The 144179-nt window shown below is 42.6% G+C and overlaps 1 protein-coding gene and 1 long non-coding RNA gene across 2 annotated transcripts; both read right to left on the bottom strand.

Moving 5' to 3' along the window:
- Positions 1-26419: 26419 nt before the first annotated feature.
- On the bottom strand, positions 26420-28819 carry LOC135984014 (uncharacterized). The gene is made up of 3 exons (XR_010601948.1): positions 28279-28819; positions 27277-27335; positions 26420-27180 (listed from the first exon to the last, which is right to left on the bottom strand). It is a non-coding gene; the product is annotated as an uncharacterized LOC135984014 (long non-coding RNA).
- Positions 28820-38769: 9950 nt separating this feature from the next.
- UBL3 (ubiquitin like 3) lies at positions 38770-110438 on the bottom strand. Its single transcript, XM_005286639.5, has 5 exons — positions 109459-110438; positions 52117-52225; positions 47842-47928; positions 41412-41489; positions 38770-40500 (listed from the first exon to the last, which is right to left on the bottom strand). Exons 1-5 carry the CDS (start codon positions 109483-109485, stop codon positions 40448-40450), a joined length of 354 nt encoding a protein of 117 aa, XP_005286696.1. The 5' UTR covers positions 109486-110438; the 3' UTR covers positions 38770-40447.
- Between the last annotated feature and the right edge of the window lie 33741 nt (positions 110439-144179).

Here is a 144179-nt window from a genome sequence, read left to right as displayed (position 1 = left end):
CTCTATGAATAGAAGGCAGAGAGGTTTTTCACTGGTTGATAATTCTTCACTGTGTTGCCCCACTGGGATATTTTAAAGTTAGATAAGAGATCAAGGAGACTAAATGCTCCTTAATTATGGGAGGGCACTACACCCAAGTGGATGGCTGCTGGGTGGTTATTGTAAGTATAATTACAGTCAATGCACCCAGAGGGCACTCTCTTTTTATGTTAAATCTAAAGAAATAACAGCCTCAGACTGGGCTTTTTAACAATATATTGGATAGCTGTACCCCGCCTCCAGGGCTGGACTTACCATGAGGCGAACTGAGGCGGCCACCTCAGGTGCCAGACAGTGCGGGGGCACCAACAGGACCCAGAGTGTAGAAAATTGTGTCTGCTGCTGGTGCATGTGTATTCTCTCTGCTCTAGATGCACAGAGGTGGTGGAGTGCTGTGCTGGAGGAAGGAGGGCACAAGAGACATAACAGGCAGGCAGGAGAAAAGGTGAGAGGGAAGAACAGAAAGCAGCAGGAGCTGCAGGGAGAGAGAGAGAGGAGGACGAGGAGGAGCCTCTTATGTACCTCTCTAGCACCCCCAGGAGCCTGAACTAATTAACACCAGCTGCTCAGGGAGCTTCCTTTTTCCTGCTGCTTCCCTGAACCCACTTGAGGAGAACAGGCAGCCAAATGAAGTAGTAGGAGCCAGTTAGACCCTTAAGACGCTGATATCTTCCCTCACTCAGGCCCTGCTATCAGCCTGCTTATTTGTTCCCTTCAACTGAGTGTTGAGAGCCACTATAGCTGGCACAGAACAGCAGTCATGAGTGAAAGAAAAAAATGCTCCTCTGGGGCAGCATTCAGAAAAAGAAAGAAAGCAAAGGAAGCTTTTCTATCTAAGCAGGAAGGAGCTCTCCTGAGATACATAGACACAAATGTTCACGGTGAGCCTTCTGGCCCCTGTGGGGATGTGAGTGGTGAGGAGATGCCTGATCTTCCAATTAGTCAGAGTGCAAGTGACCTGGCAGCTACTGCAGCATCCATATTTCCATCTCATATGGATGTAACCATGCACATTCCCGAAGAAAAGTGTAGGTCAGAGAAGAGTGTGGTGGAGGCGCAAGAAACAGCTGCTGCTGAGCTTAGTTCCTTAAGTCTAGATGACCCAGGACTGTGGACCCACTTGAGCTGTAGCCTGAGGGACTTCCTTGTACTGCATGGGCCACAGCAAGTGAAAAACTTCATGTTCCCCAAAGACAATGAAAATAGAAGTTTCCATCCAACACATTACTGGCATGAAATCCCCAATGGTGACAAAGTGGAGAGGCCATTGCTTATGTACTCAAAAACCCAGAATGCTGCATACTGTTGTGAAAGTAGGATGAATTATATTGTAGAAGTAGAATGAATTAAAGGAATGCTGTATGTTCCTTTAAGCAGGAATGAGGAATGTTGAGATAAAGTTGTCAGGAAGAGGAACATTAAGGTATTGAACAATGGGTCTACTTAAGCTGATGGTGGGACATTAACAGGAGATTGGTGAGAGTTAATAAGGACATGAGATATGTGTCTAGCCCCAGGTAAATTTATCAGTTCTGCTCCCTTTGTAATCTTATTAATCTCACACCCTTTTATCTGTATCAATAAGATGGTTTGAACCTTGTATGGCACTCGTATTTTCTGGGTGTATTAGCAGAGCGCTTTTACTAATAAACAGAGTGGTCTGACAAATTGTGAGTCCTGAGTCTGACTTTGACACTGTTTTTGTTGCAAACTCTTCCAGTCAAATGTTCCAGCCACATTGGGTTCTACAGGAACAAAGGACTGGAAAAATCTGGCTAGAAATATGGCATGCCATGAGAAGGCAGCAAATCACCAGAGAGCATTCCATAGGTGGAAAGAGTTTGAGATAAGACTAAGGTTAAAGGCCACCATAGATGATCAGCATCAAGAGAAGATTGCATCAGAGTCTCTTTACTGTCAAAATGTTATGAAAAGGTTCATTGCCATTGTGAGGATACTTGCTACCCAAAACCTAGCACTGCGTGATACTTCAGATCAGCTGTATGTGCCAAACAATGGAAACTTCATTAAAATGGTGGAGCTGATGGCTGAGTTTGATGCTGTGCTCCAGGAGCATCTAAGAAGAATCACCACCCAAAAAATGTACACACACCACTATCTTGGAAAAACAATTCCAAATGAGATCATACAGTTACTGGCAACAAAAGTCAAACACAAGATTGTGGCAGATCTGAAGTCAGCAAGATAATACTCTGTTATTCTGGACTGCACACCTGACATCAGCCATATGGAACAAATGACTTTAATGGTGTCTTTTGTAACAACAACAGAACCTAGTGAAAATGTGCCTGCAGTGGTGACTGTCAGAGAGCATTTTCTAGAATTTATTGATATTGATGATATTACAGGAGCTGGTATGACAAATGTGCTTCTTATAAAGCTGGAAGATACGGGAATTGCGATAGCTGACATGAGAGGTTAGGGCTACGATAATGGTGACAACATAAGAGGAAAGAACAGAGGAGTGCAGACACGGATCCGAGAGTGAAACCCTCAAGCTTTTTTTGTCCCATGCAGTTCTCATTCATTGAACTTGGTGATCAGTGATGCAGCATCAGCTTCTAATGAGGCTGCTGAATTTTTTAATGTAATTCAAAGCATCTATGTATTTTTCTCTGCATCAACTCATCAATGGCAAATTTTGAAGCAACATCTAGGAACATCCTCTCTGACACTGAAACCACTGAGTGCCATACGATGGGAAAGTCGAATGGAGGCAATAAAGCCTAACAAACACCAAATTGGGAAGATAGAAGATGCCATAGTTGCCATTATGGAGGATAATGCTATGACAGGAACTGTTTGTGGGAGAACACTGACAGAGGGAAATGGAATCACTAGAAACATACATAACTTCAAATTTCTGTGTGGCTTAGTGTTGTGGCATGACATACTGTTTGAAATAAATGTTGTAAGCAAGAGACTCCAAGGTGTTGACCTTGATATATCTGGAGCAATGGAACAACTGGACAAAGCAAAGTCATACCTACAGTCTTACCGGTCAGACGAGGGATTTCAAAACGTTCTGAAGAGTGCACAGAAGTTGACAGAGGAACTTCACACTGAAGCTATTTTCCCACCCATTCAAGAATACAAGAGTCACTGAAGAAGACGACATTTTGATTACGAGGCACGGGATAATCCCATAAGAGACCCCAAACAACAATTCAAAGTTGAATTCTTTAACCAGGTGCTAGATTGTGCAATACAGTCAGTTGAAGAACGTTTCATGCAGCTCAAGGAACACAGCAGTATATTTGGGATGTTGTATGATATTCCCAAACTCCTCGCTATACCTGAAGAAGACCTACACCAGCAGTGCAGGGCACTAAAGACAGTTTTGACACATGATGACATGCACGATATTGATGCGAGTGATTTAGGTGATGAACTGAAAGCCCTTTCAAGATACATTTCAGCTGGATCAACTCCAAAGGCTGTTCTGGAATATATATGCACAAATAAGATGACCACCCTCTTTCCAAATGCTTTTGTTGCTCTGTGCATACTTCTAACAGTTCCTGTAACAGTTGCCAGAATTGAGACCCTTCAAAGTTTTGGCCCAAGTGAGGAGGTATGGGGGCGTTATTTGAGCTTCTCACCTCAGGTGCCAAAATGTTGTGGGCTGGCCCTGCCTGCCTCCCCGTCTTCACTGGATATGGAAAATTGGTTCATAAAACAGGAATCCATGCTGAATTTGATGAATGCCATCAGTATAATTTTTTTACTTAAAACCAAAGGATCTAGCAAATGCAAATATTGTTATATTTGATAATTATATATAAAATTATAATCAGCCATTTATTAGGTCATGTCAGGTCACCTACTAAACCAGATTGTAGGGGAATAAACTGCTGTACGCTATGCACTTAACAAGTCTGATGACCTGTGTGACGGGTTGGACTCCTTTCCACTCCCCAGTCTGGGATGCCACCTGCTGTACTGGGGTTTCACTGAGCCTCCAACATGTTCAACATGTCCAACATGTTCTGTATCTCTATACAAATTTGTTCTTTCACCTTGCCGGTGGCACTGTAAGGCCTGGAAGGGGTGGGGTGTCCCTTTTGTGAGGATCCTATGGGACAGCAAGTGTGTTTTTCTTGGCTGGTGGAAAATACCTTGCTGTGCCCTTGCAGCATTGACTACACCTCCCCCTTCTTGACTGGTGGTCATTCGTTACAGATTTCCATACTTTCCAGAGTTGATCCATCTTGGCATTCATCCATCAAATCAGTGTTCTTTTAACTGCAATTGTCTTAATTCCACCTATCTCTGGTGCATTTTTTCATTTTCCTCTACCTGCAACCTGTAGAATCCAACTTCTTGGTAGCTTCACTTTCACTCATTTTCCTACTTTTCCTGTCCCCACTTCCCTTGCCCAAAATAAGCAAACAGAAAATAACAAACCAGTAACCACTCTCTGTTCTCTAGCCAACACACTTAAAATCAACACCAGTGTTTCAGGGCAATAAGCTGTGCAAACTACCTTGCTCGCTGCGTCACTGTGACAGGATTGACCCCTCCCCCACCCAGGATGCCACCTGATGTACTGGGATTTCACTGAGCCTCTCCTGCTCCACTAGCCTGGGTTCCCACTCCATATTTTGCTGAATTAAGCTCTCCGGCCTCTTGCAGCGCGCACACACACACACACACACGCGTACGTACGTACGTAGGGCCACATCCAGTTGCCTGTCACAGACTGAAGTCAGCTCTGTGTGAGAGGATTCATCCAGCACTCACGTCCACACCCATTTTGGGAGTTAAACCCAAAATAATACTGTCTTGCACTGTACAGAAAAATCTGCACAGCGCAAGCTCATAAAAATCCACCCTCTTCCTCAATGTGAAGAGAGATGTGCAAGACTTCTTGCTCCCCCCATTAGAAATTACATAAACTGGGTTTAATAATAAACAAAATAAATGTATTAACTACAAAAGGTAGATTTTAAGTGGTTAAAGGGATAGCAAACAGAACAAAGCTGATTACTTTAGTAAATAAAAAAAAGCCACACACTGAGCTTAACACACTGGATAGGTAGGATACAAATTAACAAATTCTCACCCTGAGTGATAAACAGGCTGGCAGATTCTTAAGGCACAGGTTGCCTTGGCTTTCCCAGGTTTTCATACACAGGCTAAAGATCTTAGCCTGGGACCATCACTTCTCACAGTTCAGTCTTTGTTCCTCAGATGTTTTCTGGTGTGTTGTTGTAGGAAGAGTGAAGACCCTCATGTTGTCATTGTCCCTCTATTATATCTTCCCTCCACTTGCTGGAAAGCTTTTTTGCTGTGACCTGGGTCAAACAGTTCCCATTGTGTAGTGCTATCTCTGAGAAGTTTCTATTGCAGTTCCTGGGGTAATCCCTATGCTTGTGTGCATTTCTTCAATAAGCCACTAACATTGTTTGGCCTCATCCAAAGTAGCACATTTGAAATACAGAGACATGGTCAATATTCCCAGCTTCAGATATAGAAATGATATATGTATACAAATTGGATAATCATATTTAGTAAATCATAACCTTTCCAATGATATCTTACAAGACTCACCTTGCATAAAGTACATCTCAGTTATGTCATATCCATATCATAAGCATATTTCCATAAGGAATATGGAGAGTAATGTCACAACCTGTTTGAAATACTGAACGATATCAGGTCTGATAGTAGCAGATTTCCAGGATGTGTTCATATCCTATTAGAGAGGAGTCTGAAATAGAACCCTAGGGCCAAGTTCTCCTGACCTTTACCCAGCCATCATCACTTGTGGAATGTGTTTTCTGACCTCTTCAACCCTTTGGGTTTTCCAAACCAATATGTTCTTTGGCCTGTCAACAGTGCAAATGCAGTCATTTGTGGGGACTCAGAACATGCTTATCCATCCAACATGTTCCATTTTGCAGTGCTGGTGGGACCTAAACATGTTTAAAAACTCATGCTGAAGCCTTGTCATGTCCAATATCTTAGGAAGTGAGCTATAGCTGTGAGAAAGTGCTATCATTTTGGACTGTTCAGTCTTAATCCTGAGAGCAACAACCCAGTTATCACATCTATCCATAATTACTGAGGATTCAAGGTAAAGTTCAGCCAGTGGCCTATAGGTCCACCATAGGAAATAATCTCTTTCATTAGGTTTTTTTGGGGTCTCACTCATTCAAGTCTTTATACTTCCCTCCTTCTAGCCCAGCTTCTATAGCTAACTAACATATAGGTCCTACTATTTGTAAAATTTATGATAATTTCCATTGAGAAATATCCCTTTCAGTAAAAGAACATCTCAAAATTACCATATCATCTCATTATTCTTTTCTTCTGGTAGAAGAACTAAAGGTTCGCAAGGCTAGCAGCTGCTTTCACATGTTGCCACCAGACCTATTTGAGGATAACAGTGCTAGTATAACCCACTGATGGGGGGGTGTGACTGACCCCTCCCCCGCACACGTCTCACTCTGTGATGCTCCACAGAGGATAACAATTATTACAGGCCCCAGCTACAGAACCTTGCCTCTTTAACTCAGTGCAGCTCCTGCTTTTAGCCCTCGTGGTCCCCGGTTCAATCCCTAGCATGTCAGATAAGATGGCAGCCATCACACTGTTATCCCCCTCAAGATACCGTAACATTGGAGGTACAGTTAATAGACAGAAATGTGATCATTCAATGTTACATGTTGTGGGGATCATCAAAAGAGTTACAGAATACAGAACAATGCTCCTGTTTACCATCACTGACACCATTCCTGAATTCTTTCCTGGGACAGATAATAGGTCTTAATTTGGTACATTTCATTAGATTACTCTAGCACAGGTATCTTCAGGTAGGTCTGATATCAAAACTTGGAGGCCACTAGCCCTGGAATCCTCTCATTCTTCAAACAGAAGGAAAGAATAACAAGTAAGGACACAGGCATCTTGAGATAATTTTTTTCATGTTTCTGACAAGAAACTATCACTAAGGAATTCTTAATAGCTATTGTAATGCACCAAACAGTCAAGTCAAACAGTATTTACGAATAAGCAGTTTTGTACATATTGTGACAGACCCAGGCCAGTGGGATAAAGGAGTCTGGTAGAGGACAAATATACTGGTCACTGGATGAGTAGTTTTCTGTTCCCTGAGTGACCAGAGTAGGGGCTGCACTAGAGTAATCAGGAACCTGCTATAACCAGTTAAGGCAGGCAGGCTAATTAGGACACCTGGAGCCAATTAGGAAGAAGCTTCTAGAATCAATTAAGGCAGGCTAATCAGGGCACCTGGGTTTTAAAAAGAGCTCACTTCAGTTTGTGGTGCAAGTGGGAGGAGCTGGGAGCAAGATGTGCAAGGAGCTGAGAGGATGTGCTGCTGGAGGACTGAGGAGCACAAGCGTTATCAGACACTAGGAGGAAGGTCCTGTGGTGAGAATAAGGAAGGTGTTTGGAGGAGGCCATGGGGAAGTAGCCCAGGGAGTTGTAGTTGTCATGCAGCTGTTACAGGAGGCACTATAGACAGCTGCAGTCCACAGGGTCCTGGGCTGGAACCTGGAGTAGAGGGTGGTCCTGGGTTCCCCCCAAACCTCCCAATTGTCCTGGACTCTGGGTTCTTCCAGAGGGGAAGGTCTCTGGGCTGTTCCTCAACCCAAATGGTAAATCTCTGAGGCAAGAAAATCTGCCAATAAGCACAGGATCCACCAAGATAGAGGAGGAACTTTGTCACAATATACAGTAGCTCATAATTCTCCTGGAAAATCTGCATCATTACTAGGTTGAGAGATTAGATAACATGTACTGCATAGCACTGAAAGAGACTTCTCTCTCCTGCAAACTTTCCACATCCCTGTCTCCACAAAGGCAGCACACTAAAATGGGAGAAGGATCTGCAAAATGCTCTCTGGGATTGTGGTGATTTTAGTATAGCAAGGAGTAAAGGCACACATGTGTATTAGCACCTTTGCATGCTAGTTTAATTGAGCAAAAATGTGATTCATATTATGATACATGTGCAAAAGGCAAGGCTGAAAAAGGATAGTTTATTTTCTTCATTGGTTTGGCAATGTCCTTAATTCATATTGTTCCACCAAAAAACACACAGAATAAGTATGAGGGAGCCCATTTCCTGTGCAGCCCATCCTTTTCTGTTGGCAGATTGCTCACTGCTTGGAAGAATTCTACAGCTTCAGCTAAAACAATCTGACTTTCCTTTGCATCTTACTGCACCAACATGATTTTGAACCCATTAAACCAATATAACCCCCTTCATTACTTCGGTTCCTTATCTTCAGGGATGGGCCAACCCCGGATTCACCTTTGATCTGTGCATGAATTTGTTCATATTGAGTGTTTTCAGATTAGTTAAATCTCAATCTAAAAATCAACGGGCTAGATCTTCCAATCCAGCCAAGCTGCACAATCCACAAAACCAGAGTAGGAAGCAGAAGTAGGTTTAAAAAAGATGGACAATAGGGATTAGGGCAGAGGAAGTGAGAGAGCTAGGGGAGAGGTGTTGGCAGGAGTCACTGTTGGGTTGAAGAACTTCATAGGGCTTCCAACTGAGCCAGTTCACTGGTGTGATCAAGATGCTGAGAGCAGCCAGTTCAATCTATTGTAGATTCTCAATTTAGGTTCCCATGCAGCCGGCATTGCTGCAGTATCTGTGTTGGGATGGGGAGGCCTAAAGGCTGCTCTTGTCCTCACCATAGAGCTATACATGAGGGCACTGCCCTCAAGAGGCTGTTCTTCACCTTCCTACCCATCTCCCCTATTATTCTTTTGACACATGATGTTGACAATTTGTGTTTTAATGGTTATAAAGCTTTGACTTTTGAATCTCAACAACTACTGTCATTATGAGATTGTTGTCTGACCCTGGCTCTATAGTTTCCCACAACTGTGGAAAATTTAAGGAGATACAAAAGAAAAAAGTGTTTTAAAACCCACCATTTTGCTCCACTCTGAGCATTTTAATCTATACAAATTTTAAACACTGATCAAAAATAAACATCCATATTAGCCATCAAAATTACAGGAAACAAAACATTGAATTCTGCCAAGCCTGCTAATAACTATGACTCAGTTAAGACCTCCGGTGAGATTCGCCACTCTCCCTTCTGGCCCCTCTATGTGCTACACTTGGCCAAAGGTCTGGAACAGGCTAAGGAGGCCCTAGAAACCCCACAACTGGCATGGGGAGCATTTCCCTGACAAATGCACTCCAGATGCCTGCCTCCTGAGGACCCCTTTGCAAGCCCTGGAGTCGGTGATGTGCCAGAGATGAGGCTAAGGGAAGCAGGGGAGGGGGAGGAGCTGGGGGCGGAGCCTTCAGGGGAGGGGAGGAGGGGGAAGTGAGCTGGGGACGGGGTGGAGAGCTGCGGCGCGGGGCCCTCTTAGCGCGGGGCCCAATTCAGCTGAATCGGCTGAATTGGCCTAAAGCCGGCCCTGTGTGCAGTAACAGGAGGGTTCAGAGACATTCCAGCCTACTCAGCGATCATAACAACAAGGATCACATTCCACACACACATACACACCCCTCAACCCCCAAATATAATTTCTGCCTGTTGCATTGAAAACCAGAGAAACACCAAAGTGAATTAAGATAAACTGAATTAAGGCCATTTTAATTTTGAATGAAAGTGTCCACACAGAGGTATAATGCAGTTTAACTAATCCACTTTTAATTCAACCTTTAGTTAATTTGGATTAACTTTCCCGTGTGCCCCTTTGTAAACAAGCCCCAGGTTTCAGGACAATCTTTCTGAGCAATATGTTGCTCTCCCCTCCCACTTTAGCTTGACCCAGCAGGAGAGATGTCTGGAGACATGGGCATTAAAAAGCTTCTTTCAGTTCTATAAAGTGCATTTTCAGTCATTTCTGAATATTGGGAAATGCACAAAAGCTGGAGCGCAGCTGGCCTTTTACAGAATGCAGCATCCAATCCAACCAAAGTGATAGAGGAGATGGGACCCTGGCCCATTCAACCCCCTTTGGGATGGTGGCACTAGATTCATGGACTCAGAGTAGGGGAGTGCAAGTAGGGAGATTTGCTGCCCCCCATATAGGATGCATAGAATCATAGAAGATTAGGCTTGGAAGAGACCTCAGGAGGTCACCTAGTCCAACCCCCTGCTCAAAGCAGGACCAACGCAACTAAATTATCCCAGCCACAGCTTTGTCAAGCCAGGCCTTAAAAACCTCTAAGGATGGAGATTCCACCACCTCCCTAGGTGACCATTCCTGTGCGTTACCACCATCCTTGTGAAATAGTTTTCCTAATATCCAACCTAGACCTCCCCCGCTGCAACTTGAGACCATTACTCCTTGTTCTGTCATCTGCCACCACTGAGAACAGCCGAGCTCCATCCTCTTTGGAACCCCCCCTTCAAGTAGTTGAAGGCTGCTATCAAATCCCCCCTCACTCTTGTCTTCTGCAGGCTAAGTAAGCCCAGTTCCCTCAGCCTCTCCTCATAAGTCATGTGCCCTAGCCCCCTAATCATTTTCAATGCCCTCTGCTGGACTCTCTCCAATTTGTCCACATCCTTTCTGTAGTGGGGGGCCCAAAACTAGACGTTGCCAGGGTTTAGAGTGGGAAAGCTTCTTGACATCCTCTTTCCCCTCCTCCCCCCTTCTGTGAACCGATGCACCACCAGCCACAATCTGGCCTGTTTACTTTTTAATGGTGCTCATGATGGGACCATATCCAAAGCCTATGAAGCCAGTAGGAGACTTTCCATTGACTATCAATGACATCAAATCAGGCCTATAAGTGCTTTTATCAGTACCTTTTCCTTTTTATTCTTCTTTCTAGGCAATCCTAGAGATGGTTACAAAGCAAAATATCAGTCCCCTTACCTTGCTCCTAATTTATTAGTGTACTCAGAAAATCAATATCCTTGCTCTGGCTATTTGTGCTAGCACATTGTTGGAGTTCCCCCGAGACCTCTTCCACTTGCTTCCCCAGAACTCAGCCTGATTCCAGCCTTGTCACTCAGATTCCTCTGTTTGGCATATAGCCAAGCTACACTGAGTTGCTCAGACTCAAGTGCAGGGGGTGGGTATACAGTATACCACACCTCCAAAGTTACACAGCGAAACTCTTCCTTTATAATAGGGCTGTCGATTAATCACAGTTAACTCATGCGATTAACTCAAAAAACTTAATCGCGATTAATCGCAGTTTTGATTGCACTGTTAAACTATAGAATACCAATTGAAATTCATAAAATCTTTGGATGTTTTTCTACGTTTTCATATATAGTGTATTCTATGTTGTAACTGAAATCAAAGTGTATATTTTTATTATAAATATTTGCACTGTAAAAATGATAAACAAAAGAAATAGTATTTTTCAATTCACCTCATAAAAGTACTGTGGTGCAATCTCTGTCATGAAAATGCAACTTACAAATGTAGATTTTTTTTGTTACATAACTGCACTCAAAAACAAAACAATGTAAAACTTCAGAGCCTACAAGTCCACTCAGTCCTACTTTTTCAGCCAATCACTAAGAGACAAACAAGGAGATAATGCTGCCCTCTTCTTATTTACAATGTCACCAGAAAGTGAGTACAGGTATTTGCTTGGCACTTTTGTAGCCGGCATCGCAAAGTATTTACGTGCCAGATATGCTAAACAGAAGTCTTAAAAGAGCAACACTCTGATGCGGAAACTACAGAACCCAAACCACCAAAAAAGAAAAACAACCTTCTGCTGGTGGCATCTGACTCAGATGATGAAAATGAACATGCATCGGTCCATACTGCTTTGGATTGTTATCGAGCAGAACCCGTCATAAGCATGGACCAATGTCCCCTGGAATGGTGGTTGAAGCATGAAGGGACGTATGAATTTTAGTGCATCTGGCACATAAATATCTTTCGATGCTAGCTATAACAGTGCCATGTGAACACCTGTTCTCACTTTCAGGTGACATGTACACAAGAAGCGGGCAGCATTATCTCCTGCAAATGTAAACAAACTTGTTTGTCTGAGTGATTGGTTGGACAAGAAGTCGGACTGAGTGGACTTGCAGCCTCTAAAATGTTACATTGTTTTATTTTTGAATGCAGTTTTTTTTATACATAATTCTACATTTGTAAGTTCAACTTTCATGAAAAAGCGATTGCACGACTGTTCTTGTATTAGGTGTGTAGAGGAGCGGACTCACCCAGCGGCGCCTCTGCTGGTTATCCTGGGAATTAGCTCAATCCAGCCCGGAGCACCCCCTGCAGGCCGGTGGTCTGCCTGTCCTCTGGGCCCCATGTCCCTCCCAGACCCCCGTGCCCTTTTATCTGGGGTGCTGCCCCCTGGCAGTACACCCCTCAGTACTAGGGTCTCCCCTTCCCAGGGAACCCCCACCCATTATCCCTACCTCACCTCAGTATAAGGCTACTGCCAGTCATTGTCTAGCCCCCATGCCCTGGGGCAGACTGCAGTATCAGCCTACTCATCATTGGCAAGGTTGGGTTTGGACCTGCTGCCTTAGCCTACCCCTGGGCTGCCCTCTGCAACCCCCAGTACCTTTTAGCCCAATAGTAGGCCACAGCCTGGGGCTTTCCAGGCTGGAGCTCCCCAGCTCCTTTGCCTTTCCCCAGCCCTGCTCCACTCAGGTACCCTGTCTCTAGCTTCCTGCAGCCAGGACCTTCTCTCTTTGAAGGCAGAGAGATACTACTGAGCTCCTGGCTCCCAGCCTTTTTATACAGGCCAGCTGGGCCTGATTGGGGCGTGGCCCAGATGCAGCTACTTCGCCAATCAGCCTAGTAGCTGCTTCCCCCTTCAACAGCCTTCTCCCTTTTAAGCCCTTCAGGGCAGGAGCGGGTGTCCATCCCGCTACAAAGTGAATTGAAAAATACTTTTTTTTTTTTTACAGTGCAAATACTTGTAATCAAAAATAAATATAAAGTGAGCACTATACACTTTGTATTCGATGTTGTAATTGAAATCAAAACATTTGAAAATGTAGAAAACATCCAAAAATATTTAAATAAATGGTATTCTATTAATGTTTAACAGTGCAATTAATCTAGGGTTACCATACGTCCTCTTTTTCCCGGACATGTCCGGCTTTTCGGCAGTCAAACCCCCGTCCGGGGGGAATTGCCAAAAAGCCGAACATGTCCGGGAAAATGGCGGCTCTGTTTAAGAGCCGGGCTGCCTGAACGCTACCGGCTTCGGGCAGCCCCGTGCCTCCAGACCCTGCGCCGCCGGAGCCCGGGAGGGGAAGTGCCCGGCTGGGGGCGCAGGGTCTGGAGGCAAGGGGGCTGCCCGAAGCCGGTAGCTCTGGGGCAGCCCAGCTCTTAAACAGAGCCTCCAGCGGCTGGGGCTCTGTGTAACTGACACTATGTCAGTTACACACAGCCCCGGCGGCTGGAGGCTCCGGCCGCCCCCGCTCTGTTTAAGAGCCGGGCTGCCCGAGCGCTACCGGCTTCGGGCAGCACCCGTGCCTCCAGATCCTGCACCCCCAGCCGGGCACTTCCCGTCCCGGGCTCCGGCGGCGCAGGGTCTGGAGGCACGGGGCTGCCCGAAGCCGGTAGCTCTGGGGCAGCCCGGCTCTTAAATAGAGCGGGGTCGGCTGGAGCCTCCAGCCGCCGGGGCTGTGTGTAACTGACATAGTGTCAGTTACACAGAGCCCCAGCCGCTGGAGGCTCTGTTTAAGAGCTGGGCTGCCCCAGAGCTACCGGCTTCGGGCAGCCCCGTGCCTGGAGACCCTGCGCCGCCGGAGCCCGGGACGGGAAGTGCCCGGCTGGGGGTGCAGGATCTGGAGGCACGGGGGCTGCCCGAAGCCGGTAGCGCTTGGGCAGCCCGGCTCTTAAACAGAGGGGGGTCGGCTGGAGCCTCCAGCCGCCGGGGCTCTGTGTAACTGACCCAGTGTCAGTTACACAGAGCCAAAGAGGAGCAAAGCCTCCAGCCCCCTGGGCTGTGTGTAACTGACACAGAGGCTCTGTTTAAGAACCGGGCTGCCCGAGAGCTACCGGCTTCAGGCAGCCCCCTTGCCTCCGGACCCTGTGCCCCCAGCCGGGCACTTCCCCTCCCGGGCTCCGGCGGCGCAGGGTCCGGAGGCACGGGGGCTGCCCGAAGCCGGTAGCGCTGGGGCAGCCCGGCTCTTAGAGCCTAAGAGGAGCAGAGCCTCCAGCTGCGGGGGCTCTGCTCCTCTTCGGCTCTGTGTGACTTATACAGTGTAAGTTACGCAGAGCCGCCGGAGCCCCGGAGGGGAAGTGCCCGGGTGGGGGCGCAGGGTCCGGAGGCATAGGGGCTGCCCAAAGCCCGAGCGCTACCAGCTTCACGGTTTGCTGGGCAGCCTCCAGACCCTGCGCCCCCGGCTGGGCGCTTCCCCTCCCAGGCTCCAGCTGCGCTGGGGAAGCGCCGGCCGGGGGCGCAGGGTCTGGGGGCTGCCCGGCAAACCGTGAAGCTGGTAGCACTGGGGCAGCCCTTTCCCCCTGGCTGGGAGTGGGAGGGAGGAGGGGGCGGAGTTAGGGTGGGGGAAGGGGCGGAGTTGGGGCGGGGCTAGGAGTGGGGAAATGGGCGGGGCCATGGCCCGTGGAGGGTCCTCTTTTTTTATTTATGAGATATGGTAACCCTAATTAATCACGATTAATATTTTTAATTGCAATTAATATTTTTAATTGCTTGACAGCCCTACTTTATATACATTTACACATTACATTGAATTTACTGTATATTGCATCAACACATTTTGGGATTGGTTTGGTCACTTGGTAGGAACCAGTCCCTGTACTGCATGCGCTGTCCATGCACGACTTACTCTTTACCTCATCTTACTTTCCAGGTTTATCTAATCCATTGTTATCTTGTTCTTCATAAATGGTTCCCTGGGTATTTTCCCTTATCTTAGCTAGCACAGACATTCTGTGTCCAGCCCGCTGAGCCATTTACCTCCCTAATCCTGTCTCCCAAGAAATGAGGCCTCAACTGTGTCCAGTTACTCATGTCAACCAGGCCTACACACACCACTGTTTCCCATAACAAGGATCATTTGACAAAATAAAGTTTAATCTAATTAAAATTTGCAGAGTAATTTTGTTGATATTGGTTCTCTCATGGTCAGGATTATGTTTCATACAGTTTCTTTTTGAGAAGACCATAAATGTCTTTATTAGTTCTTTTCAAGAAGTTACCCTCTCTCCTTACTTTCAGAATACACTCTAGGTTCACAGTGTCCTGTCCACAAATCCAGGAGCAATAGCTCAGTGGTTTGAGCATTGGCCTGCTAAACCCAGGGTTGTGAGTTCAATCCTTGAGGGGGCCACATAGGGATCTGGGGCAAAATCTGTACTTGGTCCTGCTAGTGAAGGCAGGGGGCTGGACCTGATGACCTTTCAAAGTCCCTTCCAGCTCTAGAAGATAGAATATCTTTATTTATAACACTTCATTTTGACTATAGGAGGAGAACACTAGATTTTATGAGCCTGATTCTTATTTACACTAAGGCCTCTTTACATCACTTTGTCAGCATAACGGGGCCTTAAAGTGGGTGAAACTGACACATACCCCCCACTTAAAAACCCCTTTATGCTATCACAGAGGTGGAAGGGGGCTTTGATAATCAAGCTCTGTATCATCATCATCATCACCACAGAAAAATAAGCTTGAAGAACAGAAATTTTAGTCATATCAGATTCCAATCTATTGTTTCTGTTTATCATTTGAATTTTTATTTTAAGTTCATTATCTGCCCATTAACATATTGTGCATTGTCTTTTCAGTCTTTCAAAAGATGGTCCAGCTTTCATGTCCCGATTATGAATTTTAAGGTACCACATGACTCGCCACTTCAGGCTGATTTATAATTTACCACATCCATGTTTATTATTTGACTGCAATTCTGTTTGTCATATTTAAGCCCTTACTTTAATATTATAATAATCTTCTTAGTACCCAAAAGCAGGCATAGCACTCGATCTGCAGCTGGATCCAGGGGCTGGAGCTATGCCAGATTACGCCAGCTACATGGAGCCACTGGATAGATCTAGGCTGATTTACAGCAGGTGAGGTTCTGCTTCATAGTTCACATTTCTAAGCAATGCAGCAGAATCTGGCTAGTGCATATTACAAAGTTACAGCCATTACCTCTGCTACATGCTTCTTTACACTGGTCACATTTGCATTTTTCAGTGTAGTCAAATCAGCTAGCTAGTACTAGTTCTTATTGCGAAGGTGTAATTCCTAGGACAAATTACAACGGCACTCATGGCATTTCCCATTTTATAGAAGTAGTAAAAATTCATCAGAATAAATTTCAGGGACCAGACATTACAGTGAGTGCTTCTGATAAATGCCAGAGTTTGAATTATTTATAAAAATGCTTCTATGATCAATGATAAACAGCCTTTAGTTATGATTTTGGAGCCCAGAAATTGTGATACACCTGCCTCATCCCAAGTTGATGAAACGGTGTTGTGTGTGCAGTGCTTTTTCAATAGGATGGTATGTTCTGTATAGCTAAATTGATTAACTCTTGGTGTTGGATGTTATTACTAACATCCTGCTTCAGCAAATGGATAAATATAATAAATGTGATTCTTACTTCTCTATGAATATTTGGCTTCTAATTCAGCTTTGGCCAAATACCACTTTGAGGTATTTGGCCAAACACTACAATAGGAGATTCCATACACCACAAATTTAAAGCTCATCATATGTTTTAGAAAATCCAAAGATAGCTGCACCTTGCGACACTGTCGGAGAGGATGCTGTGCCCATCCTCCCCCACCCTTCCCTGGTTCCAACATGTCTGGGAAGGAAGGAACGGTCTTTGATCTACTGGGGTTGTGAGGCACTTAAGGGCTATCAAGTTTCAGTGGCTTCTCACCCAGCAGACAATAGGTTTTAGCCTGTATTTTTATAACTCCCAGTCTCCCATCACCTTTCCAGAGGGAGGGGAGAGAGGAATGCTTTGAGCCTTTAGAATCCAGTGTAAATATTGGGGCTGCTCAGTGCTGGAGTACACCAAACCCCTAGGGTGCCAGTAGCGGGCCCGGTGTACTTGGATTTGGAGGCAAGCACTGCAGGTTCTTCAGCAGCAAGGATTTGCAGGCACCAGGCGTGGTGGGTCCCTAATAACCCCTCAGACCCATGGCTGAGTTAAAGGGTAATTTTCTGGGGCTGGCAGGAAAGGGAAAGGTTGCAAATACCCTAAGTACAGAGATGTAAACAGGTACAGAAGAAAGTGAGCATGACAGTGATTCCTGTGTGGGTCCCTGCGGCTGTCCAATCATCAGACCTAGTGCCTGGGTGTCATCTCCAGTGCAGTTGCTATTCAAGCAAATAGGACCTTGCAGATTTCCAGGCCAGGATCAGTTAGTCTCTCATTGGAGCATCTCTGCACTGACCCCCTGCCCAGCTGCTGCTGCTCCCCATAAGTCCCACACAGACCTGCACACAGCTGTGATGTCCGGCCATCTTCGCCTGTTCCACACATGGCTCTGCATGCAGTTCCTGAGGGTTGCGCTATGCACCTGGCTTCTCTGCAACTCCTGGCTTGCCATGTGGCTGTTGCTTCTCAACAGAGCCCAGCCACTTCCGGGTTCAGGACCTTCTTCTTCCCCTTTCCTGGCCAAGGGAAAGGAAAGTTCTGGGGAGAAGGGGCTGGTGGGAGTTGTAATCCTCTGTTTAGCTGATCAGCTCTTGTGTCCTGTTGGTTGTATAGGAGAGTTCTCCAATCTATACCAGATATAACAACATGTCCAGTATTCCAGAGAAATGCAATTTGAACCTGCAGCTAGTTAAAAAAGATCCTTAACAGGCCAGCAGTTGGAAAGAGGAGTTACATATAAGGTCTCAGTTATATTTTAATTATAGTGGCTTCATTTGGCTCCAGTCCCTCATGGTTTCTGTGACTCCCAAAGGGGGGAATGGATTTCCATCTCCTTTCTTTTTCACCACGAAATAGAGGATGGTTCACTAAGTGCTGAAACAAGCATGCAGTATCAGGAGGGTGTGACATTCTATACCTTGGGGGTATAGATATACTGTAATCCCCATATTCCTCATTTTCATATATGATCTTACCTTACAAGGCCTATTTTATATGTATCATGCTGTAAGTTGGGGAATCAGCCAGATATCAGCTCCCCAGAGGCAACAGCAAGGAAAGTAACCAACACCCGGGCGGGGTGTCAAACAACCCATCAACAGCCATTATTCAGCAAGGGAGCTACAATTCAATGACTCACCTGCATGAGGCCACCCCAATTGCTCAACCTTGCTTGGAGAGACTCAGCAATGCCCCCAGACATGCCTGGACTTGTGCTCCCCAAGCACATGGACTGAGGGTATAAAACAGACAGAGTGGACACATACTGGGCCCTTCTCCTGTCCCTACCTTCGCTGCAAGCAACTAAGACTCTGAGAAGAAGACAACAGAGGAGATTGTTCCTTAAACCTGGGCCAAACCTGTATATTAAAGACTGTAATATCCAGTGGGGTGAGAAAAACTGCTTAATCTAGATGTTGCCCAGTCAAATAGGGTTGAGAGTTTAGACTGCGTTCTTATATTTTATTTTTTCTTTTGGTAACCACTCTGACTTTTTGCCTATCACTTAATATCACTTAAAATCTATCTTTGTAGTTAATAAATCTGTTTGTTTACTCTACCTGAAGCAGTGCGTTTGGTTTGAAGCGTGTCAGAGACTCACCTTGGGATAACAAGCCTGGTACCTACAGGGCCGGCTCTAACTTTTTTGTCGCCCCAAGCAAAAAAAAAAAAAAAAAAAAAAGCGCCGCCCCGCCGTAACACACCCCCCGAGCGCCAGGCCACCCCACCAAAACACCCCCCCCCCGAGTGCCGCGCCGCCGAAACACCCCCCCCAGCGCCACGCCATGCTGCCGAAACAAAAACAAACACACACACACCCCCGAGCGCCATCCGGCCGAAACAAAAACAACAACGAAAAAAACAACCCCGAGCGCCCCCCGCCATCCCAGAATTGGCCGCCCCTTACAAGGTGCCACCCCAAGCACGTGCTTGGCCAGCTGGTGCCTAGAGCCAGCCCTGGGTACATATCAATTTCTTTGTTAAATTGATCAACTCACATAAGCTTGCAGCATCCAGCGGGCATAACTGGATGCTGCAAGACAGAGGTTCTTAGGGTTGTTTCTAGGACCGGAGATATTGGCTAGTGTCATTCTCTTGCAAGTAGCTGGGAGCAGCTTACATGCCGAGGCTGTGCGTGAACAGCCCAGGAGTGGGGGTTCTCACAGCAGAGCAGGGTAAGGCTGGCTCCCAGAGTCAAGGATTGGAGTGACCTAGCTGATCACTGGTCCAGATAACACCAGGGGAACATCACAGAGGGCTCATTTTAATCGGAGTTGCTGCTGGATTTCGTACATTAAGTTTACATTAGGTGGTAAGGAGAGAGGTCTAATGTGGCTTCTTATTTAACTAATGCTCTCCTATGGGAGCATGCACAGAAAAATAGACTATTGAATTTCACCCTGCAGCCAAGAGATCGTCAGGCAGACTGCCAGCCAATCAAAAACAAGGGGAACAAGATGGGACAATGGTGCAAATTGTTTACCTTTTCCAAAAAGCAAAAACTCTTTTCTCTCACAGTAGAACTAAGTATTTCTGAACAACCAACTAAATCCATCAGTCTTCAGGTCCCCATTTTTTCAGGCAACCCCTAAAATAGTGCCTGCAAGCTTTGACATTGTGAAACAGGGCCAGAAAGGGTTAAGCAACTTGCAGGCTAATTGACCCAGATTCAACCGTTAGAGACATATTAGTAAATAATGGTTGTGTTTTTGTGTGTTTACAAATATATTGTTAGAGGTTGACAGTGTAACCAACCAGTTCCCATCTATCGCTGTATTCTGTTAATTCAGAGCTCAAAAGGAGATGATAACATTTAAATGAACTGTGAATGTAGTGATAACACCGTCTTAATTTCTCTTTGAAGTTTGTGGTAAATTATCTGTAAGTGGCTGAAGATTGGCAATTGTTTTATGTTAATCCATGTAGCTAATTACCGGTGATGTTTAGGAAATAGGAGGTTACTTCAAAAGCTTATTGTTTACCCCAGGACTGCATGCTGTCAAGAGGCTGCAAAAAAAAAAAAAAAAAACTATAAAAGGAATTCTTGGGCCCTGATCCTTTTATCTCAGATCTGCTTAAGCTTTATCAGTGGAAGTTTGAGCCGAAAGACTGAGGTCTGCAGTCCCATCTGGATCACCCTTATGCTGGACATTGGACTGAACCTATGGACTAATTCTGAAAGAACTCTTTGCAACTCTAAAGCTCACCGTCTCTACTGTGAAACTGACATAAGAATTCGTTTCATATCTGTCTGTATAATGATCTTTTAACCAATACTCTCTCTTTTTTAATACATTTTAGTTTAGTTAATAAGAATTGGCTGTAAGTGTGTATTTGGGAAAGATGTGAAATATTCATTGACCTGGCAGGTAATGTGTCTGATCCTTTGGGATTGGTAGAATTTTTTAATTGGGGAACAAGATTTTCAGTAATTCTCATCATATTTGACTTGGCTGTCTGGGAGGAAGCCCAAGGCTGGGTTGCTTTAAGTCAACTGTGTTTTTGGCTTCTGGGTAACCAGTAAGGTATTATGGAAGCTGTTTTGTTGCTGGCTTGGTGAATCTAAGTATTAGAATAACCACCAGTTTTGGGGATTGTCTGCCCCATTCTTTGCAGTTTGCCCTAATTGAGCAATCTCAGCGTGGCCCCCCTGGGACCCTGGACACAGACATATTCAGATTGTTCCCATGTACACACACAAACTGTAGAAGCAAGCACTGACAAGGCAGACCTCTCTTTCAAGGTAGTTTGTGTTACATATGCATGCACAAAAGGAATTTCCTTTTAACTGTGGAGCATTATGCACAAACACCTGCAATTAGAGTGGCCAAGTTGAGCCCAAATGTACACTGGGGAATTTAATCATTATTAATTTTCAGTGGATGAAATCGATCCAATTCAAGGCACAGGCACAGTATTTCAGAGAAAAAAAAGCAGTTACTAACCTTCTCGTATCTGTTGCTCTTCGAGATGTGTTGTTCATATCCATTCCAATCAGGTGTGTGGCAGCTGGAAGATTTCCCCCCTAGCAGTATCCATTGGGTCGGCCTGGGCGCCCCCTTGAGTCGCGCCTACATGGCGCCCAATATAGGGCCCTGCTGACCTGCCACCTCCTCAGTTTCTTCTTGCCAGCTACCAACAGGGGGTAGGAGAGAGGGTATTGGAATGGACATGAGCATCACATCTCAAAGAACAACAGTTACAAGAAGGTTAGTAACTGTTTTTTCTTTTTCAAGTGATTGCTAGTGTCAATTCCAATCAGGTGTTTCCCATGCCTAAATTTTAGAGGTGGGGTTGGAGCTTAAACGTCCACTGATTGAAGCACCGCTCTACCAAAGGCTGCATCGTCTCTGGCCTTCTGGGTAATCACATAATGTGAGGTGAAAGTGTGTTTTGATGACCATGTCACCGCTTTGCATATTTTCTGGGTCGGAACATGCACCAGGAATGCCGCTGACAAGGCCTGCTCCCTGGTGGAGTGCGCTGTGAGCAGAGAGGCAGGCAACCCTGCCAGGTTGTAGCACTCCCGGATGCAGGACGTGATCCATGACAAGATCCTCTGGGAGGACACTGGAAGACCTTTCATCCTATCTGCTACAGCAACAAACAGCTGGATGGACTTCCGGAACAGTTTCGTTCGCTCGATGTAAAAGGTCAATGCCAGGCGAATGTCCAACGATTGAAATTTTTGCTCCCTGCTGCTTGAGTGAAGCTTAGGGTAGAAAACTGGGAGAAAGATATCCTGATTAACATGAAACTGGGAGACAATCTTAGGGAGGAAAGCTAGATGTGGCCTGAGCTGAACTTTGTCCTTATAGAACACAGTGTAAGGAGGGTCTGATGTTAAGGTCTTAAGCTCAGACACCTCCTAGCTGACGTTATCGCCACCTTGTACGAGAGGTAGAAAAAAAGAACATGTCACCAGCAGTTTGAAAAGTGGCCCTATCAGTCTGGAAAGGACCAAATTAAGGTCCCAGGCTGGGACCGGCTGTCGGACATGTGGATATTGCCTGTCGAGACCTTTCAGGAAACGGCTGACCATGGGGTTGGCAAAGACCGACTGGCCCTCTGTGCCTGGATGGAAGGCAGAAATGGTGGCCAAGTGAACCTTTATTGATGACATGGACAACCTCTGCTGCTGAAGGTGGAGAAGGTAGTCCAGTATAAGGGGTATGGACACAAGGGTCAGAGACGGATGGTGTTGCGCCGACCAGATCGAAAACCTCTTCCACTTGGCCAGGTAGGTAGCCCTGGTGGAAGGTTTTCTATTGCCAAGGAGGACTTGTCTGATCGGGTCTGAACAAATGAGCTCTGTTGGGTTCAGCCATGGAGCTTCCATGCTGTGAGGTGCAAGGACTCGAGGTTCAGGTGCTGGAGATGGCTGTGATCCTGAGTTAGCAGCTCTGGGAAGAGCAGCAAGATGATTGGGGCCTCCACAGACATTTTGAGGAGAGATGTGTACCAGTGTTGAAGGGGCCAGGCTAGAGCTATCAATATCATCGAGGCCTCGTCCCTCTGAACTTTGAGGAGCATCTTGTGAACAATAAGATGGGAGGGAACGCATACAAGAGGTGGCCCTCCCAAGGAAGGAGGAGCGCGTCCATGATAGAGCCTCGGCTGTGGTTCAAGAAAGAGCAAAACTGCTGGTACTTCCTGTTGCATCATGTGGCAAACACGTCTATCTGGGGAAACCCACACTGATGGAAGATGAAGTTTGTGACTCCAGGTGCAGGGACCACTCATAGCTGTGAAACAACCTACTGAGATAGTCTGCCAACTCGTTCTGTACTCCGGGGAGATACAATGCTTCCAGGTGTATCAAATGAGCTACACAGAAGTCCCACAGTATGAGAGCTTCCTGGCAAAGGGGAAAGGAGTGTACACCCCCCAAATTGTTTATATAAAACATCGCTGTGGTGTTGTCCGTCATAACCGATACACATTTCCCTGCCAGGTGGGCATGGAAGGTCTGGCATGCCAGGCGGACCGCTCTCAGCTCCCTGATGTTGATGTGAAGAGCAAGTTCCATCTAAGACCAGAGACCCTGTGTCCTGAGGTCTCCCAGATGTGTGCCCCAACCCAAGGCTGACACGTCCATCACCAGCGAGAGGGATGGCTGAGGTCTGGTGAATGGAACCCTCCCATACGCTACCTGTGGGTCGAGCCACCACAGGAGGGAGTCAAGGACTGGGTGAGGCAGTGTGATGATCCTGTTCAAGTTGTCCCAAATCGGCTGATACACCAAGGCTAGCCATGCTTGGAGCGGCCGAAGTCTGAGCCTGGCATGCTGCACCACATAGGTACAAGTGGCTATATGTCCTAGGAGTTTGAGGCAATTCCTTGCCATGGTGGTAGGGAATTGCCTGAGACCTCGAATGACATCACCCAGGGCCCAGAACCTCGCTTCCAGGAGGTATGCCCTGGCCTGTGTCGAGTCCAGTGCCGACCCTATAAACTCTATCTGCTGAACAGGGGACAGAGTCGATTTCCCCATGTTCAGGAGAAAACCCAGTTCATCGAAAGTTGCCCTTATGAAGTCGACTTGCGCCTCCACTTGCTCTCTGGAGCTGCCCTTGATTAGCCAGTCGTCGAGATACGGAAACACTCATACCTGTCGCCTGCGCAGGAATGCGGCACAACTGCCATGCACTTGGTATACATGCAAGATGCCACTGAAAGGCCGAACAGGAGGACTATGAACTGGTAATGAATATGATTTACCATAAACCCTGAGGTACTTCCTGTGGGACGGAGTGATTGCGATATGAAAATAAGTGGCTTTTAAGTCCAGGGCGGCATACCAGTCCCCTGGATCCAAGGAAGGGATGATGGAGGCCAAGGAGACCATTCAGTTTCTTCATGAACTTGTTGAGATCTTGCAGGTCTAGGATGGGCCTGAGCGCACCCTTGGCTTTCGGTATTAGGAAATACCGGGAATAGAAGCCCCTGCCCTTTAGCTCCTGATGAACCTCTTCCACTGCCCCCAGTGATAGGAGCGAGTGCACCTCCTGTATGAAGAGTTGCTCGTGAAAAGGGTCCCTGAAGAGGGACAGGGCAGGGGGTGAAAGGGTGGGAGGGTTGAGAATTGGAGGGAATATCCCCTTTCTACCGTGTGGAGAACCCTGATGTAATATGGGCCTATGCAGGGTAGAAAGTCAGCACAAGAAGGTAAGGCGGGGTGGAACCAGTGTTCATACTGGTGCACTGTCCTTGAGCACACCTTCAAAAGGCCTGGTTTTGGCCTGAGGAAGGCTGCGACTGGCCAGAGACCTGGCCTGAAGAAGGGTGTGGTCTCTTTCTGGAGTTCCTGTTCCTCCACCGGGAGCCATTTTGCCTGTTATGCGGCTGGTAGAACCACGGTGGAGGTTACGGCCTAAAATGCTTCCGCTGTGTAGCGGGAGTATGGAAGCCAAGGGACTTTAAGGTGGCCCTGGAGTCTTTTAGGCTGTGCACCTGGGAGTCTGTCTTTTCAGAGAAGAGGGCACAACCCTCGAAGGGGAGGTCCTGGGTTGTCTGCTGGACCTCATAAGGGAGGCCAGAGACCTGCAACCAGGAACTTCTCCTCATGGTCATCCCTGTTGCCATAGTGTGGGAAGTTGCACCCACCATGTCTAGGGCTACTTGTAGAGTTGCATGGGAGATAAGTTTGCCCTCTTCAACTGGCGCAGAAAACTCTGTGTGGGAGTCCTGAGGAAGGAGCTCTGCAAATCTGGCCATCGCCCCGCAGGTGTTATAATTGTACCTACTGACAATGGCCTGCTGGTGGGTAATAAGGAGCTGCATCCCCCCTTGTCAAATAACCCTTCCTCCCGAAAAGGTCCAGTTTTTTGGCCTCTCAATTTTTTGGGGAGGGGCCCTGGTAGCCCTGGCTCTCACGCTGGTTGGCTGTGTCCACTACCAAGGAGGGGTGCACGTATAAATGCTCATAACCTTTGGAGGGGACCAAGTACCTCTGCTCGTACCTCTTTGCTGTAGGAGGCAAAGAGGTTGGGGTCAGCCACAAGGTCTTGGTGGTCTCACTTTATCAGTGGCAGAATGATCTGGGATGACACAGGAGGGGCAAGGATATCGAACATGGGGTCAGCGTCCACCACCACCCTCCTCTGTTTTAATGTTCAGGTTCTGGGCCACCCTTTTCAGCAGTTGCTGCAGAATCCTGATATCCTCCAGGGCCCGGGCAATTGATGTGCCCACCACCGCCTCATTTGGGGAGGATGAAGAAGAGAGACTGGCTGGTAGTGGGCCCTGCTCTCTGCCATGGGCACCCCGAGAGTCTCACAGAACCAGGAGCGCCGGCAGTGTCATTGATGGGAGGAGCATCGCGGTCCTCACTATCGGTGCCAAAGCCATCAATGCTGCTGATGTCACTGGTGCTGAAGCCGTCAACATTGTTGGCGCCATGGTGGCTGGCTGGGGTGTAGCCACTGTCTCTGCCCCTGGTGCCGACAGTGCTGGCGGCGGCCCAAAGGATGCCGAGACCACGGATGCAGAGCTGGACCTCTGGTGCTTGCCACTGGCCCGGCCATGGTGCAGGATGGGCTGGCGATCATGCCAGGACTGGGACCTTCTGCTCCTATTGGAGTGCGATGACTCCGCTTCAGACTCCAAGGATTCTATATAGGATGGCGACGGAGGAGTGGAGCTCATCGGTGCCAGAGATCGATGCCGCGGGCTGGGGGACCGGTGTGGCTCCGCCATGTGGGCGGCTGATACCGGGGGACGGTGCGCAGGGGATGGTAAGCACGGTCCCATCATTGCCGGCTTGCCCCTTGACTGCACTGGGGGTCGAACGGGCACCAGTGACCTCTCCTGCCTCGGAGGTCTGACTGAGGATGGAGCATGACCTCCATCAGAAGGATACAAAGGCGCTGGTCCTGGGGCAGAAACCTCTACAAATCTTGCAGTGCTCCTTGAGATGACTCTCTCCCAAATGCTTCAAAAACAAAGTGTTCGGGTCGCTCTTTGGCATAGACTTGCCACAGTCCTCGTAGGCTTTAAAACCCGGGGACCAAGGCATGGCCCGGTGCTGGGAGAAAACGGGGGCAGGGGGGAACCCCCAACTAAACCTATAGACAACTAATACTAACTGCTAACTATATACAGAAACAGGAAGAAGTTCACTTCTAGAAGTGGGGTACCTTGCCGAAGCAAGAGAACGAATGTTCCAGTTAACCGTCACTGGCAGCAAGAAGGAACTGAGGAGGTGGCAGGTCCACAGGGCCCTATATCAAGCGCCATGAAAGTGTGACCCCAGGGGGCACGCAGGCCGACTCGACAGATACTGCTAGGGGGGAAATCTTCCGGCTGCCGTGAATGCAACGCACGCACACCTGATTGGAACTGACAGGAGCAATCACTCGAAGAAGAACAATCGAATTTTCACTACATTTAACCAGCAATCAAAAAGAAACTAGCCAGTGTCACCCCCAAACTCCCCCCGCAGATAAACACTTGAGTAAAGGGTCGAGTCTTGCACTGGGCTTGCAATAGACTCTTGCTCTGTTGGATCTGTGAGGCAAGCGAAGCTAATATAGAGTCAAGGGCCCTCTTCTGGGATAGTTTTCTCTGATGATACAAGGCATTTTAGGTGGTATCCTGGCACCCTCTGAAGCCAATAGCAAAACTCCCATTTACTTCAATATGGTCAGGATTTCACTTTTAAATCTACCACTCAAGCATCTCAGCTGATCTCAGGGGCCATAAGAGTATGTAGGGAGAGAGACCATTGCTCAGGAAGCCAGGACCAAAGTCATATAGAACATTATAATTCAAGGCCAACAGCTTCCATTGCAGCCAGAATCAAACAAGCCAGTGTGTTATAATGTCTAACAACACGTGCTCTGTGGCTAAAACCACCAAGCAGGCAGGCAGCTGCTTTCTGCACCAGTGGTAGTTTCCAGGTGGTCTCCCAGAGTAGCCCTGCATTGCAACGATCCAATGCAAAAGTCCTGAAGATATGGATTACTGTAGCAAGGGCCAGATCCAAGAGAAATGGTGGCAATCACCTTCCCTGAGTCAAATAAAGGCACTTTCCACTGATGGCAACTGGGACTTCCTGGCCAGCAGGAGATTGAAAAGCATCCCCACACCACAGAACCTGTGGATAAAGAATAAGCGCACTCTGTCAGCAATAGTGGCAGGACCCAATTCTGCCACTCACTCCAGAGCCTTGTATCAACCCCATTAGCATTACCTCTGTGTCTTGTCTGGTTTGATCTTCAGCCAGTTTGTTCTCTCATTCGCAGCCAGTCCCTGAAAAAGCAGACGCACCAGACAATTGGGGTCAGACAAAATGTCGCAGACTGTAGAGGTACTGATGGTATTGCAGCCCAAATCATTGTGCTTTCTCCCTCTGCAGCCATGCCTGCCCATCAGACAGGGGCCTTGCAGAACTCTCACAAGTGATTCCCTAAGGCAGGATGAGCATTTGCCCCAAACTCTTGGGGAATGTCTCAATGAGAAAAGAACGGAAGAACTCAGGGGTGATACTGGCAACACCAGTTATGGTCAATCCAGTCTGCAGTCTAGCAGTGCCCTTGGGTTCCTTGCTGCCAGTAAGCTCTCACGTCCATCTGTCAGCAACTTTTTGTACCGTCTCTGGCTGGCTAGGAGACTCCATCCCACCCAGGTGGACTATAGCCTGGTGTGACGGTCCTCGCTCAAGGATTGGTTGGTAGGGTAGTGTCGCCTAGTGGGCAGGGCTTAGGCCTATGACTTGCAAGGGGGTTGTTAGTAGGGGACCCTGGGGCTACCTGCTCCAGTGGGCTCCCACCCAGAGTCCTTTGAGAGTTATCAATGATCCAATAGCCAGGGGCTGCTTCAGGCTGCTCACCCTGGGCCACTTCCTATCACCCTCCCCCACCCCCGCAATTGCCCAAAGTCGCCATCTGGGTCCAGGCGGCATGAAGGGTGTCAGCTCACCAGCCAGCACCTTCTGGTGGCTGCATGTAGCAGGATAACTCTCTTCCTTTCTAGGATAGCAACTGCCTCCTTCTGTGGTATGGCCCACCCTCTTAGGCCAGATCGGTCCCAGGGCTTTCCCCGACTGGGGAATTAACAGAACTAGGAGTCCATATGAGAGGGAGAGGGGAATGCTTCCTTCTCAGGCTGTCTCTGGAGCAGGTCCTCACTTCCCTCAGGGAGGGACCTTTGGGCAGTTGTCATGGGGAGAGATTCTGCCTTTCTCTCAGCTCACCTCTGCTGGAGCTGCAGGTTGCAGCTCTGCTCTCTTCCCTGGTCTGCCACCCAATGAGCTGCTCCCCTGCCTTTTAACTCTTCCTCCAGGTGAGGGGAGAAGGGGGGCTGACTGAGGCTAGAGCAGTTCCTTAACCCCTGGTTGCCCAGTGTGGGGTTTGTACACCCATCACACCTGGCCTCAGTTATTCACCCCTCCATCATCTCTCAGCTGGAACACAGCGATGTGATATACCTGGCCATGAAGCCTCAGCTATTAGGAAAGGCCACCTAGTACTGAACTTTGCAGTGTCTCCCCGCAGCAACACTGGCTGCTGCAAGCACCTCACAGCTTGAATAGCTCGACTGGGTGAGAATCCCAATGGTGGAGAAAACGCCTCCTTTACACTTATAGCAAAGGACTTTAAAAGAAACTCTGTCACAAGTGATCACATTGGTGAGCAATTTCTGCCATTGGTGGCTGACCATTACCCCATGTTTCAGCTGCTTGTAATAGCCTATTATTACCCAGACTCCAACTGAGCAGAACACGAACAGAGTATTCTCTGTTATAAAGGTCTAAAATCACTGGTTTCCATGGGCAGCTGAATAAAACATGCTCTGATCAAATAGCAGAGGTGTTTTCACCTCAAACGGCAGCAGGTGGTTGTCAGACAATGACAAAGGTATAATTGACAAATGACAATTATATAAATGACAATGCCAAGGCACCCAACTCTCTCCAAGTCAGCTCCAAAAAACACAGAACAGCTGCAATACATATGCCTCAATCCCTAAATTATTATGGAATTAACATAACATTTGTTGCCATCATGCTGTTAATTCTGCTGGAGTGTTATGCCCTTTCCCCCACCTGCTGTCCATCTTGTAAGCTCTTTGGGAGAAGGCCTATCTACTACCCTGTTTGTTCAGTGCCTAGGATGATGGAGCCCCACTCTTGGTTGGTCTTTAGGCACTACTGTAATAAATATGATTAATTATGTAATGGCATCAACTTGTTATCCTATTTCTCCGCAATTGTCTGTTGCTACTGCCTGTTATATCACGCCTACTTTTAGGTTGGAAGATCTTTGGGACAAGGGCTGTGCTTTATGATCAGTGGGACATCTAGCACATTTTCAAGGAGTGGATAAATAAAATACAATGAAGAGGAGAAAACCTGGGAGTTGCAGAGTGGAAAAGGAATTGCTATATTAGATTAATCCCTGGTCCATCCAGTCCAGTATTCTGCCTCCAACAGTGACCAATACCAGATGTTTCACAGGAAGGTCCAAAAAAATCTCAGTATGCAGATGTGGAATAATCTGGCCTCACATCAGGTCTCCTCCTAATCCCTAATAATTAAAGATTGGTTTAACCCATGAAGCATGAGGTTTAATATCTCTTCCAAAATTGTTATTAATTATAACTCTGGATATTCTTGTTATCCACATAAATGTCCAATCCCTTTTTGAAACTTGGCAAGTTTTTGGGCTCAATGACTTCATGTGGCAATGAGTTCCACAGTCTAATTACACATTGCAGCAGAAGTATTTAATCAGTTTTGCTTTTGCAACCTTTTAATTTCATTGAACAGCCTCTTCTTGTGCTTTGAGATAGGGAGAACCAGAAGCTCCTGACCTACTTTCTAGATAGCACACATTACAGGGCTGCTCATCAGCCCAGGCAAGTGAGGATAACCAAGAATTCCCAAAAGCTACAAAATACTTTTTGCATAGTCTTCTTTACTCACTTGAGAAATCTATGCAGATTTAAGGACAAATTGTGATTTGATTCCAATGCCACAACTCACTCCAATAGCAAAACATAACACCAGAAAGTTTGAAGAATGTAATGCTGCATGAGGCTCAAATCTTGGTATAGCTAATAATGCCTAAAGAAACTGCCTTGTTAGCATAGTAATTTACCCCACCCAGGAGTCACTTTCTAAGAGTGTTGGTGTGGTAACAACTGCTTGGTGAGGCCAAGGCAGGATTGTAGTAATTAAATCTGGGCGGTAGGGGGCTTGGAAGGGGCAGGGATGTTCCCTGTGACTCCCCAGCTCCCTCCCACATAGGGTGGTCACCTACACCCCAGGCCTGCCTTGTGCCCCATCCCGACCCCACTGGCCCAGGTAGCAGCAGTGGCAGCTCCAGCTCCTGGGTTTGCCTGCTGCTTCTTAGCTATTAAAAGCTTACCTTATTTATAGTGATTCAATTATACACTAGGCGGGGGAGGAAATAACTATTTTGTGATTTATGCCTCACCTGTCAAAAATGTCACAAGCCACCACTAATCCATTCCTATATATACTGTTATCACATCTGCTCTCATATGCCCTTTTCTAAGGTAAACGATCCCAATCGTTTAACTCTGTCATCATATGAGAGATTTTCCACATCCCTAATCCCTGTTGCTCTTCTCTGAAACTTTTCCAATTCTTTTTGAGATGGGGTGACCAGTTCTGCACACATTGTTCCAGATGAGGCCGCACCACTGACTTCTATAATAAGTAACATTATATATATATAATGTATTACATTTTCCATATTATTCTCCACACTATTTATTCTCTATGCATCTTTTCTTTTTGGGTGAAGCTTCACATTGAGCTGAGTTCTTCTCTGACTGAGCTGTCCATACTGATGCTCAACTCCCATTCCCGAGTTGATAGTTACTGTAGAACCCCGAAATTTGTGAGAGTAGTTTAAATGTATCCCTCCAATGTGCATTACTTTGCATTTATCAACACTGAATGTCCTTCGCCATTGTGCTGCCCACTCCACTAGCTTGGTTATGTCCCACTAATGTTCCTCCTTTTCTTCTCTGGACTTAACGAACCTAAATAATTTTGTGTCATCTGACCATTTTGCATTTCACTGCTCACTTCCATTTCCAGATCATTAACAAATGTATTAATCAAACTGGCAGCTGTTCAAAAGCTGAGAAATCTTAGAACAGAATAAACATTTTTGTTAATTGCATTTCTCACTATATATTATGTGGCATAATCATAGAATCATAGAATCATAGATTATAGGACTGGAAGGGACCTCGAGAGGTCATCGAGTCCAGTCCCCTGCCTGCATGGCAGGACCAAATACTGTCTAGACCATCCCTGATAGACATTTATCTAACCTACTCTTAAATATCTCCAGAGACGGAGATTCCACAACCTCCCTAGGCAATTTGTTCCAGTGTTTAACCACCCTGACAGTTAGGAACTTTTTCCTAATGTCCAACCTAGACCTCCCTTGCTGCAGTTTAAACCCATTGTTTCTGGTTCTATCCTTAGAGGCTAAGGTGAACAAGTTCTCTCCCTCCTCCTCATGACACCCTTTTAGATACCTGAAAACTGCTATCATGTCCCCTCTCAGTCTTCTCTTCTCCAAACTAAACAAACCCAGTTCTTTCAGCCTTCCTTCATAGGTCATGTTCTCAAGACCTTTAATCATTCTTGTTGCTCTTCTTTGGACCCTTTCCAATTTCTCCACATCTTTTTTAAAATGCGGCGCCCAGAACTGGACACAATACTCCAGCTGAGGCCTAACCAGAGCAGAGTAGAGCGGAAGAATGACTTCTCGTGTCTTGCTCACAACACACCTGTTAATGCATCCCAGAATCATGTTTGCTTTTTTTGCAACAGCATCACACTGTTGACTCATATTTAGCTTGTGGTCCACTATAACCCCTAGATCCCTTTCTGCCGTACTCCTTCCTAGACAGTCTTTTCCCATTCTGTATGTGTGAAATTGATTTTTCCTTCCTAAGTGGAGCACTTTGCATTTGTCTTTGTTAAACTTCATCCTGTTTAACTCAGACCATTTCTCCAATTTGTCCAGATCATTTTGAATTATGACCCTGTCCTCCAAAGTAGTTGCAATTCCTCCCAGTTTGGTATCATCCGCAAACTTAATAAGCGTACTTTCTATGCCAATATCTAAGTCGTTGATGAAGATATTGAACAGAGCCGGTCCCAAAACAGACCCCTGCAGAACCCCACTCGTTACGCCTTTCCAGCAGGATTGGGAACCATTAATAACAACTCTCTGAGTACGGTTATCCAGCCAGTTATGCACCCACCTTATAGTAGCCCCATCTAATTTGTATTTGCCTAGTTTATCGATAAGAATATCATGCAAGACCGTATCAAATGCCTTACTAAAGTCTAGGTATACCACATCCACCGCTTCACCCTTATCCACAAGGCTCGTTATTCTATCAAAGAAAGCTATCAGATTGGTTTGACATGATTTGTTCTTCACAAATCCATGCTGGCTGTTCCCTATCACCTTACCACCTTCCAAGTGTTTGCAGATGATTTCCTTAATTACTTGCTCCATTATCTTCCCTGGCACAGAAGTTAAACTAACTGGTCTGTAGTTACCTGGGTTGTTTTTATTTCCCTTTTTATAGATGGGCACTATATTTGCCCTTTTCCAGTCTTCTGGAATCTCTCCCGTCTCCCATGACTTTCCAAAGATAATAGCTAGAGGCTCAGATACCTCCTCTATTAGCTCCTTGAGTATTCGAGGATGCATTTCATCAGGCCCGGGTGACTTGCAGGCATCTAACTTTTCTAAGTGATTTTTAACTTGTTCTTTTTTTATTTTATCCGCTAAACCTACCCCCTTCCCATTAGCATTCACTATGTTAGGCATTGCTTCAGACTTCTCGGTGAAGACCGAAACAAAGAAGTCATTAAGCATCTCTGCCATTTCCAAGTTTCCTGTTACTGTTTCTCCCTCTTCACTAAGCAGTGGGCCTACCCTGTCTTTGGTCTTCCTCTTGCTTCTAATGTATTGATAAAAAGTCTTCTTGTTTCCTTTTATTCCCGTAGCTAGTTTGAGCTCATTTTGTGCCTTTGCCTTTCTAATCTTGCCCCTGCATTCCTGTGTTGTTTGCCTATATTCATCCTTTGTAATCTGTCCTAGTTTCCATTTTTTATATGACTCCTTTTTATTTTTTAGATCGTGCAAGATCTCGTGGTTAAGCCAAGGTGGTCTTTTGCCACATTTTCTATCTTTCCTAACCAGCGGAATAGCTTGCTTTTGGGCCCTTAATAGTGTCCCTTTGAAAAACTGCCAACTCTCCTCAGTTGTTTTTCCCCTCAGTCTTGATTCCCATGGGACCTTACCTATCAGCTCTCTGAGCTTCCCAAAATCTGCCTTCCTGAAATCCATTGTCTCTATTTTGCTGTTCTCCCTTCTACCCTTCGTTAGAATTGCAAACTCTATGATTTCATGATCACTTTCACCCAGGCTGCCTTCTACTTTCACATTCTCAAGGAGTTCCTCCCTATTTGTTAAAATCAAGTCTAGAACAGCTTCCCCCCTAGTAGCTTTTTCAACCTTCTGAAATAAAAAGTTGTCTCCAATGCAGTCCAAGAATTTGTTGGATAGTCTGTGCCCCGCTGTGTTATTTTCCCAACATATATCCGGATAGTTGAAGTCCCCCATCACCACCAAATCTTGGGCTTTGGATGATTTTGTTAGTTGCTTGAAAAAAGCCTCATCCACCTCTTCCACCTGGTTAGGTGGCCTGTAGTAGACTCCTAGCATGACATCTCCCTTGTTTTTTGCCCCTTTAAGCCTAACCCAGAGACTCTCAACACTTCCATCTCCTATGTCCATCTCTACCTCAGTCCAAGTGTGTACATTTTTAATATACAAGGCAACACCTCCTCCCTTTTTCCCCTGTCTATCCTTCCTGAGCAAGCTGTACCCATCCACACCAACATTCCAATCATGTGTATTATCCCACCAAGTTTCAGTGGTGCCAACAATGTCATAGTTGTATTTATTTATTAGCACTTCCAGTTCTTCCTGCTTATTCCCCATACTTCTCGCATTTGTATATAGGCATCTAAGATACTGGTTTGATCTTTCCTCCCAGTTTTGTCCTGACTCTCCTTTCTCTCTGCCAATATAGCCCACACTCCCTCTTGTTTCCGACCCATCTCCCCGGTCTCCATGTTCCCCACTTACCTGTGGGCTTTGCTCACCTGTCCCTGTCGAACCTAGTTTAAAGCCCTCCTCACTAGGTTAATTAGCTCTTCAGGACAGGGACTGTATTTTAGTGCAACCCCCAGGACAAAAAGACCCTGATCCCAGTTGGCATCTGTGGGTGCTGCTACAATATAAATAGTACTAACGTATTATAAATGTAGTTGATAGGATACTGAGAGACCTAACACATTGTTACTAGGAAACTTTTCAACTTGCACTCTGAAGTTAGATTTTGACACTCAAGTTCACAGAAAGAAGATACAAGTCTAAGGAACTCTAAATATTTCAGTGGAAAGAAAGAGGTAGAATCATTTCTTTAACAGTCATGGAATGCTTCTATATTCCCTTGGATCAGCATACAGAATTTCCATTGATTTCAGTGGTGCAACTGGTATCTCTGGGAGCTCCCAATACCAATCTAAGGCAGTGCTTGACCCTAACTCTGCACTAATCAGATGGGTAAACTCAGGCAGAGCTAGCAGGAGAATTTTAGATCAAATGGCAAATCTGTGAGTTTGCCTCTTGAACAAAGATCGCAAAGGTGCATTCAATCCGGGTACAGAGCCACGGACTGCACATGATTTCCCTTCTTGAACTATGCTCTGGAACCTACCAACACAACTTAAAATTGCGGGAGCATGACAGAGAATCAGCTCATGACTTTGCTTTCAGATGTGCTGAAAAGTCTGCATGCTGGCAATGTTAACAGCAGCCTGTGACTGCATTGCACACTAACTGAAGAAGAGATCAAACACTGTTTGGCTGCATGGCTTTCAGCATATTTACAAAACTCATGAGAACAGAATCAGTGGAGCAGGTACTGAAGAGACATACTGGAAGGAAACAACATCTTTTCATATAGTGATAAGGAAGATAATGAAAAATTCCTACTTGTTGACCTTTTTCTAAGTACCATGTTTCCCTCTTCTAAAATAAAGGTCACAGTATCAGTGCTTGTAGGTGCTGCCTACTATAACTGGAATTTGAGAGACAAACAATTAGTACACAGGACTGGCCTTACCAGGAGGCGAACTGAGGCCGCCGCCTCAGGTGCCAGACTGTGGGGGGCGCCACTAGGACCCAGAGTGTAGAAAATTGTGTCTGCTGCTAGTGCATATGTGGTCTCTCTGCTCTAGATGCACAGAGATGGTGGAGTGCTGTGCTGGAGGAAGGAGGGCACAAGAGACATAACAGGCAGGCAGGAGAAAAGGTGAGAGGGAAGAACAGAAAGCAGCAGGAGCTGCAGGGAGAGAGAGAGAGAGGAGGACGAGGAGGAGCCTCTTATGTACCTCTCTAGCACCCCCAGGAGCCTGGACTGATTAACACCAGCTGCTCAGGGAGCTTCCTGTTTCCTGCCGCTTCCCTGAACCCACTTGAGGAAACAGGCAGTCAACTGAAGTAGTAGGAGCCAGATAGGCCCTTAAGACGCTGATATCTTCCCTCACTCAGGCCCAGCTACCAGCCTGCTTATTTGTTCCCTTCAATTGAGTGTTGAGAGCCACTATAGCTGGCACAGAACAGCAGTCATGAGTGAGAGAAGAAAACGCCCCTATGGGGGAACATTCAGAAAAAGAAAGAAAGCAAAGGAAGCTTTTCTATCTAAGCAGGAAGGAGCTCTCCTGAGATACATAGACACAAATGTTCACGGTGAGCCCTCTGACCCCAGTGAGGATGTGAGTGGTGAGGAGATGCCTGATCTTCCAGTTAGTCAGAGTGCAGGTGACCTGACAGCTAGTGCAGCATCCATATCTCCATCTCAAATAGATGTAACCATGCACATTCCTGAAGAAAAGTGTAGATCAGAGAAGAGTGTGGTGGAGGCACAAGAAACAGCTGCTGCTGAGCTTAGTTCCTTAAGTCTAGATGATCCAGGACTGTGGATCCACTTGAGCAGTAGCCTGAGGGACTTCCTTGTACTGCATGGGCCACAGCAAGTGAAAAATTTCATGTTCCCCAAGACAATGAAAATAGAAGTTTCCATCCAACACATTACTGGCGTGATATCCCCAATGGTGACAAAGTGGAGAGGCCATGGCTTATGTACTCAAAAACCCAGAATGCGGCATACTGTTTTTGTTGCAAACTCTTGCAGTCTAATGTTCCAGTTGGCAGAGGAACTTCACACTGAAGCTATTTTCCCACCCATTCGAGTATACAAGAGTCACCGAAGATGACATTTTGATTACAAGGCACGGGATAATCCCATAAGAGACCCCAAACAACAATTCAAAGTTGAATTCTTTAACCTAGATTGTACAATAGTCAGTTGAAGAACGTTTCATGCAGCTCAAGGAACACAGCAGTATATTTGGGATGTTGTATATTCCAAAACTCTTCACTGTACCTAAAGAAGACCTACACCAGCAATGCAGGGCACTAGAGACAGTGTTGACACATGATGACATGCGCAATATTGATGCGAGTGATTTAGGTGATGAACTGAAAGCCCAAGATACATTTCAGCTGGATCAACTCCAAAGGCTGTTCTGGAATATATGTGCACAAATAAGATGACCACCCTCTTTCTAAATACTTTTGTTGCTCTGTGCATACTTCTAACAGTTCCTGTAACAGTTGCCAGTGGAGAACGCAGCTTCTCCAAGCTGAAGTTAATAAAAACACATCTACACTCCACAATGACACAGGACAGGCTGGTCGGCCTTGCAACCATCTCAATAGAGCATGGGCTGGCCCAGACTGTGGACCTTCAGGAAGCAGTTCAAATCTTTGCAACCAAGGCGGCATGGAAAGCACCACTTTGATTATTCAAACATATAAAAATGCCAGTGTTTACTATGCAGACAAGAAAAGTTACATTTGCTGTTCAGGCGTTTGAAAGTTAAGTGTTACTTAAAATTTTTGAACAAGGCATTTTAAGCGGTTAGTTCTCCTTTATTGGAATAGGTAGCAGAGCAGTACCCTGGGAGGAGTAGAACAGGAAGAAGGCAGAATTGAGACCTTTCAAAGTTTTGGCCCAAGCAAGGAGGCCTGGGGGGCATCATTTGAGCTCCCCGCCTCAGGTGCCAAAATGTTGTGGGCCGGCCCTGTTAGTACAGGATGTACATCAATGCAGCACATTAAAAATTATTCTGTAGGCATTAGCAAAGGCATTTACCATGCTTTCCTCCCCAGTCAGTAGCTTAAGCAAGCCCTGAGGCTGTTGCAACAGACTTACTATCACTTATGAACACTAGAATCTGTACAGCACCTTAGTACTACTGGGCTGTAATCCCCCAAATGTATCTCTTGTATCTGATATGGCCAATTTACAATATGGAGTGAGAGATAAACTGCTCCTTCTCATGCTTCAATGTCTGAGTAATTTAGAATACAACATGTCTTGAACAAACCTTACCCTTAACTACCCTTGCACGTTTATTCCCAGAGCCCACACAACAGCAATGCGATGGAACAGATGGAACGACGTTCTGGGTGCTGGCGGTCAAACAAGCATAAAAGTATTCTACTTTTCTTCTAGAGAACCTGCATAGTCACAAGTACTGACTTTTAAAGCTGAGCAGAGTTTAAAGGATTTATTTGAACATTCTTGTGTGTGTACATTGTTCTCCTCAAGAGCTGATATTTTATTAAAATTAATCTCTTTTGCAAAATAGCAAATATCCAGCAATCTTATTTAAATGGATCAAAGAAGGGTCACACGTTTTCTAACAAGTATATAATGTGGCATTAGTATTAATACCTCAGATGACTATGAATTATTTTACTATACCTGAAGCTCGTTGTCTCTCTTCAATATCCAAACTTACTGAATAATGTACGAGGAAGTTACTTAATTTTAGGCTACCAACACAAGGTCTTTCTCTTCAGTATTAAATATGTAATTTTCAAGCTATCACCAACACTCTAGATAATCATTATTCAAATACCACCAGTTCACACTAAAGATTTATTAAACTAACAAGATACGAATCATACTTCATCTCATTACTTTTTCTTGTACTATGTGGTAGATCCTTTTCTCATATAATCTCCCTCTCGCAATTTTGCCTCTGTTGGTATTGACATTTCCTCATCAATTGTTGGGAGTGGACCACATCCACCCTGACTGAATTGGCCTTCAACATTGGTTCTCCACTTGTAAGGTAACTCCCTTCTCTTCATGTGCCAATATATATTTATGCCTGTATCTGTAATTTTCACTCTATGCATCTGAAGAAGTGGGTTTTTTACTCATGAAAGCTTATGCCCAAATAAATTGGTTAGTCTTTAAGGTGCCACTGGACTCCTCATTGTTCTTCTATTTTTATCTCTTTGGAGCAGGGTGTTTTATTCCATGTTTGAGCAACCAAGGAAACTCAAGAAAAAATGATGTTGAACACAGACTAAAATCAAGAATTGGTCTATAAATAATCTTATAAACAAACAGTTATTTTTTCAATCAGAGGGGAACTAGGTTTGACACTTCACCAGTTTTCATGACTGTGAAAACAAACAAATATAAATCAATTACAGACCCAGTCATTAATTTTAGATCACCACCAAAATGCACTACAATATTCTTTTATTTAGTTTACAGTAGAATCTATCAGTACAGGTTGCAGAAAGAAAATGTTTAGTGCTATTTACAATTTGTTTTAAAACTCTGCTCTATACAAATTTAATTCTGATCAGTATGAACAATATTTTTGTAGGCCTATGGCATATAAAGCATTTCATCAAAGCAGTAACAATGGGTAAAATAACCTGATTTGAATGATGCTGACCATTTGAAAAAACAATTACACAACATCTGTAAGGGCTGTGAACACTTATTAAGTACAGAACACAACGTCAACCTGTGACTTTTTTTTTTTTTTTTTTTTTTTTTTTAAGGCTAATGCTATTTATATGGAATATTGTTCTATTATGCTACACGCCAATCTATATTTAAGTTCTATAGTTATGCATTTTATAAGATTTTTATTAAATATATTCTACACTTATTTGTAATTTCATCCAGGAAGAATTCTTCCCGAGTGAAAAAATATAAAATCTTTTATATTTTTACAGGTTTAGATGAAACTAGCTCATGCTTTAGTGCTGTGCAAATTTCTTTAGCATATCAACCTTTAAATTATTGATATGAAATAAAATGGCATCCTTTTTAATTATGTATGCCTTTAAAAATCAGCTTCTGATTTGAATACAATTGCAAGCACTAATACCAAATGCAGATTACATAAAGAAACAAAACCAGTACTATGGCAGAGGTTTTTTCTTTTTTTAGCTTTCATAATTCTTTTGAAGTCTCTTATGAGTAAGCACGATTCTGGACACCGAGATACAGAGGAGTAAGAATTACTGAAAAACATCAATTGCAGATATTCAAATACATAAAATTGATTAGTAAATGAAGTCTTCTAATATTTATGCACAATAATAAAAGCCTATGAACGACAGGAAATTACCCCTCCCATATTAAGGCTAGGAAATGCACTCTCTGCACTTGTTTGTGCTGTATGAACAAGCACTCAACTAACGTAGGAGAAAAGAGTGCACCATAATAATGAAAAAAAAATCAGTTTCAACAGCCCTCTACAGAGTGCTTTTAAATTACAGGCACATCGTTTTTCGTTTGTTGCAGTGAAAATATATATAGCCAGGCTCGGTTTAGTTAGTATTCTGTGCCAGTTCGGCCACCAAGATTGACTTGGTAGAATTGACTTCAGTTTTTCCTTTGAGTTGGCCATTAGTGAGATTTTTTAAATTATGGATTCTATTTTCCAGTGCTGTATTATATATTGGAGATTATTTCTAGGTGTCTCAAATATCATTAGAGATTGCTGATGAGAAACATATTGTCAACTGTTTTTAGTGCAAATTGCATCTAGAAAGCTTGATTGATTAGTTCCGGTTAATGAAGATTTTTGTGGCAGCAAAATGATTTCTGCTGTGGAAGAGAACACTAACTTTTTCTGGAGATTGAATGCATTCAAGAACCGATGTATTATAAGATTATTCAGCAAGAAAAAAATAGAAATAAAATTATAATGGAATTGTTCATAGATCTCTCCTTTAAAAAAGAGAATAATGTGACAGTGTTTATGTAATATTTCAGTTCCATGGATTTACAGACAGGCTCTTCCTAAAGGTGTTTGAAGCAAGGCTGGGCCTCTTCTATTCCAGCAGCATGAAAGACAAAGACTATATTACATCACACTTAGCAGGTAAAGCAGACAGAGTTTACAGGATCACACAGCAATTGCTCTCTCCAGTTTTTTCACGGTTCCTCTGACCTGTGGAACAACGAGAAGAAAATTTACAAAACATTCAGTTGGGGCGAGCAGGGGGGATAATTGTTAATGATACAAGAACTAAGAATTATACCAGCTTAGTACTAACGTGGATACAAGAACGAATGGATATAAACTGGATGTGGGGAAGTTCAGACTTGAAATTAGACGAAGGTTTCTGACCGTCAGAGGGGTGAAATATTGGAACGGCCTACCGAGGGAAACGGTGGGGGCGACGGACCTGTCTGGTTTTAAGATTAAGTTAGATAAGTTTATGGAGGGAATGGTTTAATGGTAAAACATAGTAGTCAAGGAAAGCCAAGCAATGGTAGGTAAATAGTATAATGGCTAACAGGGGTTGGGCTGGAGACTCTTGCCTATATGCTCGGGGTCTTACTGATCGCCATATTTGGGGTCGGGAAGGAATTTTCCTCCAGGGCAGATTGGCTGAGCCTCTGGAGGTTTTTCGCCTTCCTCCGCAGCATGGGGCAGGGATCTCTAGCAGGAGGGTCTCTGCCGATTGAAGTCACTAAAAACAGGATTGGGGACTTCAACAGCAGAGTCCAGGGAAGGGGTAGGGACGGTTTTATGGCCTGCAGCATGCAGGGGGTCAGACCAGATGATCATAATGGTCCCTTCTGACCTTAAAGTCTAAGTCTATGAGAACTACGCAAAAATTTTATCTTGTGCAACTTTATAAGCTCTGGAGAATACAAAAAATGTTACTCAGATACATAACTAAGAAATATGCTTTTTATTTTAGTGTGTCCAAAATCACTTGTTACTTGCTTGACAAGAACTATTCATAGACCATGAAGATTTTTCTCCTTTCAAAACATCCAATGAAAACAATGACATTTTTGAACACGTGCCTATGCAGCTGAAGTTGGAAGCGCATCTACTGTATAGCCTACCTTGAGAGTTTGGCTCTGGCAATGTCTCTCTAGCCACCAAATGCATCACCGTTGTCTTGCCAAAAGGAAGTTTTAATGCTGTGTGAAAAATAGAGGATGATTTAACGACACACAAACTCTTTTCATCACTACAGAACAAACCCAACTAAAACCATAACTTTAACTGGATTAGCTTTTTTCACAGCTTCCTCCTACTTACTTCAAAATTCATACTGCTTATTTACCAATCCTAGAAAGAAGTTTTGTATAAATGTTACCCAGATCAGGGTCTTATAAAATGATCAAATGAAATACTGTGTTTTTAATGTTTGCCACTGTGAGGATGATAAAGTTATGTGGCCTGACCCTGCTCTCTTTGAAGTCAGTGGTACAATTCACTTTAATGGGAGCAGGAATGGTCTCTTATGCCTTGATTCAGCAAAGTGCTTAATTTTAAGCATATGATTAGGCCTATGGGACCAACTTAAGCCACAAAATAAATACTTATTCTCAAGGAATTGAACAGCACACAGTGTTCATTACCAGAAGCCTAACATTTTTCCAATTCTCTTGAAAAGTAAATAATCCAAATCTCTGATGATATGATGTGATATTTACAAATAATTTCATGGAATACCACCTCATTACAATGCCTCATGTTTTGACACTGAACACCCATCACACATCAATAGTATGTGAGAATAGTGCATCTCCAGAAACTTTAAAATGTTGTTTAAAACCAGTTGTTTAAGACAAAGTGTTTTCCTCAACACTGTTACTACCATGTATTATTGAAATTGAAAGAACTTTAAAAATCTGATTTTCTTTTCACAATTCATTCCACTTTGCAGTAAAACTAGACTGGTCAGCTTCATATTCCAGTTTTCATAATATTGTGTTTACGTTTTCAACACTCTGGAGTTTTGATAAATATTCCACTGCAATCTCACTGACTGAAAAAAACAAAACAAAACAAAAAAACAAAACAAAACAAAAAAAACATTTATACCTTAGTCATATTAGGGTTGGCACACCCTTTTAAAATGTCCCTCCACCCCCAGGCTTCTGTGTTCTGGACTGCAACTTTGTGACAGCATTTGTTCAGTATGGTTATTTGTAAAAGTTTCACGTATTACTAGAACTTCATTTTCTCCTGAGGTTTTAAATTTTCCACTATAAATTAGGAGAAAGATATCTTCCACCACATGCTCCATTAAAAAAAAAAAAAAATCAATCAATCAGGGAATATCATCAGCAATAGATGAACCAGCTCAGTTTCTCTTTAGGAATTCAAGGTACTTCCTCCCCACCCCTTTAGTATTTGTGCCCAAAAACATAACACTGTGACTTAAAGCAGAACCTTAACCTCTAATGAGCAGGTCACAGCTTCCATTTTCACCATCGCAGAGTCTGCCATCTGCATTTAGAAACAATCCATCCACAGTAACTGAGGAGGGAGGATGGAGAGGGAGTATCCTAACAGTCTCTCTTTTCCATTTCAATCAGTTTATTGCAGAGCCAAGAATCAGATATAAAACTAAACCTGGTACTTGCTGGCCAGAAGCACTAGATCCCTAGTTTAGATGGACTAATGTAATTAATTTAGTTTTAAGCAGCCAAACATTTTCTTTGTAAACATTTTCATTTAAAACAGGCAATTATCTTATCAGGAGAAAGAGAGACATTGAAATCCCTTTGAAATACAATTGACATTTGTACTTCCCAGAGAACAAGCTATGTGGTAAACTAAGGCTATGTCTACATTACACAGCTTTTAGCGACATGGCTATGTCATACAGCCGTGCCGCTAAAAGTTGTGCAGGAGAGCCAACAAATTTCCACCTCCAACAAGCGGTGTTTGTGTTGTCAGCAGGAGAGTTCTCCTGCTGGCAACGCGCTGTTCACACTGGCACTTTTGTCTTTCAGGGGAAGGGGGGTTAACACCTCCGAAAGACAAAAGTTTCGTCATTCAATTGCCAGTGTAGACATAGCCTAAATCTGAAGGGTGTTTTTGCCCTATGGAAAGCAGCCTGTGCCTACACATAGAGGCTGTTGATCGTTCTAAGTCTAAAACAGTTCTAAGTTTTGAGTCTTTGATACAACAGATAACTCTACAAAGGCTATATATTTTCAATCTCTCCCCCCTTGTAAGTATTCTCACACTTCTTATCAAACTGTCTGTACTGGGCTAGCTTGATTATCACTTCAAAAGTTTTTTTCTCTTACTTAATTGGCCTCTCAGAGTTGGTAAGACAACTCGCACCTGTTCATGCTCTCTGTATGTGTGTATATATCTCCTCAATATATGTTTCACTCTATATGCATCCGAAGAAGTGGGCTGTAGTCCACGAAAGCTTATGCTCTAATAAATTTGTTAGTCTCTAAGGTGCCACAAGTACTCCTGTTCTTTTTATATATTTTCAGTTCAAGAAGAAAATCCCTTTATATCTAGTTTACGTGAACTCTAAGAAGCCATTAGAGAAAGACCAAAATGTTACAAACTAATCACATTAGGGAAACGTTACCTAAACTCAAAAGGACACTAGAGGCGACTATGCTCTGATTAGTGAACTGTGGAGCTTGATTATTTACAGTAATCAAGCAAAAGTATGCTAATATTTCAATTAATGCAGAGGTGGGCAAACTACGGCCCGCGGACCGTCCTGCCCGGCCCCCGAGCTCCTGGCCCGGGAGGCTAGATCCAGCCCCTCCCCCGCTGCTCCCCATTCCCTGCTGCCTCAGCTCACTCGCTCCGCCACCGGCGCAATGTTCTGGGCAGCAGGGCTGTGAGCTCCGGGGCAGTGCCGCTGCAGAGCCCGGCCTGACCCGGTTTCTGTGCTGCGTGGTGGCGGTGGCATGGCCTGGCTCCAGCCAGGTGGCGCATCTGTAGCACCGCCAGCCATCGGTGCTCCAGGCAGAGCAGTAAGTGGGCATGGAGCAGGGGGGATTAGACAGAGGGCAGGGAAGTTCGGGGTGGTAGTCAGGGGGTGGGAGTGTGGATAGGGGCGGGGGGCAGGGGTCCCGGGGGAGGATCAGTCAGGAAGGAGGGGGGGTTGGATGGGGCAGGGGTCCGGGGGCGGTCAGGGGACAGGGAGCGGGTGTGTGTGGATGGGGTCCCAGTGGGGCAGTCAGGGAATGGGGGGGTTGGATGGGGCAGGAGTCCCGGGGGGAAGGGGGCAGATAGGAGGTGGGGGCCAGGCCACAGCCCCTTCCCCTAACCGACCCTCCATACAATTTACAAAATCCGATGCGGCCGTGAGGCCAAAAAGTTTGCCCAACCCCTGAATTAATGGCTTGCATAATTTTTACACAAGTCCTTGTCAGTGGTTTCTAATATTTCCCTGGACTGGGGTACAGGAAGGGAGACAGAAGCATCTTTGGTCTATGCCCAATTCTCCTTTCCTGTTGACTTTTTTGGTTCTTTTTCTCTTTTCCTCAATCTTTATTCTATTCTCTTCATTTAGTTCTACTGTCCTGTCTCTGTTATATCCTTTCTTCTGCTTTCTCTCTCCAGTGTCCTTTCTCTTCTTGTCTTTTTTTTAAATAAAAAGAAGAAATATTAGAGCAATTCTCTACTGCTTCCTCCCAGTATCTGATTGAAGAAGGAGAACTTTTGAAATGCAGTACCTCATGGCTATTTGTAAAATTAGTTCAACCACAAGCTACTAGTCTAATAATCAACTATCATATGAAATTTGCTGGTGGCATCTGGACAACATGTTCTCTTCACCCATCTTTTCACACACTGACTACTAGCAGCAACAGAAAATGATGGATCTGGCACTTCTTGCAACAATGACACTGCGGACTTTAGAGACAAATGTTTTTTTCTATTACCATTCCCACTGATACTTTTGCCGTTTCCTCAGTCATTCTTGTATTAGCAGATACTTCAAAAGATGCATTAACACCGGCTGGTAGACAAGCTCAAGACTACTTTTTTTTTTTTTTTTTTTTTTTTTTTTTTACTTTTAAGCTTCAACTTCAGTCAGTTTTTACAAGATGAAGTTGAGTTTAGAAGTAGAAAACTGCCACACTTTGACAGAAAGAACCAATGATGATATTTAGTGTCCAAAGAGACAATCTGAGGGTACTGTTGCCTCTTCAATTGACAAAATGACTTTCAGTGGTGAACAAGCCCAAACTCCAGTCAATATTCACTAACCACTTGAGACAAATGAAATGCTCTTTATAAATGTTATAATTCAACACCCCTAAAATCCTTGGATGAAAAGCATTACAGAAATGCAAAGTATTATAACGTCATGAGAAACTGCATACTGGACTAAACATTAAGTTACTATTTTCTTTTGTTATGGAATGTATCCATGTTGCTTTAGTAAACGTTGCATCAACATTTCTTTTCAGAAATTTATAACTCAAGCTGTATAATCTTACGCCAGGTTGAAATTTATTACATTATTTCATTAGTGTTGAAATAAATGTTTTAAAACAAACCTCTAAAATATAACAACAGAAATAAATCTTTGTAATACATGAAATATCCCTGGGGTAAAGCTGTGATGATTAAATTGCAATACATCAGTGAGCAGCAATCTGAACTAAAATTCCCTGATCCCAAGTATGCATTTAAAATCCATGAAACTGTCTTAATGTAGCAACCAAAAGCATGCTAGCTATTCTTTCCAGCGGAACTGGATAAACAAACACTGACTCTTGTTAGTACTGTGAGGTCCAGTCTGATCTCAGTGAAGAAAGTGAGTAACAGTGGTGCAGAGAAACACCTACAGATGAATACCAAAGAACATCTTGTATAGCCATCTTTGGCTGGAGAATGATAATCTGAGGCAAGGCATCATGGGAGGAGAACTTGATGATGATTCAAGCTTGGGGCTGGAGGAATGAGGCAAAGGGTGGGGAAAAGAGGCAATATCTTCACTAACACTAAGAACACACTACTTCTCACTACCTTCAAGAGTGGGCCATAAAATTGCACAATAGGTATTATGTATATTAACTAACTGAAGCCTAAATAAAAATTCCACAGTAAGTGACAGTTACTACTAAGCAGTACACAGTGAAGTTTGCCATTATTTAGCCAGTATATAAAGTAGTATTAGAAAACTGAACCATATGGAGGATAAATTGTCCAAAAGGAGATCAGCAGCCCAGGTTAGTAATGGCTAAAAGTGGTTATCTGATAGCAGTATAGTAATCTATTTAGAATGAATTGGTAGCCCAGTTCTTAATGGAGAAGCATCTATATCACAACTAGCACAAAATGACAACCTGGTTACCATTATCAGCAAATAGGGCAACAATTAAAGGAGAAAAATAGAATGAACTGCCTTGTCATCCTAGAGCTAGTCTCTCCAAGTTGGTGTTGAAGCACATTGGCAGGGCACATATGAAACTTTCCCCCGTAATATATTGCATTTGTTTTCCAGAGTCTTTATATGAGAGATTGTGGGATGCCAAAGATTCAAGTTTCTCACTCGTGCCACCAGAGTGAAAGAAAACAAACAAAAAACAAAAACAAGAAAACAAACAAAAGTGATAAATACAAAGGGATAAAGTCATTCCAGGTTTACCTTTAACTTCAAGGCAGCTACCCCAGGGATGACTTTATATTACATTCTCCCCTCCCTGTGCATTCATAATTACCAACCGCATTAACAGAAGCAATTTGTAGACAGAGAGTATAGGCCCTTTAGCTTACTTGTCAGATTTGGTAAGAGCAAACAGAAAAGAGATATTTTGTTTAGACATTTATTTTACTTAAAATTCATATGGCTGCCACCACCTCTCGAAGGAAATATTGTTAATTACAATACATTGTACTACACCTCTGATAAATAAAAAATAAATCTACAAAATATAACAAATCCTACAAAATATAACTAGAAAACATGACACAAGGGGGCACAGTTGAGCTGTATTTCCTCACCATACAAAGTGAAGCCATTTACTTTTGTTCTCACATAACTATACAATTGTATCCTTGGGACAGAGCTAGATAGCAAAAATATTTTCCCTCATTCTAATTCACAGGGTGTCTTTCTTCATTACACTAAGTTCCCTAGTATTGTTTAACCAATTATCATAATCTTTATCCATCATTTTTAATATACTTAGAGATTTCTGAAATGGTTTACAATATAAATGCAGTATACGAGAAGTGGAATAAAATCATCCCTCTTTCATTAAAAGACAATAAAGATAGCATAACTAATCCTTACGTGAGAAAAGATTTAATTAACACAGTGATATATACCATAGTCTAACATCCGATTCTAGCAGGATGGAAAAATATAAAGGTAACACAGAGTATCCCATGTTATGCTACAGCAAAACTGTGCAGAAAACCATGTTGTGACCTTGAAGTCCAGAGAGGGTTTTACTTAAAAGAGAATTTACTGCATTTTAAATAAATATTCACTTTGCCTGGGGAGAAAGTTGCTAAATTATACTACCCAAGTTATTTCATTACCTCCTAGTGTCACATTGCCATGAAGAAACCGTCCTTGATAAATAAGCCGCAGAATATTTGGACTGCTGACCTGCTCTTCTTCCCAATCTGAAAAAGAATAAAGAGGACTTTGTCAGGAACAGCCCAGTATATGCATCTTTTGTTTATTTCCCACCCATCCAGGGTAGAAAAGAGAAAACAGAACTCTTCCAGTTCAGTACTAACAAGACAGTGTGGCCTGCTGCTTAGTGAAGAGGATCTGAAGTTAAGACTCCTAAATTCTGTTCCTTATTTCCCGATTCAAACTTGGGCAATAACTATTCTGTGCCTCACTTTACTTCTGCTTGATTAATGGTTATAAGTGATATATATGGTTATAAGTTCCTATGTAAAATATTTTTAAATGGATGATAAGGAAGACACTTCCTGTTCCCATTCAGATTCAATATCCATCTGGAAAATTTAATTCCATTTTCCTTCAATTGCAGGAGATTCTCAATCTCTCTGCCCTCCAACATTGAACTGGCTTAGTTCAGCCTCAGTCCAGCACTGATAAGCAGCCACATATATAGAAGAAACACATCCGTTCTCTGATTTGAAAATCATTTTAAATCAGTAAGCAGAAGTGCTCCTCTCTGTGGCTACTGGGCAGTGCTGAATGAGGATTAGATTTAGCCAGCTGAATTTCCAGAGGGCATAATGAACTGAACATACCCTGAAATTCCTGGAAAAGCTGAATGGTAAGCATCTGACCCTCGCAGAAGAGAGACATATTGATATATTTCAGGAAATTTCTCATAGCACAGTCTGTACAGATTTATGTATCACAAATTAGCTGTAAGAATAATGTATAAGTAATGTATAAGATTAGATGATCACTTATTATTCCCGTTTAAAATTTCTGTCAATTTTCAAAACAAGTAAGCGAATCTACATTACATTTTAAGGGTAAATATTGCAAAATATTAACAAAATTATTTAATTTAAATCTGCTCTTTCAGAATGATGTCTTCCATTCATTTGCTGACCAGGTATTTGATACCAACTGTTCACAAATCTGCTTCTGCTCTGCTCCATCTATTGAAATGTTTATATAGCAAACACGAATATTCAAGAAGGGATAGGAGAAGCCAACCTGTATGCCCAGAATACACAATGGACAGAATGGGCAGAGAGGAAGAGAAAACGAAACAGGGTGTTGGGAAAGGTATTTAAAACATTGTGGAAAGTGTGTGACCAGCATCTGGTAGGAAAAGATGCAGGAAGAGAAGAGTGGAAAGTGAACTATTACAATTGATGCCTGTTCCCTTTTAAAGGCATCAGGCACAATGACACATGATTAGAGGTGTACAGAGCACTACAAAGTCAGGCTGACATCAGAAACAAGTATGAGCAGAGAGTACGTAGAAGTGGCAATATTTACTAGATGCCTTAGAACATTTAATTTACAAGATATGATAAAACTAGACAACTGAAACCATCTGAAATTCAAATGTTTTCATTTACTACCTGTTTTAATTGTAGTGCAATTCAATGAAGGGACATTGATATGCTGTCAACAGAGTAGTCAAAATGAAGTGTTACAATTATCCTGCTTGATGAAACTTTATCTATAATTTTCTGCTTTAAGATTTCACTTCTCTGACTTCCATCTGGACTGCAGTAGTAAAGTTTAGTCAATTTGTGGTACTAGAAAGATGCAATAATACAAGAGGCCAGAAGATGAAAAGTGGCAATTTGGTATAATAATTCCTGACAGCTGATCCACCATTTTATGTTGTTAATCTTTGCTCCTTGGCAGAGTCTCAAAAATTCTTCCCCTTAAACAGTCACTCGGGATATTTAATTTTCATAATGAAAACACTTCTCCCCTAGCTAAACCAATGAAAAGAAGTTCAACTGAAAAGTGTTGTAACACTTATCAGATGATCATTATAAGAGAAAATTTAATTATTCCAACAACTATACTCAGAGGATAAAGTAATTTTAGAAAAGAGGGAATAAAGAGAAACTTTTCTAAGTGGGATATCAACTATCTGTATGAGCAAATGAATCAAACTGGACATTCTCACTGGGAGCGAGGAAGTTTTTAAATCAAGAGTATTTCAACTTATACATGGGGGGAAGGGAATAGAAGAGAGGTGGCTTAAGCATGCTTGCTTATAACTCTTTACGATCATTAAATGTAGTCAGGACACTGTGCAAATTTCAGATATATGGCAAAATTCTGCCCTCAGCTACAGTGATGTAAACCTAGACTATCTCCACCAAACTCAGTAAAGTTAATTTGGATCTTTATTATTGTACCTAAGGGCACAATTTTGCTCATATCTCTAAAAGACCTCAAGGCAGATTCATCTTTGCACATCTTATGGACAAATCAAACACATAAATAAAAAAACTTGGGGGAACAGATTCAACTTAATCACCTCTTTAAATAATTTTAATGCGTCATTCTAGGTCAGTTATAATCAACTCTTGTAACAAAGATAGTTTTCAAATTGTAAAGAACAAGAGATTATTCACATATGCTCACTGCTTGGGAAGGCTTAAACAAGTCAATAATAAATTTCAGAGCTGCCTCAATTTTAAATAATTCCAGTTTCTGCCTCTCAAAACTAACCTACACATGAAATGTAATTTAAAGAGATGGGGAAGAGAGATCAGATCACAATTTCAGTGACAAATCTAGGCACTGTACTTTCTCCAAAATATAAATAAGGCATTAGCAGCTATTTGTTCTCAAGATTTACATACACATAACAACTTGACCTGTAATCATATTCAACCTATGAGCCATTTCTCTGGTACATGTTGCATACTATGATCACACATTAACTTTAGCTGTCATTCCTTAGGTAATATGGAATGGCTTTCTTCCTATTAAAATACGCAATTTTCTTCATTCTTTGTTATGTGTACAAGGTACAAATCTCAGTTTTAATTGCTGCTGCACAAGTCTGAAGTAGTCAATTTGATGAAATGCTACTAATTAGCTGCACTGACACATAAATAAGAGTCACAAAATATAAATCCCTGATCCTGTGTTACATAGTGCCTGTCATGCGCCTTAATAGCTAGGCAGGGTGCTGACTTGAAACTGCAATGTAATCTACTCAGGAGTAGATTTAAGAGGACAAAACAGTTGGTTCGGCCATTACTAATTCACACAAATGCACACAAGATAAATTTTATTTTGTCTGTTGTACTGTGCTTCTAGGACACAACTATGTACAATAGATACCGAGTTGCCATACCAAAGAGAATCATTGGTCCAGCTAGTTTGGTATAAAAAGTCTCCAACAGCTGTGTGTCTGTAGTGTATCTAATACTTTAGAGGACCACAATCCTTGCATTTTGTCAACTGTGTAAAACTGCATCAGGGCAAGAAAAATTCCTTCCTAACCTTCAGAGGAGGCCAGTTTAGGGCCAAAGCATGCATTATTGAAACTCCTATTGACATAGATAGCATAGATGCACATTATTCCTGTTCATGTGCAGTAATTTTCTAGTCCTCTTGAAACACTAAGTTAATGGCTCCCAATGACTTCCAGTATCAGAGAATGTCTAAATATTTTCTTTCATCAAATGTAACGTCATTTCTCAGTTTTGGCTAGTGTTTTGGATTGTGGGACAGGGAGACAAAGATGGCCTGATCAGTTTTTGTTGAACCATTCATTATTTTACTTACATATACGCACACCCCATCTCAGATTACACTTTCACTTTCCAAAATAAATACTCCCAAATTAATTTAAAATATCTTCATATTTAAATATGTTCCCAGCTTCCCTCATCCTTTAAAGTCTTTTACAATTGCATCATTACCTTTTTTCTAGACATTACTGTATTTGTGTAGATTGTTTCTGAGGCAAAGCAATCAAAAATACAAAATATTTGAGGTTCAGTTTTGCTATTTCATTCATATAAAATGGCATATTTTCCTTACTCATCCTTAGACAAAGGGTATAATATCTAACATCCGCCAGGATCTTTCTGCAGTTATTAGATTTGTACCAAGTCTGTCTAGAAAAAAAAAATCATAATGAGGGAAAAGCAGTACGTAGGGCACAATGAATATGAGAAGTAACCTCAGAAGTAAGCTAGGTAATGGACTATACTTCAACATCTCAAATTTTGTACCACTGAAAACAGAAGAGAAAATATATCTATATAAACTTCCATTTGAATATGAAGAACAATGATAAAATTATTAACATTTCAGTCTTAATTACAGAAGAGTAAACAGTTTTAACTGGACAGTTAGCAGCTAAAGGACACACAAAAATGACTCACCCATAGGCCAGTTGTCATACACATGTTTTGCAATATCTGCAGCAGAATCATTTGGTGAAAACAAGAACTCTTTCGTTTTCCCACTTACCAAGATGAGGCGCAAATTTATCTGTAAAGAAAATGGAACATTAGGAAGATTTGCTAAAAATAAATACAAATACACTATTTAATCAAAAGGCTATTTAAATTGCTAAAGTTATTCGCTGGTTTTAGCAACTAATCAGTCCAAATTAGTCTGGAAAAAAATCCTAACAGATTTAAACAGAAAATACAAAATACAGACAACCGTATTTCAAGTACCTTTGCATCAACCAAAAAGGGTGGACAAAAGGGAGTTTTCCCATAGATGGGCTAAGAAGATGACAATTATACTAATAAAATGTGTCATGTCTATTAAGGCTCTTTAATTTGATCACAATATATGCAAATGCCTTTTATTAGTTATCAGTACCATCAAATAGTTTACAAGGAACAAACAAGTTCAGTAAAAAACATCGCTAAATGCTAAGAATTCATCTTCTCTTGACCTTTTACTTAACTGAAGGAGGGAAAAGAAGAATAATGCCTACTTCCTTAACATATGCACATTTAAAAATATGAAATTCGGCTTCTAAAAATTAAACCCTAAACTAACTCCAAATCCCTCTTCTGTATATTTGCTACCGTGACTGTCAGACCTGACTTTACCATATGGATAGGGTGAGCAGATGTCCCATTTTTGGGGACTTTTTCTTATATAGGCGCCTATTACCCCCTACCCCCATCCCGTTGTTTCACAGTTGCTATCTGGTAACCCTACATATTGACCCACTACAGAATATTAGAAAGTCAAACAGCCTCCGGCCAGTGCCCTGTACGTTTTACGACATTGAATCTTCTGCTGATCTAACTTGCAACTTTACTTTTCTCCCATGGAGAATAAAATCCTGACTCCATGAAGTATTAATGACACCATGATTTTTCTCTTAGATGTCTCAAACAATACCTCCAGATATTGGCATCTTCAGTTATTATTCCCCCCCTTTCTGTTTGAGAGTTACTAACGGACTGAATCAAGACATTCCATCCCACAGGACCCAGCCCACGGACCAAAAAATGATAGAAAGACATCCTAATGTCTAGGTCTCAAAACGGCCCTGGTTATAGCAACATTAATAGTAGCTAAATGACAGTCAAAGCCTACATTTCCATCCCCACCCCCTCACCATCTACCATTCTGTCCCAAGTAATAGAACATAGTGATAACCACAGGGCTAACCTCTGCAGCACACTTGGGTGTGCTAGACAAACTGCCTTCAAATATATGGTTCCCCTTGCAATTTCTCACCCCTTGCTATAAGAGAACGAATATTTAGTATAACAATAAAAAGTGAGGCTTTACTGGATTTTGACCTGTATTCAACAGGGTTTTTTTTCCCATTTGCTATATTACTCACAAATAGGAGCTTGAACAGAGATTCAGCTTGAAAGATCTACAGAACATGATATTTCTATCAGTTTTTTCTTTGTCTGAAATTCACTTAGGAATCCAGTAAGGGGGGGAAATAGGCTACTGTATAAATGAAGTGGTTATTCTCTTTCTTAAACTCCTGACTGTCATAATGGCAGAGACCTTGTTTTTTGACTGCAGTCCAAATGTCAACTTTTTTTTTTTTTTTTGGTGCATAAAGCCCCTAAATAATGTTATGGTATACCGGAATATTTATTATTGCTTGCATTGTTCTGTACAGCACAGATAAAGTCAAAGAAGATGTAAGGCAGGAAGGGGCAGGAGTTTTAGAAAAGTTACTTAAACACGGAAGATTCTTCAAATGCTCAGACCAACCCCAACCAAAAATATTAAGAACAGTCATATTGAGAAAGTAAAAGAAGATTTCCAAATAGGCTGTTAACAGACGCATATTACAGCATATGGAAGACCTGTTTGAATTGTGTGTGTTTGGAGATATTCAATGCTAAAGAAAAACCTCTAAACCTACAGTGCTAGATGGATCTAACTGTTTCAATAGTCTGTGTTATATTTTAACAACTACTGTCTCTACTGTCACTGAATTGCCAAACAAGCCAGAAGGTTGAGTAAGGATCACATAATCTAAAATAGTTACACTACTACTTTTTTAGGTGCTGAATAGTCTTGTCACCAAACATTGACTCTTTAGCATTGCCAAAGACTGATGAGCTAAAACAGACAGAGCAATGTCTAAGGCAATAGTCCTTGTATTAATCAGAGAACTTATTCCCCACTTAGTACAGCATATAGGGGATGGCATATTTCCTTGTTTTTCTGCTTCTTAGGCTTGTCAGGCTCACTACAGAAAACAACAATTATGTAAAAATAGTGTGAAAATGTAAGTAAAATTAAAGTAACTAACATTTCTGTAAGGACCTAACAGACCTCTGAGTAAATACACAATTTAAAATGAAGGGGAGCAACAGAAATAAAAAACTGAGTAAAAATGCTCATTGACATTTATCCTATGTGGCTGACTCCATTACTGCTGAAGTTCTGCTATTGTCTCAGAGGTTCACATGATCCTGTGATCCAATATCAAGATGCTTCAGGGAAAGCTAACACATTTTTGAAGAGTATACTGTAACGATATGTAGACTAGGGTTTTTTATTTTTGTTTCAAAATGTGACCATTACTGAATATTAGCAAAAGCCTGAAGCAAATCTCTAAAATACTTAAACAGATGTTGTGTCAAGTCATGCATGGAAACAACTGCTCTAACAAATGGTTAAATATTTTCTTACTTATAGCACTGTAGACTATAGTCATATTTAGTGTGCCTGCTTGTCTAAATTTTAAATCTCATTTTTTAAATCTTCTCTTGAAGGAATCTTACTGTTCATGGTGGTGTGACAGTCCCATGAGGTCTGAATCTGAAAGTCTAGTCTTTAAAATCTCCTTGAGGCACCGTGAACTGTTAAAGCCATTCAACTGCTATGCTACTTTCTCTGCAAAACTCTTTGATTAAGATCTTTTTAAACATACTATTGCAAATTTGTGAGTATGAATGCATGTAGTAGGGGAGAGCCTGGATAATGGAAGAGTTATCTAATATACAAGTAGCTAATTTTAAACTCCTAAGGTTATACAATGATTCAGATGCCAGTTGTAGAATACATCATATCTCATCATTTGAAACGCTACAATGGAATTAAAATGTGTCCCCAGATGATTACCAAAAAGAGTTTATTTTTCTTCCCAAGGAGGTCCTATCCTTGTTATGCCTTCTGTGCTTTTCATGATCATGGCTGGTTTGTTCCTCCATGAGAGATAGGATAACAATGAGTCTTGTGATTCTTTTTATGAAGGATACGGAAGATAGGTTCCAGCCTCTTGCTGTGGGCAAGACAACCCAGAGTCTTTGCTGTGAATTTTAAAATTCAAGTTTCTGTGTTGTAGTAATAACTGAGATGTTATTGATGAAAGGTGAAAAGAGCCAGCGATGTTAGAAGTAATATTTAGTGTCAATTCTGGACTATGTCCACTCTGGTTGGTCCTTGCAGAATCAAATTATGAACATTATGTTTGAGAATTTTAAGCATATACAATCACTAACTTTTTAAGTTATCTTTCATACCCCTCATTTCTTGGCAGCTTAAAATGTTTTTAGGAACATTTTAAATGTGGGGAAGGAAGTGGCTTGGTGAACTAATTTCTTCACTGCAAGCACGTTTACTGGGTGAAAATGTCAGCCATTTTTGAAAAACAGTCTATACAATTGTTTGAATGCTACAGACTCCCTAGAGTTTTATTTTCTGGCCCAAGATAGGATTCTGCAATACAAGAATACTGTAAACCGTTGTAAATAGCAAGAAGTGAGCAACGTAAGTTACAGTATTTCCATCCTATTCTATTAATTTAGATATTGATATTATCAATTTTTATATTACAGTGATGACTGGAGGCTTCCAATCAGGAAAAAAGGACCTTCATAAAGCTATACGCTCAAACATAGTGTCAGCACCTGTCCTGAAGAATACAGTCTATGATGTATCAGAGGGGTAGTCATGTTAATCTGTATCCACAAAAACAACGAGGAGTCTGGTGGCATCTTAAAGACTAACAGATTTATTTGGGCATAAGCGTTCGTGGGTAAAAAACCCACTTCTTCAGATGCATGGAGTGGGTTTTTTACCCACGAAAGCTTATGCCCAAATAAATCTGTGAGTCTTTCAAGTGCCACCAGACTCCTCGTTGTTTTTGAGTCTATGATGAGGTCTCTGAGATAACTTGGGGCTGGGTTGGGGGTTTTATTTTTCCACAAAGTATGCAACATTTACAAAATTGTGGGAAGAACACTTCTTCTCTGTCATGCACAGGAAATATGTTTAAATGAAAAACTTATTGGGCCAAAGAAGTAGAGAGGGTGGCAAACAGCATATAAAAACACACAGATTTAAGTTTTCCTTTTTGCAGTCTGATATATTTAGTTCCTGGTTCATTTTCATAATTAATGTTTTAAAAGATAGAGATGTACTCCAAAGATTAAAGTTAAATCTGGAGCTGCTAAAGATTCAGTATATCAACTAGCCTAGAAAAAGGCCTCTCTGTCTCTAGGTCCACATCACCATGCAATACAAACTTTACTTATCAGTGTCAGATTTGCTTAACAGAGATTTAAAAGAGCTGAAAAATCAAACTGGTAGCTTGAAGAAAAAGCTTGGATCAATGCTAAGGTTCTTGGAACACACAGACTAAAAAATGAGGTCCCCTTCCTCCACCAAAAATCATGAAGATTGCACTGTTTTTCTGAGTATGCCATGGCTCTTTTGTATCTCTGGGACGTCCTAGCAGGCAACACAAACACACATCTGTCAAATACCCAAATATTCTTTAAAGTGACACACAATCATTCTAGTTTTTCAGGATCAGGAATACTATTTTACAGTATTTTGCTGTCCAGCGACCTCAAACTAATTATAAATGTATGTTTAAAACAAACCATTTTACCCTTATAATGTTCCATTATTCAGAAGCATGCTTTTCTTTACACTGCTATGAATAAAATAAGAACTAAACCAGAATCCAATTTTACACAGGATCATTTCATCCCAAAGGAACGCAGAGCACTTTACAAACTTTATATACTACTTAGTAAAATAGATAAAACCCCTCCTTAAAAAGCTCTACCACATAAAATACATCTACATGACATTATAACATTTATTTTAATAACCTTTCCAATATTGGTTGCTCTATTTATTGCAAGAAAACTGACAGTGCAAGAAATGGCTTTGGAGAACTTTCACCTTTAAGTAAACTTTGATTAATGATTTTACATTTCCTAAAAGGAACTACTATTCTGACATTTTTTACCTAAGACTTCTATAGCCAAGAGATTAGAGGAAGAAAAATTAGTCTCCATGTATTCTGTTTGTTTACTCTGGTGCAGGTAGTTTCATTGTTTCTCCAATGTAGTTAGGCTCGGCAGAATTCAATTTTTATTTTTTTTTATAATTTTGACTGATAACGTTCATTTTAAGCATTTTTTATTTTTATCTATTTAAATTGTCATAGTTGTGGGAAATTATGGGTGTGTGTGTCAGACTATAGTTATTTAATGGCTGTCACGGAGATTCAAAAAGTTAAATTTTATAGCCATTAAAACACAAACTGTCAATATCACATGTGAAAATATAAAAGTAAATATCCTTAAAATCAAACTAAAATAACTTTTGAAGCAGCATTTTTCTTACTTTGCTTAGCTGTAAATTTATATTATTATTGATGGGAACATTTTTGTTTGTTTGTATATGTGTAGTGAAATCGACATTTACCCACATTTAATGATAAAAATCGAATCCTTCCAACTTTAAATATAGTCAGTTTCCCTGAGGAAAATACAGGTCTTTCCCATAACATGAAAGAAATTCAGTTTTTTTAAAAAATGCGAAAACATGGTCCTAAATCTGCCCTGAGGACCATGCAGTCATACCCATGTCCACACAGAGCCCCTACTGAAGTCAAAGAGGGTGCACCTGCCAGCTTCTCGGTGCAGGATTGGGGCCTATGAGCTGTGACTGAGATAGTTCTCTCAGGGACAAGTATAGTCCCTGAAATAACGGAGGGAGGAGAGGGACGGGGGATGGGATGACTCTCTTTCAAGTTGACTGCCATTTTAATAGTTACCATATCACGTGTTACAAATGCTATTCCATTAATAGCTATGTTTTGAAGATGCATATTATAATTTGACTTTACACAGCACTTTTGGAAATCACTAAGCTCTGCCCATGAAGTGGCACTATTTCTATAGTAAATTCCTTATTTTGAAGCAGAGGGAGATGAACAATGGACAAATATTAAAGAAAGTAAGTGGAATAAACAAATTAATGTGATAATATGGAGCACTATAAAGTTTTATTGCCATTCGTTTGGTAGACCTGCATAACTCACTTGTAACCACACCACTTTTGAAAAAGTTGGTCATCCCAAACATGAGGCCATAAAAACTTTATAGTATGCAACACATCACACTCTAGATTTATAGGAACTTTGTAACTATTTTTATAACAGGAGCACTGATCACTTAATAGGGAAACAAATAGCTTTAAAGAAAAATGACTTGTTTTGTATGTGTAATTGGCCCCTTGAAGTGAGGAATGATAGGAAGTCTTTGTACAGGCAGTCTCAATATACATTAGCAAAGTTTGGAGAAGCAAGTGAGGGGAGAGAGATAAAACCCAAATAAAGGGATACCATTTTCTTTGGGGAAAAAAGTCCAACCTTGCTGGTAAAATATAAACACTGAACTCAAAGTATAACTATAGTATCAATGGCTGTTTCTATGAATACAAGGTCCTCAGTGACACCCATCCATTATCTCACTCCTGTTCAAATACCATAAAAGCAAAGGCAATATTTTACTAGATAACTCTGGGGCTTATAAGAGGATAACATATTATTTTCTGAGTGGGAAGAGCTGGGAAACAGTAAGCTTCGATCAAACTGATGGGAATATTGTTGTAGATAATGAGCCAATAGTAAAGCACAATGGGTCCAATTACAGTTGATAAGAAAAGCCTTGCTCAACCTAGACAGTAAACACCCTCGGGGCAGGGACTGTCTTTTACACTACATGTTTGTATGGTGCCTAGTTGTACTGTAAAAACTCAAAGAAGAAACAGAAACCACATAAATTATATATACTACTATTAAATTACCGCAGCAGCCCCATTCCCCCAATCCCAAATTCCTCACTTCCCATAACCATCACCCCAATAATGTTTGTTTCTTAAGCAGCCCTTCTATACAGAAGCGTCTTGCCTTGAATGTCAGTAGATTCTGGTTATTTTGGACCAATGAGGGGAGTAGTATCCACCAAGTCCCATAGAAAACTAGTGTATTCGACCCACAAAGTCATCTTTAAAGAGTCTTCAATCATGTAGAGAGGAGCTACAAGGAGTGGGGAAGGAGAAGCCAAAATGATCCCTGCCAACAGTAACGTGGGCCTCCCAATTTGGAGGTAGGGGTGTCTGAGTGCACACGTGCTTCGTAGAAAAGAAAGACACGACTAAAGAAAACGGAAAAAATTAAGACAGCTGCTTTATGGCTAGCAACTTTTATTTTATTAATGTTCCTACATATTTTCAGGTATGACCCTTATAAGGAGAGGAAGAGAGAAAGACATTACTGGTGCACTAGAGAGAGCATATAGAAAGGTCCTCATGTAAACTAGGAAAAGGTGGGAGTGAAATGGCAAAGTCTGGGTTTCCTGCTGAGAGATGGAAGGAAATGAAGCAGAGAACACTGAAGACTGGGGAAGCGTGTGAAGGGGAGCTGGACTTGGAGACATCAGGAACTCTAAAGTCTGAATCAAGAAGTCAGTGAGACCATAGGCAAAGATGAATACAAGCTTCCAGATGTAAATCCTGATGCAGTTGAAATTAAGAGCAAAATTCTATTAACTTCAATGGGACCAGAATTTGGCTCTTCAACTGAAAATCAAATACAAGGATGTCACTAAAACACACAATATGAAACCGAACGTTTCATATCTGTGTTATTAACTGGCAATGAAGTCAGCATATTTAGGACTGCAAATGACATATGGTCATGTGATCTCATTTGATCCAATACACTAATTTTCCAGCACATTAAGATGGACAATGCTCATTCAGTGATACTGCATTTACTGTGAATACTAATTTCTCTGAACTAATTTAAGAATGTCAATTGCCTAGGGAGCTAATTTATTTATTTAAATTTATATAAAATTGATTCAAATGAATAAAATTGGTTTTAAAAATAACAAGCAATATACACGGGAGCTCTTAGTTTTCCAAAATTTACTTTGGCCACAGAAAACCAATTGCTCACCCCAGGATTCTCCCATGAGCCCAGGTTACATTGGACCAGAGCAGGAAGAGGAGCATTTCCATGTTAAAGTGTGTATTTTCCCCCCCAAATTATGAATGACATGTTTTACTACCAAAAGAGAAACAAAGATAGTTAAAGTATTTTAGAAGCTTCCTTGAAAGGTCTTAAGATATAAGATGAGGGGAGGGCAGAAGAGAGTTTCTTCATCCTGACCAATTTGTTTTTAAAAACATATAATTATTTTGTTTGTTTTTTCATGGAAATGGGAGTCCCACATATCAGAGCATATGGACTGTCATGGTTACTCTCCCACCAGCTCTTCTTCTGAAAGCTATTAAAACTGTTGTTTGTGCCCAAAGAAGTGGATGGGCACAAGAGAATGCCAACATGCTCCCATCTAGGGGGGCAAGGTAGGAGGGACAAACCTATGGCCAAAATGCTGAATCTATATATGGTAATGCAGCCATTAATCCAGCTCAAATTTCTGTTCTATTCATAGTCTATTGTAAAGCATGCTGCAATTGTTATATTTTTAATGCTGCATTCAAGTGTTTTAAATAGAAATCTTTGAACAAGTGCAATAATTTTACATAGTTGAAATGAACAATATCTGCCACTGAATTTAGACACAGCTAGAAAAATTCTAGAAAAAAATGACCATGCTGCAGTGTAGGGAGAGGTGAAGAGTTATTGGCCATTCATGTAGTGAGGTCACTGGTTATTCTTTAAACATACATAAGTTACTAGCCAGAAAATGATGTGAAAAATGGTGGTCCCATGAAGGGTCCCAGGGTCAGCATCCCTACAGAAATCTCAGCACTCTCTCCCGACTCAGCAGTTGGACATGGTAGAATTTGGACTTCTCATCAATGTGTTGTCCTAGAGTCCCGGTGGTGGGACACTCAGTCCTCTTTTGTTTCTATGGTTTGGCTACTATGCATCTGGTAAGTTTTTTTAGCCTCGACTACAAGTATCAAGAAAGAAATCGAAAAAATTCTGTACTTACAAATATTTTTTTTTAAGTGAGCAAAGCAGAGAATTACACCTTGAAGCAGAGACAGATTTCAGTTCACTTGAGCGGAAATACCATGAAATTAAATTTTTATCGTCATCAACTGATTCCAAGTTTCATTGGGCCTACTGTGTACCATGGCAGTCAACCAGGATTTTGCCATTTCAAAGCACTATCTAAACCATTGAGCTGTGATAATTAAAGGCAAAATACAGGACATAAGATATTTTTATCTTTGATGCAAAAAATAGTAGTAATGTTTAATTTAAATGGCTGTTTAAGTAACTATATAGACCTGGTTTACTCAAGTGAAAGTAAGCAACTCAGACATGAATGAAAGCAAAATCCCTTCTTCCTAATTGGGTTCTTCCTAATATAGCCCACAGCAAACATTTAATCACACGATAAGAGGATTAAGGATTGTGAGGTTACTTGCTAGTTTCCCTAGAACAAAACTCCTTACAAGCCAACAACATGATCTAGGCCATTGAATGTGCTTCTTGGAGCAGGCTAATGGTCATTCCTTATCTTCAGAGATTTTCAATCTTAATGAGTAACCCTTAAAGCACAATAAAACATAAAACTTGCTTTTAAAGAAATCTACTTTTTTTTTTGTTCAAACACCATGGGATAAATTCATTGCTGATGTAGCCCCACTGAAGTCAACTGACTGACATCAATGGTGTTACATCACAGATGAAGTTTGACCCAGATACTATTCTGTTCATTATATGCAGTTTTATATTAAAAAGGATAAGTGTAGCTTTTCTGGATTTTTGCTGTATCATGCCAGTCCAGTGCATGTCTCCTACCAATCAGTAGGTAGACAAAAATTATGATTATACCACTTCCCTTACAAAGAGAGCTTGGGTAGCATGAACTAGCTACTTGTTATTAATGGATAGAGATCATTACTTCAATTTTTCCTCCTTGAATGTTTCTTCTACATCTACTGTAGGCTTCTATAAAGTAACCTGTACTTTACCAATTGCTATCTGATCACTTGATCCCTTTTAAAGCCCTGAGTTCCCAATCCAATATTTCATACCCTGGATGCCTATCTTAGGGTTTTATACAGTACTCATTGCCATAGTAGTGAAGCACTTCCAGCTGAACTGGATCTGCACCAAGGTGTCTAGTGGATTTTGTGGAGTCTAGTGCTTGTCTCCCTTCCCTGATATAGGAGGTTCTGCCTGGGGAACACTAATATCCCTCACAGCGATTACAAAATAGGAAGACTTAATATTAGCAAGTTTTTTCCCCCCATCCAACAATTCTTTTCTGATAAGCCACCTGATCTGCTTCACCAAAGAAGTGAGCAAGGTTATGTTCTATAAATTTGGCCAACTTGTGCAGTTCCCTGCATCTTAATAATTGTTTGTAAAGCACTCTGAAGTATTTTCTTTAGATAATTCAATAGTAAACAAAAATAACTTTCATAAGCTTCTTACCATTCAGTAATAAGTCTACAGCACAACTGATTCAAACATGTATGCAGCACAATGTATGATGATCTAAATTTAATAGGCTTCCCACCTCCCCCATCTAAAAGCATTTTTCCATCACACCTGACATAGAATAATTTTAGATCTGGGATATTTGGACGCTGAAGAGCAGCAGATTGACCATTTTGAGTCTCATCGTCTTTGTCAGCTGCTCCAAATTAAGTGGCAGGACAAGATCAACAATGAAGATACTTGTAGCCAAATCCAGCAACTGCCTCCATCAGCACTGGTTCGGTTTTGACAGCTTTCTTGGTGCAGACATATTAGGATGGAAGACGAATGAATTATGAAGTTCGTTTACCAAGCAATGCAGCTACAAATGGTCAGCAATTACCTGACTGTCAAAGCTTCAATGCCACCATAAGATCGCCAGTGATGGACAGACTGACCATCCAACCAGACCATCTTAAGGACCTAGTTAGAAATCAATCTGGGTGGCACTTAATCTGCAAGGAGGCTACATTCATTTTGGATTTGCCTTGAATGATGAATGAATGAGTGATTAGGCTCAATCATATTCAACATCCTCAAGAACATTTTTTCACCAATTATGTTTAGTATATTTGGCACAAACACAGTTAACACCATGATAGAACTAAAACTTGAAAGGAAGGATGCTTTTGCGGATAAAGCACTGGAATGAGATTCAGGAGACCTCTTTATTCAATTCCTGTCTTTGCCACAGACTTCGCAAGTCACTTCATCTCCATCCCCAGTTCTCATCTGAAAAATGGGGATAATAATCCTTCCCTCTTCCTACACTCTGTTCCTTCTGTCTATTTAGGCAGTAAACTTCCAGGGTCTGCACTCAAAGTCACCACTAAAATGGGGTTTTGATCTCTAAAACCAGATTAAAATTGAGTACTTCTGTGATATTTTAATGGATCTCATAATGCTTTTCACAGACTACTCACATTACTTTAAAATAAAGGCATTTACTTGAGCGTTAGTTTTAAGAGAGATTATTGACTAAGGGGTTAATCAACACAAGTGATGAAGAAGAGCTACTCCTCAGAAAATAAGAGTAACTAAACCTTTGGTACAGGCCAATTTTGGGGCAGCGGGGGTGTTACCCAGATATTACAGAATATATGAAAAAAATACTCCTTGTTAGGACTGCTTCTTTTTAATTCTGAGAGTTATGGAGGCATGCATAACTCAGTTGGGGCAGGTCATTTCTAATAAGAGGAATTCAAAAATATTTGTTTTTGTTTTTTTATGAGTCACACAAGATGGGTGATGTAATGTTTAAGAAGCTTCATTTAAAATTAAATTAAAATGCAGAATCCCCCGGACCAGTGGCCAGGACCCGGGCAATGTGAGTGCCACTGAAAATCAGCTCGCATGCCGCCTTCGGCACGCATGCCATAGGTTGCCTACCCCTGCCCTAGATGATGTTTGATGAGCTCTGTCACAGTCGTGGCATGGTTACATTTACAATTCCACAACTGTCTTGCAAAAACTAAAGTGTACCATCATAGGATACTACAATGAATACAAGAAACAGCTGCTCAATATGAAGAGAGAAAAAATCCACATAGTTAAAGCTATTCTATTCTTTCCAATATGTTTGTCAGACAAATCATTGTACATAGCTGAAAGGAGGAACTGGTGTTTAAAAAGAAGACTGCATTTGTTTTACAAACTAGCTATCAAGAAAACTATTGTCTCAAGCTATCCATGCTAATCACAGACAATTTGCATCAACCTGCGACTAGTGACACTGTCACTTAGTGGTGCCACAGACAGCTATGGCATCATCTGCTTTACTATTACCATTCTCATTTATAAATTAGTGTTCTTAGAACATTTATGAATTCTCATGTGACTACAATTGTATTTCATTGATTTCTTCAACAGACAAGTCTCTTCAGCGGAAATAAATAGACTATCAAGTTATACAGGATGACTGTTACAAATACTGCACAGCTGCTTAGTATCACAAACCGAGGAGTGAGTAGGTGGATAAATGCATGTAATGTCAGACGTTGTCTAGCATTTTTCCTCCCCCCTTCCCCTGAACACACAATGATATAAGAAAGTTGCACCTCTTGCAGTCTTTGGAACAATTAGGTAGAAAGGACAAAAATACAGCTGCACATATAATGTTATTTCCATGAACTTGTCCAGGTGTCAGATCTTCTACACAGAGAAGCACCATTTGGGTCAGTTAGTTCTGATTTGCCCCAAAGAACTTTGGCCAGCATTTAAAACTTCAATTGAATTTCTAGAGATGGGTGCAGCCCAGAGAACAAAGGTGAAAGAAACTGGCAGAAGTAGCACACGAGAGAAAATAAAGATGACAGGCAGAAGGAATAACTAAAAATTAAACTTATGGAGAAGGAATACCAGTTTGGCTCTGTAAAGAACACAGGATTCCAGAAATAATGATGGCACGGGGAAGAACAGTAGCTAAAGGAAGGTGTTCAAATACCATGGTGATGAATGTATTATAAAGTGAGACAGATGTAGTCATCCAAGGGAACACTGAATAAGGATGGTGAAGAGAGAGTTCCCAAATTTGAACACGAGCCAAATTCTGCTCTCAGTTCCACTTGGACGACAGCATTACATGGATGGCACAGTTCTGAATTTGATTTGAGATGCCTAAATTATAAGACAGCAAAGGAAAAGAATAGGAAGGAGAAAAACACAAAATACCTCACCTAGTGGAGGGGAAGGAGGAAGCAGAGAAATAAGGATTTTTATGGAAAAGGGAAGCTACATTTAATGGACTTTTCTTTGTTAATTTAACCTAAAAAATAAACATTTCCTGGACCACAAGAGGAGTGGTCATATACCTGACATGTTTATAACCCCTCTAGTCCCCTCCTTTGCCAAGAAACAATTTTCTGCAATATCTGTCCCAATCTACTCTCTAGCTAGTGGTATCTGAAGCAGCAAGATTTTCATCAACCCCACAAAATTTGTGGGTAATTTAATGCTGAATTCATCAACATTAATTTAATCCACTTCCCTTCTTCACTCTTTGGGATCAATCTCCTTTTGAAAGGAGCACTAGGGCCAGCATCCAGAGAGAGCAGATGGTGGTTAAGAACACTGGAGAAGCACAGGCTCCCAGATGGGCAGTTTGAGATCCACTGGTTAGAGGCAAGGAAGATGTCCCCTGCTCACCATCAAGCAAACAGAAGAATATGTAGAAACTTGGAACAGTTGCTTGACTAATTCAACAGTAGCCCAGAATGATGATGTACACTGTCTTAAGCATAAAACCAAAAACATACAAACAGGAAGACACCATCATGACAATCTGATGATGCAAAGTAGGAATGAAAACCAACTTCCTCATTAAAACCATTAGAAAAAAGTGAAGAGTTATATATATATGCATATATATAGGACAGAGATTTAGGAAATTTGCCTAAAGTAATCACTTGTGTTTTCCTTTAATTGACCTTTTCAATTTGTTTTACCCCCTTTCCATCCTCTATATCTAACACACACACAAACCATCTCAATAACTCAAGCAACATACACATGGTGCATGCAGTGTTTTGCTAATGTGCATGACATCTGGGGTTCTTATAGTTAAATTTTAAAACAAAACAAAACACCTATCTAAGAGACTATCAGATACTTATATGGTCCCTATTACTGGAGTATCTGAGTGCCTCACAATCTTTAATGTATTTATCCTCATAACATCCCTATGAAATAGGGAAGTATCATCCCCATTCTACTGATGGGGAACTGAGACTCAAAGAGATTAAATGGCTTGCCCAAGTTCACTCAAAGTCTGTGGAAGACCAGGGAACTGAATCCAAGTCTAGCAAGTCCTAAACTAGCACCCTATCCACTGGATCATCCCTCATATAAGCAGAGACAAATTTAAAGATGCGTGTTTGACTTAACTGACTCGGCAGCATCTTTTAAAGCTTCATTCGAATTGATTTCTGGCATGTGGCCTGAAGATCTCATGTGTTTTGCCATCAAATCTCAAAATATACCAAAATAAGTACAATAAAAGCCCTATTCACCATCCACACACAAACCACATCTTCGTGGAACTAAGTATGTTTTAAATGGCTGAACAACTACATGGTGCTGTTAGGAGTAAGCTGATCCTTGTTTAAAAAATGAATTTTACTGCAGGCATCAAATTATCCATAATGCTTAAAAATCAAGTTTCTAATCTCTTCATCATCAGACCTGCTGAGACTGTGAACAACTCAGATAATAATCTAAGAGAATGAGTTTACATTTATTTATTTATATTTATCCACCTACAGGCATTAAGAAGGGATTCCCCACTCCACCCCTCACTGTATTTTTCCCCCTCCTTTCTCTGAAGCATCAAGAATAGTCACAGCTGGAAACTGGATGTTGGAAGAGAAGGGACAGGTCTCTCAGGTGGCACCGAGTATTCTCTTTCCGAGGTGGCTGGCTGGCTGGCTGGCTATTGCTCATATGTTCAGGGTCTAATTGATTCCCAACCAAACGTGTGGCAAAGAATTTTCCCCAGGTCAGACTGGCAGTGACCTTGGGCTTTTTTCACCTTCTTGTGAAGCACATAGGTGTGGGTTACTTGCCAGGATTATCTGGGTATATCTAACTTAATACACCTCTACCCCAATATAATGCTGTCCTCGGGAGCCAAAAAATCTTACCGCATTATAGGTGAAACTGCGTTATATCGAACTTGCTCTGATCCGCCGGAGTGCGCAGCCCCGCCCCCCCGGAGCACTGCTTTACCGCGTGATATCCGAATTCGTGTTATATCAGGTCGCATTATATCGAGGTAGAGGTGTAATGTCCTTGCTACTGCAGGGGCTTTGGGAACTGGTGCAACTCAGTCCCTCATATTCTCTGCCTGTGGCACATAATAATCTAGTCTCCTATAGCCTGTAATAATGGTCTGATTTCAGTTGTTGGGTTTAGTGTGCAGGTGCTGGGTGGTTTTGATGGATTGTGATATATAGGAGGTCAGACTGCCCTTAAATTCTATGCAAAGGTTGTTTTATTTTAAAGTTATGCTTCTACCTTATCAGAATATACTATTAGTTCTTAAAACTATAAAGCAACATATATATATATATATATATATATATATACACACACACACACACCACACACACACACACGTCTCAGCCTCAACATAACTAACATATCTAGCTAAGAACTTATTTATTAAAACTCAAATGAAGGAAATCAACGTATCATTTCATGACTGCATAGTGGAATTACTCAAATTCATCCACAATAAACATCTACTTGCATGCAACTGTTATGTAGGAGTTATTTAAAGGCAGGTAAGCTGAAAACACATATTCATACACAAACTTACCCAACTTATTTAATCAACATACATTTACGAAAAAGTTAAATTATATAAACTATATAAGAAGTGGAATACATCAGTCTATGCTCACACAAGGTAAAATACTATGGCAACAGAGATTAGAGAGGTGTTAACGTTGGCTTCCTTATACAATCAGCAGGTGAGTGGATGCCCCATTGCAACTGTCCAATATATGTCACTGAGGATTCCTTGAAAAAGCAGAAGCACAATAAATGTCTTGTTGCTAATATAACTGGTTTTGTATGTTTAAGTTTTCATGAGCACATATTTTGTGACATGACATTTTTACGGGAAGAGGAACTTATGCACTGGGGGACTCAGCTTTACCAAAGATTTTTTAACTTTCCCTTGTTTATCCATATATTTCTTACTAAATTTCCAATTTCTCAAAAGGTATTCATGACAGGGACTTGCTTTTCTTCTTAACCCCCTCTCCCTACTATTTGATCCTGCAGGAATGCCTTAGTGTTGACCCTGGACTCAACATAATTTCCACAGCAACAGACCCATCTGAATGATACAGAATTAAGCACTTCCCCATAGTATCAAGAAGGAGAAGTTGTGCTGAGGGAGAACATGTATCCAAATACATACTTCAAGCACAGCAAAGGGAAGTACTGGTAAACTGCTTTTGGTACAAGCTGTCTCTTTACAAGTTTAGAATCAGTGCTAAAATCTGTCTTTGAGGTCAAGGAGGACAGTCCAGCGGCTAGCAGTAGCCTGGAACTTGGTAGACCTGGATTCAGTTCCTGGCTCTGCTACAGACTGTGTGACCTTGAGCAAGCCAGAGTCTTTGTACTACAGTTCACCTATATGTAAAATGTGGATAATGGTACTTCCCTATGTCACAGGTGTGTCGTGAGACATCCAGATACTACTGAAAGGTCATGCAGAGTGGATAAAATCTGGGGTTTATTTTATTCAAATTTTTAAAAATCCAATTTTTAAATCAGTTTTTTATTTAAATGAGATTTTTTAAAATTTAAGTTAAATTAAATTTTAAAATAAACCTATTTAAATTTTAAATTTAAATTATGACAACTTACATCAAGGCCTAAACTTACTGTAATTTATTAAAATAGTTTAAATTAGATAAAAATAATAATATTAAGCAGCATAGGTTTGCTGCTAAGTTTTAAAGAAAATCATACCACTGAACTGATGGAAGTCACTGGTTAAGCACCAGGAACCAGAGTTTGCCAAAGGGCTAATGCAGCTTGTGAATATCTGTTGCCTTTTCTACAGATGCAGGGAGAATATTGTCTTCATTTTAGTTTATTCAACTAGTTCAGTTCAATGAGGCATTTACTGAAAGTTAATAAACTAATGGGAGTTGAAAAAGCAGAAAAGCTTCCAAACTATTAATAAAAATCAAATGTGAGAGGATAAGATCTACTAGTACTAAAAATCTCAAAGGACACAATGACCAAAACCAATCAGTTCCATTCACTAACTACAGATATTTATTTTCTTTAATAAATCAATTCAGTTTTAAATGCAAAACAATTTCATATAAACTGTCTGATAAACTTTTTTATGTATTCAGCACATTTAAGAGCCTTATTTAACTAATAACATTTTAAAATTATAGTTTTATGCATTTTAATTTAATTTTAATTTCCATCCAAACAGAGTTTGGCAAAAATCAACTGAAAATTGATCATTATCTAGTAAATAAGAAATACATCATTCACCATTTTTAATTACCGGTACTTAAATAAATGTGGATAGATATAGTGTATCCTCCTGGTTAGCAAAAAAGCACCAAATGTAGTGTAAAGGCTATCTTTCATTGAAAAAAAAAATCAATGTTTTAATCGTTACCAGCCAATAAGAATAAAAATTTCTTTAGGAAAATAGTTAATCCAAATACTAAACAAGATTAAAATTATTTACCGGTAAATTGTTTTGATTTACATCAATCCACTGGGGAAAGAGGGGGCATATAAGTACCTACGAGTTTTCTGAATAATTAGTGTACTAATCCATGCCCTTTTTCCAAATTCTGGGTCTCTTGAGGACTTTCATAGAAGCTTCAATTAAGTACACCTCTACCCCTATATAACACAAATTCGGATAGAACGCGGTAAAGCAGCACTCCGGGGGGGGCGGGGCTGTGTGCTCCGGCAGATCAAAGCAAGTTCACTATAACGCGGTTTCACCTATAACGCGGTAAGATTTTTTGGCTCCCGAGGACAGCGGGTATAGGTGTAACAAACTGTGCATTACAGCCAAGAATAAAAGCTTGTCCAAATAATTCTAGTTGATTAGAACTGTACTAGGAAACTTCTTTTGATAGGAAGTCTTTCATCAGACAAACATGATAAATACTCTACTTCTATTAGGCCCTCACTAAAATTCAATTTCAAATTTTAAAAGCCGACAACTCACTACTAAAACTGCAGTACTGACAATAAGCAAATTTCTCCCAGATCTAAACCCATGGTATTTTGGACCTTTCCAATATCTGCCTCAAAGGTAGCATTAAAAGGTTTAATTAGCTCTTGATGCAAGTACTGAACCAGCTGATCATCTTCACCTTCCTCCCTAAATGCGTCACTAAAATCATCAGGGGGCTATCTGTGCTGTGAAGGAAGAGACTATTATTGTGATTACCTGCTGCAATCTCTCTCACAAACTACAGCAGCTACAGTGCAGTTCTTTAGAGTGACTATAGCTCTGCACTTGACAGTACAGTACTCCCAGTGTTTGCAGTCATTCCAAGATTTCTTAGAGCAGCGAACACATCAATATATTTACAATTAGCCCATTATTTAGATGTCAGGAGAATGAGTTGACCTATACCAGAGGTTTTCAAACTGTGGTGCATGCCCCCGCCCCCCCGGGGGTGCAGCAGACTGTTCGGGCCAGCCCCGTGTGGCAGAAATGTTGGGGGATGGAACGCCACAGCCACCCCGACTCACTTCAGTGAGCCACCCAGTCTGTGGGTCTATTTAGTCGGAGGGGGGAGGGCGGATCAAAATAAAAAATTGTAACTTAAAGGGTGTGATGGGTTGGATCACAGAAACCCCTTTGGGAGTTGCCACCTGATGTGCCAAGACTACTTCTATCCCTGTTTTCCCTGCCAGCTCAGGACTCCAGCACCCTGTCTTGCTGAGCCAGACACTCCCATCTGCTCCAACAAAGACCCAGGGTCTGAATTACTTGCCCCAAAGCTGCAGGTTTACCTGAAAACAGTTCACAGAAGTGTGCCTGTCTTTAGCACTCAGATGCCCAACTCCCAATGGAGTCTAATCCCAAATAAATCCATTTTATCCTGTATAAAGCTTATACAGGGTAAACTCAAATTGTTCGTCCTCTATAACACTGATAGAGAGATATGCACAGTTGTTTGCTCCCCCAGGTATTAATACATACTCTGAGTTACTTAATAAGTAAAAAGTGATTTTATTAAATACAGAAAATAGGATTTAAGTGGTTCCAAGTAGTAACAGACAGAACAAAGGAAGTCACCAAGCAAAATAAAATAAAATGTGCAAATCTATGTCTAATGAAACTAAATACAGATAAGATCCTCACCAGTTCCAGAATACTCCCTTTTACAGACTAATCTCCTTTTAGCCTGGGTCCAGCAATCACTCACACCCCCTGTAGTTACTGTCCTTTGTTCCAGTTTCCTTCAAGTATCCTGGGGAGTGGAGAGGCTCCTTCTTTAGCCAGCTGAAGACAAAATGGAGGGGTCTCCCACGGGTTTAAACAAACTTTCTTTTGTGGGTGGAGACCCCCCTCCTCACTCCTATGCAAAGTCCAGCTGCAAGATGGAGTTCTGGAGTCACCTGGGCAAGTCACATGTCCCTGCATGACTCACAGTCTTTACAGGTAGTATTCATTGTTCACATGCTACCTTGAATGTCCTCAAGTAGACTTCTTATGTGGATTGGAGCATTCCAAGATCCATTGTCCTTTAAGTGTTTCTTGATTAGGTACTTAATTTCAACATTCCTTTCTCCAGGAACTGACCAAATACTCTACTAAGGTTAACTAATAAATTTGTTAGTCTCTAAGGTGCCACAAGTACTCCTGTTCTTTTTAAGGTTATTTAGAAATCAAGCCAGTACACAGCCAACATTCATAACATTCATTATGTTGCATACAAAAATGCTACATGCATGCAAATAGGATTAATACATTCAGTAGATCATAACCTTTACGGAGATATGTTACATGGCATATGTAGCATAAACCACATTCTAAGCATATTTCCGTAGAGCCTTATGGGAGGTACCATCACAAAGGGAACTTCAGCTCAAAAAAAGTTTTAAAAACTACTGACCTATACTATATTATAAAATCCCTATATAGTACGTAAAACAACTAGACTTGCAGAAGTCATTATATTGGGATACATATCAGACAAATATAATGGACCAGATTCCAACCCATTAAAACACAAAATAAAAATCTCTGGGGATAGAATGTCTGATAATAACTTTAGTATTAATAAAGGACAAAATAAATTATTTGAAAGTTCAAAATATAAATCAGGCATACTATTGCATCTCAGGAAAGAGACAAGGTTGTTAGCAAGCATACAAACGAATACAAATGGTGAGAACATTTTCACTGACATCTAGAATACTAATGCTGGGCCAAGTCAAGATAAAACTCCATACAAAAATGTTCCTGGAAAAAATAATTCAAGAGGTATTACATACCCATAAAATAGTAATACTAAAATTTTATGTAGAATTCTCTCTGAGAAAATTTGTTTGCCATTGCATAAAGACAAAAGAAAACTGAGACAGTATTTCAGTACTATATTCCATAATAATTGCCAGCATACAGATTTGTGCTTTTTTAAAAGACACTCTTTGGGAAGCTTTCATTTGTAGTTAGCAATTATTGTCATTTATCATATAACACATGCTAACATTCATAATTTACTCTTCATAAAGACCTCTGCTAAATCAAGCAAAATGTTTTAGTTCAGCAGTTCTCAAACCTTTTATTAAGGTGGCTTACCAACTGCATTTTGACTTTCTGAGGGACCCACCATTACCCCTGCTATCCCTCCCCTCCCTTTCTCAGTCCTCCAGTCCCCCCCTTCTCAGGCCAAGCCCCCTATTTGGTTCCCCCGAGAACCCCTTGTTCTCGCTCTCCCAGCCTTGCCACCTCCGGTAGCCCCAGTCAGCTCTTCTGTCCTCACAGCAAGGCCAAGATCACTACACTAAGCTATTGACTGTCTGCTCACTAAAAGAACAGGAGTACTTGTGGCACCTTAGAGACTAACAAATATATTAGAGCATAAGCTTTCGTGGGCTACAGCCCACTTCTTCGGATGCATAGAATGGAACATATATTGAGGAGATATATATACACATACAGAGAGCATGAACAGGTGGGAGTTGTCTTACCAACTCTGAGAGGCCAATTAATTGAGACAACTCCCACCTGTTCATGCTCTCTGTATGTGTGTATATATATCTTCTCAATATATGTTCCATTCTATGCATCCGAAGAAGTGGGCTGTAGCCCACGAAAGCTTATGCTCTAATAAATTTGTTAGTCTCTAAGGTGCCACAAGTACTCCTATTCTTTTTGCGGATACAGACTAACACGGCTGCTACTCTGAAACCTGTCTGCTCACTGGCTCTGGCCACTTTTTTGGCACTGCTGCTGCCTGGATCCTCCACACTGCTGCTTGCTACTCAGAGGAAGTGAGCTCAGAATCCACCCAGCAGTGGCAGCATGGAGGAAGCAGCCCATCCCTTCCCCACCCATGCCCCAGAAGTGTTTCCTCCACGCTGCTGCTTGGATCCTGCTCCCCAAAATGCTGCTGCCTGCTGACTATAGGAAGTGAGAGCATGGAGTAGGGCAATGCCTCCAGGGCACATACAAGGCAGATATCGGCTGCTGACTGTCAGCTCACTCGCTGGCTTGGGCCACTTCCTTTGCGCTACTGCTGAGGCCGGCTGGAAGCGAGGAAGGAAGGAAGCTCTTCCAAGGCATGCACAGCCTACCTACACCCTTCCCAAGATCCACTGGTGTGTTGGAACGCACCATCTGGGAAACACTGTTTTAGTTCATGTAGAAGAAATATTTTGAATGAAGTCCTGAAACACTTGGTACTGTATTATAGTTTGCTGTTTTAACTCAAAAGCAATAAATAAATAAGGACCTTATCAGGAGACAGATTGCGCAATGCAGAATCCTGTGCATAGGCTGAGCCCCACTGGAGTCAATGGGGCTCAGCGTTTGCTTAGACTACTGTGTCTGTGCAATCAGTCATAGGATCATGGTCTAAGTTGATTAATATTAAACCACATTTAATCCCCAAATGTTATTGTCTGAGGGCCTGATCCAATTCCCACACAACTCAATGAGAAAAATTCTCATTGACTTCAATTGTGCAGGAATTGTGCCTTAGTCCACAATTTTAAAGCAGTATAATAAAAATATGAAGTTACATATAGCAGCAAAATTATACATATGCAAAATAGGAAGAAGTGGGGGAAATGGTAAAACGCCTACTCAGAATTTTATTTGCATCTCTGGGTTTCAGAAACTGAGTTTAGGAATATAAATACCATCAAAGAGTAAATAAATGGTCTAATCCATCTGGATCCTGTCCCTGACATAGTCCAATGTTGGATACTTCAGAGGAAGAAGTAAAATCCTACAATTAGCCTAAATTGTGCAATGCTATATCATTGGGATTTTTTTTTTCTTGGTTCATGATCATCTTCTGCCTTGAAGCATGCAAATTAACAGCCCTCATAGATTTTTATCTTCATGTAACTGTACATACTCTTATTCAAGAAGTAATTTTAAAACATTTTTTACTCTACTATTCCATTTGCCTCAACACCACCATTCAGCAGAGAATTCCACAGATTAATTATATACCTTCCAAAAAGCTTCCCTTCATCCTTTTATGAAGTTGCCACCTTTAAATTCCATAACTATCCCGTGTCCTGGTATAATGGGAAAGGTAACATAGGTGTATATACGAATAGCCTTACTTAAGACATTCTGTCACCTTACCTTTCTTACCTGTACATCTCTTTTCTTACCTCAACTAGTGAAATTAATATTGCTCTGTATATTACTCCTGTATTTTTTCCACTCATAAAAAACAACCACCACACCCAATACTCATTTAATTATATTTTGAAAGACTATTTATCTTAAGGATGTCAGAGAAAAATAGTGTAATCTTACCCAAGAACAGTATACTTGCCCTTTCATGTAATGTGTGCATTCCATATTTCTCCTTGAGTTTGCTTTATTGTCCTTAATTTATAGCTACTCAGAATACACTATTTCCTAACTTAAAGTTAACGTTTACGTAATTCATGTGGAGGCATTTCAATTTATTCATTTGGTTGGAATCAAATACGATTTTATCAGGTATAAATTGAAGTAGTTTGAAGATCATAACTCGCTCTTTAGTATCACAGAAATAAACTTATAGTACGTTTATTATGACAACTTAAATGTATATGGTGACTTTTATCCAGAATGTTGTAAGAGCTATACAAAACCAAATATTTCTTACCAGCTAATTGTTTTCTGTGGCTTGGTAATACAAGGGGGGGGGGGGGGGACACGGGACACTACTTAAAAACTTTAAAAGGGGACTAGAACTTCTGGTATGTTAATCAAACTGAGGGAGATTATTTAGGAGAAGGATGCTTTGCACCAAACTCCTCCTCCTCTTAGGCTTTATCTGTAGGTGTTCCTCAGCTTATGAACATCCAGTTTTAAGAATCTAGATAGAAATTGGTCTAGGTAACATTTTATCTACACTCTACAAGGAGGCTACATCCCTTTTGGATTTGCCTTGAGAATGATGATGCTGATGATGAAAGTTTTCATATGAAAGTATAGTGGAGACTAATCCTATCTAGTATTGTACTGGCTGCTTTGCCAGAGAGGGGCTGCTGGGGAGCGAGTTCAACTGATGTTGTCAACCATAGAAAATTAACAGAAGGTAGGAATATTTTGTTCTTCTGCTAGCTGCTTTCATGGTGGACAGTGAGCTCCCAACTGGAGCACATTACAGGTGAATTGGAAAGAGCCTCATCTCCACTCCTCCTGAGAAGTCTGAGACCCTCTGATTTGTAGCCGTCCTAGCTGCTGATACTGCTGTCTGAGAGATGACTTAAAACAAAAGAAACAACAAGAAAAGACTGGGGAAAACCTGCAAAAAGAGCATAGTGAGAAAGAGGACTCGATGCAAAAATCCCTTCTGACTGGCCACTATCTACTTAACCAACATACAGCGAAGAATATAACTCTTTATCCATACTGGTGGCAGTCAGGCTACAGAAACAACACACTGGCAATCATTTCTCCAACAAAGTGCTGCCACTTATGTGAGTTGAACTCTGAGCAACTGATTATTAAGTATTTAACTAATGCCATAAGTGTACTTGAGTTCTACAGAAACAAGACACAGCACCTGTCCCAGAAGAAGAACTTCAGCTCAATCCAATTTAATCTGTAATGGTTATTTAGGCAGGCAGAATGCAATTTCCAGAATTGGAATTTGTCCAGGATGCAAGCACACCACTCTTGCAAAAGTATGAGCCCGTAGTTTAAGTTTCAAAGCCCATCCCTCCAGCAATGAATCACTGACTTGGAGCATTGGTTTAACACAGACTCAGAGGCCAGAAAACCATCGACCGAATCACCAGCACTCGTGCGGTCTGTGGTCAACATAACTAGGAGATCGCAGAGAAAAGCTAAGTACTGATGAAAGTAGGACTTGATTAGCTTATGAGATCTAGTGAGATTACAGAGGGAAAAGGTTATGGGTTCAGGCCAAAAGTATGTCTTTATTGGGACTGAATTTAAATTATATATAAGATTGATATCTTTAGAATATTATTTAATTAACGTGTGCCTTGGCACTGAAATTAGAGCCAGTAATCAAACATTTTATTTCCCTTTACTCACTCAAGCCTGATCAGTACAAAACATAGAATAAATATTTGATTTCATGAAGTAACACTGATTACTTTCTTCTCATTTGGTTAAAGCAAACATTTAAGTGTACACAGACTGCTAATAATGAATATCTTGACATATATTAGATCTTTATTGCACAACACATTCGACCTATTCTGGGCAGAATATTTACTATTCTTAGAATTTGTCACAACTATATTAATGACTCTTGAAAACCATGAAATTCCGCCACAGACTATAAATGTAACCCAATTACGTTAACAGAAGGTTATACAGATATAGTTAGAATGGAAGCTACAATTAAGGTTGCCTAAACATTTCCATTTTAACCTTCGGTTATCAGTCATGCTTAACTTTCTAAACCTTGTACCATTCAGGTTGAAATTTCCCAAACCTGGCCATTGCTCAAGAGTGATTTTGTTTAACGTATGAGTAAGAACAATTCACCCATTTTTGAAAATAGTGGAAAGAGGGGAAACTACTTTCTCACATTAAAAAAAAGAGCAATCTTTTTCTGAACAGCTCTAACCCAAGATGACTGAAAGTGGAAAGTAGAAAATAGGAAGGGCAGATACACATTTGTAAATTTAAAATGAACTACATACCACATATACTCAATTTTTAACATATGTACATATGTAGGAACTTTCTAATAAGTATTTTAGCAATTAAATAAAACTGTTTGCTTAAACAAGACACGACTATGCCCATCTAGAAACAGCTTTGCCTTATTTAAGAGCAGGTGTCTCCAGATCTCTATTTGGCAACTAATGCATGAAAAAGTATTTAACCATCTCTAGACAAACATTCTTTGAACTGAAGTTCTATTTTGGTTTCCTACTTAGGATTCACAACAAACCAAATGTGATCACAGACTCTAAGCTCGGCCAGAGACAGTATCTGCTCCAACACTCTATTTCTGTTAAAGCTGATGAACTGTTCATTTTAAAAAAGTCTTTAAGCATATTCTGTAATATGAACTCTAGAGTATCAATGCTCAACTTCCCTACTGAAACATCAGCATAATAGCAAATTTCCCCAATACCTTCTCAGAAGTCACTTCCTGCTTTAACTGCTTTAGCTCTGTTATGGCTTTGTACCACATAGCAAAGAGGAGCCACCAATCTTTGATCAAGCTCATGAAATACTGTATTGCCCGACACAGGAAAAAAAATCTTTATGAACATGCAAATAACTGAACTATGGTATTTAGTGAAATATCAATGTGACAAGCAAAAATGGAAAAGGAAAAGTTCCTCCCCGCCCTCCCCCAACCCCCATCAACTACATAAGAACATAAGAATGTCCACACTGGGTCAGATCAATGATCCACCTAGCCCAGCATCCTGTCTTCCCATAGTGGCCGATGCCAGATGCTTCAGAGGCAATGAACTGAACAAGGCAATTATTGAATGATCCATCCCATGTTGTCATGTTACTTCTGGAAGTAAGAGGCTTAGAATGGGGTAGCACCACTCATCATCTTGGCTAGTAGCCACTGATGGACCTATCCTCCATGAACTTACAGTAGAACCTCAGAGTTACGAACACAAGAGTTACGAACTGACCAGACAACCAAACACCTTGTTTGGAACCGGAAGTATGCAATCAGGCAACAGCAAGGAGGGGGAGGAGGAGCAAATACAGTACAGTACTGGGTTAAACGTAAAAAACTAAAAAAATAAAGGGAAAGCAGCATTTTTCTTCTGCATAGTAAAGTTTCAAAGCTGTATTAAGTTAATGTTCAGTTGTAAACATTTGAAAGAACTATAAGGTTTTATTCGGAGTTACAAACATTTCAGAGTTACGAGCAACCTGCATTCCCAAGGTGCTCGTAACTCTGAGGTTCTACTTTATCTAATTATTTTTTTTAATCTAGTTATACATTTGGTCTTCACAACAACCCGGGCAATGAGTTCAACAGGTTGACTGTGCATTGTGTGAAGAAGTACTTCCTTTTGTTTGTTTTAAACCTTCTGCCTATTAATTTCATTGTGTGACTCCCAGCTCTTGTGTTCTGTGAAAGTAAATAACACTTTCTTATTCACTTTCTTCACACCAGTCATGATTTTATAGATCTCTATCATATCACCTGTTAGTCGTCTCTTTTCCAACCTGAAAAGTCCCAGGCTTTTTAATCTCTCCTCATAAGAAAGCTGTTCCATACCCCTAATCATTTTTTTGCCTTTCTGTATCTTTTCCAATTCTAATATATCTTTTTTTCAGATGGGGCAATCAGAACTGCCCACAGTCTTCAAGGTGTGGATGTACCATGGATTTATATAGTGTCATTATGATATTTTCTGTCTTGCTATGTATCCCTTTCCTAATGGTTCCTGGTATTCTGTTAACTTTTTTGACTGCACATTGAGCAGATGTTTTCACAGAATTATCCACAATGACTCCCAGATCACTTTTCTGAGTGTTAACTGCTAATTTAGACCCCATCATTTTGTATGTATAGTTGGGATTATGTTTTCCAATGTGCATTACTTTGCATTTATCAGCATTGAATTTCATCTGCCATTTTGTTGTCCAGTCACCCAGTTTTGAGAAACCCCTTTGTAATTCTTCACAGGCTGCTTTGGACTTAACTATCTTGAATAATTTTGTATCATCTGCAAATTTTGCCACATCACTGTTTTGCCACTGCTTTTTCCAGATCATTTATGAATATGTTGAACAGAAGTGGTGCCAGTACAGACCCTTAAGGGACCACTATTTACCTCTCTCCATTCGGAAAACCCACCATTTTTTTCTACCCTTTGTGTCCTATCTTTTAACCAGTTACTGATCCATGAGAGAACCTTCCCTCTTATCCCATGACTTCTTACTTTGCTTACGAGTCTTTGGTGAGGGACCTTGTCCAAAGCTTTCTGAAAGTCCAAGTACACTATATCCACTGGATCACCCTTGTCCACATGTTTGTTGACCCATCCCTTTCAAAAAATTCTAATAGATTGGTGAAGCATGGTTTCCCTTTACAAAAACCATTTTGACTCTTCCCCAACAAAGCATTTTCATTTATGAGTCTGGTAATTCTGTTCTTTACTATACTTTCCACCAATTTGCCTGGTACTGAAGTTAGGCTTACTTTTGGAACCTTTTTTAAAAATTGGCTTCACATTAGCTATCCTCCAGTCATGCGGTACAGAGGCTGGTTTAAGTGACAGTTAGTAGTTCTGCAACTTCATTCGAGTTCCCTCAGAACTCTTGGGTGAAAATCGTCTGGTCCTGGTGACTTATTACTATTAAATGTATCAATTTATTCCAAAACCTCCTCTACCCACATCAATCTGGGACAGTTCCTCAGATTTGTCACCTAAAATGAATAGCTCAGGTGTGGGAATCTTCCTTGTGCTAAATGAATCAGTCTTCACTGCAGAGGATATCCTCTGCAGTGAAGACTGATGCAAAGAATTCATTTAGCTTCTCTGCAATGGCCTTATCTCTCTTAAATGCTCTTTTAGCACTTCGATCATCCAGTGACCCCACTGATTACACTGGTCTACAATTTTTGAGAAGTAGTCTGCTTCAGAGATAAAATGTGCTATTTATTATGTATTTTGATGTGCTGAATTCAAATATGACAATTCAAACAACGGATTGGCTACTGTTTCTAAGATATTTAAGTTTTTACATTTTATGTCTATGTATATTGTGTAGATGGTAGAGTTTTCAGCATAAATTGTAAACCTAGGTCTTTTCATGTGTTTATGGTTGCTTTACATGATAATATTTCACCTGTCCTGTTTATGTAACACTTTAAAAATCAGCAAAAGGGTTATATAAATAAAATTTATTATGAAACAAAAGGCAAAAAACTATTATGTACATAGTTTAGTCCTATTCAGTGTCTACTCGGCGCTTCTTGGCTTGTCTCTTGTATTCATTAAATGGAGCATCTCTTGTCACTGTCCAGCAATAGTCTGCAAGCATTGATGGGCTCCATTTGCCCTGATAGCGGTTCTCCATTGTTGCAATGTCCTGGTGAAATAGCTCGCCGTGCTCGTCGCTCACTGCTCCGCAGTTCGGTGGAAAAAAATCTAGATGAGAGTGCAAAAAATGTATCTTTAGTGACATGTTGCAACCAAGGCTTTTGTATGCCTTGAGGAGGTTTTCCACCAACAACCTGTAGTTGTCTGCCTTGTAGTTTCTGAGAAAATTTATTGCCACTAACTGGAAGGCTTTCCATGCCGTCTTTTCCTTGCCACGCAGTGCATGGTCAAATGCATCATCTCGAAGAAGTTCACGAATCTGAGGACCAACAAAGACACCTTCCTTTAGCTTAGCTTCACTTAACCTTGGAAATTTTCCACGGAGGTACTTGAAAGCTGCTTGTGTTTTGTCAATGGCCTTGACAAAGTTCTTTATCAAACCCACCTTGATGTGTAAGGGTGGTAACAAAATCTTCCTTGATTCAACAAGTGGTGGATGCTGAACACTTTTCCTCCCAGGCTCCAATGACTGTCGGAGTGGCCAATCTTTCTTGATGTAGTGGGAATCTCTTGCACGACTATCCCATTCGCAGAGAAAACAGCAGTACTTTGTGTATCCAGTCTGCAGACCAAGCAAGAGAGCAACAACCTTCAAATCACCACAAAGCTGCCACTGATGTTGGTCATAGTTTATGCACTTCAAAAGTTGTTTCATGTTGTCATAGGTTTCCTTCATATGGACTGCATGACCAACTGGAATTGATGGCAAAACATTGCCATTATGCAGTAAAATAGCTTTAAGACTCGTCTTCGATGAATCAATGAACAGTCTCCACTCATCTGGATCGTGAACGATGTTGAGGGCTGCCATCACACCATCGATGTTGTTGCAGGCTACAAGATCACCTTCCATGAAGAAGAATGGGACAAGATCCTTTTGATGGTCACGGAACATGGAAACCCTAACATCACCTGCCAGGAGATTCCACTGTTGTAGTCTGGAGCCCAACAGCTCTGCCTTACTCTTGGGTAGTTCCAAATCCCTGACAAGGTCATTCAGTTCATCTTGTGTTATGAGGTGTGGTTCAGAGGAGGAGGATGGGAGAAAATGTGGGTCCTGTGACATTGATGGTTCAGGACCAGAAGTTTCATCCTCTTCCTCGTCTGACTCAAGTGAGAATGATTCTGGTGCATCAGGAACCGGCAGTCCTTCTCCGTGGGGTACTGGGCATATAGCTGTTGGAATGTTTGGATAATGCACAGTCCACTTTTTCTTCTTTGACACACCTTTCCCAACTGGAGGCACTATGCAGAAGTAACAATTGCTGGTATGATCTGTTGGCTCTCTCCAAATCATTGGCACTGCAAAAGGCATAGATTTCCTTTTCCTGTTCAACCACTGGCGAAGATTTGTTGCACAAGTGTTGCAGCATATGTGTGGGGCCCACCTCTAGTCCTAATCCTCAATTTTGTAGCCAAAATAAAGGTGATAGGCTTTCTTAACCATAGTGGTTATACTGCATTTTTGTGGTGCAAAAGTCACTTCACCACAAACATAGCAGAAGTTATCTGCACTGCTCACACAAGTACCAGGCATCTCTGTTCACTTTGGCTAGACAGAAATGTGTCCCTTTGCAAAATCAAACACTGACAAATAAGAGAGCACGACACTGTATGATTTCTAGAGCTGATATAGGGCAATTTGTTCAGCAGAGTGATGTAAGCTTTGTTATGATTACATCATCCATGACTTCTAGGAATAACATGATGCAATTCATATCATGTATGACGCAATACCAACTTCAGACAGGCTTCTTTGGTATCTCTCACCCCCGCACCCAAGGATGTTAACTTTAATTATATTACGGTTACTACCACCGAGCGGTTCAGCTATATTCACCTCTTGGACCAGATTCTGTGCTCCACTTAAGACTAAATCAAGAATTCTCTCTCCCCTTGTGGATTCTAGGACTAGCTGCTCCAAGAAACAGTCATTAATGGTGTCTAAAAACTTTAATTCTGCATCCCGTCCTTTTGAGGTGACATGTATCCAGTCAATACGGGGATCGCTGAAATCCCCCATTATTACTGAGTTTTCTATTTTTATAGCCTGTCTAATTTCCTTGAACATTTCACACAATCACCATCACAGGCCTGGTCTGATGGTCAGTAACATATTCTTATTGCTGTACTCTTATTATTCAAGCATGGAATTTCTATCCATAGAGATTCTATGGTGCAGCTTGATTCATTTAAGATTTTTACTATATTTGACTCTATACTTTCTTTCAGATATAGTGCCTCTCCCCACCAGCATGACATATTCTGTCATTCCTGTATATTTTGTACCCTAGTATTACTATGTCCTGTTGATTATATTCATTCCGTCAAGTTTCTATAATGCCTATTAAATCAATACCTTCATTTAATACCAGGCACTCAAGTTCACCCATCTTAGTATTTTGACTTCTAGCATTCATATACAAGCACTTATAAAATTTGTCACTTTTTAGTTGTCTGTCCTATGTTATGTAATTAAATGGGACACTTTCATTTGACTAGTATCAGGGGGTAGCTGTGTTAGTCTGTATCCACAAAAACGAGGAGTCTGGTGGCACCTTAAAGACTAACAGATTTATTTGGGCATAAGCTTTCGTGGGTAAAAAACCCACTTCTTTAGATGCATGGAGTCTTTATCAATTTCTATCCTCTCCTCTTTACTAGAATTTAAAGAATACCCATTAATAGAGCCTCCCCAACAGGATGTCTTTGCCCGAACTATGTGCTTCTCCACACCTGTCAGCTCCCCCCCCATACCTTCAGCCCTTAATTTAAAAGCTCCTCTACGGTCTTTTTAATTTTACATGCCTGCAGTCTGGTTCCCTTTTGATTTAGGTGGAGCTATCCTCCTGTATAGGCTCCTCCTTTCCCAAAAGGTTTCCCAGTTCCTAAAAAACCAAAACCCTTCTCCCTATCCTATCGTCTCCTCGACGCATTGAGACCCTGAAGTTCTGCCTGTCTAACTGGCCCTGCACATGGAACTGGAAGCATTTCAGAGGATGCAACCACAGAGGTCCTGGACTTTAATCTCTTACCTAGCAGCCTAAATGTGGCCTCCAGGACCCTCCCCTACCCCCATGTCATTCGTACCTACATGTACCACAACATGTACCAGAGCTCCTCCCCAGCACTGCATATAAGCCCATCTAGATGTCTCAAGAGATTCACAATCTTTGCACCCAGTAGGCAATTCAGAACTACAGCTAAGAAAGCATGCACTCAAATGACCCCACTGCAGAATATGCCCTCTCATACCATCATCTTGCTACTGTTACTAGGTGAGGTAAGTTTTCACTGCCATGCGGTAGAAATGGCAGAAATCTCAAGCAGCAGCAGCACACTGCTTCATTTTCTCTGTTTGATTAACTGACTGTATCAGCAAGGCAATGGAGAGAGAGAGGCCTGGCCGCGCCTCTGTGTAGGAGCCAGAGGGGGGACATGCCACTGCTGCCGGGAGCTGCTTGAGGTAAGTGCTGCCCAGAGCCTGCACCTCCTCCTTTGCCCCAACCCCTGCTCCACCCGATTCCCCTTCCACCCTTAGAACCCCTCGGTCCCAGTCTGGAGCACCTTCCTGCACCCCAAACCTCTCATCCGCAGCCCCATCCCAGAGCCCGTACCCCCAGCTGGAGCCTTCACCCCCTCCCGCACCTCAACCCCCAATTTTGTGAGCATTCATGGCCCGCCATACAATTTCCATACCCAAATGTGGCCCTCGGGCCAAAAAGTTTGCCCATGCCTGCTCTAGAGACATCCTATCTTTTGCTGACTAATCCATATGCACCCATTTATCTACCATTTTCAATGCTGATGACTGAAGTTTACCTTTGCATACTTTACACCTCTGCCCCCTTCGTCCAGTCCCACAAATCTCTTTCTCTGGCTGTGTTGAAATTGCAGCTGGTAGTATGCCTTCCAGTCTGGATAGACTGACACATGCCAGCTCCACTTGAGCCAGCTAAAATTAGCAATATGGATGTTGCAGCACAGGCTAGCTGCCTGAGTGCAAGCCCACCCAATCTCTGGGTCCAAGCTCAGGCATCATCAGTGAATCTGCTATTATTAGCACTCTAGCTTGAGCGGAACTAGTATAGATCTGTCTACCCAGACTGGGAGGCATACTACCAGCTGCAGCATAGACACGCCCCCTGGTATTTCCTCTCGACTGATCTGCTGCTAACCCAATTTGAATGTGGCCAAAAATAAGCTTATTTTTTATTCCCAACCCCTGACCCCTTTACCTTTCCTCACTGCTCGGGATCACACTCACCAACATTCTCATAACTTTGAGGTTCTCTGACCCTTCCCCCTCTTACATATATATAAAGACAATGTCTATCTCATCACTTTCCCCTTATTATTATATTATTTGTACAATTAGGGTGCCCGGGTATCCCTTTTTTAAAGGGACAGTCCTCTTTTTTGGGACTTTTTCTTATATAGGCGCCTATTACCCCCCCTCTGCCTGTCCCGTTTTTTCACAGTTGCTATCTGGTCACCCTATGTACAATCATAGCACATAGCAGCCCTAGGCATGGACCAGGAACCCACAGTGCTACCAACACAGAACAAAAACATGTTCTCCACTGCAACCACTTCAGAACCCAAGCAAAATGGGAACTGAAGACCCTCTGACTTAACTTAGGATTTTGTACTGCCACCCATTACCACAGTGTTTGAGCACCAGCTGATGGCCCTTGGCTGTTGCCAGTATTCAAAGAGAACACCCCGGTTAGAAAGTGAGTACCAATCTCTTAGGACAACTGATACATTTCTGAAATGAATAGGTACAACAACTGCAGATTCACAAGTGGCACTGATTAAAAGTTTGGCCTAGTATTATTACTAATACAAATTCATATTCCCATCTAATTAAAAGTTCTTCTACTGTAGTTCAGTAGAGTTTATGTAGTGTTCTTCACACAGGACATCACTAAAAACTTCAGAGTGAGATGGTCACACTGTAGCCTAAAGAGAAAAGGAAGGTTTTTCATGTGAGATTTAAAAAGAAGAAGAGACTGAGTCAGAAAGAGGAGAGGAGTTTTGCTTGAACAGAAGAATATATGGCAGGGATCGGCAACCTTTGGCACGCGGCACGCCAGGGTAAGCACCCTGGCAGGCCGGTCCGGTTTGTTTACCTGCCGCATCTGCAGGTTCGGCTGATCGCGGCTCCCACTGGCCGTGGTTCGCAGCTCCAAGCCAATGGGAGCAGCGGGAAGGGATGTGCTGGCCGCCACTTCCCGCAGCTCCCATTGGCCTGGAGCGGCGAACCACAGCCAGTGGGAGCCGCGATCGGCCAAACCTGCAGAAGCGGCAGGTAAACAAACCAACCCGGCCTGCCAGGGTGCTTACCCTGGCGAGCCGCGTGCCAAAGGTTGCCGATCCCTTATATATGGTAATCAAACCAAACAATATTGCCACCCCATGAACCGGAGGGTAGATCAAAAACAGTCTCTTTTTATAAAAATAGATGTACTCATTCAAAAAACAAAACAAAACAAAAAGAAAGAAAAAAAAAAACACACATTGCCTTATCTTGAGCTCCTTAGTGGTGTTGTTACTGTCATCTCCTGCCAGGACCCAGTATTCCTATTGCAAGGGATAACTCAAGGGCAGCAATGAGCTTTTTGCCTCATTAGATTTTTCTCTCCAGAGAGCAGTACCAGCAGAAAGAAGAATGTCTGGTAAATATTGTCAGGGACATCAGAAATAATAATAAAAAAAGCAACTAAATACACGAGTCTACTTTTGTCTGGTAAATATTGTGACGAAAAAGTATTACATGCAAGACAGTTATATTTACCTAAATCCCTTATCAGTTCTCTCTGAAATTTACTATAGCAGCTATAATTTTCAAAGAAGTGTAAAACATCTGGAGATTTCCTGGCAGCCTTTTATTATTATTTGAGTTTTTTAAAATAGTTCTTTTATTTTGCTTCTCCTGCCCAATCAACCAGGCAGCTAGTGCTTTTTTTTTTAATTAAAGCCATCTGGCCTGATTTTGGCATTCTGACCAAATTCCGAATTTGTATTCTCGTAGGTCCGAACCTGTGTTCTCAAATAGGTCACAGACTATTACTTGGCTGCTCACAAATGTAGTTTTGGTTTTATCTTTGACAGCCTACCTAGCCTAAGTGGTTTCCATTTGATCAACTCATCCAGCTCTTACAAACTGAGTTTCCATACAGCTTTGTTTCTGACTTGAAATTTTAATTTTATTTTATATTAGTATTATTTCAAGTTTGTCAGTAACTAATGCTAAGTCATCGTCTAGGGGAAGGAGAAGACGTGACAAAAAGATGTATTACCTCTGTATCAATTTTTGTAGTCCTTCCTCTGAAGGCTAGACGGGAAAAGAAATGGAACTTTTCCCCTTAATTTAGACTATGGTTTTATCCAATCGTTCATCAAGATATTTGCCCTCAGTTATTTGAATTGGACCATTAAGTGCTTGGCTTGGTTCTTCATTTGTCAGGACCTCAGAGGTGCTGTCTTGCATCAGTGTTAATTAGTATAGCTGTAGCTGCAAGCATTCAGTGAGGCATCAGAGAGTCCAAGACTGTGGCAAAGGAGAATTTTTTAAAGGGTAAATTTGAGGTCTTTGATCTTCCTAGAATGATCCTCTGACACTGAGACAGTGCCACATGAAGGTAGCCCATGCAAAACATGTACCAGCAGCAGAGGCTGCAGAAAATGCTTAATTTATTTTCAGGGCAGTTTCCCATCCAGGCAGGAGATTAGAAGAGCAAAGCATTTCAGGCACTTACCAGTACATAGCAGGGTAACTAGTGCTATAGGAGACCATAAGACATCAATAAAACAGCCCTACTTTTTTGCTTCTTTTTGGTGGGTTTATCTACCACATTGAGTGGATCAGAATGAGTGCCCTGTCAAAATAAAATGTTATTCTCCTGGGGAGCCCAGAAAATAAAGCTTGGCAGAACTAAGAAAGATCCCTGAACCCCCTAAACTCTGTAAATTAACAATTTTTCGGTGCTCTAGGAATCTGCAGACCCATCTGATAACTCTGCTAGGAGTCAGAAAGAAGTGAGGATTTTCCATAGGGTGGAATTAAGTCCTTCAATTGACAATTCTGTTCCTGCCTGAAGGAGCAGGGAAAGCCCGCTACTAGAATGGTAAAATTGCCAGTGATGAAGAACTCACAATTCTGTACAATATTCTGCAACATCCACCGAGTATTCCAGGGAAAACTACCTGTAAATATACAATACATTATCTCATCCAGTCCCTTAAAAATATTTCTGCTAGATTTCACTGAAGTCTTACAGTCTGATTCAACAGAGCATAGTTCCTGTAGAAGATGGCAGAATGACTTACCAACTTTTAAGATCACATTAAAGACATTTCAAGTAATGCTCAGTCAGAAGGAGACCTGTAAGCTTGAACTGCTTTCAGTAATTTTATAGAAAAAATACTGATATAAAATTTAAAAATAAAAGTCTACTTTTACTGCACAACGAATGGCAGAATAATGCAATTATATTATATAACTGACCTACAATAACAATGTACTGTCTGTCTTTTTGCAGAATTAATATCAAATGTTCTCTTCATCTCAACACCCCAATATGTTGCTTATCAATTGCAATAGCTACAATACTTAAATATATCTGCCAGTTTTAGTTTGTCAATGCTAGAGAGTTTATAACCCTGCAGTTAAACAAAGTAAACATTCAATAAGTATATTTTCAATAAACATCACTAGTCTGTATTACAACTAAAGTTGGTCAAAAAATTTTGCCTGAAACTTTTGAAAGGGGCAGAAAACACAGATCTGGGTTAACTGAAAAATTTCACGAATTCATGTTGATTTTGACAAATTGTTTCAGTCAAAAAAAGAAGAGAAAAAGATTCAGAAACAACTAAACGTTCATTTCAGCATTATCTAAATGTTTCGATTTTGGGGGTTAGATTCACAAGGGGACATTTGCCCCATTCACAAAATCATAGGGCTGGAAGGGACCTCGAGTCCAGCCACCTGCACAGAGCCAGGAACAAGTAAATGAAGGAAAACCTAAACTGGAGGAAGAAGAGTTGTGCCCCTGCCCCTTACACCAAATAGCTTGGTAGTCAGGGCACTCACTTGGGATGTGGGAGACTCAGGTTTGATTCCCTTTTCTAGGATGGAAACTTGCCCTAACCATTAACCTATAGGGTAGTCTGGGTGTCTCTCTCTCAAGATCTCCTTTTGAAACCTGCTGCACTTTGCATAAAATACCTGAATATTCATTGGAGAAGAGACTCTTATCCCCTCTCCCAGGTGACTGTCCAAACCACTTACCTACAAAGACATTCTCTCTCTCTCTCTCTGGCCCAATGAAAATTTTTTCTACAAAGTGAATTTCAATTTGCCAAGAAGTCTGAAAAATGTTGGTTGGGATCGACCCAAAATGCCTTTTTTTTAAAAATGCCAGAGAACCAAAAAAAATCAGTATTTGTACGGCTCTAATAAAAACAATGACACAGCTATCTCTTAGCTAAAAGTTACAAAAAGCTGCATCATCTCAATGGATCAGAAAGGAAGGAGAATGTCAGACAGATTACCTAAATCAGTGGTTTTCAATATGGGGTACCCAAGCTCTCATCAGGGGACGCATGAGACAACACATTTTATTTAGTAAGACTTGGCAATCTAACCATAGATATATTATGACCTTATCTCAGATGGGGGTATGTGATAGACTACATTATTCGGAAAGGTTACACAGCCTAAAAGGTTTGAAAACCACTGACCTAAATGTTACTTGGGTTACATGACAATAGAATTCGAATGCACTCTGAGTTATAGCTATAAAACACATCAACATTCCTCACAAAGAATTCAGGAGGAATGTACATCTCTAAGCATGGGTAGTCCCTCTGTGGAGCAGTTCGAAACCTAGTGGGAGAAGATGAAAGCATAGACCAGAGCGTAGCAGAGGAAAACTTTCAAATACATTCCTCTTATTTGTGCAAAGACTGAATATAAAAAAAGCATAGACAAATTAAAGGAATTTCAGATCAAAACAGAAAAAGCGACAAATTAAAGGAATTTCAGATCAAAACAGAAAAAGCTTTTTGTCAACTCACAGAAAGCCTCCTGTGAGTCCTGTGTTGTTCTTAAATGCATACCCTCATCCAGTCAGCAGTCCAAAATTGACAGCTGGCTAAACCCCTTCCAAAAGGAAACATAAGCTTGTAGTGTAGTTAACAGATGGTGGCACAGGTTATGAAACTGGGCTTCGCTTCCGTCTCTTAACATAATCTTTTACCATGTTCAGCTGAACTGTATATTTAAATAGTCCTTCATCTTACTACAATTTAGAATTCTACTGAACATCTGTATATTCTAAACATAAGAATATGTGATAAGTACATTTGTAGAGAGTATCTCCTACCCTGAGTGTTACTACTATCAGTTTCCAGCAACAGAAAGAATTTGCAAATTAAAAAAATGAAACTTCAGGGTTATTTTCTTATGCCTCAAGTAAAAAAGGTAAAGGGGCATGTCAGGACACTGCTTATTCAGATCTGACAGGCTGACTTTCCACATTCACTCCATCCATGGATCCCATTGTCTAGCTTCATGATATCCCAGCATTCATTCTGGTGGTGATGCCACACCTATCAAGCCATATACCAGGGACTGAAACCTGATTATTATGAAGATAAGACAAGTGCCACCATCTCCATTCAATGTTGCATGGTGTTTTTAAGTCTTCAATATTAATCTCAAGTGCTACAGTATAACAATGTTTCCTAACTTTTAAAATATACAATACTGGGGAAGTTAATGTATTTGCCCCTTGACATGCACCAGTCTTCAGCACTGTTCAACAGCCTTTAAGACATCATCAGAGTAGCACAAACCAGGTCATCCATCTTAAGCCTAAACCAGCCTTTGCATCTGGGTGACAGAATCTTTGTTATGTTGACATCAAAAAGAGGTCAGTGGAAGTAATTATAAGTGTGCTGATATACTACTTGTCCTCTTTATTTGGGGCATTCATAACCTACTATAATCCAAACATTGTGATTTGCAATAAAATGTTTACAAGGCACCTTTAAACTCGATACATCTTGCTTTTAATATAAGTAGATTTGCATTCAGCAGAAATAATTGTAAATCTCATACAATACATAAAAGTATTTTAAAACATACATTTCTAAGCATGGGTAGACTCCATGGAGCAGTTCCAAACTTAAGTGGAAAGAGATGAAAGCACAGATCAAAGGAAAAGAGTGCAGCAGAGGAAATGTTTCAAGCACCTCAAGTATCACGTCCATGATATAGAGGTGTGGTATTCATGTTTACACAATTTTTCATTGCTAAGTCAAATAGTTAAATGTGAGTTGAAATAAACACACACACACCTCCCCTTAATCCCACATCAATTTAATTATGTATCAAAATAAGTCACATACAAATTGCTTCCTAGCTGATTAATATTGTATATTTTACTCCACACTATTCCAATTTGTAAGTGTTAACTCCCAGTTCTTTTCTAACATCTGAAAGTGAGCCATGAGACTAAGTGTTATCATTCCCATAATGGATCATTTAGTAAAATTCATAATCCCTTCAGAGTAGATAAAAAACCATCTATTTATATGCTGTATTGAAAGCATACCAAGTTTTTATAAATTCCTTAAAAGGTGCAAGAAAAGAGCTATCGGTTAAATTAACACACAAAGTGACTCTCATTCCTCTACAAAAACCTACCGTATTCACCAGAATCTAAAAGTCACTTTGCAAGCAACTAGGAGGCTACAGTATTTACTTTCACTCTATGCATCCGAAGAAGTGAGGTTTTAACTCACGAAAGCTTATGCCCAAATAAATCTGTTAGTCTTTAAGGTGCCACCAGACTCCTTGTTGTTTTTACAGTATTTATGGATTTAATCCATCTGAGCTGGAGAAACAATGGCCTATCCACCTAATTCTGGATAGGAATACTCTACATAGGATATCATTTCAATATTCCTGAGCTGAAATATATATCCCAATAATCAAACTCAAAGTTTATGCAGTATTTACTCCTGAGGGAATTCTGCACCACTGCGCATGCACAGAATTTATGTCCCCTGCAGATTCCTTTGCTTCCCCACAGAAAAATGACTTTCTGTCAGGGAAGCAAAGGAAAGCCACAAGAGCGGTCATGCCACCCTCCCCAGCAATATGTTTCGGGTGCCCAGGGCAGCCAGCAGAGAGATAAATCACTGTGGGGCAGGAGGCGGGACCCCGCCCCCCTGCTGAGCCCTCTCTCCCCCACACACACTGAGCCCCAACCACCTTCGCCTGGACCTCGCTGCAGAGTCCAATTACCATTGCACACAGAACCCCTCAACAAGCCTCTGTGCATCTAGATCACCTCCGCACCCGGATCCCCCACTGAGCCACCCACAATGATTGCCCCACACAGAACCCTCTCAACCCACATCTGGATCCCCCCACACTAAGCCCCTCCACATTTGGATCCTGTCTTGCTGAGCCTGCCTCCCACACCTCGTACATTTGGCATGGAGGGGCAGGCCCAGCCCTTGCACTGTGTCAGGTTGGATGCAGCCTCAACGCTGAGTCTGTGTCCCCGGGGGGGTGGGGAAGGGGAAGCAGGTGCACAGTGATCTCCCAACTCTGTGCAGCCAGTGGCCTGTGCTCCCCAATACCATGCTGGAGCCTCCACATTTATCTGACAAGTACAATTTGCAGAATTTTAAAATCTTGTGCATAGAATTACAATGTTTTGGCGCAGAATGCCCTCAGGAGTATTAGTTCTCTAGCATGCCTTCACTAATGCTCATCTGGTAGGGCAGTATCATGCCCACTTGCAATGTGGTCTGCCAGTTCAACAGGACCTATTTGCCAACCAAAAATGTTTTCAACAGCTAGCCTTTTGGTGGCAATCAATAACAAATTAGAGCTACGTACTTCATTACACAAGTTTGTACCTGTTGATGCAAGCGAGCATTTTACTATCAAATGCTATTTTTGCTGTCTTTTCCCAGCTTCTCTTACTGATCGAATCTCAGAAGTGGTAATGTGTATTTAATAGATGCAGTCAAAGGTCTCTAGAAATTGACCATTTACTTTTACTTTTTACAAATTAAAAATTGTATGCAAAAGTAAGCCAAGACTGGGATTTTTTAGAGGATTTAAGGGAGTAACACACAGCTCCTCACCTTTATAAATCACAATATAAAAATCTTATCTCCAATAGCACAATATCAAATTTAAAAACTCTGTGGACTTCATGGTGATCCACCATGTCACTGTCAGGTTTTTGGGTACAGTTTGAAGAAATGCATACCAAAATGGAAGACTTAATTGCTTTTAATATTACATTCCTTCACCTTCACCTCCACCTCCATCCAAAAACAGAAAAAAACCAACAACGCCAGGTAGCCATTCTATTCCAGCAACACAGTCATATTCCACCCTGATAGGGGCTGCCTTTTAAGTGACGGGACAGCGAATTGTCTTATACATATTATATATTACCTTGTTGTATTTTATATCCATTATATTTTCTTTAGTAGAATAGAAATAAAAGTATCGTCTCTTTTACGTAATGTATTCTAGGGCTTGAAAATCTACTAGCTGTAGTAGTGGGCTTCAGTATTGCTGCAACTCACTTTACATAAATTTCAGGTGCCATAAAGCCCTTTACAATAATGGTTCCATTTCTAGAAAACAGATATCAAAGTGATCAACAATAAAACAGAAACAAAACTAAGCCAACAGCCCTTAGAGTGACATTCCACATAAAATGTCACAATCTGTATTCTTAGCCTTTTAGCACAGTTTCTGTAACTGCTGCCTTGAACCTTATTTTTTATATAACTACAGTAACAAGATAACAGTTTACCAATTCCATCTTTGGCACAGAAAAAATACATTACAAGAAATTAAACAGTATTGCAAACTTTAGTAGTTTATAAAGACATGCATAATAAACAACATTCCCCTAAAATTCTGATTGACATTATGCTTAAACTCCCGGTACTTTTAATAAGACTATTTTCCACCAAGGTTCAGAACTTAACCATTTTACTCAACATGGTAAAATCTGTTACAGTTTTGTAATCTGGTGCTAAATTGTCCATCCACCACCTGTCCATGACTTGTACTATAGACCCCTGACTAAATCGGGGGGGAGGGAGGCCTTGGGGTTGCTGCAGGTGCTGGGGAGAGCCGTGGGTGCTGGGGAGGGGAGCGGCCCTGGGGGCACGTGGCCCGGAATCCCCGCTGGTGCTGGGGAAGGGGAATTGGCAGGGGTGGCAGGCTCCCTACCCGGCTTCGTGCCTCCCCGGAAGCAGCAACATCCCTCTCCCTCGGCTCCTAGGCGGAGGCACAGCCAGGGGGTTCTGCGCGCTGCCTCCGCCCTGCGCGCTAGCTCCACAGCTCTTATTGGATAGGAACCAAGGCAATGGGAGCTGCGGGGGCAGGGCCTTCAGGAGGAGGCAGTGCACAGCCACACCTCCACCTAGGAGCTGAGGGATTTAGCTACTTCCAGGGAGCCCCTCACCCCCGAGGTAAGCACTGCCCAGAAACCTCACCCCCTCCCGCACCCCAACCCCCAGCCCTGAGCCCCCTCCCACACCCAAACTCCTGCTGCTGCTGGAGGGAAGGGGCACAGTGGCCCAAGACTGCCCAAGCAGTGGCTGGTGCGGTTGGCTCAGGGGCTGACTGAATTGCTCAGGCGGCACCCGGGGCAGCTGCACCAGCCACTGCAGAAGTCACAGAGGTCCCGGAAAGTCACAGAATCCATGACTTCTGTGACCTTCATGACAAACTCACAGTCTTAGTCATAGTGGATCATAAGCTAAAGATGAGTCAACAGTACAACACTGTTGCAAAAAAAAAAAAAAAAAAACCCCATCATTCTGGGATGTATTAACAGGAGTGTTGTAAGCAAGACACAAGAAGTAATTCTTCCGCTGTACTCCGTGCTGATTAGGCCTCAACTGGTATTGTGTCCAGTTCTAGGTGCCATATTTCAGGAAAGATGTGGACAAATGAGGAAAAAGTCCAGAGGAGAGCAACAAAAATTATTAAAGATCTACAAAACGTGATCTATGAAGGAAGAGTGAAATAATTAGATTTGTTTAGTCTGGAGAAGAAAAGACTGAGGGGGGACATGATAACAGTTTTCAGGTACATAAAAGGTTCTTACAAGGAGGGGGGAGAAAAACTGTTCTCTTTAATCTCTCAGGATAGGAGAAAAAACAATGGGCTTAAATTGCATCAAGCACGGTTTAGGTTGGACATAAGGAAAAACTTCTTAACTACCAGGGTAATTAACACTGGAATAAATTGCCTAGGGAGGTTGTGGAATCTCTGTCATTGGAGAATTTTAAGAGGTTAGACAAACATCTGTCACTGATGGTCTAGATAAAACTAGTCCTGCCTTGAGTGCAGGGGACTGGACTAGAAGACCACTCAAGGTCCCCTCCAGTCCTACAATTCTACGGCTGGTTGGCCGACATTCAGAGTTTCAGACACTCTGAAGCTGGCTATTACTGTTCCTAACAGAGTACCCAGTGTACAGCTAAAAACAGCCAACTGGCTTTACCCCCAAAGTTAACAGGCAGAGAGTAGGTAGCCTTGCCTTTATTTCAAGATATAAATTTCAATTTTTAAATACTTGTGTAACTCTAAAGAATTATATGAATAACATATACTTGCTATGAGCCACAATACAAATATTGGGTTATAACAACTACTATGCAATCTTAACTACAGGAAGACCTCCCAATTTCCCCTATATAACAGCAAACCTGAACTGATCTTCAGGGATAGAAGGTATAAATAGTAATCTTGGTTCTCCTGGGGGGAAAGTACCATATTTCTTAGAACATATTTCAGTATTTTATTATAAAATATCTACTCAGTGCAAAAAACAAAACAAAACAAAAAAACTCTGGGTGCAGTAACATGTAAACAATATCTGTAATGTTTTATTTTCAGTCTTTCATAGAATCATAGAAATGTAGAGCTGGAAGGGACCTTGAGAGGTCATTAAATCCATCTCCCCCATGCTGAGGCAGAGCCAAGTATACCCATTCAATAACACAGGAAAGTGGTTCTCAACCAGGGGTATGTATACCCCTGGGGGTACGCAGATGTGTACTTCCAGAGGGTACATCAACTCGTTTAGATATTTAACAAAGGCTACATAAAAAGCACTAGCGATGTCAGTAGAAACTAAAATTTCATACAATGACTTGTTTATACTGCTCTATATGCTATACACTGACATGTAAGTACAATATTTATATCCTAATTGATTTTATAATTTTATGGTAAAAATCGAGAAAGTAAGCAATTTTTCAGTAATAGTGTGCTCTGACACTTGTCTGATTTTATAAGCAAGTAGTTTTTAAGTGAGGTAAAACTTGGGGGTACACCAGACAAATCAAACTCCTGAAAGGGGTACAGTAGTCTGGAAAGGTTGAGAGTCACTGACATAGAGCTCATTGCTGCTCAGACATGACAAGGTATTTGAAAGTATCTTCAGTATTAAAAAGGATAAAAAGGGCCAAAAATATATACAAACAGTCCACCACACACAACCATCCAGAAATTACTCTTTATGGTTACTACTCTTCCTTTCCTCTCTCATGTCTATGAATTTTAGCATTTTTCCTTTCAGTTGTTTTCATACACTGAAAAATAGGACATCTGTATGATCATAATCTAAATTTTTAGGATGGGGGAGCTAAGGGGAAAATGAACATCTCCTAATGGCAGGTTTATCATCAATAAAGACCTAATTGGTTTATGATTTTATGGGCTTTTAATATTGAAAAATATACGCCATGGCTATGAAGGGTAGTTGGTTAATGCCTGCACATCTTCAGAGATGAAAGGTCAAAGTATAGATCTCATTCAGGTCACAAATTAAACAAATTAGTTGATTTCAACCTAATCCCAAATGGTGGGTTATTATAATCATAAAGCTACTACATACAGTAACTGGTCACAATTGTCTGTCTCTGCTCAGAAGATGCCCAAGACTAGCAAAAGTGTTGAAGGTCGGACTAATGTGAAGTGGCAGAACCAACTGAGAAAGTCTGTAAGTACCAAACTTGCCTATGGCTGGCTCAGCTCTACCCAGAATTCTTAGTCCCACACTTTTACAACTTCGAACCCAATTTATATAATCAAGCACACACAAAATAACATACATGCAGATAGAAGGACTGATCAGTGATCAGCCTATAATCCATGTATAGGGCAGGTTGTCTTTATAAAAGTAAAGAGATAGCAAAGATATAGTACCTGAACTAAGAAGATTCTGGGTTGCTGCAAACCTGGACTACAGCATGCTTGGTGTGGATGGAATCTTTGAAGAATTTAGCTGCAAAGCTCTATTAAATCTGTACTGAGCATGCCAAATTTGGGTGGATTTTTACAGGGATGGCAAAGGCACATCACTGACACAAAGGTCAACTCCCTGCCAAAATTTCAAATCCCTGCTCCAAAGCATGGGGGCACTAGTGGTTTTCAAAAAAGAAGATTACTGGAATTTTTTAACATGGTCAAAACAATTTTTTTCTAACCTAGTTCTCTGAAATGGCTTAATTGTTTTGGCTGAAGTTTTCCATAAAAATACGAAGCCTAAGGCAAACATGGTAGTAAAGTTATAAGCAACTGAACAAAATGGGAAGTATCAGGTAACCTTAGTAACAGACAGCACTACCAGCCCTACCTATAATAATATACTGTTCTTTTTTCAGAGAATGACTGCAAATAGCATGTAAAAGTACTTTCATTTTAGGTACATAGGTAGTAATATTACCAGCTCGCCTGTTGCAATACAACCGTAGAGTCACCAATTCTTTTACATATTTTCAATTCTGTTCCAATATTTTCATTATTAGCAAGCTAAAAAGAGTTCACAATTGTCTACCTTTCTCATTAAAAAAACTTGATTAATCAAAATTTGAAATATTTTTGCAACTAGTCTTGGTATTGGTGTAAAAAGAAAAAAGAAAAGCTGCATATAAATATCATATATACAAATACAGACAAGTCCCCATATAATGATTTACCTTAAACTGTAAAGATTAAGACAACATGCATAACTATGTAAGTCCAATAAGAAATGTAATTATGTGTCCATTTACATCAATAATTCAGTTTTCACAAATGAAAATTATATTTGCTTTATTATGTTTTACACAGGGTGGATTTGATTTAAATCAAATTGATTTAAATCATGATTTAAATTACTAGTCAGGAAGACTCAATTTAATCATGGATTTCTACATAAAAGTGCATTCTTGTTGGTTGTTATAACCTTAATACTTATTCTTCACAACTCAGAGATAGAAGTAGGTTTCATTTTTAGAAGGTACACACTATACATTTTTTTAAGTGATTTATTTTGAAAACTTTTCAGATTAGTTTTACAGTTATATCAGAAAATGAATGATTGGTTATTTCATTTACCAAAGGTAATTGAAGTAGATAGTTCACCGCCCAGTGACATCATAAATATCTCCAATTCAACAGGTTAATCATTAATATCTGGAGAATTTTTTGCCATGCTGTATTAGGAAGAGAACATCACCAGACAGACATTTAAATTGTTTTATATAACTAAAACAACAATGTTATGTATTCTGGATTTTTTTCTTCAACAGCAAACATATAATATTTTAACAAAATAAGCATATGAATTTTTGAATTCAGTTAAACATTCAAGTTTTTTAAAATCTGGTTTGTTTTTTGTAAAAATTCTTTTTAACTAAAATAGTTATATTATTTATTTAAAAAAACAAAAATTAAATAGACTATGTCAGCCAGGTCAACATGAGAAACTTAAAATATTAGGTTCTGCAGCAAACTCAGTCGTATTCACCTTCATTTCCCTGTTTATTCATAATCTGGAAGAGAAAAACAAGCTTTCCTGCTTTTTCAGGTCCCAAACCATTTCTCAATTGGAATGAATTAGTCCAAAGGAAGAATATATTCTTTCTGCACCGGCAGAAGAAGCTACTGCTGTTAAAAGTGAAATTATCACTTCAACAGTCTCTGAATCCAAGTGTTTAAGTGACTTTCACCAGTTCACTGATATGACTTTCTTTAAAACATCACCAGCAAACATATATTTCTTGAATGGTTCATCCTTAGCTCTGAAGTTTATTATATCTGGCATTATGGAAGGATGATTGCTGGATGCATTTTATCCAAAAGATCCGATTTCAATTAAAAAAAAACACCAAAAAACAGTTTTTGGGGTTTTTTTAAATCATTGATTTTTATCCACCCTGATTTCACAACAGCTATTAATTACTCTGCATAATTCTTCTTTGTAAAGACTAAAATTAAAAATGTATAGCACCAAGATGACATACAAACTTCAACCCTTATTAGTACACTGTACATCAACTAAAGTCACTGAAAATTATTCCAAACATAGTCACATTCATGCCACCGGCCAATCCAAGTACTGATGTGTAATAAAACCTATTACATCCAGTATTTTAAACCTTTTTGATACTATATAGCTCATTATTAGCCATTCTCAGTCACTCATGATACAATACATAATGCTACAAAAAGAATATCTGAGCCAATATAACCTGGTACTTAAGCTCCTTTGGAAAGTATAAACCTTTTTTTTTTTTTTTTTTTAAATAAATGCCACAGTTCTAAAGTAACTGAAGTGCTCTGCTGATGGTTCATTAGGGTAACATGGAAATAGGTACTGTTGGATAACTAATCAAGCTCAAAACACCATCAGCATCTTAAAGTTATACCACAGCTCTGAAAGGCATAATTGATTAACTCAGTGGTTCCCAAACTTGTTCTGCCGCTTGTGCAGGGAAATCCCCTAGCGGGCCGGGCCGGTTTGTGTACCTGCCGCGTCCGCAGGTTCGGCCGATCGCGGCTCCCAGTGGCCGCGGTTCGCTGCTCCAGGCCAACGGGAGCTGCTGGAAGTGGCGCGGACCGAGGGACAATGTGTCAAGTTCCCTCCTCTTTCAGATGATTTTATAAGTTTAGTGGCTCTCTGTGGAGACTCTTTTTGGAGAAAATGTATAGTATGTTTTGATCAACACCCTCTTCTTTTTTAGTGCAAATTTCAAACACATCTATGATGATTACTTGATGCAAGTTTAGAGAGAACCTGCCAATGGATTCCACTGACTGCAATTGTCAAACTAGAGCATATCAATCCTCCTCTGTCTGTCAATCAACCAACCACCCAACCAACCCTGAAACTGACATTGGCTGTCAAAGAATATTTGAATTTTCACTCCATGCTTTAGGACGGTTCGATGTTACTTCTTTAACAAGGTTTAAATATTTCTGAAGACTTATACATCAGAAGTTTAGAATTACTACAACAGAGAAGGTCTCATCTTTTTTCCATTGGCATAACAAATAAAGATATCCTTGGCTCAATTTTACCAACATTCTTGGAAGGCCCCTTCAGCAATATTATTCTCCAAATTTTCTTTTCTGATGTAGAATCAATAGCATTAACTAGGAATGCATTTGGCTGCATAGAGACAATTTCAGGAATTTTTTCATATTTGACCAACAATCCTTACAAGTTTAAGTGTTCGTTCTTTAATTTTTTCCTTCACTATTTCTTCATTTTCATCACGAGCAGCATCTAGTGGTGGACCTGTCATTTTAAATTTGTCTGGGGAAGTATATCCAGGCCAAAATGCTTCAGCCATTTCTTTAAATTGCTCATTTTGTGCTAACCTGGAGGTGGTTAGCATACTAAGAGGTTGCAACTCCTATCAAATGCAAGTTGTTGTTATAGCATAGTCATAGATAGCTCTTTGCCAATTTTTGGCTGCCAAAACCAGAGACTACTCCAAAACAAAGCTGAAGACATGCTAAAAGGTCTGAAATTTAGATTTAAATCAGCATCATGGCTAGGATTAGATGACAATGATGGAATCAAAAGTTTTCACTGTTACTAAATTTAGAATAAATAGCCAATATCTAGTGAATGCAATCGTGCAGATAGAAGACTGAAAAATAAGATGAGCCAACCAGCTATATACAGAACCATCAAGATTACCCAGAACTTTCCAGAAGTGTCTAGAATCTTGCAAGACCACCCTCCCAAGAATAATGTAAATTCTTCAGAGTGAGAAAGAAGGTTAGAAGTTTAAAAAAAAAAATAGAAAAAATTCTCTAAGACCCAGGGGCTGGGTTTCTCTGTGGGGAAAAACAGGTTTTATTTTTGGGATTTGGGATTTTTGTTGTTGTCGTTGCAACATCACTATTTTTTCAGATTATTTACTTTGTGTATTTGACAGCACTTTGCATATAGTCAGTTCCACTGTTTCTCCAAATTATTTCTAGCATTTATCTTACAGTAGTGCTCAATGGGTGCAGACAGGACTGGAATACCATTGTGCTGTGTACTGTACAAGCATATATGAAAAAATAGTTCCAGCCCTCAAACCTTACACTCTAAAACTTATTTAAACATAGAAACAGACAAAATCTAGATATAAGCGTATATTCAAGTAGGCCCCACGTATTCCACATTCCATAGCCTCAGATTTCACTGCTTTCACAGAGCCGTGCTCCAGAATCTAAGCTTTATATATCATAGTGATCATGGAAAAAACCTTGAAAGCATCAACACTGTTACCTGCCTGAGTTGCACAGAGACTAAAACAATAGCCCAGAGCCCTGTGGACTCCAGAGCTGCAGAATTTGGCTATTTTTTGAGTTACAAAATTCAACATTTGTTGCTGTAGAATTCATCATTTTGCTACAGCCAGGTGCCCAGCTTTTGTTTTCCGTCTCTCAGTCTTTCCAGGACCTACCAGCAGTTGCCTCTGGCTCCCCAGCATTCCCAAAATGGGAAATTAATTGGATTATAGTGTGTGCTCCCTGCGCTGTTTCATGGAACTAGACAACGGGGAGCTGGAGAGCAAGAACTGGAGTCCAGCTTGCAGCCAGGAAACAGGGGGAACCAGAAAACAGGCTCATGACTTAGCTTGCCTGGAAAACAGTACAGCAGCCAAGGCCAGGAGGAAATGTCCCAGTGAAGCAGACTATAAGCCCTGTCAGTTCCTTGCACAATGGTGGAAGCAAGTTCTGTGCCAAACAACTTGAACAACAACATAGGAGCCAAGGCCCAGGGAGAGGAGCTGGGCCACCTGGAGAGAATGGCAAAAAAACCTCATCTTCAAAAATAACTATTGACAAATTTTACATCTGAGTATTTTCAACTATGAGAGACAGATCTGTGTTTGTGTACGGGAATAAGATATGGGGCATTTTATTGCAAAAGAGTAAATTAACACTGCCTAAAAGTTATGGATGGGTACTGTGGAATTTGGTCCTATTCTGCCACGGAGTACACAATGCCTTGTATACAAACGAATGATCACAATAATGATTGGTACACCTGGTTAGATACATGGGTTGTTCTGTTTTGTTTGTTGGGCGGTGGGAATGTATGAATATTTTCAAATAATTTTAGAGGTTGCTTAATATATATGTGACATCAGCTTTGAGCATGTTTGGCCCTGATCACAGCTGCAGGTAACAGGAGAGTGTGAGAAGACAGGCAGGGAGAAATATCTTGTCCCTGTAAAAGCAGCACTGCAATATGTTATATACCCTGGTTCAACATATAGGAAGTCAGAAAAGGAGCTTTCTTCATCCTGATCCCCTCCTACACCCCCCCCACACACACACACACAAACAAAAAAAGGGGGGCAGGGAGGCAGTAAAAAAAAGGAAGACGACAATAACACAGGAAATGATACACTATGATCTGTTTCACTCTCTTCTGTATCAGGAAAGACAGAATACCCAAATGCTTCCTGGCTGCAAACTGGATAATGTATTACAATTAAATACAGAACATAGTATACCATGAATAAATATTTAAACTCTTCAGACTGGAGAAGGGGATGTAAAATGCACAGAAATAACATTTTAGCATTTATTAGTCACTCCCTCAAGCTCTCCTTGATAAAGTTAACACAGTCAACTTGATATCTAATCAGTTTAACAAATAAGAAAAGTTATTTCAGATTCTGTCACAAAGCCTACGAAAAGTAAAAGGAGGAAGGGTAACTAAAATAAATCAGGTAAGAAGACAAAGATGCACCACTTTTTGAATTCTGTCCCCATAAATGAAATGCTGTGAATAAAATCAAATATGTTTAGCTACTTTATTTCCAATATATTATGTTGATATTCTCCTTGAGTATTCTTATATTTAGAATTTTTTTAAACTGGTTGATGGATACTGAAACTTAACTGCAACACAACTACTTCTTCAGGTTCTTCTTCCACTTTCCTACTGCACCTTCTTTCAGGCTGCCCCATCTGCCTGAGGCCATATCCCTGTCTGGTTTTCTCCATCAAGTCTCTCATGAAATCACACTTCACAGGTGCCAGTATACACTAGGCCCCCACCTTCTCCCTACTTTTAACTTCCTGAAATAGCTTGTACAGGCACACATATAAACCCCTTCAAAAACTGTGGCATAAGTTTGGAGTAAGGTTTTTGTTGTTGTTGTTTCCCTTCTTTTGTCCACTGTCCTCGTTACCCACTTAGATTATAGGGTTTCTGCCCGAAAAGCACCTGACTTGTGTCTAGCAGGAGAGATGCTAATTACGTTTTACTAAAAATAGGCATTCCACACACCATAATGTCTTTTGCTCAAGTCTTAGTATATGGACTCAAACAGAGGGTATAAAATAATTTAATATAGTCTATAAATTCCTAATTTTAAAATGTTTTGTTGTTTACATGGTGCCCATGCAAAAGCGGTCAACAAAAAGAATATTTAACCTCGAACATTACTCAGAGAGAGAAATGTATGGGACTTAACAACACAGGAGACTTGCAAAGCGTGGCCCGGGATATGCAGAGGTGACAGAGTCTTGTTCATGCTCTAAGTCAGGGGTAGGCAACCTATGGCATGCGTGCCGAAGGCGGCATGCGAGCTGATTTTCAGTGGCATTCACACTGCCGGGGTCCTGCCCACCGGTCCGGGGGACTCTGCATTTTAATTTAATTTTAAAATGAAGCTTCTTAAACATTTTAAAAACCTTATTTACTTTACAAACAACAATAGTTTAGTTATATATTATAGACTTATTAAAAGACTTATTGGGCAGCACAATATGGGGAGAAGGTGACCAGCTCTCTGTGGAGAAAGAAGTGGTTTGGGACTATTTAGAAAAACTGGACATGCACAAGTCCATGGGGCCGGATGCGCTGCATCCGAGGGTGCTAAAGGAGTTGGCAGATGAGACTGCAGAGCCATTAGCCATTATTTTTGAAAACTCATGGCAATCGGGGGAGGTCCCAGATGACTGGAAAAAGGCTAATGTAGTGCCCATCTTTAAAAAAGGGAAGGAGGAGGATACGGGGAACTACAGGCCAGTCAGCCTCACCTCAGTCCCTGGAAAAATCATGGAGCAGGTCCTCAAGGAATCAATTATGAAACACTTAGAGGAGAGGAAAGTGATCAGGAACAGTCAGCATGGATTCACCAAGGACAAGTCGTGCCTGACTAACCTAATTGCCTCCTATGATGAGATAACTGGCTCTGTGGATGAGGGGAAAGCAGTGGATGTGTTATTCCTTGACTTTAGCAAAGCTTTTGATACGGTCTCCCACAATATTCTTGTCGCCAAGTTAAGGAAGTATGGGCTGGATGAATGGACTGTAAGGTGGACAGAAAGCTGGCTAGATCGTCAGGCTCAATGGGTAGTGATCAATGGCTCCATGTCTAGTTGGCAGCCGGTTTCAAGTGGAGTGCCCCAAGGGTCGGTCCTGGGGCCGGTTTTGTTTAATATCTTTATTAATGATCTGGAGGATGGCGTGGACTGCACTCTCAGCAAGTTTGCAGATGACACTAAACTAGGAGGCGTGGTAGATACACTAGAGGGTAGGGATCAGATACAGAGGGACCTAGACAAATTAGAGGATTGGGCCAAAAAAAACCTGATGAGGTTCAACAAGGACAAGTGCAGAGTCCTGCACTTAGGACGGAAGAATCCCATGCACTGCTACAGACTAGGGACTGAATGGCTAGGTAGCAGTTCTGCAGAAAAGGACCGAGGGGTCACAGTGGATGAGAAGCTGGATATGAGTCAACAGTGTGCTCTTGTTGCCAAGAAGGCTAACGGCATTTTGGGCTGTATAAGATGGGGCATTGCCAGCAGATCGAGGAACGTGATCGTTCCCCTTTATTCGACATTGGTGAGGCCTCTTTTGGAATACTGTGTCCAGTTTTGGGCCCCACACTACAAGAAGGATGTAGAAAAATTGGAAAGAGTCCAGCGGAGGGCAACAAAAATGATTAGGGGGCTGGAGCACATGACTTATGAGGAGAGGCTGAGGGAACTGGGATTGTTTAGTCTCCAGAAGAGAAGAATGAGGGGGGATTTGATAGCAGCCTTCAACTACCTGAAGGGGGTTCCAAAGAGGATGGAGCTCGGCTGTTCTCAGTGGTGGCAGATGACAGAACAAGGAGCAATGGTCTCAAGTTGCAGTGGGGGAGGTCCAGTTTGGATATTAGGAAACACTATTTCACTAGGAGGGTGGTGAAGCACTGGAATGCGTTACCTAGGGAGATGGTGGAGTCTCCTTCCTTGGAGGTTTTTAAGGCCTGGCTTGACAAAGCCCTGGCTGGGATGATTTAGTTGGGAATTAGTCCTGCTTTGAGCAGGGGGTTGGACTAGATGACCTCTTGAGGTCCCTTCCAACCCTGGTATTTTATGATTCTATGATTCTAAAAGAGACCTTCTAAAAATATTAAAATGTATTACTGGCACGCGAAACCTTAAATCAGAGTGAATTAATGAAGACGCTGCACACCACTTCTGATAGGTTGCCGATCCCTGCCCTAAGTAATGTCTGAAGGTGCAGGAAGGACTCAGTTTGACACTAAGCCATAAAAGGTGCTTTTCAAAGATGGAAGTCCTCAAAAAGAAATTACATTTGTAAGGAAGAGTGTCATAACAGTACAAGATACATGGACACAGCCCTGAAAAGTTCACGTGACGGTCCAACTGAAATCCCTGGAATTACTCATTTAAGTAATAGCTTCTGTATTGAGCCCATTTTTAGTAGCTTGTGCTGAAACAATCAACTATGCTTATAGCAAAACTCCAACAGAAAACTATTAAATATTTTCATTAAGTCAAAAGAGTAGAGTCAAATTAACTACATGAATCCACAAACCACTTAGTGCCTTTTTATTTTTATTGAAGAAATATGGACTTGCAAACAGATTACCTGTTATCTACAATCTATTTCCAACCACTACTGCACAGCAAAACTGGCCAATTTTCTGGTGAAAATGTTTGAAATAGTCAGAGGTGATCCCTATGGTCACTGCCACCCCCAATATTCTTTTACTACAACAGGGAACTATGAGAAAAAACAAACAAAATTAGGCTCTAGTCCTGCAATACAATCTGCTACCACTGACCCCTACACATGTCTAGAGTCCTAATTAAGTTGATGAAATGCCACACAGGCACATAGGTCAACACTAGCAGGTTTCATTGACGAACTGGAGCCTTAACCTTTAAGTAGCATGTATTGCTACGTAGTAGCGAAACACATACTTATAAAACAATGTTTGGTATGTGGTGTGTCATAATCTACTTTGTTAATGGAATGCAAATGATAAAGAATTAGTATGTTAATCACTTAGGACTGATGTGTTGAAATGTTTAGCCCCATAAAAAGAGACTAATTCTAGAGGAAGTCAATCAAACATGTGACTGAAGAGAAAGAGGTCAAAGCTTTGCGCATATTCAAATACTGTACTAGCCAAAAAATTCTGTACAGTTTTCATAGATTTATATAAATTCAGAATATACACACACACAGAACATTGCTAATTTCCACTGATAGGAAGAGCTATTGCAAATTACTACATTTTACAAAGTAGCAATTAAAATAATAAAAAGCAGCTACTAAATCGTTTATCTGACAAATACAGTTTAGCTTTAATTATTTATTATAATACTTCAGTGTTTTGTAACAGGTTTTGTAAATGTGATGAATTTTAGTAATATGACATCTCTCTAGACTACTATTAAATCCTTGAGAACTGGGGAAAAGACCACTGCTTGTGCATACAAATTATGGAGTGGGTGGATTAGGGAAATGCAAATTACCAAGACTCTACAGTAAATACAAACATAAACAAGGTGACAGCCTGATAAATGTTTCTCTTTTAGGAACAATCGGTTTAAACAGCAATTACTAGAAAATGTGAGCTTTTGGAGTGAAGAGGTTGTTGATAATAGGAGACTAAGGGCTAGTCTACACTAGCAACGTTAAAGCGCTGCCACAGCAGCGCTTTAACGTGGCTTGTGTAGTCGCGGCACAGTTAAAATGAATGGATACTGACGTTATCATTTGATATTTCATCCCCATATATCCAAAAAATCACTACTACTAACTAGCTTCTTGATTATGAACAAATGGCATATCTTTAGGCCTAGATTTTACTACTAGCAAGTACCAATATGGCATCAGAATAATTACTACTTTTAAAAGATGGAACAGTTTTTATAGCTAAAATATTTTTATTTCTATCATTTAAATGTGTACATTGATATAAAATCGAGTCTTCAGCACAAGAAGTTTAGTGACAGCACGATGATTACCAAGTAGGTAGGGTCCAGGAGTTCTGTGGAGGGGCAATTTGCTCAGCTCATGGAAAGGGGAGAGAAGAATGCTTCTTGTTGCTGTCTAGAGACCCCTACAGCCAATTTCAAAAGCAATGCTAAGGGATTTGTATCCAGCCCTCCACAGCTAGAGAAAGATTTGCTGTGATATGACGCATTAGTCAGGGAGGGGAAGTGGAAAGACTATTCAGCGTATCCTCAGGGCTAAGGAGACCCTGGAAGGAAACATACACTAAATAATATTATGACTGAAAATTATAGTGGAAAGGATTCAGACTCAGAGACAACAGTCCTCCCATCCTCCAAGTCATAATATACAGAATATATTTGAGAGAGAAAAAAAGCCCATAAATAATTTTTAAAAATTTCAATGGCTATTTTAATACTTCCCTTTTTTGGCAAAAATGTAGTTTTTCTACAGCAGCCAAAATGACTCTCTGCAAGAAACAATGAAAGTAAGCTCCCAAATGGTACCACTATTCCAACAGCCTGATTAGCATGAATATGCATCATTAACTGCATATCTACTATGCCTGAAACAAGGGCTATCCATCTTTACATTCTTTCCACAGTACTAGGTTATGAAGGCAAAATTTCACACCAGATGACAGAAGCATGGACATGTCTTCTGCTGTAAGACAAAGTCACCACCAATCACCTTGAAATATGAAGAATGAAGTGATATATGGAAGAGTTTTGCTGTAAGAATAAAGAGCTAACATATCCAAATATATTAACAGCTTCTTTCAAAAAGCTTCTTTCAATATATAACATCAGAAAATTCATGCTGCAAATAGATTAATTAGCAGACCTGAAAGACTAGTGCAAGAACTCCCTCCCCCCACCCCAAGCACCAGAATATGCCCACATATACACCTTTCTGGTTTTAAATGTATTGATCTGGCAGGTCCAACGAGGGCTCAATAAAAAACTATATTGGTCGAAGTACAGTTCACTAAAAGAAATACAACTGCCCTTGAAAAATGTCAATATTGCAGCTAGTACACAAGAGATCCTATTGTGTAAATAGATGTGAGAGTTTTTTCCTTTTGACGTGTATCAAGTGAAGAGATTACCTCCCTATCAATGCTAGATGCCAAAGTGTTGGTGGGAGGCGGCGGGGGGGGGGGGGTGAAGAGAGGATGGGACCGAATTTCAGCTGGTTCTGGGGGATAAACGCTTTCCAACATGCTATGGTTTGGACACAAATGGTTTCCGGTACAGTTTTATTTTGTATAGCATCTCCCTCACACATTATAATCCAAAATGCTTCACAGAGTTAAACAATACAGCTTCACTGGTGTAGGTAAGGACGATTACCTCTCCGAGTTGCCTTACTACATACAAGACGACACTGCAGCTCCCCGATTCCCTTACGAAAAATCAAAGCAGCATCTGGACGTATGGGATGGGGGGGAGGCTAGAACTTTTTGTCCCCCTCGTTACGTGACAGGAGTGTCATTTTCTGCAAACCCTCTTTGCGGAACCCCTCTCTTTTTCCGTCTTCATCTCCCAAACACACGCCCAGCAGACTGTCAACCAATGTCCGTAGTAAAGACAACAAATAAGGCGCATGGTACTTACCATGTCAGCTGGGACACTGCTGGACATCTTGCTGTTATACTCTGGTGGTTTAAAACAACTTTTAAAAAAAAAATAATAATCCCAAGCTCGCACAGCAAGGGATCCGCGCGCGGTTCGGCGGCAGTAAGTTCAATGTTACTGTGAGTGTTTGCTATGCAGAGAGGAGGCTGTTTGTTGAGGGGGAAATATCCGAGAGGAGCCGGTCTCCAGCGGGCACAGCAGCAGCCCGGAGATGGCAGCAGATCCTTGTCAGCAGCAGCGGTGCCAGGTGGACCAGGCAGGGCTCTACAGTGACACGAATTGCGTGCGGGGGTTTTTCTTCCTTTTCCAGCCCAGACCGATAATGACGGGATGATTCACGGGATAGCTCTGCGCCCAAGTCACCTCCTCATTAAAGCGGGCGACCCAGACAGGCTGGGCGACCTTCCGGTGGCCGGAGCGAGCGGCTGAAGTTTGTGTCCTCCCAGGAGGCGGGGAGGGTGCCGGGGGCGGGGGCTGACCACCCTGCGCGGTGTCTGCGGGCGAGGGAGAAGGGCAGCGTCTCTCCCCTGCCCGGGGTGCCCTCCCCCACACCGCTCCGGGAGCGGCAGCGCCTCAAGGGGGATTTAAACGGCAGCCGCCTCCAGCCCGCAGCAGCCTCAGGTCTCTGCTCTCATCGCCGCCGCCTCCCCAGGCCCCCCTCCAACGGCTCCCTCAGCGGCCCGGCGGGGACCCCAGTGCCGGGCTGGCTGCCCTGTCTCGCCTCGCTGTGGGCCGGGGCCGTCTCACTGCGATCCGCTCTCTGCCCCGCGCCCGCAGCCGCCGCCTGTCATCTTCCTCTCAAGCCAACATGGCGCCCAGCGAGCCGAGGGAAGGGGACACGGCAGGGGAGAGACGAGCCCCGCCCCCCCGTGCGTCACTTACGGCAGCCCCCGCGGGGCACCATGGGGATTGTAGGCCGCGGAGCGGGGGAAGCCTCGGGAACGAACAGCCGGATAGTCGAGCGCCGCCCTCCCTCAGCAACGGTTGCTAGGGCTGGCAACGGGCCGCTGGCGGGGCTGGGCCTGGGGAGCGGCATCGTGCTGCGCTGGCCTTGTTGTCACGGGGGAGCACACAGGGGCCCAGCAGGGACTGGCGCCTCGCCCACATTTCGCAAGGGGGCTGCAGGCTCAAGGGGGCCCACACTTCCCAAGGGGCTGCCGGCCTAGGAGCCCCCACACTTCCCAAGGGCCCCTCCCTGCCAGCAGGGGCTGCAGTCCCAATGATCACTCTGCTCTCCAAAGCCTCTGGGCTTCCAGCTGGGCCACTTGCAGAGCTTGGCACTACCAGGGCACCCAATTCCCTGAACTCCTTACAGACCCAGCGGGGCCGCAAGCAGATGTAGTTTTCCAAAGTCCTCAGCCTGGATTTCACTCAGTTTTCGTAGTGCAACTTCTGTGAGCTTGACCCAGGCACCAACCTAAGAGACAGCCACTGAAAGTGATGACGTGTTACAATGCAGGGTGAGAATAAGACATGAAAAAAGGCCGGATATGAAGGATGCCTGAGATGCCTTGGTGACACAAACAATGCACCCATTTTCTTTATATATTATACACCTCCACGTAAATATTAAATAAATTGCACTGTTTTCATGAGATGGGCTGTAACGTACTTTACAGCTACTTGGAGTACCACTGGGAGCCCTTTCAGATGGTATTATTTACAAAATATGGTTGTATGTTTTGTTCCTGTACATTTTCCATCTGAGTAGAAGAGAATTATTTCTTTATTCCACAGGTTCACATGCCTCAGGTGCCACAGCTCTTCTTTGAACTTCTCAATTCTTAGATTGTTTTAGCCTGAAATATCAGTCATTTCTAGTCTGGACCATTCTTTCTAAGCTGTGTAGTTCTTCCAGTGAAAAGCTCCAATGGGACCCACAGCAGAAATGATGACTTATTGCATTTTCAAAAGGAAAACAGTCCCTCACCAAATGCTTCCTTACTTCAAAGCCAAATTTTCTTAAAAGAAGGCTGTAGGGCAATTTATGCCTTACCACAGTCTGATTTGGAATCCCAGCCCTGGCTAAGTAAAGGTAAGTAAAGGTAATGTCAGGTGGAAGATGTCCAGCTGTTTAACCAAGATGCAGATGTATAGACACACATCTGCTCATGTAAAAGTGTCAAAGAAAGTATTAAGAAAATCAAGCAGATGATTCCTTAAGGATGGTTCACTATCCTCTATAGACACCAGACTGAATTTGTAGGTCATAGGTCTCCTGTAAACTCACATCAAAATATGGCTAAGTTCAATACTTCAGAAAGTTAGAGACTGCCTCTCTGCCCATGCTATACTATAGCATTGGTGTACAGAGGAGGCGTTTGAGCAGGAGCACTCTCAGTATAATACAGAGGGAACTTGCAGCAGCATGTTCTTCATGATGGGTCTTCCGGTTTGGAATGCATTTCTCTACTCCTTGGCCCAAAATAGCACAAATCTGTTGACCGCCATGGCTTGCAGCAAGATCCATCTCATTACCAGAGTTTTGGGGGAAGTGAGGAGTGTTACAAGAGCAAACTAGTGGAGAGGCCATGTGAATAGGAGATCAGGGTTCTATTCCCAGCTTCCCCTGCTGTCATGTTGTGTGACCTTGGACACATCACTTCACTTTTCTGTGCCTGTTTCCCCTGCTATCCTTGGTCAGTCTTGCTTGTTTAGTCTGTGAGCTCACTGAATGACTCTCTCTCTGTTTATATGAGTACTTGTGGCACCTTAGAGACTAACAAATTTATTAGAGCATAAGCTTTCGTGGGCTACAACCCACTTCTTCGGATGCCGAAGAAGTGGGTTGTAGCCCACGAAAGCTTATGCTCTAATAAATTTGTTAGTCTCTAAGGTGCCACAAGTACTCCTGTTCTTTTTGAGGATACAGACTAACACAGCTGCTACCCTGAAATCTGTTTATATGGTACCTTACATAATGGGGCCCTGCTCTCAGCTGGGGCTTTTAGGGCCAGCACTACATGACCACAAATAATAATAAAAGGACTGGTATTTGTGGGAGCAGCAGGATAGTGTTGGAGCATTGATTTTATTGATCTCTCTGGTAATTCTCAAATTTTGGAGAAGCTGGTGGGTTTTTACGTGAAAGAGCTCTTTTATTCTTTTTGTTATACTTCAAAATGCAAAAATAATGATCATTGTAGAACACCAACCATAAGGGAGTCTCAGTCAGTAATACTTCTCCATCCCACATAAGACACATTCTTCCTGTGAATGCATGGTTAAATCTGTGACAGATTAAGGAACTGTGAACAGGTCAAACTGATTATTGTCTTGTCCCCAAACTATGGTTAGGCCCAGGTCCTGCAAAGACTTACACATGTGCTTAACTTTATGGGCTGCAAGTAGTCCCATTTCTTGATACTGCAAGAAATCGCCATATCTGTCATACTGAGCTCCTCCTGATATATCCCAAGCATTGTCAATTTCCATTGTCCACACTATGTGGTAAGGGTATTCAACAGCTCCCAGGACTGGGCCTTGATAGGGACCTCAGGATTTGACCCCAAGTCTGGAAATATTTTTCCCTACTACACTGATTCCTTTTCATTTTGCAAAATATTGATTTTCCCTCGTTTGTTTCACAAGTTCTGCTTATGTCAAGCATGTGTTCCAGCCACATCAATTGATGTCAGCATCATTCTGGGAATAGCATTTATTAGTTAACTTCTGCTTCAGAGCCAGTAAGGAAATGAAAACAAAACTTTTGCAGTGTTTACATTACACACTAGCGATTACATTTTTGAATGTTAGGTGTCAGACTGATATAATTAAAAATACTATAACAACTTAGATTGTGGGTCTAAAACATGAACAGTATCCCTTTATGTTTCAAGGGTTTACGTTTTCCATGCACCTGTCTATATTGTAGTGTCTATATACAAATGTAAGGAATATAATAAGCAACAAACAAGAAGAATGAGAAGTGCTACAATGTGATGATAATTATGACCTAAGTGGCATAAATTAAACCTGGAGGGAATAGTGTAATGCCAGTATTAATGGACACAAGTGGTAGAAAAGGCAAGATGGAATATTGGTGTCATGTATCAAACATTTTTATGCCAATGAGCTGCAATTCAACAATGAAGAATGTATGGAGTAAAATTCGATGGAGTAGGATATAAGGAATGAAAAAACAAAGGGGTGGAGGTGGGATACAGTAGGTATGAAGAGAACAAAACCAAAACATTCCTAGACCTACTTTTGGAAGTATGTGAATCCCCAGGATACTATACTCAGGGATTTTAACTATCCAGAAATCTATGAGGTAACAAACACAGCCAAAAAAGCAAATGGAAATTCCTGAGTTACATATGTAAGACGAGCCAGAAAATAAAAAATCCAAGCAGACGACAATCCATCTTGGGGTCTGTTTCCTACCAACAAGGTGGAACTGAAAGAAACCATTGGAAATAATAGGGAAGATCTGAGCCAGGAGCTTGAATTTAGCATTGTAAGAAATGGATTTCAGACCACAGCAGTAAAAGGATATTAAACATCACGAAATCAAATCTGGGGAAATTTTAAAAAATTGTGAATAAAGGTGTGGCAGCAGAGAAGTACTAAAACTGTCAGCATTGGAGAAGGCTGGAGAATCCCAAGGGTACCATAATATAAGTACAACGGACTGCAATTCTTCAGAAAAAGGAACAAGAAGCAGCAGCTTCATGAATGACAACTACAACAAGGTTATAAAATCAACTGCACAGGAAAGAGAAATGGGGAAAAAACAAAAATACATGCTTAAGTTAGGAGGGAAATAGAAGAGCACTAGAAAACAGAATTTCTTACTTCTAACAAAAAGTTCAAGGAGAATAAGAAGGGCTTTAACAAATCTTAAGGAAGAAGAGTGATGCTCAGGGTGGTTGTTAGTGTCACCAAAATCCCAGCCTTCATTTATGTTTTGTAGAAGCCAATGTAGCCCAGGGCTGAATGTAGCCTATTGTCTTCAGAGAATCAAATTTCATGGGGAATCTGGAATACGGTTACAGTTTGTCATTTATATTTTTTGCTGACTAACACAGGGTATTCTTTGGTCTTGCAGCACATAGAAGCAATGCTATATTAATTTTTTATTATTATTATTAGGGTTTCCAGTTTTAGGCTAAATCTCAGTAATCAAAGCACATATTTAAGCTTTATAAAATGAATATCAAAATGCCAGGAATTTTAAATGTTTGCAGAGTGAAAAGTTTTTGCAGAGCAGAATCTGGTCCTAAATTAGAATGAACAATCATTTCTGATTTCTCAATGTTTATGTTTGCATTATCTAAACTCCACTAGGACTCCTAGTACTAAGACAAGTTTTCATTTATAGAGCCCTGAATATCTGTGGATATCGCAGATGGATGCAAATCCAAATTTTATATTTAGAGCCCTGCAAATCTGCAGATATAATTTTGTATCCACACAGGGCTCTATTCATTTACCTAAGGATCTTAACTATATTTTTTTCATTCTCTGAAACACTTCCTCTCATTTCAGCTACACGAGCCAGTGAAATTACTCTGAATGTATATGCTTTAACCAAGATCAGAATCTGTCCTTATGTTTTTAATGATGTCATAATTTGCAGCAGTAGACATTTTTATACCAAACACGTATTTATTGGTTGCATACATTATTACATCAGTGTAAAATAACCATCAGTGTGACTTAAATTCTAACATTCACGAGTCCCAACATCTGAATAAAGCAGCATTTAGAAATTCTATTTTTTTATTGACTCAAGAGACCACTTGTCCTTTGGTTACCACTTGCTGTTTGCTCAGGAAATTCTTTACAGCCACTGTTACATTCTTTAAACATAATAGGACAATGGTATAGTGTCGTCTATGGGGTACGGGGACACCACTGTTCTGTATTTCTTTAAATTTATTACTATAGCTACTAGGAACAATCAACAAAGACTTCCTGAGGATGAATGTTGTCAGTATATGAAACATTGAATAATCCCTTTTTTTGTTTTGCTGAAAGCTCTGCTTTCTTTTATATGTAAAGGGGGAAAATGACAGTACTGGGGAATGGAGCTGTACATATATGATGATATTTTTTAATTAAAAAAAAGTGGGGACTTTGGGCTGGATTATGATCTCAAACTAATTCCATGCCACTACTGTAATGCCATTGACTTCACCCGAGTTATTCACGATTTACACTGATGGGAGAGAAGCAGCAGGCCCTTTAACTGGAACTTCCATTATATTTCAATCTGAATTTTATTCTGTTTATATTGCCAGACCCAGATAATCTAGAATGCTGCAGCTGTTGTGACAGATTGTTTTCTTTAAGATTCAGTCATGGCATTGGCATAGACTCATAGACTCTCAGGTCAGAAGGCACTATCACAGGGGTTCTCAACTGGGGGTCGGGACCCCTCAGGGAGTCACGAGGTTATTACATGGGGCGTCGTGAGCTGTCAGCCTCCACCCCAAATCCCGCTTTGCCTCCAGCATTTATAATGGTGTTAAATATATAAAAACATGTTTTTAATTTATAAGGGGGGTCGCACTCAGAGGCTTACTATGTGAAAGGGGTCACCAGTACAAAAGTTTGAGACCCACTGCACTATCATGATCATCACTGCCAGATTAACGGGCCCATACCCAAAGATCCCAGCCAATTTGGGGGCCCCTGCAGGAGTGCAGGAACCTGTTTTGAGGTGAGGGGGGCACTGGTGCCAAAACTCTGGCCCCGCCCCTGCTCCTCCTCTTCCCTCAGGGACCCACCCCCTGCTCCTCCTCTTCCCCCTGAGCTCCTGCCCCCTGACCAGGCTGAAGCTGGAGCCGGGATGTGGTAAGAGCCGCCCAGGGAGCTCGGGCCACTGTGGGGAGCCCCAGACCCTCCACCTGCACTGGGCAGGGAGATCGGAGGAGCCCAAGAGCAGTCCCCGGCCCATGTCCAAATTGCCCAGGGCAGGTGTAGGGTTCCGGATAGGGTTGGCAGGTGTCTGGTTTTCGACTGAAACACCCAGTCGAAAAGGGACCCTGGTGGCTCCGGTCAGGACCGCTGACCAGGCCGTTAAAAGTAGGGTTGCGGCGCAGAGGGGCTGGCAGACTCCCTGCCTGGCTCCATTCAGGTCTCAGAAGCGGCGACATGTCCGGCTCCTAGGCAGACAGGCAGACAGGGAGGCTCTGTGAGCTGCCCCTGAGTGCCAGCTCTGCAGCTCCCATTAGCCAGGAACCACCGCCAATGGGATTTATAGGGGTGATGCCTACAGGCAGGGTCAGCGTGTGGAATTTCCCTGGCTGCCCCATGCCTAGGAGCCAGAGGGACATGTCGCCACTTCTGGGAGCTGCCTGAGGTAAGCGCTGCCCGGAGCCCGCATCCCTCACTCTCTTCTGCAACCAAACTCCCTCCTGGAACCCGCACCCCGGACCCCCTCCCCACACCCCAACCCCCTCCCCAAGTCTGGAGCCCCCTCCCGCACCCTGAACCCCTAATTTCTGGCCCCACTCCTAAGCCTGCACCCCCACCCAGAGCCATCACCCTCTCCTGTACCCCAACCCCTGGCCCCAGCCCAGAGCCTCCTCCCACACTCCTAACCCCTCGACCCCAGCCTGGAGCCTCCTCCTGCTCTCCAAACCCCACATCTCCAGCCCCACTCCAGAGCCTACCCCCCAGCCAGAGCCCTCACCCCCTCATGCACCCCAAACCCCTGCGTCAGCCCGGCGCGTCCTCCTGCATCCCAACCCCCCCAGCCCCACCCCAGAGCCCGCACCTCCAGCTGGAGCCCTCACCCCCTCCTGCACCCCAATCAGGGCCGGCTCCAGGCACCAGCTTGGCAAGCAGGTACTTGGGGCGGCCACTTCAGAGAAGGGCGGCAGGTCCAGCTATTCGGCGGCAATTCAGCAGAAGCGAATCCCGCTTGGAGCGAAGAACCTTCCGCCGAATTGCCACCGCAGATCGCGATCGTGATCGCGGCTTTTTTTTTTTTGGCTGCTTGGGGCGGCCAAAACCCTGGAGCCGGCCATGACCCCAATCCCCTGCCTCAGCCTGAAGCCTGCTCCTGCACCCTGAACCCCTCATTTATGGCCACCCCCCCGGTGCCTGCACCCTCAGCCAGAGCCCTCACTCCCTCCGACATCCCAACAACCTGCCTCAGCCCCCGCCCACATTCTGAATCTCTCGGCCCCAGCCCAGAGTCCCCTCCTGCACCCCAAACCCCTCATCCCCAGCCCCACCCCAGAGCCCACACCCCTAGCCAGAGCCCTCACCCCCTACTCCACCCCAACCACCTGCCCTAGCCAGGAGCCCCTTCCCACACTCCAACCCCCTCAGCTCCATCCCCCCACCAGCCTGGACCCCCTCCTGCACCTGAAACCCCTCATCCCTGGCCACTGAGCCTCGCCTACCCGTAATCTCTGGCTGAGTTACTGATGATGGGTTGCAGAATTCCAGAGTGCCTCAATTAAATCTACCGTCTGTGCATAGATGTTCAGTAGCAGTATTTACATAATATAGACCTATACCCCCAAACCAGCTAACTAGCATAAAACATCATATAATTGATGTAGTGTCAGCAAAAGGTTGAAGCAGGACTTTGAGACACCCACACAACAGTTTTTTAACAACAGCGTTTGAGCTGGTTATGATTTCTAATAGTGCTGAGCAGGCACTGCCTGCTTCTCTCATTCATTTAAAAGCTCAATTATAAGCTGTATTAACTCGAAGTTAAATAAAAGGAGAATTCAATGCACATTTATCTCATCATTCAGCGCTAAAGCATCCATCACTATTAGTATTGTATCTGGGTGCATGGAGGCTACACCCACATACAACTGTAATGGCATAAATATTTGTCCATACACAACACCTGTGATAAAATTTCAATTCTTTTTATTAGAGTGTAAATGATTTCTTAAAAGATACCATGAATCCAATGTTTGCAAGGTCACACATTCATTCCTCTGTTTAAAAGTGTGTTATTTATTAATTAATTGCTAACAATGTTCCTGGTGCAGTATGACATGCAAAATGAGAAATGATCCCTGCTCCAAAGAGCCTATAATCCAAAGGGCAGGATCCTGTGAACACTTCTGCTTGTGCTCAGCTGAAAGCATGGGAGTAGTCTCACTGAAGTCAGAATTAACTTGTGCACACAGGACTACTGATGTGCTTAACCATTAAACCTGTGCGTAAGCTTTTGCAGGATTGAGGCTTTAGATCAATGGGTCTCAAACTTTTTTACTGGCGACCCCTTTCACATAGCAAGCCTCTGAGTGTGACCCCCCCCAATAAATTAAACACACTTTTTAATATATTTAACACCATTATAAATGCTGGAGGCAAGCGGGGTTTGGGATGGAGGTTGACAGCTCGCAACCCCCCACATAATGATCTCACGACGCCCTGAGGGGTCCCAACCCCCAGTTTGAGAACCCCTGCTTTAGATTGTAAGTTCTCCAGGACAAAAATCTTGTCTCATTTTGTCTCTTTTACAACGCCAAGTATGCTGCTAGCACTTAATTAATAATACATTTTCAAACAGATGTATGAGCGTCTGACTTCACAAACGTTGCAGTCATGGTATCTTAAGAAAATATTTAAACCTCATAAGAAACAGAGGAAAACTCATCACTGGCTTTGCTATGGACATTTATAATGTGGCTACTGGAGCTTGCAGTTAAGTATGCGCATCAGTGTTTGCAAGATGGGGGCCTCAGGGCTCAGTCCAGCTGCCATTAAAACAAATGGGAAGACTCCCACTGCCTACCATGAGAGTTGTATGAGATCCTAAATCCATTCACTTTCCAGAAAGCCTCCCTTTCTGAAGCTCTGAGGACGCGTTGAGAGACTTCATAAAAACTTGTAAAAAATAAATTGAAGAAAAATTGAAAGGGGGAAAATATATCTAGCTCTCTTCCCTGCAGCTTTATTGTATGATTAAATACTTGTATACTTTCTATTTTACTGGAACAAATTTCTTTGCAGATCCAGCAAAATGTATGTTTTAACACAAATATTAATGCAGAACAAATACAGTGTATTTTGTGAAGTATTAGAAATGCCACCAAACAAAGATGCTATTCACTTTTCTCAGCCGTTTTGTAATAAATGACTGCAGTAAAAGCAAAGTCTGTGTTTCCTTATTGATGAAACACCTCTTCAACTTTGTACGAAAACCTAACTCTCCCATGACCTAAGAAGAGCATGAATGGTACTTTAAAAAGTGGGAGATGGCTTGAGATTAGTCTAAAGGAGCAAAGCATGCACCTTAAAACAAAAATGCTATTCAATGTTTTCCATAAAAGAAATGGAGTGAAAGCTGTCGTCAGATTTAACTTGTACTATTCCTGACTACCATGAACTACATAATGAAATGAAAAATACATTTTGTCATAACCTCCACATGCATATACACCCTCAAAATCTGTTTGATACAGAGCTCATTTGTAAAAACACTTCTGTACTTAGGTGTTGATCCTACACAGCTCTCCATGCTGACCGAGCTTCTTTCATCCCGAAAGAAGATTCAGACTTTCCCAATTCCTTTTAGGCAGCTGGACTCCAGCATATTCTGTAAAGCAGGTCACTTTATTTCATAAATTGGTTCTGCACTTACAGTGCTCCAGCCCCCATGTAATGTTTTGGCCTTGTGACAGATATAGCAACCTCATGCAGTATCTTTGGGGACTACTGCATTACATTTATGAATGATTTATGTATGATTGTGTTCTACTCCATTGGGGAGGGTTACCACAGCTCCCCCAGAAATTAAACACAGTGTGGGTGTGTTTGGGTGGCGGGGGGGGGAGAGAACTGCCCCGGTGATTATAAAGAACTCCAGAGAAGTTCCACTCACCCCCACCCCCGGGATGATTTGCATATACTGGTTCAAACTAGGTTTTCCAGAGACCAAGCGACAAAGAACGGGCTTTTGGTATAAAAGGCTGAGTTTAAACTGATATAGGATCTTCCTTTTGACTCAACAAACTGACAGGACCTTGGGTCCTACAGGGACCCCCCTTTGTGGAAGGGTTGGGAAGACTGACACCTACCAGAGCCCTACGTTGGAGCTGGGAATTACTTTGGGCAAGATTTTAGTAAGCATGTAGGAACTTTTCTTGTATTTTATATCTTTTCTCTGTAATGCATTTAGCTTAAGAATAAATGTACTCCAGAGAGAGCTGTGTGGTCATATGTAACTACTGGTAAATCCCACCTGTCATAGCCCACAGAGAGTAAGCAACACACAGGGACTGGCCATTAGGCAGGCTGTCTTGCTGGGCACATCACAGTGTAAGGCAGGGATCTGTGCAGCCTTAAAATCCCTCAGTCAGAATGGAGTGGGACACGGGTCCCTGCCCAGCGACAGGTGACAGCTGGAGACCTGAGACCTCACTGGACACTTCAGGAGTGGACCACGGAGACGGGGGGATTCAGGGGCAGTTACCCTGAAACTGGGACAGGCATCACATAATGTTTTGTTTACTTGCATTAGTAGGCAAGTTACACCTAAAAATAGATTCAGTCAGAGACAGACTCAGGCAGAACAGATTTGACTGGTGATATTTTCAGCATCAAAAGAGAAGCGCAGTACAGCTGACAATAAACTTATACAACCAGTTAATCTAGACTAACAATAATTTATAATAGCACCTTCTAGTGACTCTCAATAATGTTAAAGTGTGGAGTGCTGCAAATATGTCCCATTTTGGGATGCAATCCAGACCAGTCAGGGGTTGTGTCACCACCTGCCCTGCAACCTTGGGTGCCGTTGCTGTAGCTCCCTCCCTGAGTCCCTCCCAGACAGTATGCTGGTCACCCCCTGAGTGTCTGTGTATAGCTGCAGCTGCCAGCAACACTCCAGTCACACTCTCAGTTACTACTTGCAAGGTGACCCCAACACACTCCTAGTGCCAGCTTTTCCCCCAAAACGTGTGTTCTGCACTGACTAGCCTTCTCCTGGACAGTTCAGACATTAGAGGTCCATTGCCCCTGTACGGGGAGTTACCAAACAGTTCAGTTTAAACACAACACTGGATTAGTTCTGATTAAAAAAAAATAAAACAAGTCTATTTAACTACAAGGAGATAGATTTTAAGTGAGTACAAGTATAAGGCATTAAAGTCAGAAATGGTTACAAGAGCAAAAGATAAAATCCTTTCCAGTAATTAAAACTTAGCTAGACTTGGTTCAAGATAAAATCCTTGCCACATGTTCCTGGCAACACTGCTAACCAAAATTTTAGGTCAGACCCCCTCTCAAAGTCCTTAGGCTGGTTCCTATGTCTTCTTAGGTGAGAGAGAAAGAAAGAATTCCTGGGGTGTTTTGCCCCTCACTTTTTATAGTCCAGTCCCCCTTTGAAATGCACTTTCTTGAGGTTATCCCTAGATACAGTTCCTTCCTGCTGTCAAGACAGACATGGAGTCTTAAGGTAAAAGAAGTTCCATGTTGTTGTTTGTTAAAATACAGACCGATCTGTCCCTGTCCCCTCCATTGCCAAAGAATGGCCACTTGACTGGTGATTGCCCATCAACTTTGATGACACCTAACTAGAGGTGTCAGCTTGTCCTTTGTCTTTGAGGAACAGGTTTACCCCCCTCCCCAGACTTGTCTGGTAAACACATTTCAGTCATAATTTCAGCTTATGTTGCAACACACATTTCTCCATGATATTATTGACCAGCAAGTTATGAGCTTTCAAATGCTACCTCACAAGACATATTTTGTACCATGATTATTACAAGAGAGTGTAGGGAGTGAATACAGGGGGTGCATTCGATCACAAAGGTTAAAAACTAATGAGCAGGACATGCAGAGCATGGGAGCCTAATTCTGTATTAATAAGAGCACTAGCCTAGAATAGCTTTGCAGCAGTAGCAGGAATCAGACCTATGAGGGGAACATATAGCTAAGCATTACTTAAAACATCGCGCCATTACCCATGCTTCCTGACACACCCATTCCCCAACGCTGTCCTGCCCTACCTTGCCACCCCCTCCCTTATTTTTTTTTTTACCCTGAACACATGGTAAGTGAGTGAGCATCAAGAGGATCAGAATTACTATCATTCCATGCAGAGGACACAACACCTTGCACTTAACATTACTTCATCTATGTATAGCCTTCACCCCACATTTCTGGTGGAGCACAACAACCTTGTGTGCGCTGTTGCACACCATGCAAAAAGTTGTGAAATCAAAACCACTGATTTTTTTTAAAAAACTTTTTGCCATTGTTTTCAAGAATCCAACTTTTACAAAAATTTCAAACTGTGTAATTTTTTTAATAGCCCATGGTTCTTTTTCCTTTGCTCCAGCAGTAGAAACACATAAAGTAGATAATGTTCAGAGTTAAAAAGGAAAAGGATTTGAACAGCTTTCTGGGTTCTCTAGCATACTATCTTTATTGGGGCTGGAATGCAGCAAAATTATACTTGCTTTTATTCCATTGACTGAAATGCCAGGCTAGCCCCACTAATGAATGTAGGATCACTACGTCATATGATTATTACTTCTATGGATAAAAGGGAGCGTTTACCAGTAAATGTGAATGGGCTGATATCTTCTGCCTGGAAATAGTCAAATAGGGTTCTATCAGCTTGCTCTTCTAAAGACAGGGGTTTTATTTGAGTGGATCTGGACATGCTGGTGAATGTAAATAAATGCCCAAAGATGCTGATAATGAGATGAAGTTGAAAGGCTCAAAGCATACTAGAAAAATGAAAAAGAGATATCTTAAGATCAGACTGGTATTTTGGTATGAATGATCTTGCCAACTTGAAAAATATTTTTCCAGGGAATGAGAGAGTAGAGAATATTTAACAACATTAGGTCTGATTTCTTGTAAGTGTATGAATAAATAACAGCATACTTTGTGTAGTGTATATTGATTCTTATACTAAACCGGTTGTTTGGGTTAAGCTGTTAGAATTGTGTGAATGTGTCTCTGTTACCAATATCCGTCCTCATTCTCCCTCTTCCCTTCTATTTAAAAAAATGTTTTTCAATTAAAGAAAATAGCAACGAACTGTTCTGCTCTGTTATACCCATGGAAATCCAGAGTAAATCGAGCTAGATAGATCAGAATCTAGACCAAAGCCACTAGCCAATGTTTGCTGTCAATGCCCTGATCCCCGATAGCACAAGCTCCTCCAATCTCAATATATTGAACTGTTAACATCCATCACTCAGTTTATAAGAGGCCCAGGATACTGAATCAGTTAGGATGATAACTAAATTGGAAGAAGTTTTAGGACTCAATTCAGGAAGGTGCCAAACACTGTGTCCCCAGGCAAGCAAAGCACTTTGGCATGTGCTTAACTTTAAGCATGTGAGTAGTCCCAGACTTGCAGGATCAAACCTTTACCCAGTAAGGACTATATTGTGTGTGTGAGGCACCACTCACAGTAAAAGGTGGTGCAGACTTGCACTGTCCAAAGGAGCACCAAGAATGTCAAAGCCAGGTCATGGGCAGCCAGACTTAGGGGTCAGAGGCAAAGCCCACTGTCTGGAGTGGAGAGTCAGTCGGGTCAGAATACCAGGAGAAGCAGGAGACAAACTGGAAAGCAGAACTACAAGTCAGTAACCAGAGTCAGGCCAGGTCAGGATACCGGGGGGGTCAAAGACAGGAGAGAAACTGGAGATCAGAACCACAAATCAGAGGTCAGGAGCCAAACCAGGGGAGCTGGAGCCACAAGGTACACAGTCCTGAGCAGGGTAGATCCCAGTTGTTCAGACAGTTTCCTGTTCCTGTTGCTGCATTAAGTAGGGCCAGCGGGCCAATCCTGCTCTGGGACTCCACCAATGGGACTTCAGGAGCAGAGCTACAAACTGGGGCTGGACTTCATGGGTCCTGGGCCAGCAGTTGTCAGCAGGCTGCCAAGGGGAGTGTTGAAATGTGGCTGCTCCTGTGGACTGGGATTCGAGGCTCAGGGGTCATGACAAAGAAGCATTTTCTTCCCCATGGGCAGAATGACTCCTTGTCACACAGGAGGAAAGCATGGTGAGTGTGTGGACTGCAATTCTGCCTGGCCCTTATGTAGGTCATGCACATTGGGGTAGGCCCTTTGCACCCACCCCCTTTGCCTTGCCCCTTGTGTACTCGCATAAGGACTGGGATTGATTTTTTTTCTGGGATGTCCCACTGGCAATTCCTATTATCATCCATTCTGAATACTCTGCATTTTTTTGGATTTTTGACAGAAGTAATTGGCATTTGTTATAGAGTATTATGTGTAGGGCACTTTGGGTGTTTTTGTCGGAGCCCAAAATACTCCAGAACCACAGGCAGGTTTTATAACTGCCCTTACTCATACCAAAGTGCATATGTAATGTGCAGAATAGTGAAGAGAGGTATACAGTTCCTTTTACGACTGGTTTAGCTTGACAAAGTATGTTAATGTTTCTTTGCTCTCTAGTTTGTTCCTTATACACTTCTGTGAGCAAATGAATGTGTTAAATTAGGTCCTGTAGAGGCCTGTTGGCAATTTTAAAGACATGGCATAATGAAGCCTGTTTCAAACTCTGCAGAAATATATTCTTTTGAAAACCTTGCAAATTAAACATTGGGTAGGCTTGATTCATTTGATTCATTAACAAATAGGGAGAGGGTGTATAGAGCCGTACCCTTTTCCCTTTCCAGCTCCACCTCTATTGCCCCTGCAGAGGGGGCAGCCAGAATCCTTGTTTTCAGAGGACAAGTGCTCAGACCCCTTTTAGGTGTCTCTGGTTGGGCACCCAAAGTCACTAGTTGCTTTTGAAGATGTTGTTAAAAGTGCCCTGGTCTGTAGCACATTCCCGTCCACAAACAAAACATCACATCCCCCATCTCTAAGCAAAGTCACTTACAGCAGCACCAGACACTTTGGCCTTGTCTACACTACACAGTTTGGTCGACAAAAGTCAGCTTTCATCAACAAAACAGTGGAGGTGGGAGGTGTACACATTGAAATGTTCCTCCCGCCGATGTAACTACTCTGCTATGCCGACATAATAAAACCACATTGACAAGTGGCATAGAGCTTTTTGTGACGTAGTTAGAGAGTCAGTGTAGACACTTCACTGGGTTGTCGCCCTAATTGGCCTCCAGGAGGTGTCCCACAATGCCCATCATGACCACTCTGGTAAGCAGTTTGAACTCTGCTGCCCTGAAGGCACACAATTATGTGCCCCCTCCCACATTAAAGGCCCAGGAATTTTTGAAATTTCTCTTCCCGTTTGCTGGGTGTGTCCAGTTCACACAGCATCTTCCCAACTGACCATGCCGGCTTTCTCCAGCAGACGCGCTCCCCTGTGGAGTACACCAAAGCAGTTGGATCTGCTGAGTTTATGGGGAGAGGAGGCTGTGCAGTTGCAGCTTCTCACCAACTGTAGGAATTTCGATAGCTGTGGGCTGATTGCTAGCAGCATGCAGGAGAAGGGGCATGAAAGGGACATGCAGCAGTGTTGTGCTAAAATCAAGGAGCTGAGGCAGGCGTATCAGAAGGAAAGGGAGGCCATCGCTCTGGTGGAGCACTGAAGACATGACACTTCTATAAGGACCCGCACGCCATCCTCAGTGGTGACCCTACCTTCACCGCCAAGAGCCCTGTAGATACTTCGGGGGGGACTGGAGACAGCGGACAGCAGACTCAACCCTGATAAGGAACTGGAGGACGAGGAGATGGAGATGGAGGATGATGTGGAGTACACATGGGGTTGTCCAGTGTCACGGCGCGTCAGACCTCTTTTCCACTCCAGAGGGGTCTAGCCAGTCCCAGCACTCCAGCTCTGGCAAGCAGGATGCAGGAGAGGGGAGCTCTGGTAAGTGTTCAGTTTGCTTTCATACTGCACAGTGAGAGGAGATTGAGCTCTCATGTACTTTATTATATGGTACAGGAGGGATAGGGGACAGAAATTAACAACAGAGCCTGTCCATCTACGCAGTAGAGCCATGGCAGAAAAGTTTGTTAACGTACATGGGGATGTCTCTTGAATTCTCCATAGTGATCTCTAGGAAACACTTCTGTAGGTATTCTGCAATTCTCCGCCAAAGGTTCCTTGGGAGAACTGCCTTGTTTCTCCCCCTGCTGTAGGAAACTTTGCCGCACCATCTGGCAATTATTTCTGCAGGGACCAGAGCGGCACACAGGCGATGTGGAAATAGACTCCCTACCTGCTTATAGTAATCCCCTTTGCGAACCTCCCTTTCTCCCTTCCTGCCCTTTTCCCCATGTCCAACCCCTATTCCCTGCTAACTCGCCACAATTATGACTCACGGTGACCTGTGTGCTAGCCAAGGGGCAGTAAGAAAGAGGTGTGTGTAACTATTGTGATTCACGACTGTGAGTGCACTCACAGTTCTGTCTCTGTTCGTTGTTTCTTTGCCTTCTGCAGATGTGCCCTTGAGAACACACTCCTCCATACCTGCGGAGCCTTATCCATCAGATAAGGCGACAACCCAGGAGTAATAAAGAGGATCTGTTTTGCAAGGTGCTGCAGTCTACAGATGCAGCTCAGAGCAAAAGAAGAGCATGGAGGGAGACAATAAATGAAAGACTGCAGCTGGATAGCCAGGAAAGGACACAGGGGCAGGAGCAGATGATAAAGCTCCTTGAGGACCAGACAGAGTTGTTGAAGTCCCTCATTACCCTGCAATTGCAGCAAATCTGTGCCCAACTCCCCCCCAAGCCACTACACAACACTGGTCCATGCCCTCCCCAAACTCCCCCCACCCCTGCATTCATCGCGTGTTACCAGTCCCTCACACAATCCCGTGCACTCCATGCCTGGGGACTGGTTTCCCAATGAAAGCTGGAGTTACACCCAGGTGTGAGAGCCCTAACTGTGAGACTGTTCCTCACTTTCTTGTCCCCTGTTTGACAAAAAGTTTGCATTTGATCCTGTTATTAAACTTGAGTCTTTAAAATTAAATAAGTCTTTATTTGTGAAATACAGATGTACATACATCGCTCAGTGCTAACATTGAAACACACTGGCTATAGGTAGGACTATCTGCTCCTTGCAATTAATGCTCAAGAAACAAGCACAGCAGGGGCAATTCATGGTGGCAAGTAAACATTGTCTAGCCCAGTGGCTCCCAAACTTGTTCCGCCACTTGTGCAGGGAAAGCCCCTGGTGGGCCGGGCCGGTTTGTTTACCAATTGCGGCTCCCAGTGGCCGCGGTTTGCTGCTCCAGGCCAATGGGAGATGCTGGAAGCGGCGCGGGCTGAGGGACGTACTGGCCGCCACTTCCAGCAGCTCCCCTTGGCCTGGAGCAGCAAACCGCCACCACTGGGAGCCGTGGTCGGCAGAACCTGTGGACGCGGCAGGTAAACAAACCGGCCCAGCCCACCAGGGGCTTTCCCTGAACAAGTGACAGAACAAGTTTGGGAACCACAGGTCTAGCCAAATGAATCACATAAAAACACATTACTGGGAATCATGGTCAAAATACTCCTTCAAAGGCTCCCTGATTTGAATAGCCTCCCACTGCACCCCACTAATTGTCTTTGTATCTGGCTGCTGAAAATCAGCAGCCAGCCGATCAGCCTCAGTGGTCCATCCCTAGGGAAACTTTTCTCCCTTTGATTTGCAAATATTATGGAGAGTACAGCAGGCCACAATGACCATCGGAGTATTTTCCTCATTGAGGTCTAACCGGCCAAAAAGACAACACCTGCGTCCTTTAAATCGGCCAAAGTCACGTTCAACGGTCATTCGGCATCTGCTGAGCCTGTTGTTAAAGTGCTCCTTGCTGCTAGGTTCCCGGTGTAAGGCTTCATGAGCCAGGGGAACAAGATATGCAGGGTCACCCAGGATCACTATGGGCATTTGCACATTCCACATTGGAATCTTCTGGTCTGGAAAGAAAGTCCCAGTGTGCAGCTTTCTATACAGTCCAGTCAGTGTTCCGAAAGATGCGTGCATCATGCACCTTCCCTGACTATCTTGCATTGATGTAAATGAAACATCCCTGATGATCCACCAGTGCCCGCAAGACCATGGAGAAGTAGCCCTTTTGGTTGATGTACCCTGTTGCAAGATGGTTGGGGGCCAAAATGGGGATATGCATTCCCCCTATTGCCCCGCTGCAGTTAGGGGATCCCATTGCCTCAAAACCATCAATTATTTTGTAGCAGGAGGCAATTAATGGCCCTGCACACTTGCATCACCACAACCCCCATGGTGGACTTTCCAACTCCAGACTCATTCACAATTGACCAGTAGCAGTCTGGAGTTGCCAGCTTCCACAATCGATCACCACTCGCTTTTCCACAGTGACAGCAGCTCTCATTCGGGTTTTCATTGAGCAGTGCTACAGTGCTGGGGCGAGCTCCACACACAGTTCCAGGAAGGTGGCTTTGCGCATTCGAATGTTCTGCAGCCACTGCTCATCGTACCAGACCTGCATCACAATGTGATCCCACCACTCAGTGCTTGTTTCCCGAGCCCAGTACTGACGGTCCATTGTGGCAAGCTGGTCTGTGAATGTGAGCAGCAATCTTGAATTATTTGTTTCCATGGCAGACAGCAGAATAAGCATCACTGATTCACTCTCTGATTTGCAGCCCATGAAATGCTGCAGGACTAGTTGAGTTGTGTTCATACTGCTCATCACCACAATGGTCAGCAGCTCAGGATCCACACTCTTAGGCAGAGACGGCGGTTTTCTGTTCAACAGGGGCTTTTGAAAAATGGCATGAAACCAAGCAGGAAGTATGAAACCCATGAAATGATGGGACGGAAAGAACTGCATCACAGGATTGCGAGCGCATCCCCATGATGTGCTGCGATCTGTTCCGAGAACTCCCAGTGGCAAGGGTGACACAGGGTGGCAAGTTACACAGTGGGATAGCTACCCACAATGCAACGACTGTGGATCGTGCTCAGGCGATAAAAGGAGCGTTGAGTGGACATACTCCACCGATGTTATTAAAGCAACCTATGATCATCGACAAAACTTAGGTCGACTTAACTCTGTAGTGTAGACATGGCCTAACTTTTCTCATTTTAGTTACCCTCTGACCCCGTTAGAACCCATTGACCCATTTCCAAAATCCTTCTTCCTTCTAACCATCCTAATGATGAGAGCAGAGGCCTTGTCCTAGGTAGTGATGAAGGTCACAACATTCAGTATAATAAAGTCTTCGGCAATTTTATGGCTACAGATGTTGAACAGAACACCTCCATGTTATTGCTCCCAGAACATAAAAACACTAGTACATACAGCTGCATAATGAAACCTGAACAGCATATTCATGCCTAACAGCATCATACAGTGCAGCTTTTAGGGAACTTACTATTAGAAACATAATATACTGATTTCATATTGCATATGCTATAGAAACAAGAACGGCCATACTGGGTCAGACCAAAGGTCCATCTAGCCCTGTAGAAATCAGGGGCTTGGTTCAATTCTCATTGAAGTCAATAGAAAGTCAGTGGGAGCAGGATCAGAGCCCAGGTAGGTCACACTTATATTATATCTAAAGCCATCAGAGTCTGCTTAGGTGAGCAAAGATGCTTTTGTACACAAATAAAGTAAGCCAGTTAAAAATGCTAAAGATCCAAATTTGGTATCAGATTATTTATGCATCTCACTTTGAAATTGTAAAGTCCTTATGTAGGTGCTGCATATTTTAAACTTTAGTCAAACAAAATAGTTGAAAAAATCATTGATAATTTAAATTACTTACTGAAACCTGAGTGCAGGGTTAGGGGTTTTCTAGCCTATAGTTGGCAAATTCAACACCGCAGAAAACATCTGGAGAAGCTGCATGCCCCACGCAGCTTTAGATGTTAGTGATGTTATCAACTGTACTCAGGTTTTGACAGGAGAAAATCTCAGTTTATCTTCTTTATCTTGTCCTTTGGGTATAGGACAAGAAGAAAGAGGAAGCATTCATATCAGCTTAACAAGGAAGTCCAATGCTTGAGCCCTTTCTTGCAAATTGACTATGCAGCTGTGAATTTAACATTGAGGTTTCAATTTGCCAAAATGTAAGTGGCTATATAAACATTCATAATTATTTCCACTGTCACATTTGGAACTGTTAAATAAAAAGAGTAAAAAACAGTTAAAGTAAATACTATTTACTTGTACATATGCCATTATACTCCAGCTTCTAAAGCCCAATGAAATTGTCTGAGCCAAGCACCATGGACTTAAAACAAGTCACATATTTGATAGAAAGTAAGGAAAAAACCAGTAACAGCTAGATATAGATCTGTGCAGGCACAACATTCACAATATCGGAGCAAATTGACCACCAACCAGTAGTTAGTTTCCTTCATTATTTCCAGAGCACATACAATTCTCTAGTGTGGAAATGCCATAGGTTCACCCTGTTTGCAGAGTTAGCTCGAAGCCCTATTATCTCTATCCAGATGGACACCCTGGTGTGCCAGACTTTGCATCTGCAGTCACTGCTCCAAACAGTCACATAATTCATTCATATAAGTCAACAATGCTTAGATTGCAGGTGGGGGAGATGTTACCTCCAGAATAAAAAGAACTCCGCTGAACCCAAACAAGCAATGTTGCTTTGTGTGCGTGGTATTTCAGACTGACTCAGAAAGAAAATCATCTGAAAGGTTCGCATAAATTCAGGTGCCCTAATCTCATCTGGCAGAACATAAATGGATTTGAGAATCTCTGTTAACTCTCCTTTTTGTCTGCATAGACATCCCAAGTAGGGCAAACTTTAATATTTACACTTCTAGAATCTCCTGCCCCAATGCAAACATTTTTACAGAGAAATAGCATTCACTGAGGGGGTCTTTTTTTCTTTGAAAAAAATAAACCTGCTAAAGATAAAGGTTGTGATCTTTGGCTGCTCAGGGGTAGAGGCAAAGTGGCTTTCTGATCCTGGGGCTGGCTGGAGACTGGACTGGTCCCTTACATAGGAGGCTGCTCTAACTTATGCACACCTGCCTACAGAAGAGGCCTTTTCTTCCCAGGCACTATCATTGTGCTGGGTAAGGAATGGCGGAAGAACCACTACAGCAGCTTACTTAGATTGTAAACTCCATGAGGTAGGGGGCATCTTTTTGTTTTGTGCAGCACCTACCACAGAGTTCTGGTCTATGATTGGGGTCCGCAGATATTACTGTAATACAAATAATAATAAAATCATTCAATCAATAATATACCACTTGGGGATTCCCCACTCTAGAGGAATCTTCCGCCAGCTGATTAAACTAGAATCATGGCCATGTGCATCACGAGAGCAGCACAAGGTAGCCGTAACCAGGGCCAGGATAAGGTAAATTAAGAACTACATTAAAAATAACTACATTAAAAATAACAAGGAATCCGGTGGCACCTTAAAGACTAACAGATTTATTTGGCATAAGCTTTCGTGGGTAAAAAACCTCATATAGCTTATGCCAAAATAAATCTGTTAGTCTTTAAGGTGCCACCGGACTCCTTGTTGTTTTCTGTGGATACAGACTAACACGGCTACCTCCTGATACATTAAAAATGAGACTTGTATTAGTTTAGTGGGAGCTTTAGTAATTTGAACACATACAGCCCACTCATTGCTTCATTATTCAAAGTCTCTCCCTGCCTCCCCAACGGTGACTTGACAGCTCCTGCCATGTTGCCATATGGTTCGTTTCTAATGTGGGTGAGGAGATGCTTGTGAAGGTGATTTCCTAGCACTTACGGAATCCTCCTAGTGAAAGCAAAAGACTGATAATTTCTGCAGTTGGATTCTGGTGTCTGATGAATCCCTGTCTTGGCTGTCTTTTCTCTGTAGTTATATTCACAAAAACCTTGTTTTGCAGTGAATCATGTAGAACTTTTGTCATCACAACATCATTTCACACAGGATTTAAAAATGTAACAACTGTCCAAGAAAAAGTGAAATTCATAACGCACCAGAATTATCTCCCTCAAATGGTAAGAAGGAGAAAGTCATGATTGCAGTGGAAATATTGCAATGCATGTATGAAAGGGATTCATGCTGTATTGAAACCAACTGAATGCTTTTCATGCATATTCCATACATAAAAAAATAGTTACAAACAGGGAAAGAAGAGGAGATTAAAGGAGAAGGTGGTGGAGTGAAGAAGGGGAGCCTAAGATTCTTCGTTAGCTCTGTGCAGCACAAAATCCTCACCTTCTTGGCAGAGGCTCACTACAAACCTGATCCTGCTCATGTTACAATCTCCAGCTAAACTGGAGTGGGATCTGGCCCAATAAAACTGCACTGTGCAACCATTTCATTATGGCTGCTGGACAAGGTTGAAGCATGAGAATGGCTTCACCCACCACTCTGCTGGGGATTGGAAATGATAACTGTTATGCTTCTAGACAGGGCCATCACCAGAGCGGGGCAAAGGGGGCAGCTGCCCATGGTGCAAAGCCGCGGGGGCAGAAAAATGATTAAAAAAACCAGTAGGGGGCACAAATATGCTTGTTCGTTCCAGGCACTAAAATGCCTAGTTACCGCTCTGCTTCTAGACACTGTCGATGCATGGGAATAGGAGACCTCATGAGGTTTTATTCTACCGTCTCCTGCACTGAGCAGTTCCCAGTGGGCTAGCCCAGAGTTTACTGCCGTTTTGTTTTCCCTTCAAGTCAGGATACACTAGGGGACTTTCTGTGACTGCCTGCACTACACCCAATCTGACAATTATTTAGATACACTTTGCTCTCAACCTTTACATCAGCCTCCGCACAAACAGGAAGGCACTAATACAGCTCCAAACAGAACAAGCATCATGTAAAAATAAAGCAAAGAAGTGACCTACAAGCATGGAGGAAGCAAAAATAAGATGCATGGTTTGAAGTTAATTAGCCCTCGAACTGTCAGGCCCAATTACTTCCAGTCGGCTCTGACATTTCTAAGATTAATTAGAGCGTTCGCTGTCACATTTCACAAAGGGGCCACCATTATATGAGCAAGATCTACCAGCTTTCGGCACACACTGTCTTGAAATTTTGCAGTGTGAAATTATAGCTGAGTGTTAATTGTGGACCCTCTGGTAGAAGCCTCCTACTTTTTAGATTTATATTGAGGAATGCACTGTATCCATACACCGAAATACAATCATGCAGTTTTGAAGGAAAGGTCTAAATGAATGGCTGATGGATTTTAAGCATATGAAACAGCTGGATATGAGTCCCTGATCTTGCTCTAACCATAGGTGCCGACTGGGGCACCCACAGAAAAAAAATAGTGGGTGCTCAGCACCCACTGGCAACTATATAGATCTCCCTCCTAGTGCCTCCCACCCACCAGTGATCAGCTGTTCAGTGGCTTGCAGGAGGCTCTAGGGGGGGAGGGGGCGGAGCAGGGGCAGGAAGAGGTGGGGTGGGGGTGAGAAGAGATGGAGTGGGTGGGGGTTTGGGGAAAGCTGTGGAGCAGAGGTTGAGCACCCCCCAGGAACTTAGAAAGTCAGTGCCTCTGGCTCTAACTACTGGAATATTAGTAGTACATACATATTGGTACAGTACACACAGTATAGACATGTTATATAGCTTATATTCACCACAGGACAGTCCCAGTCCTACTACTTTATATCTGTGTCTGAAACTAGTTTTCCAATATGTTTAGGAGCAACAGTGGATGCAGTGGACAGTTCCTAAAATCCACATTAGTGATTATTTCACCATTGTTTTGATGTTATTGAACCACACTCTAGAAAAGATAACAAGCGATGGCAAATTTCACAACAGGCGTGTGATCATCTTTCAGTTTCCATGAGTGGGTGCTCCACAGAGCAGGAGGGCCACAGGGTGGCAGGGGACAGGGCTAGAGTGGTGGCTATAGCATGCAGCCTCATCCTCCCTCATTCATTACGTAAGCTAATGGTAACATTGTCAGCAGTACTGTATGCAATGTCTGCCTCGGCTTCAAGGACAGAAGCAGCTGTGCATTTTCAAAGAAGCTGCGGGGGTTGCTGGAATGCAGAGTGGAAGCATTGGCCTCCATGCCTATGGTTTTGCCCTCTGCAGGTCTCCCTCACATACCCGCAGATCTGCCAGGTTACAAGGTTAGAGGCTAACTCCTCTACTCATTCCACAGAGATAAGACAAGCCAAGGAATGGGAGGAAGTTCTGACCTGCTCAGTTTCCTGCCCCTTCCATGAGCGTCTGTGGGGGAGAATTAAACCCTTTACATAGACGTGTGCACAAATCATTTCTTTAGAACCCATATTTGTGAGCCCTTTACAGATGGGTAAATCTTTGCTTAGATCATCTACAATCTAAATCTTTGGCGTTTTTATTTTCATTTGCCATCTAAGCTGAATGCAGCATAAAGAGGTGGAGTCTAAATTTTGCTCTGGAGATGGTGACATCTGTGGTCATTCTGATATCTGGTGGAAGGAAGTTGCATAGATGCACAGAATGTTCAGTCTCCTGTGGCTTTCACCCCAGGCACAGTCAACTCTAGTGTTTCTGATGATTGCAGTTGTCATGGTAGACCACTGCCATGCAGAGACAGAGGTGATCGATAAGTTATCTGGTCCCAGCCCTTTAAGGGACTTGAAGATAAGCACAGTGTACACCTAGGAGTGAGTAAGTGCAGAATCTGTCCTGTTGCTAATAAACTTAGTTTTTACTTGTAGTAGAATAGCACGTAAAGACCCCAACCAAGATTAGGGCCCCATTGTGCTAGTCACTGCACAAACACACAGTAAGAGACAATCCCTGCCCTGACAAGCTTTGTCTAAAGCGATCAAATGGACAAAAGGTGGGAGAAGGAAGTATTATCCCCATTTAATAGGTAGAGGACTGAAGCACAAGGACATTAAGTGACTTGCCCAAGGTCATACATAGAGAGTCTGTGGTGAACCCAGGAAATAAATGCAGATCTTCTGAGTCTCAGGCCAATCAAGTGCCTTAACCCCAAGCCCATCCTTTCTCTCATGCACGTCTATCCATATACATTTTGAAACCTAATAGCAAACAGACCAACTAAAAGCTGTGGCACAGATTCCAAATGCTTTGTCATCCTCTATATCATTAATGCAGTATTTACAAGTCCCTACTGAATCCAGTGAAATGCTGTTCTTCTCTCTCCTCTTAAAGATGGTTATTGACTTTAAAAATGAAGGAAGGGAAAAACCAGTTACTCTAGCAGACAGCTGTTAATCATTAACAGCATGTGCAAACCAGAATATACGTAACCCTTTGACACACTGTAAGAAATATAGATGTGTATGATGACAGATGACAAGATATAGTGGTTTGTGTCTCTTTCAGAAAGTACTGCATAGCTCAGTGGTGGGCAACCTGCGGCCCATCAGGGTAATCCGCTGGTGGGCCACGAGGCAGTTTGTTTACATTGCCGTCCACAGGCACGGCTGCCTGCAGCTCCCAGTGGCCCCGATTCGCTGTTCCCAACCAATGGCAGCTGCGGGAAGCAGCGGCCAGCATGTCCCTGCGACCTGTGCCACTTCCCACAGCTCCCATTGTCCTGGAACGGCGAACTGCGGCCGCTGGGAGCTGTGGGCGGCCATGCCTGCGGACGGTCAATGTAAACAAACTTGTCTCGTGGCCCACCAGAGGATTACCCTGACGGTCTGTGTGCAGCCTGGGGGTCGCAGGTTGCCCACCACTGGCATAGCTACTAGGAAGAGGGAAATTAAATCTCATACCAGTTGAATTTGGTAAGGTAGCTCCTTTTTCAAATAGAGAAAATAGATACTTTAAAGCTGGTAAACTATCAATGCATAAGTAATGACTGCTAAAAAACTGCAAAGTCTTTCATGTTATGCTCCTGATTAAGCAGAGAATCCAGTATGTAAATGCTTAGTCAGTCTGATTTTACCGACTCACATAGCTTTGCTCAGAGTATTGGAGAAAGGGCTGCTTCTGCACAGAATAAAAAAAGATGAACTGATATAGGGATAGGACGTTGATCGGAACCCACTGTGTATTTATCTATGTCACAGGTGAATAATACCAGCTAATACGGCCTGTGTTGTCATCAGACAGAGATTCTCTTGGGGCTCAGTCTGAATACCCCTTGTAAGGTACTGAACAACTTTTGACTCCCCCTGAAGTCAAGGGGATTTAAGGGTGGCTCAGCACCACAAAGGTTCAGGCCCTTGGTTTCAACAAAGAAATAGTCTATTGTTCCTAAGCATTGCTTGGGTTCTCATGCATCAGGTGCTTCAGCCTTTTGTAGCCCCTTCTGTTCGATTAATTTACCAGTGAGACATTTTTCTGCTCACTGTCCTTCAGGTTCAAAACAAATGTGATGATTGTTTCATTTCCTAAAATGGCTTGGCCACTGGAAGAGATAGCAGTGATGGGACACAGGTTCTCATATCCTCATATGCATCAGTACTTTTCTTACCAGAATCTTTCCACCATTCAGAAATTCAAAGCAACAGTAATAACTTTGCGTGGGGAAAGGCAGTTGGCATGAAATCCCTCCCTGTGCTTCCCAAGGCCTGGAGATTTAGCCTCCTATTGTAGCTCAGCATGCCAGCCTGCCTGTCTTTCAAGACATGAATGTGCTGATGCCACCTGCTGGTGAGAACTAGAGAGGGAGACAGAAGATCCAGTTTCAAATTGCTTTTATAATGAAACACATTAAGGTTTGCTTTAGGAAAAATGTTTATCGTTACTGAAAACATCCTGTATACTAATTTTGGAAGCAATAAACGTGCTGCTAGTTTTCGTCACTGAAATCAATTTATTAATACATTATTTTGAATTCATGGGGGGGTTTCTCTACATATATTATATATTACACCTCTACCCCAATGTAACACTGTCCTCGGGAGCCAAAAAATCTTACCGCGTTATAGGTGAAACCACTTTATATTGAACTTGCTTTGATCCGTCGGAGCGTGCAGCCTCTCCCCCCCGCCCCCCGGAGCACTGCTTTACCGCGTTATATCCGAATTCGTGTTATATCGGGTCGCATTATATCGGGGTAGAGGTGTATATGCATCACAGTTCAGGCTGCATATATGAGGAAACATTTATGCTTCTTCACTGGTTAAGTGTTATGGTACAAGGCTGAGCACCACACATGATGAGGATGTACCAACTTATCTTAAGTACATTCAGTCATGTCATGTGTCATCTCATACTTAGCACAACAGGAATCAACATAATTTCAGAACCAGAATTTCTTTCCAAATATTAGTATATTGCTGGGGAACTCAAGTGAAGATTTGCCAATGTTTCAGAAGCTGCAGTATTTTGTGTGGCTACCTTCATGACAGAGAGAGGTTAATGTCACAGCATTTACAGTATTATGGCAGAAGGAGGCATAGCCATTAACACATTGGACTGGGAGGCTGGAGGCCTGTGTTCAGTCCCAGCTGTCCCAGAGACTTTCTGGGAATGGCTACACAGCCTGAGGCAGCGAGACTCCGAGCCCGGGGTGACAGACTCAGTGGGGTTCGTGCTAGTACTAGTGCTTTGAAGTTGTGGCTCAGGCTTCGAAGCTCACCCCCTCCCACTAATGACCATGAGGTGCTCATATAGTACTGTGATAAGGGCAGGGCCGGCTCCAGGGACCAGCCTACTAAGCATGTGCTTGGGGCGGCACCTGGAGGGGGGCGGCGCTCTGGCCCAAGAGTGGGGCCGCGGCTGGGCTCTCCGTCCTCCTCCCAGCGCTCCGGCCGATCGGGGAGAGCGGGGCCACGGCCGGGCTCTCCGCCCTCCTCCCAGCGCTCTGGCCAGCCAGGGAGATCGGGGCCGCGGCCGGGCTCGGGGGGCGGCGGGAAGCTTTTTTGCCTGGGGCAGCCCTGGATAAGGGCTATATAAGAACCGGGTTATTATTATAGGAATGACTTTAAGAAAACCATAACATTAACATGAAAAAGATTTGACAAGAAATAAATGTCACAGCCCTGTCTGACAATCACCAAACTGAGTTAATCGGGCCCAACCTCTGGATCCCACATGCTGCTAAGCCGCGCAGGTCTGGGCAGGGCCCAGCCTGTTTGAAGCGCTGGGCCTCTAGGTCACACTCCCAGGTACAGACTCCCGGTCTGTAACCTGTTCTTGGGACATGGGACTCCATGGTCCAGCTGCCCTAGGCCCCAAGACCTCCCGAGCCTTACTCACCCTTTGTGCACACTACCCCGCGTTCCCCCGTTCTTTGGGGGCTCTGGTTTCTAGTTAACTCTTCAAGGACACATGGCAGGGAAAGCAAGGAATGCAGGCTTTGCACAGGAACTTCTTATACTCTCTCTCTGTCTCTCTCTCTCCTTTTAGAAAGCAAGGAGAGTTACAGATCTAGGCAAAACAATAAACACCTGAACATGCTCTCCCCACCCCCAGCCTCAACCCCAAGTTGTTAACTCTCCTGAGGATCCTTGGGTTGGTCAGTGTCCTTGGGGGATAACTAGGGTTGCCAACCCTCCCGGATTGGCCTGGAGTCTCCCGGAATCAGGCTCAATCTCCGGGAGGCTACTGAAGCCAATCCGGGAGATTTTAGGCTGCTAAAAGTCTGATGGCGCAGCAGGGTTAAGACAGGCTCCCTACCTGCCCTGGCTCTGCGTCGCTCCTGGAAGTGGCGACATGTCCAGCAGCAGCTCCCAGGAGGAGGCACGGCCAGGGGTTCTCTGTGTGCTGCCCCCGCCCCAAGCACTGACTCCGCAGCTCCCATTGGCTGGGAACGGGGAACCACGGCTAATTTGAGCTGCGAGGACAGTGACTGCAGAGCCGCCTGGCCGCCCGTGAGCCTAGGAGCCATTGCCAGACATGCCGCTGCTTCCGGGAGCCACCCAAGGTAAGTGCCACCCAGCCAGAGCCTGAACCCTGAACTCCATCCCACACTGCAACTCCCTGCCCCAGCCCCCTCCCGCACTCAACCCCCCTGCCCCAGCCCTGAGCCCCCTCCCGCACCCAAACTCCCTCCCAGAGTCCGCTCCCCAAGCCCCGTCCTGCACCCCAACCCCCTGCCCCAGGCTCAGCTTGGAGCCCCCTCCCACACTCTAGGGTTACCATATTTCAACAATCAAAAAAGAGGATGGGAGGAGCCACGCCCTAGCCCCGCCCTCATCCTGCCCTAGCCCCGCCCCTGTCCCTTCCACTCCCTCCCACTTCCCGCCCCCCTCAGAACTCCCAACCCTCCCCCCCACTCCTTGTCCCCTGACTGCCCCCTCCTGGGACCCCTGCCCCTAACTGCCCCCCAGGACTCCACCCCCTACCTAAGCCTCCCTGCTCCTTGTCCCCTAACTGCCAACCACTCCCCACCCCCTGACAGCCCCTCCCCCAGAACTCCCGACCCAACTAAACCCCTCAGCTGCCTGTCCCTTGACTGCCCCCTCCTGGGACCCCTGCTCCTAACTGCCCTCCAGAACCCCACCCCCTACCTAAGCCTCCCTGTTCCTTGTCCCCTAACTGCCCCCTCCTGAGACCCCCCCACCCTAACTGCCCCCTAGAACCCTACCCCCTACCTGTACCCTGACTGCCCAAAACCTTACACCCCCAACCCCCAGACGACCCCGCCCCAAACTCCCGACCCATCCAACCCTCCCCCTGCTCCCTGTCTCTTGAGTGCCCCCTCCAGAACCTCCCTGCCCTTCTCCGACCCCCTGGTCCCCTTACCGTGCCGCTCAGAAGAGAGTGCTGCGGAGCGGCACGCTGGGCAGCAGGGGAGAGGGAGCAGGAGCAGGGGGAGGAGCTCCAGACTGCTGGAGGCCCGATGCGAACGGCCGGCTGGCGATCTGTGAATGCAGGGAGGAGGAGGGAGGGAGAGGAGGGGAGTGATCTCAACTTGCAGGGGAGAGGAGGGGGAAGCGGAGGAGGGGCTCTAGAGCCCCGTGCAAGTGGCACGATCCGGCCGGCTGCCCTGTCAGCCACGCACACTCTGCATGGGGAGGAAATCCGGACATTTACAAATTCCCCCTAGATGCTATTTTTAACTCAAAAAAGCTGGACATGTCCGGCAGAATCCGGACGAATGGTAACCCTACCACACTCCAAACCCCTCGACCCCATCCCCCAGCCCGGAGCCCCATCCCACATCCCAATCCCACGCCCCAGCCTTGTGAAAGTGAGTGAGGGTGGGGAAGAGCGAGCGACGGAGGGAGGGGGGCTGGAGTGAATGGGGGGTGCCTCGAAGAAGGGGTGGAGCAGTGGTGGGGCCTTGGGGAAGGAGCGGAGCAAGGTTTGTGTGATTAAACAGTTGGCAACTCTAGGGACAGCAAAGCCCTGCCTGCTACCAGTCCTCCAGTAGTGTCTTCTGTTTCTGGTGAGGGACTGCCTCTCTTGCCTATAGAGTATGTTGTTCTCAAAGCAGCCTGAGACCCATTTTTTCTTTCTCTTCTTCCTCTGTGGATGTTCCATGCTCCAACCCACTCGTGGCTGTTGGGCAGAGGGTTATTAAAAGTCAATGGCTCTGCCAATAGCAACCCATTGTCTTTCCAAGGTAGCACTATTCAATTGTTGGTAGCCCTATGAAGACCCTGTTTTAGCTTCTCAGACACAGGCCAGGTCTACACTCTTAGCTTTTGCCGGCATAGCTCCATCAGTCAGTGGTGCGAAGAAGAGTGATCCCTGACCAATATTGCTGTGCTGTCACAAGCCCTGAGTGTAGATACAGTTATACAGACAAAACTGTGCTTTTTCTGGTATAGCTTGCTTCACTCAAGAGGGCTGGAATAAGATACACTGGCAAAAGTGCAGTGTTGCCAGTCTCAGCTGTGTCCATACTAGGAGTGATTTGCTGATGTTGTGTACAAATATAGCTATCCCGACAAAAAGTACAGACCTGGCCTTAGTCTGTTTCTGCTACAAAATGGAGGTTCTAATCCATACTGAAGGTTACAGTCAAAAATACTATTTCACAAACCACAAGGAATTCGGACACTGACACAGACATTTCCCCCAAACTGTCCCAATAGAATTTAAGTGGAAAGGGACAAATGTCGATAAATGATTATGATGACACGTACGCTACTAAACATTTGTAGGAAGAATTAGCTGTGTGACTCCCACTAAGCCAATGTAACTTTCAGGACTTACCTCCAAATCTGAGAATCATTTTCTGTTTCCATAGAGAGTGATTTGTAGAGTTACAAAGTGGAAGCTGCAGTCTGCTGCGTTAGTGTAGCTTCGATCCAGATGTGTTTACTTTAAAGGGACAGTGTCAAGGCATCTCCTTTTTGTCTGAAAGTGACATTTTCACCCACCAGACTTTAACCTAGTAGCTTTTTTTCTAGTTCACTACAGTATCTACATGCACACAGCACCTGTGAGCGTAATCACATCCCCTCATCCTTCTGTCTGTTGACTTCATTCTTGTGAGTAGGCAGGAGTTTGAAATACATAAATCACTACAGAGAGCAGAATTCTTGTACATTCCAAACCCATGCCAGTGGTTGTTATCAAAAAGTCAACATTTACCAGTGATACCTAGCTCTTTTCAACAGTAGACCTCAAAACGTTTTACAAAGGAGATAAGTATTGTTATCCCCATTTCACAGATCAGGAAACTGAGGCATTGAGAGGTGAAGTGATTTGCTCAAGGCCACATGCAGGCTAGGGAGAGAACTGGGAATAGAGCCCAGCTCCCCTGAGTCCCAGTCCAGTGCTCAAGCCACGAGATAGTGCAAAACATAACAGTGGCATCTCAGCTATCACCACAACGTGGTAACTCACTGTATGTTGCATTTATGCTTTCTGGGCTAAATTTGCCACTGGCACAAGCAGGTGCTGCTCCACTGAAGTCCTTTTACATTGGGGAAAACTGAGAGAAAGTCAAACTATGACTCTCACACTACTGGAGAGCCCTGAGTACCAGGAAGAGGTGCCCAGATGAGAGTGGGGTGTGAGCAAATAAGGTCAGTCATCCCCCTGGCTTCATCTTTGAAAAAGTGGGGCCACGAACAGCTCGTGAACTGCCTGTTCGGGGAGGATAGCCCACGGCCCCGCCCCTTCTGCCCGAGCCCCCCACCGCAGCTGGAGGAGCTCTGCCTCAGCCGCCCGAATCCAGGCCCACCATCTGGGCCTGGTTGTCAGCCCACCCACCCCAGCCTCGGCAGGCCTGCCTGAGCACCCCCAGCCCTGAAGTGCCGGGTGGGCAGCCCCAGCGACCCCAGCTCCAGAGCGCCGGGTGAACCGAGCACTGGCCCCAGTCGCCCTGAGTCCCAGGCCACCGGCCGACCTGCCTTAGCCCCAGCCCCACCTGCTTCTGAGAAGAGGAGCTGCCTGGTCTGGGGCCATGGGGGAAGAGCAGGAAGCAGGAGGGGGCCTCAGGGTGGAGCATGGGCGGGGCCATGCCTGGCTGTTTGGGAAGGCTCAGCTTCCCCTGGCCTGCAATACCCGCTGCCCATGGATGGTGCAAATAATCTTCCCAGAGCAGTCAAGCCAACACTTGGACACCACAGGGATGAGCACAATGTAAGAGCCTAGACATATTAGACAGGCCATGATTCTGCTCACATCCCACAAAGAAATGCCTTGGGATGGGGCCAATCAGCACTGCAGGCAAAAGGAGCCTGCCCCGATGCTTGGTCTCTGGAGCACTGCAAATCAGATGTCTGTCTGTGCCCTGCAGAAATACAGTAAAGAAAGGAAGGAGATTCCTGTGCCTCTTGTCTGGTCTAACACACCTGCGCACAGGCAGGCCCATTTTAGCCATAATTGACTTGTCTAAAAGCACAGAGAGAGTCAGTGCCCGGGATTAGAATTTATGACTTCCTGATTCCTAGCCTTGCACTTTAAGAACTAGACTGCACCTGTCTCTCGAAAGACTGGTCAGGATCAGGATGAGAATGAGGATGCCAGAGAAAGAAAGAAAGAAAAGAAAAAAAGCAGTTTTAATGTAGGAGAAAGTTTGGCCCCATTAACTCTGGAAGTGCCTCTTCAAATGTGTTGTTTGGTGTATGTATCCCCGCCTCCATTCTGAGATCTGAAATGAATACTCTGTGACTGCTGTGGGAGGCACGCCCTAAGATCAGAACAAATGTTGCAATTTCTCATTTAGAGTCAACAGTTCCGAATACGTCATAAGTGACAAGGTGTGTAGAGAATATTCCTCAGCTGGGAGCCACTGTTAAGATTATGCTGTGAATGTGTCAGGGAAGTCAGATCAGAAAAATAAACTATGCTGAGCAGACTTTTGCTGGCATATATACAGTATTGTGCTTTTCCTAACTAAAGAATGGCTTGTAGTCCCCTTTGACAGGCTCCTATGAAAGCTGACTGGCTGTGACTGGTAGGTTAGCAGTGGGTGGGTTATTTAACAACAAGAAAGCTTCAAAATCTCAGAGTAAGGAAGCAAAAAGAACAGGAGTACTTGTGGCACCTTAGAGACTAACAAATTTATTTGAGCATAAGCTTTTGTGGGCTACAGCCCACTTCATCGGATGCATGCAGTGGAAAATACAGTAGGAAGATATATATATACACAGAGAACACAGCAGAAGAGATAATAGCTGATAATAGCTCACCTTAACTGATCACTCTCCTGATAGTGTGTATGGTAACACCCATTGTTTCATGTTCTCTGTGTATATATATATATCTTCCTACTGTATTTTCCACTGCATGCATCCGAAGAAGTGGGTTTTAGCCCACGAAAGCTCATGCTCAAATAAATTTGTTACCCTCTAAGGTGCCACAAGTACTCCTGTTCTTTTTGTAGATACAGACTAACACGGCTGCTACTCTGAAACCTGAGAGTAAGGAAGACTACTTTAAGTATTTCTTTTGGATCTTCATGAAGCTATAACCCAACATGCTTATATTGGTTGTAAGAATTTGCTTGGTTAAAGACCTGATCTGATTAGTTGAATTAGGTGCTATGAATCCAGTGCCCAGCTGGAGAATACCCT

This window comes from Chrysemys picta, chromosome 1, assembly GCF_011386835.1.
Source record: "Chrysemys picta bellii isolate R12L10 chromosome 1, ASM1138683v2, whole genome shotgun sequence".
Taxonomy (NCBI): domain Eukaryota; kingdom Metazoa; phylum Chordata; order Testudines; family Emydidae; genus Chrysemys; species Chrysemys picta.
This window is presented reverse-complemented; position numbering and strand designations above follow the sequence as displayed.

What these genes read in the sequence shown, in the direction of transcription:
- UBL3 (XM_005286639.5), bottom strand. Translation starts at nt 109,485, where the DNA reads ATGTCCAGCAGTGTCCCAGCTGACATG. An exon ending in GTATGACAACTGGCCTATGG is followed by an intron (nt 47,929 to 52,116) that starts GTGAGTCATTTT and finishes ATTCTTTTTCAG; the next exon opens with ATTGGGAAGAAGAGCAGGTC. An exon ending in GCCAGAGCCAAACTCTCAAG is followed by an intron (nt 40,501 to 41,411) that starts GTAGGCTATACA and finishes GTTGTTCCACAG; the next exon opens with GTCAGAGGAACCGTGAAAAA.